At 45.4% G+C, this 144,179-nt stretch overlaps 3 protein-coding genes across 6 annotated transcripts; 1 reads left to right on the top strand and 2 right to left on the bottom strand.

Moving 5' to 3' along the window:
- Positions 1 to 14,181: 14,181 nt before the first annotated feature.
- Positions 14,182 to 45,949, top strand: PPEF2 (protein phosphatase with EF-hand domain 2; the record flags this gene model as incomplete). Its single annotated transcript, XM_019498776.2, has 15 exons — positions 14,182 to 14,331; positions 17,594 to 17,651; positions 20,635 to 20,810; positions 24,205 to 24,319; positions 24,912 to 24,958; positions 25,664 to 25,830; positions 25,921 to 25,957; positions 26,045 to 26,194; positions 28,302 to 28,622; positions 31,691 to 31,876; positions 32,722 to 32,864; positions 33,894 to 34,000; positions 40,512 to 40,675; positions 43,915 to 44,002; positions 45,329 to 45,949. Coding segments are annotated over 15 exons (2,136 nt in total), but the record flags the coding sequence as incomplete, so codon positions are not given.
- Positions 45,950 to 48,623: 2,674 nt separating this feature from the next.
- Positions 48,624 to 73,526, bottom strand: NUP54 (nucleoporin 54). Of its 2 annotated transcripts, none has more exons than XM_006270820.4 (12): positions 73,376 to 73,526; positions 65,407 to 65,490; positions 65,122 to 65,262; positions 63,391 to 63,620; positions 62,074 to 62,261; positions 60,731 to 60,927; positions 57,641 to 57,695; positions 54,613 to 54,706; positions 53,355 to 53,462; positions 52,170 to 52,289; positions 49,893 to 50,003; positions 48,624 to 49,444 (listed from the first exon to the last, which is right to left on the bottom strand). In XM_006270820.4, the coding sequence occupies exons 1-12, from the start codon at positions 73,425 to 73,427 to the stop codon at positions 49,316 to 49,318; spliced, it is 1,509 nt and encodes a 502-aa protein (XP_006270882.1). In that variant the 5' UTR covers positions 73,428 to 73,526; the 3' UTR covers positions 48,624 to 49,315. The 2 variants fall into 2 exon arrangements, with proteins under 2 accessions (XP_006270882.1, XP_059578387.1); XM_059722404.1 differs by lacking the exon at positions 73,376 to 73,526 and adding an exon at positions 68,505 to 68,859.
- Positions 73,527 to 78,783: 5,257 nt separating this feature from the next.
- On the bottom strand, positions 78,784 to 120,093 carry SCARB2 (scavenger receptor class B member 2). Of its 3 annotated transcripts, none has more exons than XM_006270822.4 (13): positions 119,536 to 120,093; positions 103,673 to 103,830; positions 101,109 to 101,256; positions 99,524 to 99,712; positions 97,351 to 97,442; positions 95,992 to 96,111; positions 93,479 to 93,657; positions 91,585 to 91,703; positions 90,318 to 90,391; positions 84,971 to 85,022; positions 82,600 to 82,758; positions 82,398 to 82,469; positions 78,784 to 79,859 (listed from the first exon to the last, which is right to left on the bottom strand). In XM_006270822.4, exons 1-12 carry the CDS (start codon positions 120,076 to 120,078, stop codon positions 82,440 to 82,442), a joined length of 1,863 nt encoding a protein of 620 aa, XP_006270884.3. In that variant the 5' UTR covers positions 120,079 to 120,093; the 3' UTR covers positions 78,784 to 79,859; positions 82,398 to 82,439. The 3 variants fall into 3 exon arrangements, with proteins under 3 accessions (XP_006270884.3, XP_006270883.3, XP_014462889.3); XM_014607403.3 differs by lacking the exon at positions 78,784 to 79,859 and adding an exon at positions 81,978 to 82,219 and having other exon boundaries at positions 82,444 to 82,469; XM_006270821.3 differs by lacking the exon at positions 82,398 to 82,469.
- Positions 120,094 to 144,179: the final 24,086 nt, after the last annotated feature.

Consider the following 144,179-nt stretch of genomic DNA (forward strand, 5'->3'; position numbering starts at 1 on the left):
GGTTCTAATCAGGTTTATTTCATTTTAGCAAAAGTAATAAGCCTGGTTACCCAGAATTGCACAAGTTTCATCAAATACAGGCAGTCCTCTGACTTACGGCACAATTGGTTTCTGAAAACCTTGTCTGAAGTCAAAACATTGTAACTCGGAACCAATTTTCTCATAAGAAACAATGTTATAAATGGGGGATTGGTTCCCAAACCAAGGCCCGATACCCTATTTTCACTAAAAATACCCCATAATTTTGTACTCGATCAATTACAGATGAGTAATATAGTGGCGTTAATGTATTTATATTGTAAATAGCAATCACATTGATTTGAAAGGACTTCTTTGAGGTGACTTTCCTGGACTTTTTGAAGGGTTCTTGGCTGGAGTCTTCTCAGGACTCTTGGCTGCAGGTTATTCTGGAGCCTTGTCTGCTTTCTTAGAAAGTGTCCAAGGAAGTTTGGACAGATGTTCTCCAGGGAGATGGGCAATGCAGCAAACTTGTTTGCTGGCATGGTGTCGCATCAGATCAAGCGTTGTAAAGTCAAAACTGATGTCAGAAAGTTGAAACGGTGTCAATTTATAAACGTTGTAAGTGTGAAATGTTGTAACTCTAAATGTTGTAAGTTGAGGACTGCCTGTATGAAAATTTTTAATTGATTAATCGAATCAATGCAACTTTGTTTTTGAATGCTCTTCTGTTGGTTTAAACCTCCCTTACATTAATTTCAGATGCATTTCTAGTTTACAAGTACAAATGGCATTTCTATTAGCCAAACTGAAATCTTTATGAGTACCAAAACAGGGCTCTTCAGCAACTAGCTAAACAGCAATGACAACTGACCAGTTCTGACTTATTTTATTTATATTTACCTTTTAGGATAGGGACAGAAATTATACATAAACTGGTATAATTGTCAGAAACTGCTTCAAATCTATAACAACAGAAATTTCAATGCACATAAACTGTTTTCAAAATGGCTGAAAGCAGTTTAAGATAAACTTGCATGGATGTAGTATCAGATTAAACTGATTTAGGATGGGAAGGCTCGCCTTGGCCTAAGCTGTCTGCTCCAGCAGAGCATGGAGGTGTGCTGTAGTGCCCCCTGCTTCTGGCCTGGTCACTGCAGGCATGTGGCTGCATTTCCAGAATCATGCAGCTTAGACTAAACTGCAAAGATTGAATTGATTCAGCCTCAGGCTTTTTGATTGTCTATACTTAGCCTTAGTGTCCTAGCAACTGATCCATTTCCTTTGAGGCTGCTGACAAATGTTAAAAAAACCCAAGAAAACAAAAAATGCACTTTACTGGAAGAAGCAGTGCATTAGTTCAATCCAGCTCTCCAGCATCTGTACAGATTGAGTGCTTTAGCGGAGCTTTCTGGCATTTTTATCTAATAGCTGATTGAATCAGCTATTAGATAAAAATGCCAAAAAAGTCCCACTAAAGCACCTGATCTATACAGATGTTGGGAAAGCTGGGTCCAACTAACGTGATACCTCTTCTGGGCATGCCCTGGGCTCAGTGCAGGTAGTGAGCTGAGTTTGAAGTAAAGCACTATTTGTGGGAGCAGGGTTTACCTCTGTAAGCAGCCCATATCTCTGCTGTTATCCATACCACATATACCTGAGTTGAGAGGATGGATGGATACAGGAATTCTCCATCTTTCTTGTCTCCAGTCCCCAGCGTCATTTATGGCATCCTATCTGCACCCCTATCACCTGCTAGTCAAGTTCAACATATACATGGATACTTGAAATTTCTATTGTTCCAGATCAACATTATCTAATAATTAGGCATATTTTTGTTTGTGTGTGCTCTAGCCTTAGACAAATATATTAGACTGGATTTTTTAGGCAGCTCATGGAATGATCTATTTCTGCTTATAAAAATATAGAGAAGTAAGCACATGCTGAACTTTTCAATAATCACATGACTTGTATAGATGTTATGTAATAATCTGTATATATTTATAAACCAAATGCCTGGGCAAGTTATTCTCATAGGTAAAAGTTTTTAAACATGGATGCCCAAAGTCAAGCATGGATGCCCAAATATTGAGTGGTCCCCCACAACACCCTTAAGAGGATCTCACAGTTCCCCAAAATGCTACAGCATCATGACTGAGAATCACTGGGCATATTTACACAAGACACTTTACCACACAGTTGACTAATTGACTGTGCAGTAAAGCATCACTGTGTGCACATGCAAATGCTTACTGTGCATGCAGTCAATTAGTTGCGCAGTTAATTTGCTACCTGCAAATGCAGGTAGCAAATTAACCATGCTGTAGTTACTGTGCAGTAGCCCATGTATAGATGGCTGACTGGAACCAAATTTGCTCCTGGTCAGCCCAGGCAACAGGGGACAGGAGGACAATCTTCTTTCCCCCGGGAGCTGCCTGCTGCTGGGGTGGGCTCCAGTCATGGACCTGGGGCCAGGACAATGTCCCCCCCGCCCCGGCAGCAGGCAGCTCCTGGCCCCAGCTCCGCAATCAGAGTGGGGGCTGGGACATTGCTTCTGGCACCCAAGAGTTGCCTGCTGCTGGGGTGGGCTCTGATTGTGGATCTCAGGGTAGGACAATGTCCCCCTGCCCCAGCAGAGAGGCAGAGCAAGGCAGGAGCAAGTCTGCTCCCAAGGAGCACGTGTAGACCTGGTCCCTGGGAGGCTTACTGTGCAGTAAAAATACTACTTCAAATTAATAGCACATGTAGACATATCAACTGAATTACTAAATGTAAGGCTCCCAGGAGCAGGGGTCACCCAGTACCTATTTTGTCTCTGAATTAAAGCTTTTTCCGGTAATGAATATATGATTTTGATGATGCCATTTTTGCAACCCCACAGGGACATTATTTGGAGATCATGGGAAGCGGAAGTTCTGCAAATCCAAACAACTGTCCACAAAGATTGGAAAAAAGTAAGTGTTTCTTTTAAACATTTCAGTATTTTCCTTATGCTTAAGAATATTCCAGTATAATATCACAGGTCCTGTATTTCTATATTGCCTGATGGTATCATGGCCCATTTGTACAGTTCAGTTTCCCTTAAAAAGCAAGTTCCAGATCCCAAACAAAGAGTAGCACCAGACTTCAAGGATCGCAAACAAGTACTAGCTGGGGCTGAGATTCAAGGTAGTAGAGACATGGCTAAAGGCAAAGCTGTGAATCAAAGCAATTTTGGAGCAGACAAATATTCAGATTAGCTTGCTACTTATCAGTAAACAAGCACATATTATAACCCTAGGCTCTGATAGGCAGCCTGCTGGAGGTATTGGCACTACTTCCCCAGGACTGCAAATCTAAACAGCAATTGTAAGCTGCTGTGCAGTACAGGCTTTCCAAAAGTTAATGACTATGAAATAAGTCAGTAAAAAGCAAAAAGCATCTCTCCTAAATGAGAGCATCTCTTTAGCTCTCTTAAAAAGGCTTCATTTTGTGATTAAACCAGTTGATGATGTCTATTTTAATTTATATTCATGTGAGATTCTTCTTGTTTCATCATAATCTGGGCTAGGGCTGTCCAATTGATGGCCAGTGAGGGGTAAACACATGACCCATGAGCTCCCACCTGACTGCCACTCCCTCCCATTATTCCTGCTACTGTGGTGGCCAGGGCATCTTGGTGGGAGGGGGCCCAGAGAGCCAGCTGCCCACACAACAAGAGGACCATGTGATGAGGGAAGTGCCTGGAGGCCAGCATAAAGGGGGAGGTCCTGGGAGACCAGTGTAGTGTGTGGCCTCTCACTCCTTAGGAGCTGTATCTATACCATGTTTCAGCAGGGCAGGGTGACCAACAGTTGCTGTAATCCCCAGGGCTTCCTGAGCTGGAGGTAGGTATGGATCCAGCCCACAAGGGTACTCATGGTCCAGACCAACCCAGCCTTGTGGTGTGGATCCAGATTGAGGGACCAAACAAGCTTGAGATCCCTGAAGTAAAGGAACCATGAATTAAGATACTGAATTGCCAATCACAATTATTATCTAAATCAATCTAAATTATTATCTAAGTCTAACTCCATGGGCAGGATGAGTGGTGTGGGGCAGGTCTGCAGGCCAGATTGGGCCCATGGACAAATTCCCCTTGCCCTACCCCTGCCCCAGCATGCCTGATCTGGTAGCTGCTCCAGCCAGTCTGGGATTTGCACTGTGTGCAGTGATGACCATGTCCTGCCCAAGACTGAAGCCCCGCAAACAAGTAAGAAGCTGGTAGGCTCTTAGGGGCTCAAAGGAGTCCTCATCCAAGGGAGGGAGAGAGGAAGAGAAGAAAATGGGCACTCTCCCTCGGCTCAATGGCTTTTTTTCAGTTAAGTGTTGATTAACCGCCACCGCCATCCAATCAAGCCAGGTGTGGTGGCAATCAAAGTGGAAGAATGAGAGGCACGGGTGTTTCTTTTTTCCCAGACCGGTTCCTTTTTTTCATTTGGTGTTAACTTGATCGCCAGCAGCCAATTGGCCCAAACGTGGCAGTAATCAACTAGGAGGAGGAAGAATGAGGCAGATGCTCCCTCCCAAGGCTTGTCTTACGCTGATTAACTGCCTCCAGCAAGCAATCAAGCTGGGCATGGTGGCAATTTGAGTGAAAAGGAGACTGGGTCCGTCCCTAACCCAGAGGCTCAACAGTCCAAGGGAAGACGGACTAAGTAAAGGAAGTTGTCTTGACCCCGACAACCCAGAAAAGGACCCAAAGGGTCCAATAAAATTTATTTCCAGTTTTCCAGTTCATCTGCCATTTTTTTTTCTTCGCCGGCACGGAAATCCAGACACGAACCAGTGACCAGCAGTGATCGGGGCGGTGACATCAATACCTCCCTCTCTCCCCCTTCCTTTATATATTCAATAACCATCAAAAAAAGTCATGGCAGGAAAGAAAAAGTGGGAGAGAGAAAAAGGGAGAGCCACCCCGAGCTGGCTGGGAAAGGGCACAACATGCGGGAGAAGACCGGCAAACATCCGTTGGGCACGAGGGCACATGCCTCTCCCCAGTGGCAACCTCACACACACGCACTCACTCACTCACTCTGTTCCTCCATCCCTCACTGCACCACACACACATGCTCTGTCCCACCAGCCCCTCACCTCCCACCCCCACTCCTCCCAACCAGAAGCCAGAGACTTCTGGCCTGGGACCCTTTGGCTGTTCCCTGCCTCCCTCTGCCCAAGAGGGAAATTCAGATAAAGCAGAAGGGAAAGGTAGGGGAGGACCGCGGGTGATCAACCCAGTCCTCAGGGCCTGACTGTGTGCAATTTTGGGCACCGCACTTCAAGAGGGATGTGGATAACCTGGAGAGGGTCCAGAGAAGGGCCACACATATGGTTAAGGGCCTGCAGACCAAGCCCTATGAGGAGAGACTGGGGCACCTGGACCTCTTCAGCCTCCGCAAGAGAAGGTTGAGAGGCAACCTTGTGGCCGCCTATAAGTTCATCACGGGGGCACAGAAGGGAATTGGTGAGTATTTATTCACCAAGGCACCCCTGGGAGTTACAAGAAATAATGGCCACAAGCTAGCAGAGAGCAGATTTAGACTGGACATTAGGAAGAACTTCTTCACAGTTAGCGTAGCCAAGGTCTGGAATGGGCTCCCAAAAGATAGAGGCAGGTACGTATAAAGAGTATAAATGTTGTCACTACTTGCCTTCTGAATGCTTATTTATGTAACCTTAATGTTATCTCAGGGTGGGAAAAACTCTACAGTGCTTATGTATCAGTTTAGAAATTTAGAAGGATGCCTTCTAAAATACCTTTACATTCATATACCTTTACTTCATTGCTCAGAACAATAGATCTTCTGGTGGCATGACTTGTTGATTGACCTAGCTGAATGTTGTACACAGATCTGAAAGCAGCCTTTCTTTCTTTCTTTAAACCAGCATTAAAATCATCTCTCTAGCTGCCGACTTGTATTTTTTCTATACCCATCATTAGGATAGTTAGGCATGTTGGTATTCTTCCAGGAACATTAATTAAGGGAAAATCTTAAAGATCTGTGTCAGGTGACTGATTTGGTTATTAATCTTTTTTTTTTTTAAAGGGCTATAGTATTCACTGCTGATTTGGGGTTTATTATGTTATCTCCTACATAAATTAGCTTATTTGAGTTTGTGAATGGTTCTGTTTGGGCCAGTAATGAAACATTGTTTGTAAGTGGTATCTGCTATTCAGTTTACTGCTAAGGTAAATCTTTTAACTTTTTTCTCTTTTTTTTAAACAGGGCGGACGCTACCAGATGCAACTCACCCAGGTACAGCAGTTAGAGTACAACACAATTATATGACTGAAAAAGCCATGTGTAAAAACAGCGTTCCAGTAGGAGCAAGTAATGATACTCACTGGGCATATCTACATGTGCATTTATATTGCATTAAATTTACTGCACAATAAGCATTTTTCAAGCCACCATCTACTTGTGCAGCTGTTGAAGCACAGTAACATTGCGTGTGGACTGACTTGGGACTAAAGTTAGTCCCAAGTCAGTCCACACAGTGTTATTGTGTAGTAAGGCGTCTACATATGCATTACAGCACACTAAATAATCAGGTGTAAATTTGATACCTGCATGATGCAGGTATCAAATTTAAGCCCAGGTCTGCATAAGTCACCAGATTTACTGTACTGTATGGGCATACACATGTAGACGTGTGCCCGTACTGTGCAGTCATTTTTGGTTATTGTGCAGTAATTTCTGTTACTGTGCAGTAAATGTGCATGTGTTGATGTGCCCACTATGTACTTATTAACAAATGTTCCATGAACTTTATTTCAATATTTTTAAGTACTTAAGATTTGCTTTTAAATGCTGGTGGCTGGTAATTCATGACTTTCTGAGGGCTGGTGGGGGGGTGGGAGTTTGCTGACTTTAGAGAAAGAGGAAGGAAGGAATGTGTTTCAAATAGAGAGACTGCTTACATTTCAGCCCAGGCATTCAATTTAAGATAAGCACATGAAATATTTTGGTCTAGATTATGTCAGCCGTTTCCTTTGTATCAATGTAGACCATAGGTAGATTCTGTCCTTTTAAGGATGAATCATAGTTAAGGGCCTCTAGTTGAACCTGGATAATTAAGATTCATTAGGTGAAATCCTGATCCCACTAATATACATATTAAAATTTCCATTAGCTTCAATGGAGTCAGGAGATTCCTGCTTGATTCTAGGCCCATCTGTACCACTGATTCACTTTGAACTCGGGTCTCTCCTCAATGGTTCTAGCTATACAGTGCAATGAATAATACTTGCTCATTTGCATAGTGGACAATTTAATCATAGGCAAGGGTTTCCAATTGACTAATTAATTCTGGTTCCTTTCTAATTTTTTTTTTTTTATCTGGCACGATGGCCTGGTTATTTATGACATTATTTATGTCACGATGACATGTTATTTATGTCATGGCTAGATTTTATGAGGCAAATGAATCATGGGGCCAAATCTTCAGCTGGTGTAAAATACTGAAGAAGTACTGATTTATGCCAGCTGAGGATCTAATCTACTATGTTTGGTACTCAAAACCAAGACAAAGTTTTTTTTTCTCCATTGAACATTCAATGTAGGGAAAAAGGCAGTGGGGCTAGTGGCTGCTGTGGGTAAGACTCCAACCCTGACCTGGGATCAGGGTTGGTCTTGTAGCCGCAGCAGCTGCCTGCCCTCTCCTGCCCCCACCTCTGCTTTCCCCTCCTCCCTGCCTCCTGTTTACCAGTCTGTCATGGCTCCTGGTCCATTCCAGCCCAGGCCACAGAGCTCAGAGTAGCTCCAGCCCTGGCCTAGCCATGCAACTGCAGTGGTGGTGGCAGCAACTCCAGTGTCCAGGGGTACTGGAGCTGCCACGACTGCATCCACTGCTGTGTGGCCAGGCTGGGGCCAGAGCTACCCTGTGCTCTGTGCCCTGGACTGGAATGGGGCTGGAGCTATGCTGAACAGTAAGCAGCATGAGGCGGGGGGGATGGAAAGAGGCAGCTAGGGCATTAGCAGAGGGGGGACAAGTGGCAGATTGCAGGGGGGAACAGGTGGGGAGGGGGCAAGGGGCAGGAGTCAGGCCACTTGCCCCAAGCTGTTTGCCCCCTTCACCACCTGCCCCCCTGCCACTGCCTTCACCACTATAGCAGGGGGAGAATGAGCTTAAGGCAATCCTCCACTAATACAATTCAGTACATGGAATATTATAACAGGGCTATACATTTTTCATGTATGGAATCTAATTGTTGGGGGTCATCTTAAATTCAAAGTTGTCTTGGATTTGGGAGAATACAGTTATGTGTTTTCTTAGCTTGCTTGTTTGGTGTGGCCTAGAAGTGCTTACTGTCAGTTTTCTGCTGTTGGAAACTCCCCGAAATAGGGAAATACACACAGATCAGTTATTGGGACAGACCAGATTTAAGACTCTGAGGCATGGGAAGAATAAAGAGAAAGTCATGAGATTCACTTCTGCTTTGTAGACATCTTCATAGTTTCTGTTTTTATTTTGAAATAAAACTGTGTGTGTGTGTGTGTGTGTGTGTGTGTGTAAGTTAATTGAATTAAAGCAATCTGTCTATCTCCTGCCAATGCTTCACAGCCCGCAGTAGTTTTTCCTTCTTTTTAATCCATCTTTTCCACCACACTTGCCCCATTGCTCTCCCTGTTCTGGCAGGCACTGCAGTAGTTACTACTGCTGCTCTTTCCTTCCAGATGCCAGCCATTGTTGTTGACCTAAATTAATGCTTGCATTCACTTTCCTTCTGGCTGCTTTATTTTTGGTCTGGCTGATAGATTATGAAGCAGCTGCCCCAGCTTCAACCCAAACTGATATTGTGTGGCACTGTTAGAAGATGACTGAAACTTAGGGCTCTGGAGTAAGGCTTAAAAGGAACTGGAGAAAGTCACTAAACTGAGCCAAAAAAAAGGAGGTGTCCATGACTGGAGGGGTTGCTGAGGTGGCGCAGATGGTATGAAGTAAACACACAAGCTGTACCAGATCGTGGCATGGCATGGGGAAGGCAATGGGCGCGGCCTGACAGCGGCAGTCCCGGCCTGCGCTGATTGGCAGGGGGCGTGCAGATGCAGCCCGTTTAAAAAGGTGAGCGCGCCAAAAGAAAGGGGGACTGCCAAAAGAAAGGGGGACCCGCGCAATATCGGAGAGGCCTGATCACCCTCACCAGAGGTCCTGCGTCCACGAAATCCCTTCCCCCCGGACGCCCCCATCACGACTGGGTATACCATCCGAACATGTTTAAGAGCTCTCGAGTTATCAGCGAGTTTAATCTTGAAACAGCTGTTAAGAAGTTTTTTTTTCTGCCTAAACTGTGAGTAAAGCATTTACTTATCTCACCGCCTCCTTGGTGTTTTTCTGTTGACGGAAGGAGAGACAGAAGAGGGAGGAATAAGGCCCCGAAACCCTTTTGTCCCCAGCCTGCTTGTATAATCTGGGTCCAACCACCCATTGTCAGGTTGAACAGTAAGCAACTATTACAGTTGCTAGGATAGTTCATATGCATCAATGCAGGATCAGATGCTTAGGGGAGAAACTTTGTCCACCTAAAAGGCAGTTTTCCAGCTGCACAAGTGGCCTTTTTTGGCATCGTTGCACAGTTTGTGATTTTATTTCCAGCAAAACATAAGTGTTCACATGGCTACTGCACATACTCAGTAGGCTACACACTAGTCAAGAAGGTATGTGGCTACCACAAAAGGAAAAAAGATAGCAAGAGGGGGGCAACCCTCCCATACTTTAACCCCAATAACCATGTGGTTAAGCACTTCTCCAGGAAGTGGGAGAGCCTGGTTTTCTCTTATCCAGAACATTTGAACCTCACAGCACTCAAACCACCAGAGCACGGGTCAGGCATTTTATAGTTCCCTCTCCAACATTCCTTTTGAAGCTGAGCAACCAAATCATGTATTTAATAATATCGGATAAAATGGATGGAGAGCAGTGGGGAATTGTCCACCCCATTGAGAGCAAAGGTCCAGGACCTGCTCCTTTCCAGAGTAGATCCATCCTATTGAGCCACAGACCCTCCAGCTAGATCTGTTCCTTCTTGTCCTATACATCTCCCTCTTTCAGTTGCCCAGGGCCTCAGGTGGTCAGCTTCAAAAGAAGAGCTGAATAATGTCTAACCTGCAATGTTAAAGCACTGTGCTGAGAAGTCAGAGAGAAACAAGTTTAAGATGCTCCTGAATTAGGTCTCTTGTTTTCTGGGTAAGTGCCTAAACCTTTCATCTACTGGGGCTAAAATACAGAAGTGTCCTCCTCCTCCCCACTTCCTGCGCTTGGTTAGTAGCAGTGGCATATACAGGATCAACAGCCAGAAGTGCTTTCCTAGCAGACTAGAAGAGAAAATTAGATTTAGTTTCTGTATTATTCATATCCATCTCCACCCTCTTTCTTGCTATTTCTCAAATCAGATTGTAATTGCCTCATGTTAGAATCACACCCCAGTTATTTCTCAACTGATTCTCGAGTGTTCTTTGAACCATATTTATCATTGGCATGAATTAAACTAAATCACCTGACATAAATGAGATTGTACGTGCTTAGCTGGCTGTGAATTTGATTCCTTTCCTTGTAAGCCTTATAAGGTTTAAGAAAAGGGGTCTTCTGTTTTTCACATTTCAGGACATTGCTTAATTTGAAGTCCTTTAACATGAACTCCCCTACCCCACCTGGGGTAACCTACTCATAAATAAATTAAGAGGCTGTGACATAGATGTTTACAAGTCTGGTGGGTGGCAAATTGGCTGTGGTCACACCCAGAGAGTGGTAGTAGACGGGTCGGAAATGACCTGGAAGGATGTGGGTAGTGGGGTCCTACAGGGTTCGGTCCTTGGACCTGTACTCTTCAATATCTTCATCAGTGACTTGGATGTGGGTGTGAAGTGTACTCTGCCCAAGTTTGTGGATGATACTAAATTGTGGGGTGAAGTGCACACTCTGGAGGGTAGGGAACAATTGCAGGCAAACCTGGATAGGTTGGAAAAGTGGGCAGTACACAATAATGATGCAGTACAAAACAAGGACAAATGCCGAGTGCTGCACCAAGGGTGCAAAAATATCCAGCACACCTACTGGCTGGGAAGTGACTCTCTTAGCAGCACAGAAGTGGAAATGGATCTCAGAGTCACAGTGGACTCCAAGATGAACATGAGCTGTCAGTGTGACAAAGTCATCAGCAAAGCTAACCACACTTTATCATGTATCAGCAGATGCATGACAAATAGAACCAAGGTGATACTTCCCTTCTATGTGGCATTGATCAGACCGCAGTTGGAGTACTGTGTCCAGTTTTGGGTGCCTGTACTTCAAGAAGGATGTTGACAGACTTGAGAGGGTCCAGAGGAGGGCCACTCGTATGGTTAGGGGCTTACAGGATAAGGACTATGAGGAGAGACTGAGGAACCTGGACCTCTTCAGCCTTCGCAAGAGAAGGCTGAGAGGTGATCTTATGGCTGCCTACAAATTCATTAAGGGAACACATTAAGGGATCGGACATGCTCTGTTCACCAGGGCACCTCTTAGGGTAAAAAGGAACAATGGCACAAACTGACAGAGAGCAGATTTAGGCTAAATATCAGGAAAAACTTCACGGTAAGGGTGGCCAACATTTGGAATGGGCTTCCAAGGGAGGTGATGCTCTCCCCTACCTTGGGGAACTTTAAGAGAAGGCTGGATAGGCATCTGGCTGGGGTTTTCTCACCCCAGCACTCTTTCCTGCCTAGGCAGGGGGTTGGACTTGATGATCTGTTGAGGTTCCTTCCGACCCTAGCATCTATGAATCTATGAATCAGAGCCAAGTTAAAAGGGCATAATGGATTATGGAGGTTCAAGTGGGTTGATGGCAGAGCTTTAAAAAGGAAAAGTGTGTGTGTGTCTGTGTGTGAGTGCATTATCATATACATAATCTCAGTTCTTGGGATGTGATAGCCCTGTTTTGCCAGGAAGTTGCAGTATGATCTTGTGGCTTCACCTAAATGCTCTGTTTCCACTTTCATGGTGACCTCATTTCATGCCCGTGGTGTTGTGAGCATTAGCAAGTTTATGTCTGTAAGGTGGGGCTTGCTTGGTTGGACTATGAAGTTGCCAGGGCAGCTGTTGGGTGCTTTCCTCAATGGCCCCTGGGGGCAGGATGAGGGTGGGGGTGGGGGTGAGGATGGGAGCGAGTAATGACTCCTCACCTCCTGAAGAATATTTTCCGGGGTTCCCCATGGTTCTGTTCTGCCTGAGCTCCTGGTCGGTGCATTCATAAAGACACAACAGGAGACAGCAAGGGGGTTAGGGCTGCAGCACCATCAGGATACTGATGGGGTAAATCTGTGTCTCCTTTGCATCAGGCTGGCACAGGGTGGCGTCCTCGCTTCCCCCATGTCAGACCAGGAGAAGGAGCACAAGCTGGCTCAAGGCTACCCAACAAGACAGAACGGATGCTGGTCGCCTAGGGAGAGACTCTGGAGAGGTTGGCAGGGAAGGCACCACTCCCATCAGTGAGTGCATGAACCCATCTCTTGTCCATGAGGGTCCATGGTTGAAGAGAACTTGTGCTCCCTCATATGTAGTGCAGTGGGTGGAAATGCCTTCTCCCCTCTGTTTGGTTTGATGATCAAGATATTTTCTCTCAAGTGTGTAATGTGTCACAGGTGTCCCAGCCCTTGTTCCTGCCAGCTGGGGTTGCTGAAGTGTGCTCCATGTGGGCCTAATCTGGAGAAGCCCAGGCAGCTGCAGGACATTGTTGCCTGCAGACTGGATGTAGGAGGTGTATTACACCAACAGTCCAAAGGATCCACTGGCTTCCTTTGCACTTATGGGTGCAAATCCACCTGTGGGTGTTTGATCTTTAATCCTTGCATGGTGTAGGTCCTAGCAACCTAAAATCCCTGTCCCTCTCAATACCTCACTACAGCACCTGAGATCAGCTAAGAAGCTGTTACTAACAGACCTTAGATTTGGGATTTGGCATGGGCAAAAGGGGATTCTCAAAGCACATTTCTTACTCCTAGAATTCATTTTAGCTCACTGTCTAATGTCATTTACTTTTGTAACCCTTTTTAAGGCACAGATGAAAGCTGACTTGTTCACCACGGCTTTGGCAATGATTGGTTGGTTGCTTATGATGGGAGTTCTTTTTCTAAGGTTGTCTTAGTAGTGACGTGCGTGTGTTTCCCTTGCAACTGGATTTTTAGTATAGCAAAGGACAGCTGCTGATTGGGATACTGCTGGACAAGAGAATAAGATGCTACGGTCTACCAATACAAATATGTTACTGGACTATTTCATTTGCATAAAGTATGTTTCAAACCAATGCCCTGCTATTGTGTTGATCCTAGTGGGTCTCATGAGAAAGCTGCCTTGCTTCAGAAATGCCAGGAAGCTCATCTTAGAATGGATGGGCAGGATATGTCCACAAAGGAAGGTTTAAAGCAGCAGCATCGTTCCATGTTTGTCCTACTGTATCCCAACTAAAAACGGTACAGTTCCACTTGTGTAGATCTCTATGAATCCAGCCCAGCATGCATTTGACTTGATGCAAGGTTGATAAAGGTTCTGAAACAAAGTTCTGGCCTTGGTCCAGTTTCTGCTCTGCCACATTATCATTTTGTTACCTTGGGCAAGTCACATATTTCCCCAAGGATTTTACCCCTTGGTCTATAAAAGAAGTGTAATATTGCTTGAGAGAGACAAAATATGGTGTAAATTTGTCAGTCTAACTTTCAGGAAGGGCTTGAATAAACCTTTTGACACCATTGTAATACAAATATCACTAATGTTGAGGTCTTAAGCCACCACCAGAGGGAAGTATAGAAGTGTCTTTGAGAATCACTGAATCAGTGAAGTCTGACTTTTCTCTTTTGACAGGGTAAAGAGTCCTATAGATAGTCGTATAGTTATAGATTATTTATCTCTGGCTGCAGGGGACAGGACACAAAGTAATGGACTTAAATGGCAACAAGAGAAATGTAGTTTGTATATTAGGAAGAACTTTTGCACTAGAAAGGTGGTTAAACACTGACTCAGATTACCTAGAGAAGCTATGGAGTCTTCACCATTGGCAGTTTTTAAGAGCAAGCCAGACAAACACTTGTCTTGGATGGTTTAAATGAAAGCATCCCTGGATTGAGCAGGGGGCTGGACTAGATGGCCTCCTGAGATCCCTTCCACTCCTGCTTTTCTAGGATTGCATGAAAAGCATTTCAACTGATGATAAGAGAAGACAGCTAAATTGTTTGTTCTGCTCTCCGTGTCACAGCCTTCAAGGCCGCTGTCCTCATCCAAAGGTGGTACCGGCGTTACATGGCCCGGCTAGAAATGCGCCGAAGATGCACCTGGAGAATCTTCCAGTCCATTGAGTACTCCTGCGAGCAGGATCAGATCAAGGTAGGAAGACAAGGAGACAGAAATGCTGGAAACTTCTGTCCTTGATTGTCAACATAACTGATTGTGCCATGGAGGCACGTGGCATTTTTCTGACAACCCCCTTTTCTGGAAAGAAGGCTGATCTTGGAGTTACAGCACAGGGCTAGATACAGTTCCCCAATCTCTGAAAAGTCTTGTGTGACCTTGGGTGAGTCACTTGTTCAATCTTTCTGAAGACAGAACACAAGGCCCTGCTATATGTTTGTAGAAGGGAAGAAATGGTATTTATCAAGGGAGAGCGTGACATAAGATCAAGCAGAAGTGTAGTGAGTAATCTGCGTATTTTGAGTTTCATCACTTTGTTTTAAATTTAGAGAGGGAATTCTTCATGAGCTGTTCCACTTCCTTTTCTCACATCTTTTCCTTTTGAGTAGGCAACAGCTACCTGACATATCCTGTCCATGACTGAGCTGCCACCTTTGGGGTAGACATTTCCAGATCATTTCTTTAGCTACTGGATAGGGAAGCTTCTCTCAGGCACTGAAACAGCTGTTCATGGCCTATTGCTTCATTTCATATTTGCTAAACACTATCTGTACATACATGTAGATCAGGGGTGGGCAAAATATGGCCCATGGGCCAGATCCAGCCTACCAGGCACTTCCATCCAACCCACAGCACCCACCAACTAATTGTACCCCACTCAGCCCTTCTGCTTATGAGGGTGGGAGCAAAGTCCCCATATATACACCCCCTGCCAACATACCCTATTGCACCTCACTCCCACCCTCATGGGCGGAAGGGCCCAGCCCAGGCAGCAGACTCTGTGGAGAACCAGGGAGCGGGGCTCCTTCCAGCGGAGTTCCAGGACCTGCGCGGCAGGGGGCAGGAAAGGCAAACAGCTCCAGCATGCGGGTCTTCCCCTGGTGACATGCAAGTGTGGGACCTGCACATGCATGGCAGGAATCCCCGGCGATAGAAGCGAGCTGGCTGGGCTGCACTTCTCACCGCGATGTGTAGCACTGGCCAGATCCACGCACCACCAGGCAGCAGCACCTGTGCTAGACACAAGTACCCTGAGTGTGCTTGCCTGCTGCTGCTGCTGCCGCCTGCAGGGGCTGCATGCCATGGGGAGCGTGTGTAGGGATCTCCGCACACCCACACCCACACCCTTCCCCCACAACCCCTTCACATATACACACCCCAATATACCCTATTGCCCCACATACACACAACCCTCCCACACCCCCCACATATTCTATTGCCCCCCTCACAATCCTCCCACACACCCCCACACCCCACCATACATACTCACACTCCCAATCACACCCCCACACACAATATAAAAGACTAAGACTTTATTTTTGAGTTATTATGCAATCACCTCTATATACAGTACACAAACACAAATCATGACAAAAATATTTTTTGTAATAAAATTAAAATATGTTATACTAGGTGTTTGACTTTTAGTATATGAGTTGGTTTATTTTCTGGTTCTAAGATAACACACCCAACCCCTCCCAAAAGGAGTATTTTTGCAGGGCAAAGGGAGGGACTTCTGGTGGCAAAAGACAGGAGTTAGGGGCAGGACTTCCAGTCCCAAGATGGTGGGGCAACTGTCAAGAGGAGGGGCTACCCTTGTGGCCCTCAAAAGATCCCCAAAACTCACTAAGCAGCCCTCCAAGCAAAATAATTGCCCTCCCCAATGTAGATGCATATTGACATGAATGAATGTATATGTCAGTATAGGTATAAGGTGATGCCTGCAGCCAGATTTCCTAGCCCCAGTTCGGAGATCCTTTTCTGAGGGGCTATGAATACTGGGAGGAAAGCCAAATTAATTTATTTTGTCTAAGGGCTTTGTTACACAGAACACTTAGCACAGTAAGCATTACCATGCCATAGTCAAAGTTAGAATGTGTTTGAGCAGTCATGCACTAATGTTTATTATAACCTATAAATGTAAGGTGTGACAGGCTCTGGGACCACACCAGAGCCATTTCAAGACTTTGGTGTGGTTCTGGGACTGACAATCAGCTGATATTCCTCCCTGGAAAAGTCCTAACTTTACTGCAATACAGTTGCATTTACCGTGTGTTTTATTGCTTGAACACTTGGACCCTTGCATTTTAAGTGCAGTCCAAGTGTAACATGTAACAAGGCACTAACTTGCCCCATTATTCTTTACCATAGATGCCTTAAACAGATAATTGTATTTTTATATGGTTGAAGAAATGTAGCTTTTTCCTTAGTGTGTGTAATATTCTGGATCAGATAAGGAGTACCTGATAGGAAAATGGAAGCCTGGGCAGACATTAAAGTGGGGCGCCATAATTTCTTTGTTTTTACATACCACTCAGTGGAAAAAAGCCCTTAAAAACAGAATGGGTTAGAAGCAAAGCAAGTGAGAAAAGTTCTCTATTTTGTGTCCTCTCCATGATCAGTTATTAGGTCATGCTTCATTTCCAGCCCATTCCAAATTCCATGGGAGTTGATGGAAAGACTTCCATTGACTTCACCATGCTTTGGGTGAGGCCTTTTCTTCTTGGTTTTTCAGATTTTCAAAAGGGTTTAGTACTCCCAGTAAAGGGCTTAGTACTTTTGTACTCCCAGTACCCAACCAAGGAGATCAGTATGTGTTGGTATCCTTTTGAAGCAGTCACACTGGGGTTAAACACATGGGCTGGGAAAAGACCCAGAGGCTGCTGCTGACCTTTCCATCATTCAAGATAGCGCTTGAAAATATTACAGTCATTCACTTAAGGTGGAGAAAATCAGAAGTGTGTTAGTGCAGCATGCAGTTAACCAAAGGAAGTCTCCGGAGTGGAGAAGTGGCTCAGCAAGATTCAAATTAGGATTGGATGTTTGTCTGAATAAGAGCAGTGTACATACCCTGTCCTTTCTTAAAATGTTATGGACTATCGATCCTTAGACATCAGAGCGTTAAATAGCAAACCAACACATGTGAAGAATTTCCCCCTCTAGTATAATATTGTGCATTGTACAGTCATTCTGTCTTCCATTGTGTTATTTTCTATTGGCCCCTTTCTGGGCAAGGATATTTAGACCCCTGTTCAGTTCCACTGAGGCATTTTTTTGGTTCTACCAGGAGAACTGGTATAGTCTTATATGCAATATAAATAGTGCAGTATGTGAAGTATGTAGAAAAGGTTCATATACAAAGAGGATGTTCATTAAGAGCTTTGCAGCAGCGGATTGTTAATACACTGGAATGAGTCTCAGAGTGAATGATAAGGTTCTCCTTTCTTGTTTTCTACAGCTTCACAACTTCTTCAATTACCTTATGGACCACTTTACACCAAGAAGCAGTGGAGAAAGTAAGCCTGTATATTCCATATATAGCTATGGAATATAGCTATATATATAGCTGCCCACTTAGACTGTTCAACATTAAATTTCTGACTGATTAAGGAATGTCCTTAAAACAGGGGTGGGCAAAATATGGCCTGCGAGCTGCATCCAGCCTGCCAGGCCATTCTATCCAGCCCGTGGGATCCCTAAAAACATTAGAAAATATTTATCTGCCCCTGACTACCGGTCAAAGTTGACAGGAGCCAGGGGCACTAGGACCCAGAGGGAGCTGGTAGCAGGAGACAGGAGTCTAGCCCTGCCCCACGCCCAGCCATTACTCTGCCTTGCTACCCCAGCTCTGCTCCAGCACCATGTGGCTCCCAGCTGCATTGCTGGACCAGGAGTACAGGGCTGCACTGGTAACCCAGTGTGTGTGTGTGTGTGTGTGAGAGAGAGAGAGACAGAGAGAGACAGAGAGTCTCTGTATGTGTATATGTGTGTGTGTGTGTATTCATAGGACGAGTCCCACACATACACCCCACCATACACATACACCCACACCGCCCCTCACACTGCCATGCACACAGACCCCCACACCCATACCCCTTCACACATCCCAGGCACCCTTCCCCACACACTACCCCCCAAAAACCCCATACCCACCCACACCCCACATATCCACACATACATCCACATGCTCCCTCACCCCACACTCATATCCGCCAAACCTAGCCACCCCCCACAGACACACTCACATCTTCCCCATCCCCCACATACCCACACAACCACAGCCCCCCACAAATTTATACCCACCCCCCTCCCCACAATATACAAGAGTATTGCTTCATTTTAAGCTATTATATACAATCACCTCTGTGTACACTACAGGAACACATGTAAACCAGGACAAAAATATTTTTTTAAATCAAATTAATTAATGTTTTAGATGTTCGCTTTTTAGAATATAACTTGATATTGTTCTGGTTCAGAGATGGCAAAACCCCTTGCTGAAAGGAGTACTTCTGGGGGTAAAGGGAGGGACTTCTGTTTGGGGGTTAGGGAGTGGGACTTCCAGACCTAAAATGGTGACCGGGGGGGTGGGGCATCTGTCAAGGGGTGGAGCTACCCATGCGGCCCTCGACAGCTTGCCAAAACTCGGTAAGCAGCCCCCTGCCCAAAATAATTGCCTGCCCCTGCCTTAAAAGAATCCAAAGGACAACCTACCCAGATGTTATCCAGAAGGCCATGCCTACTATAGAAGGTCTCTGCAGTTTGGGGTAGGGAATCAAACTGCTGCAGCCTTAGGACTTGAAGGGGTGAATGAAGCAGCTGCAATTCCTTTAGGAGAGGGAAGAGCGAATAAAAATGCCTGCTCATAATGCTTTTATTAGAAAATGGTTTATTGTTTTCAGGGATAGCCACAGTAATAACTATTCCATGATTCTGCAACTGCAAAATTCATTATTAGAGGACTGTGTTCTAGAATCTGTGCTTCCTTTAAAAGTATGAAGAAAACCTTCAAAACATGAATTAAGCTGTCTTGCTGAATCTACAGATAGCTTGAAGCAATAGTGCTGAGAGCTGTGAACTCACCAAATTATCCTGATTATTAACCCCAAATTAACCCTGAATTCTAATGGTGACATATCCATATTAGCTATTTCACTATTGATCAACTAAGCCAATACGTCCCACTAAAGTGCTTCTTATTCCCTGTCAGGTTGCCTCCCTTACTCACACACCTATCCAAATCTGTCTTCCTGCCTTCCCCTTCCCACAACAAATTCCACATTTGTTCCATGTTTATACCATGCCCAGCACAATGTTATCCTGTTCCCTGAGTAGGGTTTCCAGGTGATATGGTAATGCAAAGAGTTATCACGTAATTTTCAATGTAAAATCTGTCCCACAATGAAAACTGAGGCACAGTGTAAAAGAAATTTAATATTGCTTCAGAATAATACATAAATATAAAAAGTACCATACTGAGTCAGACCATCTATCCCAACATCCTGTCTCCAACAGTGGCAGAAGTGGATGGTATATAGCAGGGGTGGGCAATTATTTGTGATGGAGGACCACTTAAGGAGTTTTAGTGAGCTTTTGTGGGTTCAGGGGAGCAGGGGGTACTGGCACAGCAGGGGGAGGGGGTACAATTGATCCTATCCAGCCCAGACCTGTCTGCCCTGCACCCACTGCCGGAGGTGCCAGACAGAGTGGGTGGCCAGGGCTGGGGCCAGGGCAGAGGCCAGGGTCAAGATTGCAGAGCAGTGACAGTGTGGGGCTGGGGCCTGAGGCAGAGCCATGATCCGCTCCCTGCATGTCCCTAAAATGAGTGCTGATTCTGCAGGCAGGGATGTGCAAGAAGATTGTGGCTCTACCCCAGGCCCTGGGCCCCAGCCCCACACTTACAGTGCTTACACTTACTGCCAGGCAGGGCCAAGGGACCTGCTGTGGGCCAAACAGAATTCCTTGCCAGGCCAGATCTGGCCCACAGGCCATATTTGGCCCACCCCTGCTATATAGGGAGAGCATAAAACTGGGTATCTCTAGAGTGATCTGTCCCCTATTCATTACTCTCCCTGGCATCCACCATTTATTAGGTTAGAGATACCAGAGAAAATATCCCCAACCATTCTGTTCCAAAAGAGAAGTGCTGTATTATTGTTCGATGATTCATTATCATATGCAATTCAAGAAGAAATCTCAGATTTTTCAAGAATACAAAAATTGCCACTTGGCTTCACCAAAATCTGTAGAGAATATTGGGCCTTGCAATTGTGTTTGCCACAGCAAGTACTGAGCCTTGCTCACACCTCATCGTTTCCCAGGCCCTCTACTGCCTAATGCAGAATCAAGGCATCAACAACTCCACTGGCACTTTCACAACAGCCTGTACAAAAGGTCTTTCTTAATTAGCTTCCCCCTCCCAAGGCCAAGTGATCTTTAGGAAGTTACTGAAATGACCCATTAATCCTGATTAGCATTCTCTGGTTTTACTCCACCTAGGGGATTTCATTAGCCGCATGTTCACAGAGGAAGAAAATTACAGAGAGTCAGAGCTGGAGAAGTTCTGTGACTATGACTCTGTTGAAGTGCCGGATTCCTACACTGGACCCCATCTTTCCTTCCCACTCCTACCTGATCATGCTGCTGCCTTAGTGGAAGCATTCAAACAGAAACAAGTAAGTAGCCCAAAACAAATCATCCTTCTTTGGAGGAAGATTCCAAGATGAGATCCACCTCGCCTGTTCTAAACACATGATCAGGAGCTTGCCATGGGGATATTTTTTCAGGTCATTGACCATTTTGTTCCATCAGTCCACAGCTTCCACCCATGATTATTGTGAAGGCTATTGACCAAATTCTTGGCTAGTGTAAATACAGGCATGGTTCATGGAAACTTAATGTTGCTGCACAAGCAGAGAATTTGGACCCATGTGTGGCAGACCACTTGGCATGCCTGCTGCTTTCAGGAGTCAGGCAAACTGCAGAGCAGGTGGGGTCGGGCCTAAGCAGGGAGTCAGCAGACCGAGGGGCTGGCAGGTGAGGCTGATCAGGAGGGCCAAATGACTGCAGGGAGAGCGCCAGACTGGAGGAGGGCTGGGCTGAGACAGGGCATAAACCCAGACCCTGAAAGCAAGAGGGTAGTAACATCTGGGGAGCTGGAGGAGCAACACCACCCAGCCAGAAGACTGCAGCTCCTGAATGCCATCTGAGGTTTAAAGAGGTTTAAAGTAGGGACTATGGGTAGGAGGGGGTTCCTGGGGACCCAGGTAGGGTCCAGAGCCCTGGAGGGGGCTAAGTGGTGGTGGTATTGGGTGAGAGACCAGAGGAGCCCTGAGGGAAAGGGGGCTGTCTGCATAGAGACCCAGAGAGGCTGGACCGCCTGGGAGAAAGAAGGCTGAGTACACAGAGGCCTAAAGAAGCCAGGCCCACACAAGGAGAAGGGCTGAGAGTCATCCGGTCTACAAAGTGATCAAGTGGGCCTGGAGGGAGGGCCTGAACAGTTGAGATCTGGTTCAAAGCTTGGGTGTACCCAGAGAATGGGGCCAGCCACAGGAGGAGGTCCCGTGAGGGGCCTTGAGAAACGTAAAGAAGACAGGGGCTGAGTGGCATGATCCTAGAGGGCTTTGAATCTTGTAGAGAGAAGAAGAGACTTGCATGAAGGGGCCCGAGAGGGTGGACCCATGGAAAGGAGGGGGCTGACAGCCAGTACACTGACTCCAAGGACCTTGACTGGCCCATACTGGGGCCAAGGCATAAGAGAGGCCAAAGGGTGCAAACTGGGGCCAGAGCTGTGAAGGGCCTGGCCACTCGACTAGCCTGTTAGCAGGGTCAGGGCCTTGGGGAGGCCAGTGGTCTCTGTGGAGAGGGACCACAGCTGAGAGCTGGTGGTCAGAGCAAGTACAGCTTAGATGACGATGGCTGATTCAGCCGTCTGAGGAAGAAGGCTCAGTGATAAGTGGTCTGAGTGCAAATTAGATAGAGAGGTAGAGATGTGAGATGGAGGTAGGGCCAGAGGACCCACCAGCCACCAGCCCCAAGGAGGTGCAGAACCTCTAGGGGAAGAGGATGGGGAGATTTGTTAGGCCTGATATTGGTCCTGGGTAAGACCTAAAACTGGGTAAGACCTAAATCTGCACCCTACTGGAGGTGGTTTGTGTGGTGGAGCTGCTTATGGGGGGGCAGCCTCCATGAAATGCCATGCCTGCAGCCCTCCAGGAGAGGCAAGGGTGGGGTGCTGGAACGCCTTAGTCCCCACTGCCTTGTGGGTTACCCCGTGGAGGAGCACACCCCAACAGAAAAGCACTGGATAAGGAAGACCATCTGGACCACACAAGGTCCAGAAGACTCAGGGAGAAAAAAGTGAGAGTCTTGAGCTAGAGTGCAGCCCCGGGGAGGGGCTGGGGACAGCCCAGTGAAGGCCCTGAGTTAGAGGGCATCCCAGTGAGGGGCCGGAGAGTAGAGCGTGGGCCAGTGAGGGGCCAGAGCTAGACATGAAGAGTAGGATGCCATCTGCGAGGCCTGGGACATGGTGTAGGGGAGGTATGTGGCCATGTAATTGGCCCTGAAGACCATGACCACAAGGTGGGTGGTCAGTAAAGTAAGATCAGGGCAGCCTCTTGCATTCTACATGTTCTTATTAACAGCAAGATATGGTGGGTGAGTGTGATGTGGACTGCCCCTAGAATAGCGCACCATGAAGAATTTGGGCGGGGGGGTGCTCTGGTACCACCCTGTTACACCATGTACATGTGCCTATGGCTTAGAAGCCTTGTGTCACTAGTAAAGTCCTCTTTTTCAAGAATATCTGCACAGAGAAATCCGTCCTATTTGTCTGGAAGATGGTGGTGGGTTCCATGGGACATGTGTTAAATATGGCTGATGACAGGAGACCGCAAAGAAACAGATACCAGTACTTGTTTGTAGCTCTTGTTGAAAAAGATGATAAAACTAGGACAGATACCAACAGCTGAGTATGCGAAGCTGGCAAACAATCCGCTAACAATATTTTTTAATCGGGAAATGCTGCTTTGTTAAAATTAGAGCTTTTCAAGGGAACACGTTGAGTTTGGACTAATTTTGAGTGGGGTAGGGCAGGGCAGGAATCAAAATAATTGATGCATCAACCTTCTGTTTTGGTTATTTTGTTGGAATGTTTCGTTTTTTTTCAAAAAGTGTACATTATATCCAATAACAGTCTAAAAATTGAAAAAGTAGACTGAATTTAATTTTTATACAAACTTCCTTTCAAAGTTTCAGAATTCTGTGTTTCTCTTCCCTCTGCCTCCCGGTGTACTTTGTAAATTTGTTATATTCAGTAGAGAGGCTAGCTGCCCTGCTCTCTGCTGAAACCCATAGGGATTACTGAAATACAAACCATAAATAATAAAATAAACTTTCCCTCCTGAGCCCGGTTGCTCATTCTGTCAGGCCTAGAGCTCAGAACTGTTCAGTCCCCTTTGTTCTCTGAAAGGCTCTTTTGAAAACCTGTCTCCTCCTCTTACCCCCATGTTAGGTAATCATGGCTAGCCATTCAGAATTTGGCTCCTACTGTTGCTGCTGAGTTGGCCCATGTACCTAAGTCCATTTTGCTTTTTACCCTCTAACCCCCCCTAGATACTCACTATCAACACTGCCTCTTCAGGAAACCCTTTCTATGGATGCCTTTGAGAACTGGTGGGTGCAGCCCGGGCAGCTTTGCTTGGTGTCCCCCTCAGGCACACTTATTTTCACGTTTTAACCCTGTGACCTACGCAACACTCCTATCCTGTTTTTTTTCATTAGTTGTCCCAAGAATTTAGTTGTTCCATTTGTCTGTTAGCCCTTGTAAAAAGGGGCTACAAGTTAGCCAGGTGGGCCTTGCCCATGGTAATCAGATGGACAAATAGGAGACCCTTTCTATATGGAAATGCCATGCTAATACTTTGCAATGGACTCAGTAAAGCCCTTTCCTTTCTGCTGTTGAGCTGAAGTCTGTGAACGCAAGGTCTTCCTAGAGACAGCTGAATGGCTGTTCAGAGTTTGCACCATGCTCTGACTTCCCACTCTAATTCCCTTCATTTCTCCTAGTAGCAGTTGCACGCTCACTATGTCTTAAGGCTCCTACATGAAACCAGAAAGCACCTCAAGCAGCTGCCAAACATCAATCACGTCTCCACTTGCTATAGCGAGGAGGTCACTGTATGCGGTGAGTATGGGTAGAAAAAGACTCCTCAAGCAGATAGAAGTTTCAGCTAGCTTGGGTGCTTTTTTTATTGTAGGTAAATTTCTCCCCTCCTCTGTGATATACATGTAAGCCCTCTGAAATAAATGGCACTATGTCGCTGTACCAAAGGCTGATCTAGCTTGGGCCCATGTATTGTGGTACTGCTGTGTCCATCTCTAAAGGGGAATGTTATGGTGGTCATCAGAGTTTACCTGCCATATTCAAGTTACTGCCACATCAAACTCAAACGATGGAAGGTCTCATTCTCCATCCTTTTCCAAATTTGATTTTGCCCAAAAATGCAGGAGGAGTTAGTATCTGTATTCTCCCTGTTCTGCAGCTACATAATGTCAGTTCAGTCCCTGGTGTTATAAGCTAGAAACATTTCTGAAGCCAACAGCTTACATATTGGGGTAAATGGAACTACTGATTTAAAGAGGAGCCATTTTACAGAAGGAGATGTTAAATGGTTATTTATGTTTGAAAAAAAAATGACATGAAAGGCACTGCTTTATATTAAATGTTAGTAAGGGGGAAAGCACATTTGACTTTTATGCCTCTTCTCGCCTATTAGGAGACTTGCATGGACAGCTGGATGATTTGTTTCTGATATTTTATAAGGTATGTATGCTCTGTGCTAACTTACACTGGCCCAATCCTGCCCTATTTATGCATCTGAGCAGTTCTTTTGGATGTAACAAAGTACTTTGCAGGGCCAGGCCTTAAAAGTGTAATTCTCCACTTGAGCTTGGTTAGCAATAAATGGCTTCTCTAAACTGCAGATTATACCCTTGTTTTTGGAAAATCAGATGTTAGATGCTACTGTTATCAGAGTCCATCTTTCCAGAGTGCCACTTGAACATTTGTTATAAGGAATAAATATGAAACCAGCTTTCTGGTCACTGATTTTCCACTTACTGAGCTGACATAGCCGTGTTTGTCAAATGAGAGGAGATTAAAAGAATAAATATTGTGCAAGATCTAAAGCCCTTAGGTGATTTAAATTGGTGTAGAAACCAATGGAACTGAAGTAATTTGCACCACTGCAGATTTTGGCCCACAGTGTGATTAGGTAAGTTATTCTTGTCTTATCCTTCTGGGTACTATTTTATTCTGGGTGAAATCTTAGTCTTATTGAAGTCAGTGGGGATAGGATTTCACCATCTGTGGAGCACTCTGCCAGGATAGCAGTCAAGTTTCTAATCCATGATGTATTTTATAAGAAGCTATAAATCAGGATGGCTGGAACCTAGATAGACGTAAGAGTTATAGGGGAAATATGGTCCTTTCGTCCTGTACAAGTTGACTGCATTTCTTGTTTTGTAGAATGGCCTTCCTTCTCCAGAGAAGTCCTACGTGTTCAATGGGGACTTTGTGGACAGAGGCAAAAACTCCATTGAGATCCTGATCATTCTCTTTGCCTTCCTTTTGGTTTACCCAAAGGAAGTTCATCTAAATCGAGGAAACCATGAAGATCATATGGTCAATTTACGGTATGGGCTCAAAATGCATGAATAACTGAAATGCAAAGTTGTTGCACCTAACAGGCACTCTTTAAAACCATCTTTTGTGTTTGCTTTTAGCTATGGTTTTACCAAGGAAGTCATGCAAAAATATAAGGTAAGCTGGCCTCACAGATCATCTCCTGCCTAACATGCTGTGTAATGCTGGCACTTCACTTTCTTCTTTTGACCCCCATCTCTCCAGGGGCATGGAAAGAAAATCCTGAAGATGATACAGAATGTCTTTTGTTGGCTTCCGCTGGCTACCTTAATTGATCAAAAAGTCCTCATCCTGCATGGTGGGGTGTCTGACATGACTGACCTGGACCTACTTGAAAATATTGAAAGGCACAAGGTATGTTTACTTTGTAGACTCACTAAAATATAAAGGTGCTGCCAATCATCTATTGTGGTCTCCTGGCTGGAGGATAAAAATATAGAGAATGGCTTCAGATAGGCTGGACTCAACTGTGTGTGTACACCTGAGATAAGAAGGAGGAGGTTAGAATAGCATCCAAGTGCCTTTAAAATGTAAGGCTCATGGTGTCTCTCTTAAGCAGCGATAGATTTAACAGATTTCATAGACATTAGGGCTGAAAGAGATGTCAGAAGATCAAGTCCAGCCCTCTGCCCCACGGGCAGGAAGTCAGCTGGGGTCAAAGGATCCCAGCAAAATAAGCATCCAAACGTTTCTTAAAAGATTCCAGAGCAGGTGCTTTCACCACCTCTGGAGCGAGTCTATTCCAGGCTTTGGGGGCTCGGACAGTAAAGAAGTTTTTCCTTATGTCCATCCTAAAATGGTCTTGGAGGACTTTGTGACCATTGGACCTTGTCATCCCTTGGGGTGCTCTGGTGAACAGGCGTTCCCACAGATCCTGATGCACACCCCTTATATACTTATAGGCAGCCACCAGGTCACCCCTGATCCTGCGCTTTTCCAGGCTGAAGAGTCCCATGGCTCTCAGCCACTCTTCATAAGGCCCTCTTGCCCTCTGATCATGCATGTGGCTCTCCTCTAGATGCTCTCAAGTTTCTCAACATCCTTCTTGAATTGTGGAGCCCAGAATTGGATGCAGTACTCCAGCTGTGACCTCACCAAGGCCGAGTACAGTTGGAGGATGACATCCTGAGGTTTGCTTGAGAAGCATCTATTGATGCAAGCCAGAGTTTTGTTCACTTTACCAGCTGCAACATCACATTGGTGGCTTATGTTCATCTTGTGGTCAGTCATGACCCCCAAGTCCCTTTCAGCTATGGTGCTAGTGAGCATAGCACTGCTAAGCCTATAAGCATGCTGCAGGTTTTTTTTCCTGAGGTGGAGTACCTGGCATTTTTCCGTATTGAATGTCATCAGGTTTTTATCTGCCCACTTTCTAGGCCTATCCAGGTCAGCCTGGATCACCAGCTTATCCTCAGGTGTGGACACTTTACCCCAAAGTTTGGTGTCATCAGCAGACTTGGCCAGTCCACTTCTGACACCAGTGTCCACATCATGAATAAAGATGTTAAAGAGTACAAGGATGGAGATCATGGCGCACTTAAATAGATTTGCTGATATAGGCTCTGTGATGCAGAGGGGGCATATAATCTATGCTAGGAAGACTCTGTTCCCTTGGTCACAGATTGTTTCTCCCAGTAGCACCAATATCTGGACACTGATTTGTGCCTGCTTTTCAAGCGCTGGCACGTGACTCAGGGGATTTTGGTTCTTTTCTGAGTTCTGCCTGAGACGTCCAGGGTGATCATGGGCAAGCCACTTGCTCGTTCCTACTCCCCTCCTACACAGGGGTGTTGGGAAGATCCCTTTCCTTCAGAGTGTCACTGCCTGGATAGCATTCACATAGTCTCTTGCCCAATTGCCCAAACCCTGCCTCTCTGGGGAATTAAATCCCTTTTGAGATTATAAATGCTCTGGCTCCCTTCCATTACCAACTAAACCTTCATCCCTTGATCCCAGAATATCAGGTCCCTCCAGCTGGTGGCCCTTGCAACCAAGTCTGTTTCTAAGTGTTCATAAATGAATTCAGTATGTGAGCACCTCCTAGTCAGTTCAGGATTTTACCTCCATATCTCTCTTTTCAGGAGGGATGTACCTGTGTCATCTTCCAGTGAGAAAACTGGGGCTCAGAGAGGTGAAGTGACTTGCCCAAGGCCAGCGAGTAGCCATTAGTAGAACGGGGAATAGAACCCAAGTCTCCTAGGTCTTAGTCCACAGCCCTGTCCTTCCTATTCTGCATCATTCTCTATACACAGGACCCCACAATAGCTAGGAGTACACTAATAAATTAGGATAATTAAACCACTTTTAACAGAGGAGAAATCCAAATGAGAAGGGCTGAGTTACTTGAATGACCCCACAAAGGGAGCTAGTGCTGGGGTTAACATGACAGCTTGGGGGTATAAAGCAGGAAAGGGGCTCCCAGCTCACCACCTTGTGCAGTCACCCATCTCTCTTCTTTCAGTTTGTTTCTGTGTTAAGGGGGAAAAAGAAGAAAAAGAATAGATTAATGGAACTGAGAGACATGAATGGAGACAGCATTAATTCTTCAATGACCAGCCTGAGCTCTTCCTCAGCCATGGCTCCCAGCATGACTGACAGGATGGAGTTCTCTCAATGGGTCCGAAAGACAGTTCAAGAGCAGCTGGAGAAATGCCGCAAGCTGTTGGAGATTGAGTCAGACTCTGAGGACGATGATTTCACCTGTGCTACCTCCGTCGCCATGTCCAAGACCGAATCCGAATTGTCTGAGACATGGCAGACAATCCAGGAAGAGTGGAAGCAGGTGAGATGTTTGAGACTGCTAAAGTACTGTAGATCCTCTCCTAAAGCAGTTTCATCCCTTGTCCTTGTGAGGAGCATCAGCTGAAAATGGGCTGTTATCCATGGTCCTTCCTAAGGAGGGGTTTTCCTTGTCCTGCAATCTCTACTTCAAAGGAGCAAATTGTGAACCTACTGCTTCCTGCCACTTGTCCTGTGCTGTCATTTGTATCTTGGTAGCACACCATCAGATTATAATTTCTTGCTTCCTGGTTGGCCAAAAGATGTCATTGTGGCTGGCCAAAAGATGGTGACCATGGTGATGGGAAGGGATCCTAGTTTTCCATGAGAAAAAACCAAAAAAAATCTGTTTGAAAAAACCACAAAAATCCACGTTTTTCCGAGACCTACTAAAAATGCAGCAGCATCCTGCAGTGAGTGGTGTCATTTCTGCTTTTATTTTTGCCTCTCAGCCAATCAGTGGCATCACCAGCATCTCCTCGGATTGGCTGAGGGGCAAAAACTGAGGCAAAAATAAGAAAGACCAGAAATAGTGTCACTTGCCACGGGACACCACCACGCTTTCTGTAGGTTGTGGAAAAATGTGGATTCCACGTTTTTCCATGGTTTTCTGCGGCGAACAGAAAACTAGGATCTCTGGTGATAGCTTCTATGGAATATGCGTTAAATACCATGAATACTTGGAAATAATGGAGGACACAAAAGAACAGATACTTGGTCATAGCTTGGGACCTACCGAATTCATGGTGGAAGTGGGGTGCACGGTGGCTCCTTTAATCTTGCAGGTTTCCCCACCCCCTCTCCCCGCAGTGATTGGTGGAGGGACCCCGCTTGCAACTCGTTCCTGATTAGCAGGAAGGCAAAAACTGTGGTTTTAAATACAGTGCTGTTTTTGCTTTCTGGCACTGATTGGCTGAGGAGCCCCAGACAGCCCTGCTGTTAGCTGCTGACAGGTGGGAAGGCAAGAACAGTGCCTGCGTGCCATGTTTAAAACCATGATTTTAGCTTCCCTGCTGATCAGGAGGGAATGGTGGTGTCCTCCTCTAATCAGCAGCAGGGCGGGGAGGCAAGGGGCAAGGTGAGCATGGGGGACTGTGCAAGATTAAAGGAGGCGCTGTGCACTCGAGTGCTGTGGATTCTGTAGGTCCCTATTCATAGCACTTGTTGAAAAAGATGATCAAGCCAGGGCAGGTATCAACAGAATAAAAATTTGCTAACAGAACATTTTTCTATCAGGAAATGCTGTTTTGTCTTGTCAGAATTAGCGCTTTCCATCGAAACACACTGAATTTGGATTGAACTTGATTTGGGGGAGAGTGAAGGGGAAAGAGGAGAAATCAAAGCAGTCGATATGCCATCCTTCTGTTTGGATTATTTTGCCGTTGTCATTGAAACATTCCAACAATTTTTCCACCCGCCTTGCTCCATAGTAAAAGACTCCCCAAAGGCTGGGGCTGTGGAGAATTAGGCCCATGGTCCTTGTGGACACCACTGCTGAGATGCAGGTGTGCATCACTATTTTGAAATAAGGGAGCACGGGGAGGAGAAGGGTGATATCGGTGTTTCTCCCTGAGATCTGTCAGAACAGCTAGGATCTGAATCTCTGCTTGTCAGAACCAAAAAAAGGAGCATTAATATTCCTTTGCCAGTGTCTGTGCCAACAACTTAGTTGCTTTCCCAGAGTTGTGGGAGAAAAAAAATCTACAATTTCAAGTGGAGGAAGGACATTTGGAAGGAGCTGAAACTTGTCTATAGCTTTCCAAACTATACAGCTGGTCCAAAAATCCATTCCTTTAAAATTTTAAGTCATTGTGACCTGACCACTTGCAATGTCTTTACTGTAATAGTCTAAGTTGTCTGTGTGGCATCATGCCTGAATGTTGTGCAGTCTTTTGTCAAGACACAAACTAAGTAGAACTAGTGAGGGAAATTACAGTTCTGAAAATCTCTTCCCTCCTTTTAAAACACTCCAGCCGGTTTACTTGCAAGCCTCTCCCATGACCTACAAAGCAGCCTGCTAATCACCTCATGGTAGCATAATAGGCACTTTCATCCAAATGTCCCAGGGTGTTGCATGCTTTATCAGTACAAAGCTGTAGGGGTCAAGGTCAAAGAGATGAAACTTTCAGCTCTAATCCAAATGAATGACCAAAGTCAGCTTTCCTGTTACAGCATGGTGCTCAGAGGTCCAGACAGTTTAATGCTAAGCCCAATGAGGACACCAGTATTTCTCAAGAGGTCTTGTTCTAGGACATGAGTCTCCTGCTGGCCTGGGACAGGAAAGTCCACTTTGAATTCAAAATAGGGCTGAGCTGAGAGAGCAATGGGAAGAAGACTCTTATTACAACCTGGATTTTTTCCCCTGCTATATTTCTAGCACCACAGACCAACAATATTCTCCTCTCAGCAAAGGCCCAGTCCAGAGAGCCCTGTCTGTGCAAATGCATGCAGCCAGAAGCAGATCCAGAAATGGGGCAAAGAGGGTGCTTCCAGCCACCCAACTTTGGCTGTCACGCATGCTCAGCAAGCTCCGAGCTCACTGCCCCAGCAGTGCAGGCTCCTGCCAAAGCTCCTTTGACCAGCGAGTGCTGAGCTCACCATGTGATCAAAGTGGGGTCTGACCAGAGCCCCTGCTTGCACTTGGCTCTGGAGCCAAGGGGATATACACTGCTGCTTCTTATCCTTCCCTCACTAAGTTTAGCAGTAGGGGAAAGGAGGGGAGGAGTACTGGCAGCAGTGCTCACCTGGAGCTCCATGAAAGCAGAATCTCCAGCCAGGAGCTTAGGTGTAGCAGAGCCAAAGGGGGATGCAACCGTGCTACTGCATCCCCTCTGAATCTGCCCGTGTGAATTATAATACACCCACACTTATACATCATTTAGAGTGCTTGTTTGTTGCTGTACCATGGTATTGGAAATAATAATATTCCCCTCTACTCACCATCAGCAACATCTGAATCTCAGATGGTGCAGGGTGCTAATTCTTGGTAACTGCTGCTGCTGCTGCAATGATAGGTACCGTGCGCAGCATTGCTGCATGCATTCAACTAGGAAATCTTTCCAATCTTTTCAGATTATAGATGTATTGTGGAGTGACCCCATGCCTCAGGAGGGTTGCATAGTAAATACAGTCCGAGGAGGTGGCTGCTACTTTGGGCCCGATGTGACAGAGAAACTTCTGCAAAAGTACAACCTGCAGTTCCTGATCCGCTCCCATGAGTGCAAGCCAGAAGGCTACGAGTTCTGCCACAGTCGAAAGGTAACTGATAAGGCAACGAACAAAAGGGGCAGAGGTGAAGTGGGGCTGGGCGTATTCCCACACTACCATGTTTGGGTTTCCTTGGAAGAGTCTTGAGCGTGTGAATGAGCCTTCAAATGTAGCAAAACTGTTCCAGCATTGCTTCATTCAAGGTTAAAGTTGGAGGAGTTTTGCTACATTTGAATCATCCTTGACCTCTTCAAACTACAATCAGGTTCAAACTACAATCGGGTTCAAAAACCTGAAAGCTTGCTTAATAACTATTCTCCAACTATTTGGGTTGGTCTAATAAAAGATATCAAATTCACCCAAGGAACCTTGTCTGCCTATGTCCTTAGACCAACATGGCTACAACCTACACCCCTGATTCACTTCTATGCATTGAAAAGTGCAGTACTTAGTAAACCCATGTGTATCTCATTACAGTTACATACTAACTCCCATCATAGAACAGATATTCTGTTCTAAACTAAAGATGTGATAGTGTTGGGGTTGCTAGCAACTAAATGTGGGACCCAGCTGTGCTGTCAGACATACAAGTGTGTCAGAGTGACTTTAATGACTTCAGAAGGATTATTCTGAGCTTACACTTTGATTTCTGTCAATAGTATTTTGCCACGTGAGAACAGTTAAGATGGCAAAGATGAGAAACGGCACCTGATTCACTGAGTTTTTTTCCTTTTCAAAGATTCCACTAGTTTCCTTTTTCCCAAAATATGTTGCACTAGATTCACTGCCCCTTGAATCCAGCTCTGGTTGGTTTATGCCTTATGTACACATATCTTATGGATGGACTATAAATGCCTGCTTTTTGTTTCATGAGGTTTTTTTGTTTTTTGGTTTAGGTACTAACCATATTTTCAGCTTCAAACTATTATGAGATTGGCAGTAACCGAGGAGCCTATGTAAAACTGGGGCCAGACCTGGTCCCTCATTTTGTGCAGTATCAAGCTAGCAAGACAGCCCATACACTAAGCATGAGACAAAGGCAAGTTTTGCTGGTACTTTTCTATTGTAGATTAGAGAGGAGATCTACCCAAAATGTCAGATATGAAAACTCCTAGATAGTCTGGCTTGAAGGCTGTACTTCACATCTTTATTAAGTCAAGACTGGATACCTTTCATCAAAGATATGGTGTAGATCAGGGCTGCTCAACCCCTAGCCCGTGGTCCAGATTTGGCCCCTGGTGCTGTGTAATCTGGCATGCAAGCCTCCCCAAGGATCTGGAAATTTGCTGGTGGGAAACAGTGGCACTGCTCCCCCAAGGCCAAAATTGCAGACCTGTGGAGAGCCCCAGGCTCTGGGTGCTAGATCAGGTGCCTGCTCCTGGTGTGCAGGGCTGGCACCGGGCTCCAGGGCCTGATCCTGCCATGTCAAGGCAGCACCAGGTGTGTGGGGATGGAAGGTGGCAGCATTGAGCCCCAGGGCCCAATCCCAGTGCAAAGGGCACGATCTGGTCCATGAACCAGTCCTGTGCCGGTCATCTGACCTGTGGGGCCAAAAGCTTGAGCACCTCTGGTGTAGCTTAAAGAGCAGTTATTGGCTTCATGCAGAAGTTACTAAGTGAGCAGCTTTGACCTATGGCACTAGATGACCATAATGATTCCTTCTGACTTTACACTCTGGGCCCATTTCTAGCTTTCTTTTCTCAAAGTGTTCCTTTAATCTGCTCTGGCAGTTTGACCTGATCACTTAAGAAACTAATGACCAGTGTATGCTAGGTGCTTGCAAGCCACCTGATATTTAGGAAACCTGAATTGGTTTCTAGTCCCACATGCGCCAGGCACAAATGTTCCTGGTTTTGTCATTGCACACCGTCTCTCACCAAGATTACCTGGTGGGTTATCACATAATTGAATGTGGTTTTATTCCTTTGCAAGAAATGGACTCTACTCTCATGGAGAGGTGTGTATGTCCATGCATTCTGTGAACAGGCCAGAGAAACAGCTAGGGATAGAGTCCCTCTTCTGTCTCTATGACAAGGCTTTAAATGCTTCTCTCCTTTGCTGTTCCTAGAATCAGCAGAGTGGAGGAGTCAGCCTTTCGAGCTCTGCGAGAGAAGCTTTTCGCTCACACATCTCATCTGATCAGTGCATTCAAAGCTTATGATAAGGATGACACTGGTAAGTCTAAATAAAGAGATTCATATGAACTCACTGATGGAAACTCAACAGATTTGTAACAAGGCAGACTGTGTTTGGGATCTGCCAGGCCTGTGTTGGCAATGAATTGAAAGGGGCATGAGGGAAGACTGGGAAAACGTTGGCCACCTCTCAGCTGTGTTATTAGCATGCTATAATCCAAAGTGGTGCTAGACAAGCCAGCCTAACTTTGGTGCCCAGAAAGCTATCAGGGGAAAAAAATCAGTCAATTTGTGAAAATGGTAAGATGATGAGATTGATTTGAGAAGAAGAAATTTATGTCAAATCAAATTTATTTCCACCTTTAACAGGCTATTTGACCTAGTGGGTAGGGATAAAGCAATAGGAATGCTATATTCATAGATCATAGAGTCGGAAGGGACCCAATAGATCATCGTGTCTGACCCCCTGCCCCTGGCAGGAAAGAGGACCAAGGTCAGATGACCCCAGCCAGGTGACTGTCAAACCTCCTCTTGAAGACTTCCAAGCTAGGTGATAGCACCACCTCTCTTGGAAGCCCGTTCCAGATCCTGGCCACCCTTACTGTAAAAAAATTCTTCCTAATGTCTGACCTAAATCTACTCTCCACTAGTTCGCATCCATTATTCCTAGCTACTCCCTGGGGCGCTCTGGTAAACAGCGCATCCCCAATTCCCTGCTGTCCTCCCCTGATAAATTTATAGGTGGCCATAAGGTCACCCCTCAGCCATCTTTTGTGTAGGTTGAAGAGATCCAGATCTCTCAACCTCTCTTCATAGGGTTGTTCACGGAGGCCACTAATCATGTGGGTGGCCCTCCTCTGAACCCTTTCCAGATCCCCCATGTCCCTCTTGAAGAGCGGCGCCCAAAACTGGACACAATAGTCCAACTGCAGCCTGACTAATGCTGCATAGAGGGGGAGCATCACCTCCCTCGATCTGTTGGTCATGCATCTGCTCATATATGAGAAGGTGTGATTGGCTTTGTTGATGGCTTCGTTGCACTGCCGGCTCATGTTCATCTTGGAGTCAGCTATGACGCCAAGATCTCTCTCAGCCTCTGAGCTGCTGAGGAGGACATCCCCCAACCTGTAGGTGTGCTGGGGATTCCTCCTTCCTAGGTGGAGTACCTTACATTTATCTTTGTTGAATTGCATCCTATTACATTCCACCCATTGATCTAACCTGTCCAGGTTGGCCTGTAACTGCTCCCTGCCCTCTGGTGTATTAACTTTGCCCCATAATTTGATATCATCTGTGAACTTGGAGAGGCTGCTCAACACACCCTCATCCAAATCGCTGATGAAGATATTAAATAATACTGGCCCAAGGACTGAACCCTGTGGGACCCCACTGCCCACCTCCCTCCAGGTTGAAAATGACCCGTCCACCACCACTCTCTGGGTGCAGTCCCTAAGTCAGCTGGCCACCCACCTGACCATGTAAGCATCCACTCCACAGCCTGCTAGCTTCCCTATGAGAATAGGATGCGAAACTGTGTCAAAGGCCTTCTTAAAGTCCAGGTAGATGACATCAGCCTCTGCTCCTGTGTCAAGGCAGTGTGTGACCTGGTCATAAAAGGCTATAAGGTTTGTCAGGCAGGATCTACCTGAGACGAACCCGTGCTAGTTTCCTTTCAGCATCATTTCCCCTGCTGGGCTTTCATAAATATGCTCTTTGATGATTTTCTCTAGTATTTTCCCGGGGATAGAGGTAAGACTGACTGGCCTAAAGTTACCCGCCTCCTCCCTTCTTAAAAATGGACACCATGTTGGCCTTTTTCCAGTCCTCAGGGACCTGGCCGGAGTACCATGAGTACTTGAACAGCCATGCCAGAGGCTCAGCAATGACACTGGCCAATTCCTCCAGCACCCATGGATGCAGGTCATCCGGGCCGTCTGACTTGTACCCATCCAGCCCTTCCAAGTGCTCTTTAGCTAAGTCAGCACTAACCTTTGGCAGTCTGGTGCCTTTTGGACATCTGTCTATGCTCAAGGTTGGGGGATAGTCTTAAGGAATACTGAAGCGAAGAACTCATTGAAGAGCTCTGCCTTTTTGTCTGCATCAACCACCAACTGACCTGATTTGTCCTGCAGGGGCCCTATGCTACTTTGTGCCTTCTTTTTGCTCACTATGTATCTGTAGAAGGACTCTTTATTGTCCTTGATTGTTGTAGCCAGCCTAAGCTCCAGTCCTGCCTTGGCCTGCCTGACTCCCTGCAATAGCACGCCAGCGTGGTCTATGCCACCTTGGTGGCTGCCCCCTGCTTCCACTGCCTATATATCTCTTTCTTTGCCCCCAGTCTTTCCTGAAGCTCCCTGTTCAGCCAAGGGGGCTTTGTTATCCCCTTAGCCCCTTTCCTGTGTAAGGGGATAGACTCCTTTTGTGCTACAAGGATCACTCCCTTGAGAAACTTCCAACCCTCTTGGACCCCCATTAGCCCAATGCTCTTGAGTTTGGCCACCTCACTAACTAGGTTCCTAAGTTTAGTAAAGTTGGCCCTTCTAAAGTCTATAACTCTAGCATCACTGGATATTTTTGTCACCCTTCACTGGATAGTGAATTCTACCAAGTGGTGGTCACTATCACCCAAGTTACTGTGTACCCGCAGGTCCCCAACGAGATCATCCCCTGTTGCTAGGACCAGGTCTAGCAGGGCACTACCCCTGGTGGGACTGGACACCACCTGGGTTAGGTGGAGGTCCTGCACACAGTGTAAGAACCTCCATGAGCGGCTTGTTTGGGCCGTCTGTTCCTCCCAGCTGATATCTGGGTAATTTAGGTCCCCCATGACCACTGCCTCCCTCGCCTGTATGGCATCTGAAAGCTGCTCGGAGAATACCTCATCTAGCTCGTCATCCTGGTGAGGAGGTCTGCAGTAGACCCCCACTACCAAGTCCTTCTCTCCTGGCCCCCCCTGGATCCTGACCCACAATGTCTCTATAGTCCTCTCCTCCACTCCTGCCTAGATGGCAGAAAATGTGTACTCCTCCTTCACATAGAGAGCTACACCCCTGCCTTTTCTCCCCACTCTGTCTCATCTATACAACCTGTACCCCTCAATGCCTACCGCCCAGTCGTGCATAGAATCCCACGTTTCAGTTAAGCCGACTAGGTCATACTGCATGCTAGCAAGCAGGAGTGTGAGTTCCTCTTGCTTGTTCCCCATACTCCTGGCATTTGTGTAAAGACATTTTAGCCCCCAGTGGATGCTCTTGGTGTCCCTTTCCCTTGATAGCACATGTTCCCCTTAGTGCTTACCTGGTTAGGTCCAGTGCCTTGTTCATGGCTTTCCAACCGTGGGTTCACATCAACCACCGGTTCCCTGTCCCCCGTCGAGCCTAGTTTAAAACTCTTTGGAGGAGATCAGCCAACCTGCAGGAGAACAGATGCTTACCTCTAGGAGAGAGATATTGGCTTTAAGTAGGCCTTTTCACTTAGTCTCATTTAACATTCTTATAAGTGAAGATGGGGAAATAGGGTCTAGATGAATGTATTGTAAAATAGGTACACAACTGGTTGAAAACTGGAGTAAGAGTACTTATTAAGAGTTCACTGTCAAACTGGTCAGACAGTCAAGTGAGGTCCTAGAGGGGTCTATCTTTGGTCTGTTTTCTCATCCAAACATTCACTGTCATCTTGGGTTATGGATTGGAGTACACTTAAACAATGGGATGGCTACAAGCTAAGAGAAGTTACAGGCATTTTGGAGAGCCAGGCCAGGATTCAGAATGGTCTTGATAAATTGCAGAAATGGCCTGAAATCAGCAGGATGAAATTCAATAAAGATAAATGCAAAGTACTGCACCTAAGCATGATAAATCAAATGCTGAAATACAAAACAAGGAAATAGTTGGTCAGGAAACCACATTGCAGAAATTGATCTAGGAGTTATAGTAGACCTCAATCTGAGCAAGTCAAAAACATGCTACTGTTTTGGGGGGAGAAAAGTAAATGTCATGTTGGTTTGTATTCATAGGAATGTGACTTGAAACACAGGAGGTAATCATTTCACTCTGCATTGGGCTAGCAAGGCCTAAGCTGGAGTATAGCTGCCCAGTTATTAAGGACATTGCTCTTAACATGACCTGCTAGGAAAAAGCGTCTTTTTTGTGTGGAAAAGAGAAGTTTGAGGGGAGACAGAATTTTTAGATATGCGAAAGGTTGTTATATAGATAACAGTGGTCATTTGTTCTCTGTTTCTGCTGAATATAAGACAAGAAATAATCATCTACATTTTAGGTGGTTTAGATTGAGAATTAAGAAAAAATTTCTAACTGTAAGTATAATTAGGCACTGGAATAAGCTGTGGAGGGAGGATGGTATTGAAATCCCCTTTACTGGCAGTATTTAAGAACAGCTCGTAGGGCGTTTGTACACATGACACCATTACCATGTACACGTGACAAAAATGTCACTGTGTGGCTTAATGGTGTCACACCATATGCATGCAGGAGTTTTGAGGGTTTAAAATGAGTTTGTATCATTACAAACTAAATTACATCCTGGTGTAGTTTCATTTGCAATGATGTGTTGCAGCTATTAGTCAGCTCAACCCTGGCTGTTGGAGAGGTGGGCAGGCTCCTCAGAAAAAAAGGATTGGGCCCCTCACTGCTTCTGCCTTCAACAAGCACCTGCTGAAGACAGAAGAGGAGAGGGGCCCAATCCTTTTTTTTTTCCCCAGCAGAGTGTGTCTTCTATTCCTGCGGCCAGGGGGCAAGCTGCCAGTGGGGTGAGTAGCCCCTGAGCTACAAGAGCCCCAGTCCTTTCCTTCATGGTGGCAGCACCCCTCATGACTGCCTGGGCAGGCTGCTAGTGGCCCGGGTGCTGCCCCAGCTCAGGGTCAGAAAAGAGTTGAATCAGGCTGGGTGCTGCCTCTGAGCCAGGGCAGCATCCAGCCTGCTAGCAGCTCACCCAGGTGGCCCCAGGGGGTGCTACTGCCATGGAGGGAAGGACTGGGGCTGCACCTCAGGGGCTGCTCGGCCCACCAGCAGCTCATTTCCTGGCCGTGGGGGAGGCAGGGACTCCGGCAAAAAAAAAAAAAAATGGATCAGTGCCCTTGCCATAACAGTGATGGAAACCCCTCAATTGAAATGGTGAGTTTCAATTAAAAATCCATTTCAATTTAAGGGACATAGAATGCAACTGTAAGGACTAATCTCCCATCACATTTACAAGCACCCTTAGATAACAGCTGGCTGGGCCGGTCTAGGTGTACCTGATTATGCCACAAAGCAGGGCCTCTTGGGGTTTTGTCCAGCCTAACCTTTCTAGCAGGGAGAACAAGAGCACAGTTGTTCTCATGTTTACATGTTGACCATTAAAGAGCTCTTTATTCACTGCCAGAGCCCTACAGAGAGAGATGGAAGAGAACAAACCTGTGTTATTTCACTTGTGCCAGGCAGGCCTGCCTGCCTCTTCCTTCCAGGTGGTAGCTGCATTTATTTTTCAAGAAATGCTAAGTCTAGGCAAGAAATGTCTTGCTAGTTCAGTGCTACTGTTATCCTATTCTAGAAACACACGTCTAGAGTAAACACAGTCTATCCTGGTGTACGTGCAGTTTTGCAAGTAGAACCATGTCAAGATGAGGGGCTTTTGTTGGTACAGTTATGTTGCCCATATATTTTAAACATAGACCTCAAGTTAGGCATCTGCTTCTACATTCAGGGAGATGAAAACACATCATCAGGGTTAGGTAAGAATGTTAAGTACTCACCCAGGTTGAAGGGAACAGTAAAAGTCCATCAAGCCACATTATACCACTGAAAAGGAGGAAAACAATGACACACAGGACTTGGTAGCCAGTCAGTCTTCTTGTCTCATCAACCCAGGCTTGGGCACTTGACTCTTAGAATGGGGAATCTGCAACATAATTTTGCCCCCATATGAGCTTAAGAAACAGGAGTCCCGGCAAAACATGACATGGCAGTGCAGTCTGGAAGTGGTTAAAGATACTTAGTTGCATCTAAATAAGCGTGTATGTGCAGAGGTGCATGTTTACCACGGCACAAAAAGCAGCAGCACATATTTGCTCTGGCACATGGTGAATTGACCTGGGTTGGGTAGGGAAGGATGGGGCAAGCACCTGAGCTGGGCCCAGCAGCCTTACCTGGGGTCCTGGGGGCCTCCTGGGGCAGCAGCAGCAGCAATCCAGCCACTCAGAGCCTGGCCAGCAGTCAAAGCATGGCTCTGGCTGACCAGGCTCTTTTTGGCAGTGCACACTGCTGCCAGGTGTTGTGCCACTTTTTTCTGCAGCGGTTTTTTTGACACCAGGATCTCCTGGTGTCAAATTTTGGCACTGCACTAAAAATTAGCAGTGTGGTGAATGGGTGCACATACACCGTGTGTGGTTTGTGGTGCCTCAGACAGCTTTGAGGTACCACAAACCACATATATGCGCTCATCTGGACCTTGAGATCTCATCTAATCCATGGCCAGATCTACCCCAGAAGTGGGTTATTAGGTAAGTAGTTTTATTCCTAAAATGCTTCTGAGGTGCTCTTTCTCTCAAACAGGGTTGATCACACTAAGCAACTGGGCAACTGCAGTGGAGTCAGTACTGCATTTAGGATTGCCATGGCGTATGCTTAGACCGCAGCTAGTGCGCAACACTACAAATGGCATGATGGAGTACAAGTGCTGGCTCGATGACTTAACAATAGAAAAGAGGAGCCAAGAAGTAAGTAACTAACAGTCTGCTCATTTCCTAAAGGACCAAGGCAAGGCAGAAAGCTGGAACCAAAACACAGCCCCTAACCACAAAATTTACAAAGCCGGTTGATCCCACAGGGGTGAGGTATGCCAGGAAAAGCCTAGGTCAGCGGTGGGCAATTATTTTGGCCAGAGGGCCACTTAAGGAGTTTTAGTGAGCTGTAGTAGGCTGGGTCAGCCTTCCTTCTTGCTGAGCTGAGTCAGCATCCTCTCTTCTCCCGCCACCCCACAACAACTCACCAAAACTCCCGAAGTGGCCCCGATAGGGTCACGGGTGGGTGGGGGGTAGTGTCTGGGAGCCAGGACACTGGGGGCGGCCCAGAGCTGGGATCAGGAACATGGGGCTGGGGTCTGGGGCAGAGCCGCGAACTGCTCCCCACATGACCATGAGATGGGCACTGGTTCTGTCGGCAGTGGTGTGTGGGGAACGGATCACAGCTCTGCCCTGGGCCCTGGCCTCATGCTGTCACCACCCCGTGGTCTTGGAGTCTCCATGGAGACAGGCAGGGTGCACAGCCATGTGGATGGGATTGGGCCACGGACAGGCTAGGATCAACGTCCAGGAGCAGCATTGGTGGGCAGGACCAGGACCACAGCCAAGGATCAGGATCGCTGCAGTGACCACACGGGGCCGGGGCCTGGGGCAGAGTTGTGATCTGTTCCCTGGATGCCCCTTCCCGTGGAAGCAGCACCTGTTGCAAGGATGCCCTAGCTCCACACTCTCACCACTGCACAATCAATCCCAGCTCATGATCCCTACCCTGCCTGCCCACCCACCCATCCACGTGGATGCCCTGCCCACAGGGGTCCCACGCTGGTCTCCATGGAGAGCCTGCTTGCCCACTCTGTCCAGCGACTCCAGCAATGGCTGCAGAGTGGGCAGGCTGGGGTGGGGCTGGGTTTGGTGGCAGTGGTGGGTGTGGACGGCAACACTGGCAGCAGCAGCCAGAAAGAGCTGCCACTGTGAGGGCTAGCTGGAAGTGAGTCTGGCCACTGCACCACCCCAAACCCATTGCACACCCAGGGGCAGTGGGACTGGCTGCACGTGCCACAGCCCGGGCTGCCTCCTAGGCCAGGCAGAATCCCTTGGTGGGCCAACTCCAGCCTGTAGGCCATGTTTTGCCCATCCCTGGCCTAGGGGAAAAATTCTGTCAGACCCGGCCCGCTGCCCGGGCACCCTGATCCATCGCCCCATGGCAGCCAGCTGGGACCCGTGCTGTCATTGCCCCAAGATTCTGGCCCACCCATCTGCTGCTCCCCCCACCCATGGCCCCATCTGCCTGGCCATGCACCCTTCCCATGACCAGTCTCCATGGACATCACAGGGCAGTGACAGCGCTGGGCCAGGGCCTGGGGCAGAGCTGTTACCTGCTCCCCACATGCCCTTGCCCATGGAACTTGTGCCCAGCGCTGGGGCCTGTAGGGAACAGATTGTGGCTCTGCCATTGTCATGGCCCTGTATTACTGGATCCTAGCCCCACCCCAACCCACCCAACCCACTCCCAGATGGTGTTCCCCACTTGTCCTGTGGCCCTGTGCCATCTGCCTTGCTGTGCATGGAGCTGAGTCATACAGGGAGTTTTGGTGAGCTGTTGGGGGGGGGAGGGAAAGGGTGCTGACCTGGCCCGTAACAGCTCACCAAAACTCCCTAAGTGGCTTTTGGGTGCAAATAATTGCCTACCCCTGCCCTAGGTCATATTATCTCTGAAAGGTGATCTCTCATCTGAGGCTATATTAAGCTAACAAAGTCCCTGCTCTCTACTTACAGAGGGCTGTAATTTCTTTTAATAGAGAGTGGTTTGTAACTGCAGTATTTATTAGGGCTGTGCGAAATTTAGCTTCGAAGCTGTTTCGATGCATTTCAAGCTTGAAACAACAAAATCAAAATGAAAGAAAAGCCTTCAAAACAGCTTTGAAACAAAACAAGGGAACTCAAAACGTTTCAAAGCCAGGATTACTGGATTTGGTGCCAGTCCCAGCTGGCAGCACCCACCTCCTGTCATCTGGCAGGCAGATCGGGGGCTTGCCCACACCCCCAGGAGGGCTGCGGGGCTGTGCCAGAGTCCTCCTGGGGTGCAGGCCCCCGATCTGCCTGCCAGATGACAGACTGGCGCTGGGCGCAGCCTGCACCCACCACCAAGATCAGTGCTGCTGCTGGCCCCAGGCTGCAGCACCTGGCTCCCTTCAGCCAGCAGGCAGGGTCCCCGCCCGAGCTGATCTGCCCTGGGCCCCCACCTGGAGCCAACTCCAATATGGGGCTGGGGCAGATCAGCTCATGCGGGGATCCTCCCCCACCCTGGGATTGGGGCAGCAGTGCGTCCTTGCATGAGCTGATCTGCCCCAGCTCTGCTAGCCCCAGGTGGCAGCACCCAGCTCCTGTCAGCCAGCAGACAGATTGGGGGCCTGCCAGCACCCCCGGGAGGGCTGCACCCAGCACCAGTCTGTCATCTGGCAGGCAGATTGGGGGCCTGCATCCCCAGGAGGACTGTGATGCAGCCCCTGCAGCCCTCCTTGGGGTGTGGGCAAGATCCCCATCTGCCTACTGGATGAGAGGAGTCAGGTGCTGCCGCCTGGGACCAGCAGCAGCTGCAATCTTCCTGGTGCTGATCCCAGGGAGCAGCGCCTGGCTTCTCTCATTTGGCAGGCAGATCAGGGGCTTACAGCCCCAGCAGCCCTCCCGGGGTGCGAGCGAGCCCCTGATCTGCCTGCTGCATTTTGTTTCCTTATAATAACCTATGGTCGAAACATCCAAACAGCATCAAAACAGCAAAACAGTTTTGACAAAACAAAACAACAGTGCTTTTGAAACAAAATGAGACACTGTTCCGTCAAATCGTTGAAACCTAAGTCAAATCAAAATGATGTTGTTTCGCCCAGCCCTAGTATTTGTGACAGGGAGTAAAGAAAATGCCTTGTGAACCTTTTCAGATGCATGGCCATTAACAAATGCAGGGGCCTGGACTCAGTAGCCTAAGAGTACTGTGGGCTACTGTGGCTTTCAGTCCTATGGTCCTGTGTAAATCCCTGTATACAACCTGACATTTACCAATGTATGGACTCCTCAGTAAGTAGGATGGTGTGACTTACTGATATAGGTTTGTATCTAGGCTGAGAAAAAACATCCACATAACCCTAAAATAATCTGAACTGCAGAGTTAAATTATTTTAAAAGAATTTCTAAAGTGTGAATGTGGTGTTGTTTTCTAGCACATACAGTCAAGCATGTTGGAAATCATTTATCGAAACAGATCCAACCTGGAGACCATTTTCAGGATCATAGACAGTGATCACTCAGGTAAGCATATATTGCCTTTGATTTATTTTTTAAATAAATTCTGTTCTGTTCCAGCTTTGTACCCATCTTTACTTATTGTCCACAAAGGCAGTTTTGCTTTATATTTCAGGTACAAGCTGGAAACCAAAAGTCCTACTGTTCAGTCCAGAATGTGGCTAATTTAGTCTTTTTTCCTCAGAAGCCAAGGTTAGAGAAAAGTAGGACCTTACTGCAAACAGCATTATCTGGTTGGAATGAGGATTTTGTGGTCAAGGCAAAATAGTGTGTGTGGTCTGCAGTTCTGCTACAGATTTCTTCCCTAACCTTAGGGAACCACTAGTGAGCTGCTTGTGCACCACAATTTCCATGGAAACTTTTTTTACTGACTAAAGGGCTTAATCCACATTAACCTCTGAGTATGTCAGTGTCCCATCTGTACTATGAGGATAATGCTTTTACGTACTTCAGTGGGGCTTTTTAAACATTGCGATTTATAAAATATTAAGCAAGTGAGATGAAACAGTGCTGTAGGAGTGCAGAGAATCATTAAAATGAGCCTAGATTCCCTAGGAAAATAAAACAGGGGAAGTAGAACAGCATTCTTGTTGACACTTGAAATATCCATTAGTTAATCTCTTGGAGTAGACAGCTAGCCGCCATGAACAATAAAGCACTTGGAATCCAAAGACTGGCTTGAATCTTATCTGATTATAGGTATGAGTCTCCAAAGTAGTAAACAAGGACCAGTTAGGATTATTTTTATGCTGCTAAATTATTTAAGAGGATGCATGTCCTCTCCCACCCCAAATGCCTTTTGAGCATGCATGTTGCCTTAGCTATAAGAACATAAGAGCTGCCAAATCAGGTATCAGCAGTCATGGGGTTAGGGATGTCTTGAGCTTGAGGTTATATGCCTGTAGTTTTAATGGACCCTGATGGACCTATCCTCAGTAAATTTGGATTAGCTGTTTGAAACAACTTTTCCAAAGGGTATTAAGCCTTCATTTAAATTTTAGCTTATCTACTTGTGGTAGTTATCGTTTCACTTTTCACTAGGGGTTTCTGTCCAAGCTGCTCAAAGCATTTTACTAACACTAAGTTTAGCTTTGACAGCAATGGAAAATAAGGAATATATTGTCACCATTTTACTTATGGGGAACTGCACACAGCAAATCCAAGATGGGACCAGAAACAGAACCTGGTCATAATGTCAATCCCATGTGTTAGCCACACGGTCACCTCTCCCATTTCAGTTTCCTTCTCAAGGGACATAGATAAGTGATATGCATAAGTAAAGGACAGCATATGCTTTTATGTAAAACGGAACTTCACATTTCTTCTTTGCAGGGCTCATTTCATTTGAAGAATTTCAGCAGACATGGAAGCTGTTTAGTTCCCACATGAATCTTGAGCTCACAGATGATGGTATCCATGACCTGGCCCGCACCATTGATTTCAATAAGGATGGAAATATAGACTTCAATGAATTCCTGGAGGCCTTCCGCCTCATTGAGCGATCTCACAGTGAAGATAAAACAGAGCCCAAACCAACCCCCAAAAGTAGTAAAAGGTAGCTACTTGGACACCCACTAGAACTCTAAAATGCCATGCGCAATGCCTTTGGATGGTCTCCAAAACTAGAACATGCACCAGACCTCTCATAAACCCAGGGATGTGCCTGCAGATGTGAAGATTTGTGAGGGAAAAATGAGTTACTGTTTAGAGCAAGATCAGATTTTTCATAGTTTAACAGCAGTCACTACACCAAAATGCACAGTTGATAGGTAATGGGAAGATAATTAGCCAAGTAGGTAACTTACACTTTAATTCTAGGTAACTTAAAACAGAAGTGAAGTACAGGTTTCCCTCGATTTATGCTGTGCATGCATTCCTGGAGAAGGGTGCATAAACTGAATTTGCATAAAGTGAACCCACTTTACAATGTAACGATAGGGATAGATTCCCATGGCGGTGGGGGGCCGGGGGGGGGAGGGAGGCTGGGATTAGGGAAGGTGCGGGGGGAGGAGTGCCATTCCTGGGGCTGTACAAGGCAGCAAAGCGGAGGGAACAGAGTGGCACTCACCCTTTCCCCAGCTGCAGCAGACCTGGGAGCAGCCCTGTCCCCGCTCACCTCTGCTCCTGGGCTGCACCACGCCCTGGTGCAGGCCGCTGGTGTCAGCTGCTCCCAGGACCGCTGCAGCCAGGGCTGGGGCAAGTGCTGCGCCCCAGGGCTCTGCTAGCCCACTCACCCCAGCCCATGCTGGAGCAGCTGACACCAGCTGCCTGCACCAGGGCATGGTGCAGCCCAGGAGCTGGGGTGAGCCCAGGCACAGGGTTATAGATGAAGCACAGTGCAGCCCAGCAGCTGCAGGCAGCTAGTGCCAGCCATTCCTGGGGCCACTGCAGCTGGAGCTGGGGTGAGTGGGGCCACGGCCTTTCCCCCTGCCCCCACAGACTTACCTGCTTGGGGAGGGGTTAGGCATCTATGCTGATAGAATAAAAGAGTGAATTTCCCTCATATATAACAAATTATGGGTCTAAATATGCTCATCACATAAGAGCGAATTTGTATAAAGGACCCGCATAAACCAAGGGAAACCTGTATGTTGAAAAAGTAGGGAAGACCTCATGGGGAAAAAGGCTACCATAATTACACTGTATCCTTGTTACAGAAATCATAGTTAGGGTGTCACAGAATCAATATTTCAATAAAACAGAGTTCTTGGGGAAAATCTTCAGTAGCCAAAGTTGCTTTAAAAGCTTGTAAGTATTGTAAAAATAAACATATAAGACTGAACTGTGTTTAGATTTGTAATATTTTTTTTAAATAGAAGTAACACTAAGAGAGGGGTATACCAATTACCAAATGCCCTTGCTTTAAACTGGTGCCTTGTTTCTAGTTTAGCTTCAAGTTTCCCCCCTCATTAGATCTCATCCTCCCCTTTTCTGCTAGGTCAAAGGACTTCCTCATATACAATTTAAAGATTTTATAATCAGGATCATATACACATTTTCTCCTGTAAGAAGTCTGATATGTTTAGTTTTTCCACCTCTTGCTGTAAGCCAGACCTTAAATAACAACATTTATTTTTCTAGTTTTTTTCCCAATTTTTCATCCACCTTTTTCAAGGTGGACACTTCAACTATCACACGCAGCATACCCTAATATATATGTCTATTCAAGCATTGTTTGTCCTTAGATTTAGCCTTGCATTACGAGTTCATGATCAGTTTATTACCTACTATAGTGTTTCTCAATCTTTTCCAGCCCAAGGAACACTTCCATTAATAAAAATTTTCTGCTGCACATTTGTTAAGGCATTCCCCCCCATCCTCATACCTATTGTAGCTCATTGCCATGGCATAATTCTGTGGCACACCTGTTTATTTTTTATGGCACACTTTTGTGCCGCAGCACACTGGTTGGAAAACACTGACCTACTATGAGCTCTTCATCTTGTTACAGCATGCCTGTAGCCAAACATAAATCAAAAGAACCTGTTTTAACAAGCTATTCACACCAGTCTTTAATATATTCCCATCATTAATTATGCTACCAACTTTTGTTGGATCTTCAAATTTTACCATCAATGACTTAGCTCAGTGGCACTCAACCTACAGTTTGCGGGCCAGATCCAGCCCACAGAGGTATCTCAAAGGCCTTGCAGAGGTTTTAACAGTTTATTTCATCACTTACCTTTATCAATCAAACCATGTCATTTCAAAAAGCTATCAAGTCTGACAATGTATTTTTCACAAAACCATGGTGATTTTCATACAGCCTTCCTCTAACTCTATCTGCAATATGTAAGTGATTAAGAGGAGAGTGAGGAATAACAGTGCATCTGGCTAACAGTACTTAACTTGCATCATGCTATGAGTAGAGGAAATAGGGCCCAGTTCCTTCATGAAGCTGAACTAACACCCTACTTAAGAAGCAAACCTGAATTAGGATTGGTTGAGCAACCCAGGTTTTCCATTATCCTCTTCACTCAAGGCAGCACTGTTCAACATTTATTGGATGCGCTCAGAGTAAACGGGAAGGCTACATTCAGCTACTCTTAAAACCCACATTTTGTAGTACATCAATGGGCTTTTCAGACTGCAGTTCTGAATTTGGGGGGGAACAACCAAGCTAGTTTGGCTTTCACCAAGTCAGTCACACATTACTGATGCATAATGGGATTGAATGCCATATGCAGAAGATGAGGATATGTAAACTTACTACACTACATAACTCAAGCCCTGAAAACAACTACAGCATAGATAGATGTTTATTTTATCTAAATTTCACTTTAGGTAAATGCCCAGAAGATTTACTGTACCCCAGAAGTACATCAGAGATAGCTGTTAAACTGAATAGTCCTATGGATGTGCAGTCACACACTGCTTAAAATCATGTTTCAGTTCAGCTAAATACTAATCCTTTGTATCCCATACACTAAAGCCATTTGGATAGGGCCAGGTCTGCAAAGCAGGAGTAGTGGGGGAAACTAGTTCCCCCTAGAACCCAATATCTTGATAGTAAAACACTTGAGACAGTGATTTACAGGCCAACCAGTATCATTCAAAAACTAATTTTATATTGTTTGGATACACAAGCTCGATACCTTGCCAAAGAATGAACAATGCTGTATGCAAATTATGAAAAAGCAAAACTTTATTTACATTTTTAAGAAATTAAAAAGCCAAAAGAAAAAATAAGGACAACAGTTGGACATTTTTTTATTTCTTAGAAGCAAGGGGATTTTGCAAATTTTGACTATGTAAAATTATATAAAAATATAGCCTTTGACTCCCTGCAGTGCAGAGAGACATACCAGTGACACTAACTGATCCACGGCTTGCCCCACAGACAGACAAATTGAGTTGCTTACACTATTAAGTACAAGTTTGCAACAGCTTAGTTGTTTTAAAGTAGTTTGTAGTCATAATTTTAGCACTAGTGCGCGCAAAATTGAATCCTTTCATGTTTTTAACTTGCAACAGAAACAAAAAATTGAAAGGAGATATAATCTTTTAGCACTGCATTTAAGGCCAATGCTGTTGTAAAAATGTACAATAGTACATACTTTTATAGCAAAATAGTATCTGAACAGATTCAGTTTTCCTTTTATTAAAACATAGATAGCTTTATAAAAAATGTAAACCTTCCAAAGGTTATCATGTTTGAAAAGCTTAGAAGAGGCTTTACTCGCTTTAAAGAATACAATCAATACTAGATCTCTGAGAACTTGCTTTAAGATGTTTTATTTTACCTGGTCAGTTTCAGCCTTAGAAGGGAACCCTGAAACAAAAGTAACACATCATGCACCCTTAACAGGTAGTGACACATCAACTGAAGACACTTCCTCTGATTGGGATACTCTCATTCAGTCCATGTTCTATTAGTTTTATATCCTCCAAATCATCTTTTATAATGCTGATCAAGTGACTCAGGCCTTCTTGTTGCTGCTTTAAATGCTAAAAATAGTTTAAAAAAAGGAAAGAAGAAACAAACATGAAGAAAAAAAAATGTTCCTTAAGTTTATTTTAGAGACTTTCCAAATAGGATAAAAAGTTACTGTAACATAAACCTACTGTTTGAAGTACATTACTTTAAGACATCTGGATTAGCATTTAACAAAAATCACAGAACATTTCAATTTGCCGTAGCAATTTTACATTGGCACCACAGGATAATTACTTCGCAATCCTGATTACTATTCATTGTACCCTGAACTTATTCAAAGGAAAGCCAGCAACAGCAACAAATGAACAAGCCCATTTGAACCAGGTTTAGTACCCTTAAAGTTTCAACACGCTGCTTTTTCTATACTGTTACTTATAAGCTCACCTCAGAGAGCTAGTACCCTCCAGCTCTCAAAGTATTCTATGATTTTGCCTGCAACTCTCCATGACAATTACTTACTTGCTTGATTTCCCTTAAGAGGTCTGCATCTATGTAGTATTTCTCTTCAGCCCTCACAGCTCCAAAATGATTTTGCATCCTGATCTGGGACATTAATTCATTTAACCGACCCTATGAATAGATACAAGACAAAGGTATTGAGAGAGAAAAATATAGTTTCTTTTTGCCATCAATGGTCCTTTAAATATAAAATCCTTAAAGAAAAAAGAAAAAAAAAAAAGCAGCAGCAGTTTTTGGCTCAGCTTCACCATTCAAAGAAAGCAAGGGGAATGCAATTTAGAGCAAAAACTAATAAGGATTATCTACAGTTGTTTATAAAAACTACTTCAATACTATCTTTATAAGGACTAAGATAGGAAATAGAAATCAACACAACAGATCTCACTGATCATTTCCTGAGAAAGCATGAGCTCTTTCTACAGCAGGGGTGGGCAATGATTTGGGCCAGAGCATAGGCAGAAGGAGAAAATCTTATTTGGGCTGAGTAAAACTTAAAAGATACTTCTACACAGACGCACACCACCCAGCAGGTAAGTGTATAGGGGGCAGGGAGGGAAGGGGCGTGGGGCAGGCAGATTGAGGTCCCCATGGTAAGGGAGGGAGTGCAGCAGGGGATTGGGTAAACAGGGTCCTGGGGCAGGTTGTGGGAGTCAGAGCCCGGGCAGCTCATCCACAGGCATGGCAGGCACCCACCACTGTGTACACTTCTGGGGCAGGTATGGGGGGGTGGCATATGCCCCCCAAATCTGTGCATGGCGCTTCACAGAGGTGGGCTGCCTGCTGCCAGTCCCCAGCAGCCATACAAAGCCGCATGCCTCCTGCACGCTGGCTGCGCCAAGGCCCCCGCCCACCCATTGATGGGAGACGCATGGTGTCATGCAGTTGCCAGGGCACCAGCAGCAGGGCACAGAGCTGCAGCCCACAGCAGCAGCCCTCCTACCTGTGCACAGATTCAGGGGGCACATGCCCCCCTCTCCTGCCTCAGGGGTGCACACAGTGGTAGGAGCCCCCTGCACCGCTGGACAAGCTGCCCAGGCTCCAACCCTACCACAACCTGTCCTGGGTCCCCATTCACCCCAGCCCCTACCCCACTCCCTCCCTCACTGCAGGGGCCTCAATCTGCCCTCCCACTCCCCTTCCCGACTACATACTTACCTGGTGGGCACTTGTCCACACACGACAGGGCCAGGCTGAGTTCCTGGCCGCCTGCAGGCTCCAGCTGCCCATCTATGCCTGTGCACATCCCTCCCCCACCTGCTACAGCTGCCCAGAGCCTGCACCCAGCCTGCCCTATGGTGCTCTGTGCTGCCACCACTGCCCCATGTTTTTTTTGTTTTTTGTTTTTTTTTGGGGGGGGGGGGGGGGAAGAGAAGAGAAGGAGGAGGAGGAGGAGAGTCTAAGCTCTGTTAGCCCTGGTCTTCTGTCGCCTATGCCTTTTAGGGACTAAGTCTGGGTGAGCTGTCACAGGCTGGGTCAGCACCCTGCACCACAGCTCACCAAAACTCCCCAAGTGGCCCTCCAGGCCAACCCCAGACAGAGAGAACAAAGGTTCAAGGAGAAAACTTCCTGTACCCCCTCCTGCACCCCAAGTCCCCAGCATATGGCTGGGCCAGTGCTGCACTGTCTTCCCACACTGTGGGTGCAGCTGGTATGGCTCCTGCCCAACCAGCTGTGTGCCAGCGACTCAGTCAGGCAGGAGCCACATCCGCTGTTCCAGCTGCACCTACAGGGCACAGCCCACAGCGGTGGGAACACAGCATGGCACAGGTGCCTATGCCCCTACTAAGCCTTGACCCAGCAGAGCTCGGATAATCTGTTGCTCCTGGACCTCTTCCCCATGACCCCCTTCCTCTTCCAGCCGGGAGAACCTTACCTGAGCTTCGACTCACTGGGCACAGGATCAGAGTGGTGCGCTGACAGCCTTGCCAGGTAAAAGCCTGGCCAGGAGCTCAGCACCCCCTGCCTTGGAGCGTACACTGGCAGCTGGGGGTGGGAAGGGGGCCTGCTGCTGCACCTGGCTGGCATGGGGAAAAGGGGAAAGGCGAGAGGCATTGAAAGCCTGGGCAGCCGTGGGCCAGATGCAATTCTCCTTCAGAGAAGCAGTCACAGGCCATGTAAAATAATCTGGTGGGCTGGGCTGTATAAAATAATCTGGTTTACGGGCTCTATTTTTCCCACCTGTGCTCTACAGAGAAGCTAACAGAGTTTGGGGGACGCTCTTTTACTGTTCTACTACAATAAAGAACAAAATGGTCCTTTATTATGGAAAATGCTCACCTTGAACTGAGTAGGTGCATTGAGTTCACATTGAATTGTGTCTAACTGTACACGAAGCTGTTCCTCATCAGCCTGAATGGCATAGCCACTTTTCCTCTGTATCTCTTGCTTAATTAACACCTACAAAAGGAACCACTAAAGTTAGAGGTTTGGAATGATTATCTTACCTAAAATTCCTGCTATGTGCACAAACTCAAAGGCCTTAACCACGAGGGCTGCTGCATCTTGGACACTATAAAAAAGCTTTAAAGCATAAGACACAGCAAATGCAGAGGACAATATTCTATCTACACTTTTTTCTGGAACCTAACACTAACCTATGTCTTGGACTTATAAAACTATTTTTCTGTATCTAAAATCCCTACGTTCTTCTATTTCCCACCACTGTATCTCATTCAAAACCTTTCACCCCCAATTCATTTTGCCCTCATTCCTGCTGCCCCTGAAATATAGAACTTTGCCCTTTTTGCATCCAGACATCTCTTGATTCTTTCAAAACTTCCTCCTTCTATTCCTCAATAAATTGCTCCAACTTCCTTCCTTGATGGTGATCCCGTCTCTTGCTTTGTGTTCATTTTAAATTGCAAGCTATTTAGAGCCATTTAGACCATATTTTACCCAAGTTTGCAGAGTGCCCATACAGAAGTCTCAAAGCAAGCTGCTGAGATACTGAATAAAATGCAGCACATATAAAGTGAACTATCTTCATCTGAGATCAAGCTTTTTGACATAACAGACATGAATTCCAAACAGCTAATTAACACAAGCATAACAGAATAATAATCCCATATACCAGTCAACACACTTCTTAATCATAGTAATCAGAAGCAGGAAAAACACTTTTGCTATAATTTCAGTTTTTTAGGAAGCACATAGTGCAGTCAAATGTATTAATTACATTGTTTAGGGAAATATAATTATAAGAAGTTGCCACAAGTGGAAGGAGTCAGGAGTGGATACAGCACCTGTAATTCCTTTCTTAACTCAATCGTTAAATGACTCAAAACCATGGGATTATTTTCCCACTGGAACAGTCGCGTTTCCCAACAGGTCTCTGCAAGCTAGTCTATCTACTCATGCTGAATTATTTTAAAAACATAGTAAAATGAAGTAAATTAAAAATAAACAGATCCACTCTATTTTTTCCATGTCTATGGACCACATATCAGATCATCTAAGTGTTACCTGTAAAGTCCTGTGAGAAAGATCCATTAGTTTCCTCTTGTACTGTGCTATTTTTGCCATAGTTGTGGTCTGATTTTTCTGTAGCTCACTAATATCTTCTGATATTATCTAAAAAGAAAAACACTCTTCCAGCTGGAGGCCACAAGACTTTCTTACTTGCAAGGGAAGTAAATGAGCAGAACTCGTGTGTTTCATGCCATTAGAGATTCAAAGCAACTGTTAGTCCAAAAGATGCAGAGCAATATTTAAAAAACACCTACAAAAGCCATGACAATCCGTGTAATAATGCTACCACAGTTCCTTTCACAGTAAGTCTACTGAAGCCAAATCCCAGGCTTTGCCTTGAACTACTGTCAGTTTGTCCTGCGTGCATTTTTTTAATGATTAAAAGTTACAAATCTCTTTTATGTGGAAAGGATACGAGTGCAGCTGAGGAGCCCCATTCTTTCTGGTTCCTTTAGTGCCTTTCCTGCATTCTTCTATTTTCTCCCTCACTAAAGTCTCACCTAAGGTGCTTACACCAAACTTATTACCATGATCATCACCATGGTATATTAGGATCTCTTAATAGTCCTGAAATAAAGAGAGTACCGGCTAGTCAGGCCAGGATTTAAAAAAGGGACATAGGGAAATCAGGCACCAGACTCCATGGAAGTCTAGAGATAACCAATTCTTTTAGCCTCCTTTGAAAATCTGTGCTTGAACAAAGACATTAAACTTTACCAGATAACTGATAATTTTGTTTTCCCTCTCTTTTTATCAAAAGTAAACTCTGGGAAAAAAGAAATATTCATATAAAAAATAACAAACAATAGTATATGCCTGAACATTAAATGAAAGCACAGGGACCATCTCATAGGCTTTCATGTCTAACATATAAGTAGAGTATGCCTCTGATTAGGAAAGTCCTAACAGCTTCTGTAAGGACAGGCTTGTGTACTTCTGGTCTACAGTGAGAAAAAGAAAAAGTTATGCTGTCTCTTGATAGTTATTAGTGAAATAAAGCAGCAGCAACTTCAATTACATACCCTAATCACTATTTCTAAAAGCAAAAAAGCATGATTGCATAAATCAAACTCATATGCTTCTCTACATTCTAAAGTGTGAAGCATTTGGAATTACTGAGACACATCCATGCTTCCAGTGTTCCTTTCTTACAATTGGTAGCCTAAGAACTCAGATGTTTCTAGTGCTACATCTAATAAATAAATAAATAAAAGCAAATGTTTAGGACTAAGCACAAAAAAATACCACTTGCATCTAATCTGGTTTGATGCTGTTTAGTCATTTGATCTTGGACCTTCAATCTTCTCAGCAGTTCTCTGAAACCCACCATTGGCACAGGAATAAGTCTGCAAGAATAAAAAACCCTGTTGTAACTCAGAAGATTTATAGGAACATTCAATATAAACAAATCACTCTTGAATTACAGTTGATCTTATGTGGTTACAAAGAGAGTCACTTAATTAGCAATGTCACATTCAGAATTATTCACCTTTTATACCAGGGATGGGCAAAATATGGCTCACAGGTCAGATCCAGCCCAAGAGATTTTGTCCAGCCCACAGCTAGTCCCTCAGCCCAGCCCAGGTGCAGACAGCTGGTCCTGCCACCCTTGAGTGTGCAGCAGGGCTGGGGCAGCATGGTGACCCAACTCATTTCCTGGCAGTCCCGGCAGCGGCAACTCCTTCCAGCTGCCACCACCAACACTAGATCCATCCCCACTGCCTAGGCAATCTGGACCGTCTGCCTCTCACACACCACCAGAGGTGGGACCCATGTGGGCAGGGCATGTGACCAGGTGGATTGGACTGGGCTGCAGGCAGGCATAAACTGGTGTCCAGGAGCAGGACAGGTAGGTAGGCAGGGCCAGAACTGTGGGGTGGTGACAGTGCAGGGCCAGAGCCATGATCCACTGCCTGCATGTCCCTTCAACAGGCATCAGGTCCATGGGTAGGGGCGTACAGGGAGTGGATCATGGCTCTGCCCCAGGCCCTGGTTCCACACCATCACCATCCCAAGATCCCAGCCCTGGCTCCACCCACCCACAGTTCCACCACATCTGCCTGACTGGGTGCCTTTCCTGCACAGGTCCCAGCTGATCTCCATGGAAACCCCAGGATCACAGGGTGGTGACAGCGTGGGGCCAGGACCCACAATCCTGTAAAGCCGCAATCGGCTCCCTGCATGCCCCTACCTTGGAACTGGTGCATGTCACAGGGGTGTACAAAGCAGATCATAGCTCTACCCCGGGCCTGGACCCAGGCCCCACGATCCTAGCCCTGGCCCCACATGCCTGTCCCACTCCTGGATGCTGCTCCCTTGCCCATCCACAACCCCATTCCATCTGCCCAGCTGCACATGGAGCACAGTCACTTGGGGAGTTTTGGTGAGCTGTTGTGGGGATTGGGAGGGAGAATGCTGGCCAAGCCTGCAACAGCTCGCCAAAACTCCTTAAACGGCTCTCGGGCCCAAATAATTGCCCACCCTTGTTTTATACCAACTATTAAGAAGGCACTGCTGACCCCAAAATCAAAGTTATTAATGAAGTCATAGATGAAGTTCAGTTACTGTATGCCACCACAACTCTAGTACACTCTAGAACAAGGGTGTCAAGCTTAACCAGGACCCCAGGCCAGGTCCAGACCATGGGGGTCCTTGCAGGCTGGATGTAGATCTGGCAGCAGTGGCAACATGAGCAGCAGTGGTGCAGGAATTAATATAACCATCCCACATTTGTCTTTCCCCTTCCCCCTCCACCACCAACATGCACCCTGAACAGGGTTCTGTGACTGGGAATTCAGGAGTGGGCCCCATCCCCAAAGTTTTGACTCTTCTAGGAGCCCCAAGGGTCATATGAAAATGGCTGCACACAATAGATCTGGTCTGTGGATTACCCCTGCTCTAAAGCTAGAGTTTTGCAACCATTTACTGCCTGCAAGTAAAAATCCAAATAAGACTTCTGACTCTAATATCACAATCTTCTGTTACCTCAACAATACAAGTGTCTATTAACTTCAAGAGTACTGCCTAGACTGTGCATGTGTACTATGTGCTGACTCGACACCATCTCTATTCATTACTCCAACTGAGCTGATTACAGGGCAGAAGAGAAAAATCGAACCAGTTACCAAGGAGGTTGAATTAGCTTCTCCTGGATCCTAGAAGATTTTTCCCTACTTGTCATTTTTTTGAAGGCGGTCTTGATTTCAACTTTGTCCATCATCTCCTTGCTTACCTAGCTTAGAATTATGATCTCCACACTACACAAATGTACCTCCTATGCCAGTGGTGACAAACAGCCTGTAGGCTGGATCTGGGCTGTGCAGCTTTGTAATCCAGCCTGTGGATCACTGGACCAGCCTCAGCTCCAAACACTGCATGTAGCATGCAGGCTGGACCCAATACCACGTGTGCTGCAGGCAGCACAGCAGGTTGGGTCCAGGGCGTCCCAGGCAGCCTGTGCCCTGGACCCCTGTGCAGTGTGCAGTGCTGGGTCCAGTCTGTGGTGTTATGGGCTACACATGCCCCAAGCCAGGCCCAGAGGCTGGTGTGTGTACAGCGAATCCAGGGGCTGGCTGGTTCAGTATGCAGTGCACAGGACCGGGCTGCCCACAAGCTGCATATGGTATGAGGAGTTGACAATGGGACATGCTCCATGCAGTGCTCTGCTGGACCCAAAATGAGTGCACAGGGCCAGTCACCAGGGCATCACACAGAGTGTGTTCCCCATGCCATATGCATGGCCAATCCAGCTGTGCACACCCTGTACTGAATCAGCCAGACCCAGGGGTCACTGAACGTGCACTTGACTCTGGGGTCAGCAGAGGGTGTGCACTGTCAGTGATGCATGGGCTGGACTCAGCACTGCACGTAGTGCAGGGGATCAGGGAAGCAGGCTGTATGCAGTGCCCTGGATCAATGCCCACATGCTGCCTGCAGCACTGGGTCCAGTTTGCATGGTGCAGACAGCATATGACATTTCCAGGCCCTGGGGCTGGTCCATGCAGGACCCAATTCGATGGGTACTCTGCAGCTGTTCCGTCCTGGTTTGGCCCACAGACTGGTTCAGGTATGCTCATCTGGCCTGCAGGGATGGATGAGTGATACCCCCCTCTCCTATGCTGTCTCCTAAAGTTGCCTATAAGATACTTTAGAAACTATTCAAATGCCCCACGCTCTCTTCTTGAGTCTTTACTGTAATGCTAAAAAAGTAACAGCACAGCCACAATAAATAAATAAATAAATAAATAAATAAATAAATAAAAATATACCACCAGACTTACTTTTCAGGATCAGGATTATCCACTTTGGCTTGTTCCCAGATAATAGGATCAACGCCTACAAAAAAAAGATTTTATTTTTTTTTTCAGTAAGGACAAATCTCCACATGGTTATCATCCACAGCGTTAAAAAAAAAAAAACAACAAAACATAGCAGAAGCAAGCCTATTTGCTATGGTAAACTGATAATAAATTGAAGATTAAATTGGTTATAAAATCGTGGTCCCAAATCTTGTGGGAATACTGAGGCCAGATTAACAGTTTTAAGCATCTTACTCAAATCAAGCAGAAAAGAGAAAATAGTAATTAACAGATTCTTTGGGAGTATGTCTTAACGCTAAGGATTCTAATGAAATCTTGCCCAAAACAATATAAAAAGTGATGCAAGCAAGAATTTCCTGAGCTAAATCATTTAAACAACCCAGGGAAGTAAGTGTCACTTTCAACAACAGGAAAACAAAGGAACTGGCCTGAAGTCATACAGCACAATTGCTATCTATCATCATTAGCACTTAATATTATCTAGCCCAGAGTGTGTGTTCACGTGCACACACTACATGTATTCCTTCTGAGAAAATGAAGCCTAAAAGTAAGGTAAGAGTATGCTTTATTTTCATCATTTCATAGTTGGTAGGGTCTGAAGGAACCTGACCCCCTGCCATGGCAGGAAAGAGTACTGGGGTCAAACGACCCCAGCAAGGTGTTCATCCAGCCTCCTCTTAAAGACCAGGGTAGGAGCCAGCACCACTTCTCTTGGAAGTTGGTTCCAGATCATAGCCGCCCTAACATTCTGGTTTGTTTTGGGGTTTTTTGCTATAGCAGCAGCACCTTAACTGTTCCAGTTAGGGCCATTTAAGATAGTTGAGACTCACTGACAAATGCCTAAGGCACCATGGCACCTAGGGACCTTGGAGATCCTTCCAATGGCACCTTGGAGTGCTACACAAAGATAACATTATTAGGTCTGAAAGCATGATTAACAAAATAAATAGAAATCCACAGTTATGGTTTGAATTCTTTGCAACAGAAACACTGCTCTATTTTTTTTTCCTGTAGTTAAATTTTTTATTTTTTTTTTTTAATTGTGAAACTAAGAGCTCGTATTTTCTGAGGGGCTCCTCAAGTCTAAAAAGGTTATGGACCCTGGCTTAAATCTTTATTGGGGCCACTTAAAAGTTAAGTAGAAGAGGAGAGAGAGCACAATTTAAAAATAAAACAAATCAAGAATGATGACAAGCAGTAGCCACAATACCCCACCACCCTAACCCACAAACAAGTATCTTAAAGTTTCAGCAAATAAGGTTGCTTTGTGGCTGTCTATGAAAATCTCCTTTTAAGCACTGGAGATGGCAGAGGCAAAAGCATGAAAATAATTTTCAGATAAATTTGGCTAGCAGACACTTAAGACTAGTATCACTGTAAAAAGATGCAGGGTCTGATGTTTCAATAATATGAAAGCATGACTAGTAAACGAGCTAGTCCAAATTTTCACTGAAAAAACTGAAGTGTACTTACCAAGATTCATAGCTAATGATCACTAATGAGATAATAATCATAAGTCACTTACAGTCATAGTATCATAGTATCTAGGGTCAGGAGGGACCTGAACAGATCATCTACCCTGACCCCCTGCCACAGGCAGGAATGAATGCTGGGTTCACAAGACCCCAGACAGGTGATCATCCAACCTCCTCTTGAATTTGGTAGGGGCGAGGACCACTTCCCTGGAAGTTGGTTCCAGATTGTGGCCACACTAACTGTACAATATTGCCTTCTGATCTCTAACCTAAACCTATTCTCTATCGGCTTATGACCATTGTTCCTTGTCACCCCAGGTGGTGCTGGGGAGAAAAGGGTTTTACCTATTTGCTGTTGATCTCCCCTGATGAGCTTGTAGCAGCCACCAGGTCCCTCCTCAGCCTCCTCTTACTGAGGCTGAACAGGTTCAGGTCCCTCAGTCTCTCCTCATAAGGCCTGTTCTGCTGCCCTCTCACCAAGCGGGTAGCCCTCCTCTGAACCCTCTCCAGGCTGGCCACATCCCTTCTGAAGTGCGGCACCCAGAACTGGACGCAGTACTCCAACTGTGGCCTGACCAAAGTTGCATAGAGGGGGAGTATCACCTCTCTGGACCGGTTTGAGATGCATCTTTGGATCAAGCAAGCTATGTCAATTCATAAATATTAAAACATCCTCTGGTAACATAAGATGCTTCATAACAGGGGTGGCCAACCTGTGGCACAATAGGGGAGGGAGCAGAGCAGCAGATAGGGCAAGAGACAGGGATCATACTGGCACTCAGAAAGGGTATGGAGCTTAATTTATGGCATGCCTATCAAAAAGGTTGGCCCCCCCACTGCTTTATAACTTCAGAGCGTTAAGAATAGCAAGCAATTTCTGAGGTACGTTAATCAGTAAAGAAGTTTCAAAAACTTAAAATTTATCCCAAAGCTCAGAAAATATATGTAGCTTAAAACAAGAAAACCGAATTACAGATTGTTAACAGTATGGCTTACAGTAGTGTGTAACCCCTTACTGTTGAATTCTATATTTAGAAACTTTGCATCAGACACTGTAAAGCAGAGGCAGGCAATTATTTCAGGCGGAGAGCTGCTTACTGAGTTTCAGCAAGTCATCAAGGACCGCATGACAGGCAGCCAGGGGCAGATATATATTAATTTTCTAAATTTTTTAGGGGCCCCGTGGGCCGGATAGAATGGCCTGGCAGGCCGCATCCGGCCTGCGGGACGCATTTTGCCCACCCCTGCTATAAAGTTATACTTTGGTAAGAGCATTAGCAACATTTGCAATAGAGATGCTAGTGTGCAATATACCCAGTAAAACTACAAGTGACACTTAAGCTAAAAAGTATACTCAGGTCCATCCTCCAAGTCATTAATAAGATACCAACCAGGGCTAAACTTATGACAGATGCCTGGAAGACCCCATTTGATGCCTTCTTCCAATTAAATACTGAGCCATTGATGACTATTCTTTCAACACTATGATCTCATCAGTTACATACCCACTTTTAATAGCTTCATGCAGTTTGCAAGCTAGTTAGGTACACCATTAATTCAGTGCCACAGTACATACCAGCAGGAGCATTCTGTAAAAGCTGTTTGATTTGTGCAGGAGAAAGTTCTGTTCTTGCCATGGACATGGTGACGCCCAGCTGCTGTAGCGACGTCTTTATGTTAGCTTGCTCAAAATGAGCATACAAGGTTGTTGCTGGAACTCTTCTGGAAGTGCCATTGGGTGACCGCTCAACAACATAAATGACGACTTCAGTCCTGAACAGGAAAATGTAAATAAGCCATAGGATACCAATATCTCTGTTTAATGGCTTACTGAAATCAGATAAATTAAATTACAGGCCTGGGACAACATCATAAGCAGGAGGAGAAAATTACGATTTAATTTCTAGTGCCTTCAAGTCAATTACAAAAAAAAAAAATATACGTAGCAGAATAGATTACTTGCCGACAACTACAATAACTAGGACACAACACTCAGAATCACAAAGATTCAATGTAGCTTTAAATACTGGTTTACTATAAATGAATGAAGCTACATAGCTTTTAAGAGGATCTACACACTATGTTTTTCACTGCACATTAAAACTAGCAGCAGCAGGGGAAAATGCAAAGGACATCCTGCAGGTATCTATTTGATCTATGTCAACCCAGCTCAAGTTCTGTCATTGGGGAAAAGATGCAGATACTATAGTACTTGTCTTTTCAATATGTTGAGTTATCCAGTATGTTAGGATGAAATCAGAATGTGTGGGGAAGGTAATAACAACAGTCACAACGTGTTACAAATATTTAAGACAGAGCTGTAAAAACAAAACAGAAAAAACCAAAACAGACAAACACATATGTATTGTCATGAAGTAATCTGGCACCAAATGCACTGAACTAGTCTGTTAGGCAACAACAAGCAAAACAGTCTTGGTTGATGTACTATAAAAGATGTGTCAATGTGCATCCAAATACTGATCTACCTTAATCACCTGACAGGTAAAGCTTTCCTGTTGTTTAAATATTCAGTATATTTATCCTATTCACAGTAAGCAATAAGCACAGTCCTAATTTTTTCCTGTGCTGAACAGCAGGGGTGGGGAATAATTTATTCCCAGAACTTTGATTTTGGTGACACAGACAAGGAAGACACAGTAGATTTAATGTGTTATCCAAAATAGTGGGGGAAAAAAAATAGGTCCTGCCTAAGAATACAAATGACACTGCTTAGAGAAATTACACACAAAATTTTCAGCGCATATTTGAGTATTCCTTTAAGAATCTACTGAAAAGATTCAGCAGAGCAAGCTGTGGCACTGAAGCAGATTGACTTTAAAAGAGGCAATGTTTTACATAAGCAGAGAAGAACAAAGAAAGAAATAGCCAAACTCGCACGTTAAAGAAATATTAACATACTGGTCATCTGGCATTGTTCTAACACCTTCTACATTAACACTGAGGGTCTGGTTTCCTCCCAGTATTTTGTGCAGAGATTCCACTAGCTGCTGCTGTTGGCTTCGGATATCTGTCTCTTTCCTATTGAAGACCAAGACCACTAGCCCATCTTCATCCTTAGTGTTGGTCATGCAACAATAGCCCACAGCCTGTAGTACAAGAAAGAAAACAAAACAAAAACACACCATGGATATTATTAAAAGTTCTAGTGGAAAAGGGATAGACCACTATACAAAAGGCAAGGCCAGAAGATCAAGGTATAGAACCTGAACCCTGAAAGATTACATTCTTTCAGGCATGTTTCAAACTAATTCTAAGAACAACCAAAGTACACACACGGTATTAATAATTTTATAAAACACTAGGCACACTGCCATTTTTTTAAAAGCACACTCAAAAATTATCAATAAATGGTTTGAGGTTTGTTTGGTTTTTTTTGGTTTTTTTTTAAAGGTAACTTGTAGAAATGTTTATTCTCAGTCTTCCAAAAAATTTCTACTATTAGGGAGATTCTATTTTGTTCCAACTTTTTTTTTTTTTTTTTTTTTTGCATTTTAGATCCAAGTTGACTTGAACAACAGAGTATTATACAATTGTGAAACTAAAATGTGACAGCAGAAATGAGTTTTGAGTTGGTAATTTTCAAGTACCCAATATAAACATTGAAAAAAGAAAAATGAAGGGTTACTTGGAAATTACAGTTATAAGGAACCTCCTACCTTCCTACCCTAGATCAAGACAAAATATTGGAAAATAAGGTATGCACACTGTGTACTTGTACAAGGTGTAAGCCTTGAAATTAGTTACTGGGAACCCTAATATATACAACAGAGCCAGTTTTCCCTCTCAGCATAAAGTGTCAGCATTTTAATGTAGGCTTCTAAACAGCTTCTAAATAGGAAAACTCCAAACTTCTGTACTGTAGCAGTTCTTCATGGGGTATCCGGGTGGCTCTCTCAAACGTGCGATCTCTCTCTCTGGAGGAGTGTCCTTGTTGGATGAAAGCCTTTTTCAGATTGGTAAGGTGGCAATCCTGGGTGTTCTCTTCAGTACAAATGCGGTGGTATCTGAGGGCTTGGCTGTATATCACAGCTTTTTTGGTGTGTTTAGGGCGATTGCTGGTTCTGTGCAGATATGTATGTTGGTCTGTGGGTTGTTAGTTACTAACAGTGAGTTTGTAACAAACTAATTCCCATTACAAATTTAGTCTTAATGACAGCCAATAGCTTACTTATTTTCAACCCATTTACACTGAGAAAGGCAACAGAAATGTCATACCTTAAATCTGCAAAAGGGATTTTCCTGTGTGAAGTCCACTGGAGCAATGTTGTTGTTAAAGTATCCTTTTCCTGTCCCCCAAAAAGCCTGTAGCTGGTTCCACTTTGCCAAAATCGCATCTCGCTCATCTCCCAAGAGCGTAGGAGCTGAAAGAGCACTGGCAGTATTTATCAGCTGGTTAGACTGGGCAGGTGCCTGAGTAGGCTGACTGAACAAGCCACCTCCTAATGCTGTATCAGACACAGAGAAAAAAAACAGAAGTTCTTTAGAAATAAAGGAAGATTAACTGGCTAATGCATCTCACACAAAGCTTTAACAGCAACATTGTCTTTGCTGTTATCTGAATTATTATTATTTTGGGGGACACCACAATCTTTGGGTGCAAATAAAGCAGTCCCAAGTTTTTTCAAATGATTTTTCACCTTCCATTATATATGGAAGATGACAAACTGCCATCAAATTCATGACACTCAGACCCAACCGGCTCTTCAATTTATCACTTGTCACATCTCAGAAAACAATAGTTAAGAGGTTGTTATGGTGTTTTTGACTACTACAAGCATATGAATAAATTTAGTGAACAACAAAGATGCTTACCACTTTTACAGTGTTTTCTTTCTGTTGGAATGTGAAAATTTTAACTAATGCGCAGTAGAGTTCTTCTCTCTCTAAACTTCTGCCACAATTCACATGGAGCTGTATGCATTTTACAGCTCTCCGATAGTTTTTATTAGCTCAGAAAGCACAATAAAGCAAGTGCCATTAGCATGGATATTCAATAATAGAAAGCAACACCTTTTATGAAGAGGGGGTCTACATCTACCCAGTTGCACAACATTCTTGGATGCTTCAAAAATCTGATAGGTAACTTGTGATTGTAAAACACCACAACAAAACAGTCAGCAAAATCTGAATCTGTTCATATCTTGACTTTTCTACAAAAGACATTTGTCAATATTTCCTTCCTCATATCAATTCTGGCAAGATTCTCACTAACAATACTAAAACAAAGAAAGAACCTGAACTATGTGTGGCATTTTCAAGGATGTAGCATTACTATCTATGAGGATTCTGGGAACAGCCAGTTGGAGCATCCCCACTGCCCGCCTTGAGCAGCCCACGCTCTGTGGTCGGCAGCAGGGGCCTGCCCAGAGCCTGAACTGTCATGGCAAGCAGCAGGGAGGCTGCAAACGGCTGCACTGGGGTCCATGGAGCCTAGTTAGAGATTCTAATCCCCCCTCCCTCTCGCCCTCTCCTCCTCCTTCCCTGCCATCTTCTGGTTCCTTCTGGGGCACCACGTGGCTTCCCTTCCCTGTCAGACTGTGCCCCATCCCCTGCTAAATGATAACTGGTAAGCTGTAACTGGTTATCATGGGGCTTATCAGTTAAACAATTAATTGTTTGACCATTCACATCCCTAGTGCATTCACACCTAAAACTCCTCTGTGGCAGCAGAACCTTTATTCTTTTTGCCAACAGCTACACCACTCCTGTCAAGCAGAACAGTTTCTGCTGTCACCTGGAAACCAGAAGAAGGTATGTGTAGATACTCCCGCCAACTGTAGTCTCAGCAGTGGGTGCCTTCCCAGAGTGCATTTCTCACTATAACAATGGTAAGTAGAGTTGCAGTGAGCTGACAGAATAGCATGGTTGCATACATGCTCCGGCAGTGGCCAAATATTAAGCAGTTAAGTATTAAATAATAATTAAAAATAAAGTCTTTGTACTTACTAGTCTGCTGCTGTTGTGTACTGAATCCTCCAAAGCCTAATCCAGTTCCTAAACCAGTACCTAAACCAGTACCAGTTCCTGTTGCTGTGCCAAAACCAGTACCAAATCCAAACCCTTTGTTCTGGGTAGCACCAAAAAGCCCTAATGGGACACGTAAAGAAAAATTATGGAGAGAAACAGAAGACAGGTGAACTGCAAAATAAAACAACTTCTACAATACCAATGCTAATTTAAATCTAAGTCACCTATGCATATTTTCTGTGACTAAAACTGCTGGATTCTTACCAGTGGTACCTGTGTTGGCAGGAGCAGAAAAGCTAAATGCTGGTCCAGCTGTGGTGGTTGTTGTCCCAAACCCTCCAAATGCACCTAGGGTATGAGATATACAAATAAAACAGAAGGATTTGCCACAAGGTATGAAATCATGATAAGCTGCACACACTGATGGATTTTTATGAAGAGAAATGTTGACAGACAGATATGAAGATCACAAGCAAGTGTTTCACACTGATCACAGTTATCAGTTTTTTGACAGTAAGCAGGAAAGAACATGTGGACAATAAATTTATCTTGTAATGAATGATTTAAGGATATGGAAAATATTCCTTTAGTTAACAACAACTTTCTTGGTCATGAAAAAACAAGCTTATCAGTTCAGGATGTGCCTTTTCTATTTCAAAAATATTATAGCTAATACTAACATTAGTTATTTTCATTCTCTAATTTTTAAAAAGCAAAGCAATTTTTGTTGAGCTTTTAATACAAAGCAGCATGCTATTTCTGTACTTTCTCATTTAAGAGCAAATATAAACACTCAGATAAGACCAAGCATTCAGCATAATTTGCATAAAGTGGTTGTGCATAACCAGGACCATAAACAGAAATATTGTTTTATACTGAATTCTCTTTTTTTTTCCTCGTGGTTTGGCAGACCTGTGGCAACACAAGAGTTCATCAAGTTGGCAAGTGGATGATAACCTAGGTCACAATCCTGCAAGAAGATCTATGAGGATGGATCCCTGTGGAACTCCACACATTTCCAGGAGACTGTGCATGGATGCAAGGATCTTCCTGCATGAATCACAGTGGTAGCATGGTAAATGCAGAATGGATATATCTGAATAATATAACGATACGAAGGAAGATACTCAGTTTTTGCTAAGAGTATTAGATGTAATGCAAGCGCATCCCTTAACATGTAAACGTATAAGATAGGTTTAATTTGGCAGCAGGGTCTAAAATATTTTCAAACTGAAGATAGTCTGTTCAAATCTCCTTAACTGCAGATGTATCACCATACTATCTAACCAGAACTGCAGAACCAATGCAAAATGGTAATTTAAGAGACTTGACTGGGATCAGACTAATCCAAGAGATCTGGTGAGTGAAATATTAGTAAGATTTCATGCACACAATACGTGCAAGATACAAAGAAAAAATGTACAAGGAATCATCATTCTTGTAATCATAAACCAATTACAACATAACCTTCTTTTTTGTGGTAGAACAGTCCACTTCCATCTTTGAAGTATTTGCAAGAAGTCCAGCCTTTCTTGCTGGGCTTGTCCGTCAGGGGAGCGATCCAGGTCTGTGAGATTTCCCCCCCTAGGCTACATTACTTAAATATATGTTACTTAAATATATGCTTGTTTTGGAAATACTCTGGGGCTTTATCTTGAATGGCTGGTAACACCTGCATGCTACAAAACTGACTGGCTTATGACATCTAGCAGGTATAGTCTGATGTTTTACTTTTTTGGCTAGAGATCTAAATCAACAGATCCCAGCTGTATGTAGTCCACAGCAAGTTGACAAGTCATAAGGTGCAGAATCCTCTCTAGTTTCCAGCTATTTGAGTTCAGGCTCAATATAAAAATGTGTCAAAGCAATTGGAAGCAAGGAGGATAAACCAAAATAGACATCTATTTGTGGTTTCTGCTACACAGAAGAAATAGGTGCTTTCCCGCAGGGACTGGAGCTGCCAACAACAGAATAAGGCAGCTAATCTATGTAGGACAAAGCTAAAGCAGTTGTAAATGTATATGAAGTAAAATAAGTATTTAAACTGAAAGTATAAGAGAAAAGGAATGAAGAGCATAAGAGTGAACGCTTAACATTTTTAGTACTATACTGAGCATGGGGATATAAGATGACAAATAGGAAAGGTCTGCAAGACACTCTTGAGATGTCCAAACAATGGAGGAATGTCATAATTTAAATATGAGGCCAGACTGCGTGAAGGCTGTCAGGTATTTTCGCATCATGGTATCTGAGATTTGCTGGGATAAACCTACTGGCCCAGGGTAAAATACAGGAAAAGGTCTTGTGATTTAAGGCATGCTCCCCCCCTTTTCATATACCAAAATCCCTCAGCAGTCATGCCCCACATTGGCACCAATGCCATCACTGCCCAAATTATTAAAGTCACCTTCCATACACACACAGAGCAGGAAAAGTAACAGGATCTCAGGGAACCCTATGCAGAAGAGCCCATTGGACAGAATATCCATCATAAAGGCACAAAGTAAGGCAACTACTGAAAACAGCATGATAAAACAGCTAGCTTGAAATGACATACTACATATACATACAGGTCAGAAGTACAGGAAAAGTTAAGAAGTATATTTAGAAAAGCAGAATTATAGTCAATTAGCAAAAGCAAGTTTTATAGAGAAATAACAAACAGTACGGTATACACAAAGCATCAAAGAGATACAGTTGGTGCTAATTTGTCAATACAAAAACACATATTAACATCTTAATCAAAACAACAATGCATTAGTCATGAATTTATTCAACTTGCCATCCCTAAGCATAAAAAATAAAAAATGTATACTGGGTTGTTTTCAACTATGCTTTTGTTTTGCTCTTCCAAAAGATCAGCTTTGTGCAACTGGATTAAAAAAAAAGGTTTCCAGTTACATATGCAAGCTCCCATTCTAATAATGTTGTAATTTGACTAAATTAAATTCTCTCTTTAAAATCACCATACAAGTCACAAAATATTAGTAAAATTAGAATATGCATCAAAGGTTTGGCTTGAATTAGTCCAGATTCAACCATAAAAGCAAATCAATAAAACACAGGTGATGGTGCCTCTTTACCCAGCACTGATGAGGACTCATCTAGGGTACTAGGTCTAGCTTTGATTTTGACATTTTTAAAAGGACATGTAAAAGTTAGAGAGGATCTGGAGGTGTAAAGCAAAAGTGATAAAGGGTTTGGAGAGCAAGCCATATGAGGAGAGGGTGTAATAGGCACTCTGAGCTTGTGGAAAAGACAATTAAGAAGAGACATAATGGCAGTCTGTTTCCAAATACCTGAACAACTGCCATAAAGAGAGAAGACACCTTTTCTCCCTTGGTACAGAGAGCAGGACATACCAAACAGCATGAAGTTTCAGCGAAGTAGATTTAGATTGGATATGAGGAAAAAACTTGTTCACTATTAAAACAGTGAGGCAGTGGAACAGACTGTCTAGGAAAACTGTGGAAGCTCTGTCTTCGGAAGTTTTCAAGAGGAGTTTGGGTAAGCACTGGTTAGAGATGATCTAGGAAGAGTAATGGCTGGAGTGTTCTGTAAAGAGCAACAGCTGGAAGCTCATGTGACCCTGATCTCTCACACAAATCACTGAGAGATAACAAAAACAGCTCTGCAGGTTAGAGCAGGTGGATATTAGAGAGGACTACACGCAGCAGTAGGAGAATGAAAGAGAGGTCTGCAACTGATTTAGTTACAAAAGAAGATTAACGGACCCAGAATGAGTTTAGGGAGATTGGATGATAGAAAAGGGAGTTCTGGCTCTCCAGTTATGATGTGTGGAGCTGTGTTTGTTGTCCCCAGGCTGCACAGCAGAATGGAAGGTATTTAGTTTATCCCATGCTTTTGGGCATTGCTCAGTGCTACATGGGGCCAGGAAATAATTTTTTCCTCTTCTTGCTACAGGTGCCGGGGGGGGTCTCCACCTCCCCCACCCTGTTTTCTTCATAAGCACTGGGTATTGGTTGCAGCCAAGGCTGGGGATTTTGACTGGGACAAAATCCCAGAGGTTCCAGGGTCATGACCCTCTACTTAGGGTCGAACCGATTGCCACATTTAGTATCAGAAAGGAACTTTATCCCAAAGTCAGACTGGTATGGATGGACACTGGGGGAGTTTGCCTTCTTCTGCAGAAGAGGGCTATGCCCCCTGTTAGATCTCAAGTGCATTTTACCAACCCCTGGAGCAGCAAGATGCTGACAGCCCTTGTCCCCAAGCTTTACCTATGGCAAGTTAGGGTGCTTATGGTGTTTTCGGACATTTTGACTTGTAGCTGTGCAACAGTGGTTTTAGGAATAAATTAGATAAGGACTTGTATGGCATGATTTGGATAGGAATGATCTGACCACAAGCACATGGTTGGACTAGATCAGTGTTTCTCAACCTCTGGGTTGTGACCCAAAAGGGGGACACAAGAATATATACAAGGATCACAAACAAACTTAAAAAATAGATCAAGACACTTAAAAAAATTGATTCTCCTTTAAGGGAGAAAAACATGGGAAGCCGTGGCTTTTCCCTTGCAGGCTGGCAGAATTCCAGCCTGCGAAGGGCTGCTTGGGGCCCCTATGCCTCACATACCCACCTGCTGCCCCACACACTGGAGGCCTGGGGCCTTGGGGCATGGGACAGCAGATTGGGAGTGAAGGGCACCAGGTTGGGATTGGCCACTGATGTTTACACATGGGTCCTGGACCTGGTACAGAAAAGGTTGAGAATCACTGGAGTAGATAACCTCTAGAGGTCCCTTCCAGGCCTTACTTTCCATGATTCTATTAACTTACACTAAATTACATTTAACCAGTTAAATATGATTGTTCAAATGCATAAAACTGACAAAAGTACCGTAATACAAACAGTGATGAGACTGTGGAATGGACAGAATTCCTATACGAGCAGCTGTAAAAACCCCAATATCCCAAGGGTTTATTCTTCATAAATGAGAACGTTTAAAAAATACCAGTTAGATGTTTTCAGAAGGGAATAGTCAAGTTAAGGTAAATACACAGCCGATTATTTCAAATTGACAAATCTATAAGGGATTGCTGATTCCTGTTGCCACCAAACACCCCCAGAGTACACGCATTATGCAGGAAAAAAAAAAGCTAGAGTGTAATTTCAAGAACAAACTTGCTTCTGTGCATTGTTTCAACAGTAATTAATAAACAAAGGCTAGCAACAAAGGCTATTAATTTAGTGCTGATCGTATAAAATTTGTTTCTCCACAGAAACTGTTTCAAGTGTGATGTGTTAATGATAACCAAGTGAAGTCCAATGAAGAGACATAAGAAAGACGAAAAAACAAGATGGCAGCAGTCCAAGAATCTAAGGTAAAGAAATGTGACTTTACAGAACAGCTCTGCAATTATTCAGTGTTACTAATATCTCGACATGGAATTATTGTTTTTAAATAAATCTAGCCATTTGTGAAGTAAACATTATTTAGTTTTACATTGGACAATGCATAGGACACCAAGTTTTACTTTGTTTTAGCAAATATGGGGTTTTGACAACGTTCTCTTAACATCCGTTTCACTGGACTTGCGCAGAGAACCCAGAAGTTAGTGAAAAGATTTTCAAAACCGCATTTGTAAATTCTATTACAATTTATTACATTGTTTGGTCTCTCTAATTTGTCTTATGCAGAAAGTCATGATGTAGTTTAAATATTTATATACCAGAGTTCTGAAAAGAATTCTTGGACCCTGCTATCCACATTCATTACAAACAAGCATATGCATTATCTACCTGCACTTGCCAGACTGTTACCAAAATTGAATGGTGGCGCTGAGGTAGTGGAAACACCGAAATTCCCAATATTAAAATTCACTGCAGGGCTAGCAGTTAATCCGAAACCCCCAAAATTAAACCCACTGGCAGTGGAGTTTGCTGTTTCAAGCCCACCAAATCCTGACAAGTGGGAAGCAGAAAGAGAGCAAGGTAGCATTAGTTTTGAGCAGAAGGTATGCTTAAGAAATAAAGCAACTTTTTTTTTCATTGGCAGAGGCTAGAAAAATTGGACAGATTAGTTAGTTAGAAGATCTTGAGGACAAGAAGGTACTCCATTTCAAATAGGATTAATTTATTCCATCCAAGTGACAGTGAGAGAACCTCTCCTGTTGGCAAGGCAGTTGAGCTTTGAGTGACCCGAATGTTCTACAGGCTGAAAGGGCTGAAAATAATTAGGCCTTTTCCAGCACGTGGAACCGCCTAGGACTTTGGCATCCAGTCAACTATCATTGTTTAACAAGGGTAACTGAACTTCTCCTTCCAATGATTTAAACAAGGGATGCTCAGCCTCTGGTTGGCAAGCCAAATACAGCCTACAAAGCTTTGAAATCCAGCCCACAAGGCTTTGCAGAGGTCAGGAAATTTAGCAGCAAGGGAGCAATGGCAGTACTGCCAAACCTCTCAGCTGCCAAAATCCTAGTTCCAAACAGATGGACCAGGGCCAGGTCAAGCTCCCCACTATGTAAAGCTGGACCAGAGCTGGGCTGCCCACCTCTGTAGGGTAGGATAGGGCCCTACTGTGCCTGCCCTAAGTGTTAGATTGGGTCCACTGCCAGATCCAGCCTGCAGAGCGATCAGGCACTGCCCATCTGGCCTGCTGGTGAAAAAGGTCAAGTACTACCAACTTAAATATATCTTTCCCCACCTCTCCTCATATACCTCAGCTAGATTTCCACATATCACAACTATCTTGGAACTTTTCTTCACTAGTAAAAGCTATTATTCTCCAGCACAGAGATGGCTATGAAGACCTGACAGTGCTGGTTGCAAGCGACCAATCAGTCAGTACAGGCCAGGACACACTATGGATAGACTCACCTCAACTAATCATGATTGAACTTTTCATAATTATGTTGATAAAGCAGGGGTGGACAAAATATTACCCACCAAGGGATTCTGTCTGGCCTGTGACAGGACCCTTAGCCCCGCCCAGCCCAGGAACAGGGTTTTAGCCCAGGAGAGGCATGTGCAGTCAGTCCCGCAGCCCCTGGGCATGCAGCAGGCCTGAGACAGTGCAGCAACCGGACTCATTTCCTGGCAGCCCCGGCAGTTCCTTCCAGCTGCCACCACGGCCAGACCAGGCCCTGCTGCCCAGGCACCCCAGCCTGTCTGCCCTGCAGCCACTGCAGGGTGCATGGCCAGGCAGATGGGATGGGGCTGTGGGCAGCAGTGTCCAGGAGTGGGATGGGCAGATAAGGCTAGGATTACAGGGTAGGATCTTGAAGTGGTGACAGCACAGGGCCAGGGCCAAGGGCAGAAGTGCAACCTGCCATCTATAGGTCCTTACAATGGGTCCTGGTTCCACAGGCAGGGTGTGCAGATAATGGATCTGCCCCAGGACCTGACCCTGTCAGTGCCCCAAGATCCCAGCCCTACCCCCTCATCCACCTGGCCATGTGCTCTTCCTGCGCAGGTCCTGGCCAGTCTCCATGGAGACCCAGGATCATGGGGTGTTGACAGCATGGGGCCAGAGCCTGGGGCAGAGCTGCGATCCGCTCCACACACATCCCTGCCCTCGAAACCCGTGCCTGTCGCAGGGGCACGTGGGGAGTGGACCATGGCTCTGCCCCACGCCCCAGGTCCCTGCTGTCACGGCCCTGCGATCCCAGCCCTGTCAGCCCATCCCAGGACTCCATTGCATCTACCTGGCTGTGCACAGAGCTGAGCCAGTTAGGGGGGCTTGGTAAGCTATTGCCCATGACAGCTCACCAAAACTCTAAGTGGCCCTCAGGCCTAAATAACTGCCTACCCCTGTGTTCAAGCATCTTTGCTGCTTCAGTGAAGATAAGCCCTGGGTATATTTTTATTCTGACACTGGTCTCTATCACTGCTGGCCCCTTCAGTAAGGTGGGAACAGGCTCCACAACCGCTACCCCGGAAACATACTGTTCTGTGACATTTCCTATCGGAAAGAGCTGCTTGGAATAACGGCGCTGCTAGGCCCTCCCTGCCCGCCTCCCCTCGCAGCAGGGGCCGCCTGCGCCCCGGCGGGAGGGGAGGGGAAGGGAAGGGAAGGCTCGCGCGCTCAGCGCTACAGCGTGCCTCAGGCAGGACCCCGCTATAAAAGACCCGAGTGAGGCCCGACCTGGAAGGCCGCCGGGGGGCGGAGCGGGGCGTCCGGTTGCCAGGCAGCGGCACTAGCGGAGCAACGGCCGCCTCACGCCCCCCGGCCCGGCCCGGCCCGGCCCGGCGGTCCCGCACTCACCCGTAGGGTTGGTGGCGCCGGCACCCCCGGTCGCCCCGAAGTTGAAGGCCATGAGGCGGAGGCAGCAGCGCGGCCGAAGGGCAGTCGCCGCCGAGAGCGGCCGGAAACGCTGCGGTCGGGGAACGTTTCCGGCTGAGCGCCGGCCCCGGAAGCAGTCCCCGGCGCCTCGGGCAAAAGAGCGGGCGGAAGCGGGCGCAGAATTGTGACGGCATCTCAACGCGCCGGGGCGGCAGGAACGCCGCTCGGAGCATGCGCCAGCGCGTAGGGGTGGCCGTCCCGCGCCAGGGAAGAGCCACGTGGTTTTGTGGCGCGGACTCCTCTCGCGGAAGCGGTGGTTCTGGAGGCTGCGCGGGTAGTGGCTGAGGTTTCTCACCGCCGCCGGGGCCCGGCTTTCCAGGGGTACTCCCTCCCTCCTATTTATGGTCGGACTGCATGCCAGGAAGGCTACGGAATAGGGGGTACAGGAGATACCCGGTTCGGTGCTCTCCCTGTATAGCATCCACTACCGCCATAGGCGGAGACGGGCTGTCTCTGCCCGGTTTCAAACTAGCAAGCCTCCCACTGGCTCAGCAACTGTGGTAACTGCTATGCTACAGGAAGCCCCGATAATTACAGACCTCAGGGTTTAGGCAGGATTTGAACCCAGGCCCTTTTTCGCCAGAAACTAAACCTTAAGGCCAGCAAGGATACTGGACCAGAGTACTCCTTAATTAGTCTGACACAGGATGGCACTTCTCATGAGACTTTGGTCCATGCCTCTAGGCACCCATAGTTATGGACACCTTTGAAAACAGTCTAGTTTCTGACATTTCTCCCTAGGTCAAAATGTCCATCTCTCCATACAGCACTTTCTTAATTTTCCTCTCTAGGGAATGAAAGTTTGATAAATTCTTAGTAAATGTACAAATATTTTAAGTCATAGGACCTCCTGGGTGACTGCTCCATGACTGGCAGTTGCAAACTGCTGGTGGTAGCCAGTGTCTCATCTTTGAATTCCACTCTTATGGAAGCAACTTCACCTTCCTTAATGAGCAGCAGCCAAAGTCTGCTCCTATCAAAGGAGGGGGGAGATTTTGCTCTTGACTCCCAAATAAGAGTAGACACAGAGCACACAGCAGAAGTGCTGGACATTTCTGACAGCCTCAAGTGGTTCCTAAATTCATACAAGGCTTTTACATGGATATCTTGACTTTCAATACTACTGAATATCTGATACTCCCATTAACGCCAGTGGCATCCCTTGTGAAAATGAGGCTACTTAAGTGCATAAGAGCACACACCAACTGCTGATGGTTCCTCAGCCTGACAAAGGATTTTTAAACCGGAAAGCTTGCTAAGAAGAATTTTTCCAACTATGTGAGTTGGTCTAATAAAAGATAGTATATTTACCTAAATAATCTTGTCTGCGTATGTCCTTAGAGTGACCAACACCTACAACCTATGCCCCTGTAAATACAGACAAGATGTGGTTGCCTAAAGTTAGCCTTTAAAAAAAATTCAGCTTTGAATTTTCTTTCCAAATCAATTAAATGCATTTGGTTATTACAGGTACTAAACTTAATGCACAGTAACTATGGCGCATTAATACACATGTAGACAAGCCCACTGAGAGTCATGTGCATATATCCAACAGAGAATGACACTTTATAGCGTTTCTTTACATATTAATGACTGAAAAAGTTGAAGACATTGAATTCTGTATTGCAATACTTAGCACACAGTATACAAAGAAATCATGCAGTGACTTCTCAAGGATAAGTACCCCCTTGCAGATCAATTTACCAATCCACAGCAGCCAGGTATAAAACACTAAACGGGAGGTCTGGTATCCAGTACAACCAGTAATCCTACAGCAGGAGTGAGCAATCATTTGGTCCAGAGGGCCTCTTAGGAGTTTTGGTGAGCTGTTGCAAGCTAGGGTGAAGGCACAGTGTTGACGTGGCACGACAGTGGGGACAGAGGAGTGATTTCCAAGCCCAATGCTTGGGGTAGCAAGGTCAGGCAGGGGGAGGGGTTTGCAACTGATCCTATCCAGCCTGGGTCTGTCTGCCCATACACACCACCAGACACAGTGGCCAGGGTCACCACTGAGACCGGCTGGGACCCCAGCATGTGGGGTGCCCTCAGCTGGGCAGATGTGATGGGGCCGAGGGCAAGCACAGAGCTGTATCTGGGAGCGGGACAGGTGGGCAGGGTTGCAGACAGAACCAGGATTGCAGGGCATTGACAGCGCGGGGCTTGGGTCCCAGGACAGAACCATGAGCCACTCCCTGCATGTCCCTGCGATGGGCAACAGTTCCGTGGGCAGGGACATGCAGGAGGCAGATTGTGAATCCTGGTCCCCACCCATCCCACTCTCTAACACCACTCCCCACTCACCCATGTCACCATCCCATCCAGCTGGCTGAGCACACCCTTTCCATGGGTGTCCCAGCTACACCGGCAGTGGCAGCTGGAAGAAGCCACCACTGCCAGGACGTGAAGTTCAGCTGCTGTGCTTCCCTAGCCCTGCTGCATGTCCAGGGGGCAGCAGGACCAACCGCATGTGCCACAGCCCAGGCTGTCCCCCAAGCCTGGTCCAGGTGGGGCTGAGGGACCCATGGCAGGCCACACAGAATCCCATGGTGGGCCAGATCCAGCTGATGGGCCATATTTTGCCCACCTCTGTCCTATAGGGATGTTTGGTTTTTTTTTATGGGCTGCATTGAAAGAAAGCATGATTCTCCACTAGGAAGCACCAAGCCAAAGTGGACCAGTTTTACAAAATGGAAAAAAAAGAATGCAAGCTACAACAGTTACGTGCATCCCACAGGGTTATTTCCCTCCTTGTAATAATTCTTTTCTTGACTTGCATAGAAATTAAAAATCTTCTCTCCATGCTGCTAAATGTTTATCTTTTTGCTTCTGCTCCAGATGAATTTTTCAATGCACTTGGCAATGCCTTAAACCTGACCCAGTGTGGGACAGGACCAACAGTAAATCTCCATTGACCTCAGTGAGGAAGGGTCAGGATATTGCTAAGTGGTTTTGAAACTCCCACTCACAGTACTTGTACATGTATTTTAGCAGCTGACAAGTTTTAGGAAGAATCTGGTGTTCCATAGACTAAAATGCCCATGTCCATGTTGTAAGTCTAGATGTGGCACTTTGCCCACAGGCACTCACCATTCGCTGACTTGCAGTTGCTTTAAAATCTGTCAGAGGTCACTTTGGTCAAGACTTAGATTTGCTGATTTCCAAATACGCATTGAAAAACAGACAGGTCAGCTGTACAGGACAGAGCCACGTGGTAGAACTACTAGAATGAATTAAGTGCCCCATATTTGAGGTGAATTAAGTGCCCCAATTTGAGATTGGGCCATATTTTATCAGGATGAACAATCTCACAACTACTTGAACACTCACAAAGTTCTGTGAACAACTGGTGGGGTAATGCCGATGCTTGAAGAAGCCTTTTTTCAGAACGTGGATTGTATGTTCATAGGCTATACAGTGATATGATCTGTAGTATGTACATACTGAGGCAAGAAGGAATTTTGGAGTTCCTCATTTAGATAACACCATGAAAGTCAAACAGTCTATGAACAAAACAGAGGTTTCTGCAGCTGCTGGCTCGGTCCTCTCAGCCTCTGCTCCAAGTTGGAGGTAGCTTCTTTCTGGCAGCACCGGACTTTCTTCAGCTGTGCCCTTCCTGAGATGCTAACATGGAAGCAGGTTTTTCTGGAGGGCTATGGAATGGCAAGCAACCAGGGCAGGGTTTGATATGGGTCCTAGACCAAAGCTACTAGGTTTTCCTTAACTGAAAGGTTCCTTCCAGAGGGCAGTCAAAGAAAGACATTAAGGGACTCAAAGGTTGGGCTATTCCAGGGGTTTCAAACTCGGGCCCCATGAGCTGGATGAGTGGCACAGGGCCCATCCTCAGGCCAGATTGGGCCCACAGACCAGTTCTGCGCGCTGGATCCAGTGCATGAGGCCAGTTTGGCATAGGTGCTGTGTGCAGCATGCATTCCAGACCTGCCCCACATGCAGCCAGGGACTAGCCCTGCAGCGAGCATGCTAGACCCAATCCCATGCAATATGTGCCAGCCTCACCCCTATGCACTGTCTGCAGTAGGTCCAGCCCTGTATGTTGTGAGCAGTGCATGCCAAACTAGCCCCATGCACTGCAGGTAGCATGCAAGTTCATTCCGAGATCCACAGACAGCCCTGCAGGCCAGATGATAGGATTCTGTGGGCTGAATCTGGTCCACAGGCCACAATTTGACACTCCTGGGATACACAGTATCATAACTTCTCTGATGACAGAAATCTGTGGGCACATACAAAGGGTTTTTCTGCTACCTATCCAAGAAGTTCAGCATTGTTGGTGGGACAAGGGCAGTTCCCAAACTCTTGTTTTCACCTGGCACTATTTTCAGCCTGAACAATTAGGAGTTATGCTTGCAGTGAATACGTTCCCTCATGAGGGTAAATGAAAAGATACTCTAGGGAAATCTTCTTGAGAAGAATGGCTGTAACTATCTAGAAGCATGGCTAGCATCTATTCTTCTTCTCACTGGGAAGACACAAGCTAATCTTGGAAAAGTTGGACAGGGTCCTGATTTGTGAATAGGCTTCTAGGGAATATCATAATATACATAATAAATAATAATAATAAATCATAGAACAGTAGTGTTGGAAGGGACCTCAGGAGGTCATGTAGTCCAACCCCTGTTCAAAGCAGGACCATCTTCAAGCACATCATCCCAGTCAAGGCTTTGTTTAGCTAGACCTTAAAAACCTTGAAGGATGGAGATTCCACCACCTCTCTGGGTAACCTATTCCAGTGTTTTACTACCTTCCTAGTGAGAAAGTTCTTTCTAATGTCTAACTCCCTTGCTGCAACTTGAGACCATTGGCTCCTTGTTCTGTTATCTGCCATCATTAATGTGACAGGGGGCTGGCTCAGGGCCATGTCTCAACATCAGCCCACCCACCTGTCTCTGGGGCAGTCCACCCAGTGTCACCTGCCATGACTTGTTGTACAAATAACTGGTGTAAACGCAGGAGGCTTCCCAGTTAATGCCCCAATGCCTAGGGCATTATACATGGCTCCAACCTCCCCTACCATGTCCCATGTTTCACAGATGGCATCCACTAAGTGGCCTCAGCCCCACGCTGGGCCCCAAAGTCTGGTGTTCGGACCCCAACCTGGATCCCTCCTCTCAGGCAGTCTACTCTGCCTTCATTCTGGGCTGTCAAGCTCCCTGAACCCTTCCTCCCTCTCAGCAGTGGCCCCCTGAACTTATCTGACAGGAAAGGCCCAGAATGACATGGACTACCGAATAACTGATGGGCTAATGCCCTTTTAATGAGCTTGCAGCCACCAAAAAGGTCTAATTTTTTACCAAAATAATGATATTTTAAAATCTGTTTCACTGCCTTTATTTGAGGGAAGCACTTTTCAATAAGAATACTCTTTCTATTTTGATCTACAAAAGTTCCTTCTTCGTGATATTTTAAATGTGGGATTTTTAAAATGATCACTATTTTAAACATTCACACTGTTTTTCTTCAGTTTCCAGATGTACCTTAGTGTGGAAGAGCTACATGTTTCTTAAATAACGAATGCAACTGCAAACAATCTGGCAAAGTTTATATCTACAATCCATCACATGAAAGGTACTTGAGAGTCACCTCAGATTAAAAAATAACTCTCTATCATACCCTCAACCAACCAAAACTGGAATAGAAAACCTGGAAAGGAAGTTTATTGATAGAACACAATGGGATTTCAAGCAACACTAAGATATGTCAGACTGCTATAAGAAAATGTTACGTAAAGCTTTTTTTACAGCTGGTGAGTGTGTGTGTTAAAACAGCATTTGGTTTAGAATCAGAAATAAGTTTTGGAGGTAAAAGGACTAAAGAATAACAACTATTAAGCAGTCAGTGTATGCAGTGACAATAAGAAGTCTGATGTACCATGTACATATTAGATTAAGGGCAACATTTTCAAGTGTTCCCATGTGATTTAGAAGACCATGTCCCATTTTCAAGAGTCTTAAGCACATAGAAACCCAAGTCACAAAGGTGTTTTTGCAAATATCTCTCACATAATCCTAATAATGAATCATAGTGTTTAAGTCTGTGGCTATGAGTGTCTATGGCTTTTGTTGCAGGTAAAAAAAAAAGAGCACTGGGGATATTAAATACTAATTTCAGAGTATGAAAATGCAGAATATCAAGCCACTTTAAAATTTAATTTTAAAATCATAGCTTAGCAGCTGGTAAGAACAGTCACCTCCTTCAATTGTGTTCCAGGTTTCCTCATACTCGGTATTATGAATAATCATAATAAGCATGATCATTTTTCCACAGTGGGGAAGGCTGCATAGTGGTTGGTATTAGGTTGGCTTGCATAGTTTATTCATCAAGCTCACTTGTTAGGGAGAAAATAATACTAGGATGTCCTGATGAGTGAAGCCCTTTCGTCTTCAGTACCCTAGAAGACAAAATGGCAACAGAGCAAAGTTAACAGCGGGGCATTAGACAGTTTTCAAAGTCAAGGCCTGAAGGTCACAGAGGACTGGAGGAAGAGAAATGTAATAGTGAAAAATCAATGCAGGAAAGAAGAGAGAGCCTAGCATTTATCATCCAGTAGATCCAACTTTCAGCCAACAAGCTGCAAGGGAACAAATACACTAAAAAGCACTAGAGCATAGCCTGTGTGACCACTACATAGATGTGCAAGAATAACGATGCCAGGAGCCTTCCCGGCATTGTTGATTTGATGTCAGGGCAGGACAGCTGCTGTACTACTTTTAGTATGCAAGCCAGCTCACAGCACAGCATGCCTCTTTCGCCTCCCCATGGATGGCTGAGAAAAGGAGGGCACTGTACATTATTGTAGGGCAACAGGCACGCACCTACTATGTGCCCTGAAAGTGTCACAGGGACTGACGTAAGGGCTTACAAAACATCTCCTGTGATGACACTAGAAGAAGAGATGGACAGCATACAAGTGAGATTATTTCATCGTTTCATATTATCTACACGAGATGTTTACTGTATAGTTGACTACTTAACTGCACAGTAAACATCTCAGCATCTACACATGCAGCCCTATTAGGGTACAGAAAGCTACAGTAATAAATTCAACAGCTACGCCTGTATTACTTTCATGGTCCTCTCTGATCACGCTGTTTGCAGGAAACAGAAAGCTGATACAGAGAAAGCAGAACATTCAAGTGTTCCACTGTCCTTTCATTTCCTGCAACTGTGCTGAAGAACTTGGAGAGATGGATGTATCTGATGTTGCTGAAGTAAGGATGAGAGGTCAGCTGGGTTGGCCAGAACCAAAGGGTGAGCCTGCCAGTCAGGCAGGGAAGGAAAGAAGAAACAAAGAAGGTGAAGCAAAAAAGAACCAGACCCTCCCATAAAGGAGGCAGGGCCTTAAGTCATTAGCTTTCCACCAGGGAATGCTTATCTAAGGGCTCCTGCTCAGCCCTGCAAGAATGAAACCAAAGCTTTCAAATGGGGGTGGCCACCACTTGAAGGAAATCTGCCAGGCTGCAGAAGGATAACGTGTCCCTCCCTTAGCACTTTGCCACAATAATGTCATCACCGCTACCCCTGAGGCAAGATCAGGACACCAAGTCCTTGCAAACTGAGAAACAACACATACACTATTGGGTTGAGAATTTTGGCTGTTTTCTCCTGTAATGAAAGAACCTGCTTAGAATATGGAATACAAGCCAACATCATCCTTGAACCACAGCAGCTAGAGGCCTCAAAGCTTCCTACATTGATTTCATAGACATTAGGGCTGGAAGGGACCTCGGAAGATCATCGAGTCCAGCCCCCTGCCCAAAGGGCAGGAAGTCAGCTGGGGTCATAGGATCCCAGCAAGATAAGCATCCAGTTTCATCCTGAAGGTGTTCAATGAAGGTGCTTGAACCACCTCCGGTGGCAGGCTGTTCCAGACCTTGGGGGCTCGGACAGTAAAGAAATTCTTCCTTATGTCCAGCCTGAAACGATCTTGAAGTAGTTTGTGACCATTTGACCTTGTCATCCCTTGGGGCGCTCTGGTGAACAAACGTTCCCCCAGATACTGGTGGTCACCCCTGATAAACTTGTAGGTGGCCATCAGATCACCCCTGAGCCTGCACTTTTCCAGGCTAAAGAGCCCCAGGGCTCTCAGCCTGTCATCGTAGGGTCTGCTTCCCTGACCTCTGATCATGCGCGTGGCTCTTCTCTGGACTCTCTCAAGCTTCTCCACATCCTTTTTGAATTGTGGAGCCCAAAACTGGACGCAGTACTCCAGCTGCAGCCTCACTAAGGCCGAGTACAGGGGGCTGTCTGTCTGTCTGTTCAGGCAGTCCATCCAGAGAACACCACTGTCCTGGGAGAGTAAAAGTTTGGCTCAGAAGTACTCAAAGCACTGACAATCTTAATACCAACATGCTCATTTGTAACACTACACACCAGGAATACACTGTTCCATATGTGTTAACCGTGTACAATTTTGTACAGTACTGAACTGTACAACTGATATGTTTTGATTTAAATTATAAATGTAAAATGATAGCAAAAGTTTGAAGGATTAATCCACTGGAGCTGCTGAGGGTGTAAGGTTATAATTGCAAGGTTAACACCATTTCACTTCTCTAACGTGGGCCTTGAATGGGACAATACAGCTGAATGAGCCCAAGTTACAAGGAAGGGTTGAGAACTGGAATTTGCCTAACATTCGTGTGCGCGCGCAGAACTGGGGCTTGGTTTAGATTCATCTCTGACAGGCACTGCCAGATCTGGCTCTTAACTCATTCTGGAGGAACCTTGGGCAGAGTTTCACAAGAAAATCTGGGAAGGAAAAAAAAAAAAAAGATCAATATCACACTTCTCTCTCAAAATGACACTGTCAAAATGTCAATCAAATATGGGTAGGTTTTTTTGATTCTTACCCTTCAGAGTTCACTAGACTGATTTCTTTTTATGACTAGCTAGCAAAAGAATTAGGCATAAAAATAAAATCACCCACCTTATGTATCTTAAATTAGCTGTATAGCTTTGTTGGTTGCACTTACTCAGAGTTTATTAGAACTTCTCTGCCCTGGAGAGAGCATTTTCAACAGAAAGAAAAAGCAAAAGTTACGGGACCCCAACAGGTAAAACAACAACAGTCTATAAAAAACAGAAAGACAGAAAAAAAAAAAAAAGAGTGAAATTCAGCTACTACTAACCTCGTCCTTTGTTCCACGGAACCTGCACACAAGCACAATGAAAACGATCCCAAAAATAATACCAAGTGCCATGATTACAAAAGGGATGTTCTTTAATAGAGTGGCTTCGAACAGAGCATATTTCAGCTTACTGGCAGATGCTTCATCAATCAAAACACTCTGGAGTACAAGGAGGTTGAGAGAGAGAGAGAGAGAGAGAGAAATAACACATTTAGAATGTCCTTTATGCCATACCATGTTGCTTAAAATAAGCTGAGTAGGAAGACAGCAAGATCTGCTCTGCCTAGCCTGCTATTTAATAAATGTTCTCTCATTAATGCCTCTCTCTCTCATTTAGCAGCAGGAGGGATTCTGGCCTGCATATCCAACAGTGACGAATGTTTTATTGATGCCCAACTTAGGATCCCAGGGCTGGAAGGGCCCTCCTGCTATGCCAGGCAACCACATCAGACAGCTGCTTTCTTAAACTGATTAAGGTAGGTAGAAATGTCTGGAAGCCAGACTCCTCAAAAGGTGAAACACTGAAAATCACTAGTCCCCTCTGTAAAGTTCAGACAAAACTAACTTCCTTCGGGACAGAACAAATTTCCCACTTCTCCCACCCAAGAACCAACAGCCTATCAGATACTTTCTGATATTACCTCAGATTTGCAATTGGAATATCTAATAATAATCCACCAGTACTGATTCATTCAGTCTTAAATTCACAAACACTATCAGCTCCCACCAAGTTCTTGGGTCAGCGATTCCACTAGTGCAATACCTCTGTACTCTGGAAGTGCCTTTCAGCTGATGAGCTAGGCCTCATAATGGTTCCCTCAAGAGGTATTTTGAGGATAAATTATGGGATTCTCTTCAACCAGTACAGACACACTAGCTATGGTATAGTCACCACCACAGTGAAAAAGTGCCTTGCAGGATTATAGAGGTCCTCCAAAAAGCCCAGTCAATACTGACCTTTCCACCCTTCAGGCTGACAGGAGACATAGGGGATAATAATATATTGCTACAGTTACTATGGGGAAGACAAGTCTTGCATTTTCTTCTGGAGGCTTTCCTCCCTGTGGTAGAATGTGGCAGCTTTTTAAGAGCTCATGACACACCACACCATAATTTAAGACGGTGGTTCCCAAACTTTTTGACTTTTCTGAATTTAGTGGCACCCCATATAAAGACTAATTGATGTCTTACAGTGCTTACCTTCTTACACCACACCATACCCTTAAAAGGATCTCATAGGGTGGCAGGGCAGGGGCTGCTCAACAGGGCAGACTGGGAAACTCAGGACTGAGTCATTAGATCCCTGAAGGAGGCAGCTGCCCTTGCGGAAGAAAGTAATGACAGTGGCTGCTGGAGGCACAGAGGCTGGTGCTAGGTGAGGACAGCAAAGACAGGACTCTGCCATGCCCCACTATTTCTGTCACCTGCCTCCTCCCTGCCCCTGGCCTGTACCCAACAGGATGATGCGAGTCCTGTTGCTGCAACTGCTCCTCTGGGAACTCGCATGCCAAGGACCAGAGACACCTGTCCTCACAGCTCCTCCTGCTGCTGCAGGAACATGGGAGGAGTGGGTAAATAAGCCAGGCTGAGAAGTGTAGTCCCATAGCCCCGTGTCCATCTGCTACAAAGCTTGCTGCTTGGAGTGTGAAGGCAGTCGGCACAGGGCCTGCTGCCTGCCAATAGATGGGAAGCAGGAGTGAGACCTCCCAGAGGAGCAGCTCGGGGAGCTCTTCCACAGAATACTGGGGCAACACAGAGTGCCAGACAAGCAGAGGAGTGAGTGCTTACCTCCTTGCACAGAGGCCCAGTGCCACAGCACCCTTAAAAGGGTCTTGTGGCATGCCAGGGTGCCACAGGTACCCCACTTGAGAATCACTGGTTTCAGAAATAAAGGATACTGCATTCAAAAGAAGCTACAAGGGGCACTGAGACTGGTCAGAATACAGCTGCTACCATGTGAATGAAACCAAGATTAATACCACAGTCTCTTGAAAAATATCACACAGCTTTCTATATGTGGTTTTTATGGTTCAGTCCATGGCACAAAGTTTTGCTGGCACTCCCTTTGTCAGCTAGGGTGTGAAAAGCTAAGACAATGTAGCTCTGACAGCAAAACCACTGATGTGGATATAGTTGAAAGAAGGCTGCTTCAATGGCTTGACTTCTGTCATTTGGAGAGGTCACACAGCAAAGCCAGCAGAAAAGACCCTCTGAAAGCAACAGTCACATCTCTGTAAGCGGTTCTGCTGTCATCTCACTGCTGGTTCAGTTATAACAGCAGCAGCAGCAATCCAGTAACCCAGACAAGCCCAAAGTTGTTATCCTCTTACTAGACATGCACTACTACAATGAAATCATTTAAAATATTTACCTCATTTATATACACCACAGGGAAAAGCAGTGTTCTGATCCTGCCTGTGTCACTGTATAAAAAAAAAACCAAAACAAACAACAGTAAAGCACTGAGTTTTTACAATGATTTTTACTTCTCCCAGACAGATCAGAACATAGCAAGCAAGAAGGAAAATTTCCTAAGTGAAAGCTCTAAACCCATCTTATTTTTCTTTATGTTTTATCCTCCTCTTCCAAATTAGGGAAATATATCATAGAATCAGAAAATTATGGTTGGAAGGGACCTCAGAAGGTCATCTAGTTCAACCCCCTGCTCAAAGCAGGACCATCCCCAACTAGATCATCCCAGCCACACCTTCGTCTAGCCGAGTCTTAAAAACCTCCAAGGATAAAGAGTTCAAAAATCTCTCTGGGTAGCCTGTTCCACTGCTTTACTACCCTGCTAGTGAGTGTTTCTCCTAACATCTAACCTAAACTTCCCTTGCTGCAACTTGAGACCATTGCTCCTTGCTCTGTCATCTGCTACCACTGAGAATGGTCTCACTCCATCCTCTTTGGAATCACTGTTCAGGTAGTTGAAGGCTGCTATTAAATCTCATCTCAGTCTTCTCTTCTCCAAACTAAATAAGCTCAGTTCCTTCAGCCTCTCCTCAGAAGTCATGTCCCCCAGGCCCCTAACAATTTTCATTGCCCTCCACTGGACTCTCTCCAATTTGTCCACACCCTTTCTGTAGTGGGGGGGCCCAAAACTGGACACAATACTCCAGATGTGGCTTCATCAGTGCCAAATAGAAGGGAAGAAACACTTCCCTCAATTTGCTGGAAACGTCCTATTAATGCAGTCCAGTATGCCATGCAGTAGTATGCCTTCTTTGCAACAAGGGCACATGGTTGGCTCACATTCAACTTACAGTCCACTGTAATCCTCAGGCCCTTTTCTGCAGAGCTACTGCTTAGCCAGTCGGTCCCCTGGCGCAGTGATGCGTCCTATGTGAAGGACTTTACACTTGTCTTTATTGAACCTCATGAGATTTCTTTTTGGTTCAATCCTCCAATTTGTCAAGGTCTCTCTGAATGCTAGCCCTACCCACCAGAGTATCTACTACTCCCCACAGCTTGGTATCATCTACAAACTTCCTGAGGGTGCACTCTATCCCATCTTTCAGGTCACTGATGAAGAAATTGAACAAAACCACCCCCAGGACTGATCCCTGGGGCACTCCATTTGATACCAGCTGCCAAATAGAAGTTGAATCATTGACTACTACTCTTTGAGCCCAATGATCCAGCCAGTTTTCTATCCACGTTACAGTCCATCTATTCAACTCATACTCCCTCAGCTTGCTTGCAAGAATGTTGTAGACCATATCAAAAGTCTTGCTAAAGTCAAGGTACACCACATCCACTGGTCTCTCCACATCCACAAAGCCATTCATCTCATCATAGAAGGCAATCAGGTTGGTCAGGTATGACTTGCCCTTGCTGAATCCATGCTGACTGTTCACATAATCACCTTCTTCTCCTCCAAGTGCTTAGAAATTGATTCCTCAAGGGCCTGCTTCATGATTTTTCCAGTGAATGAGGTGAGGCTGACCAGTCTGTAGTTCCCTGGATCCTTCTCTTTCCTTTTCTTAAAAACAGGCACTATATTTGCTCTTTTCCAATCATCTGGGACCTCTCCTTATCACCATGAGTTTTCAAAGATGATGTCCAGTGGCTCTTCTATTACACTGGCCAACTCCCTCAACACACTCGGGTGCATCTCGTTTGGCCCCATGGACTTGTCCACACCCAGCTTTTCTAAATCATCCAGCTTTTTCAATCTGACTTTAAACTAAGCTTGCCGGGGGATGGGTGGACAACCACCAGAGCGAGCTCACCGAGCATCAACTGTGCATGATCAGGGGGCAAGAGAACAGGCCTTATGAAAAGAGGCTGCAAGCCATAGGACTCTTCAGCCTGGAAAAGCGCAGGCTCAGGGGTGACTTGGTCGCAGCCTGTAAGTACATAAGGGATATGCATCAGGATCTAGGGGAACACCTGTTCATCAGTGCACTCCAAGGGATGACAAGGTCCAAGGGTCACAAACTTCTGCAAGACTGTTTTAGGCTGGACATGAGGAAAAGCTTCTTCACTGTCCGATCCCCCAAGGTCTGGAATAGACTCCCCCCAGAGGTGGTGCAAGCACCTACTCTGGACACTTTCAAGAAACATTTGGATGCTTATCTTGCTGGGATCCTTTGACCCTAGCTGACTTCCTGCCCTTTGGGCAGGGGGCTGGACCCGATGATCTTACCAGGTCCCTTCCAGCCCTAATGTCTATGAAATAGTCACTAACCTGTTCTTTTGCCAATGTTAGCTGCTCACCTCCTCCCCAAACTGTGCTGCCAGGTACAGTAGTCTGGGAGCTGACCTTGCCTGTGAAGACCGAGGTAAAAAAGGCACAGAGTACTTCAGCCTTTTCTGCATCCTCTGTCACTAGGTTGCCTCCCCCATTTAGTAAGGGACCCACATTCGTCTTGTTGCTGACATACTTGTAGAAACCCTTCCTTTTACACTTCATGTCCCTTGCTGGCTCCAGCTCCAATTGCTCCTTGGCCTTCCTAATTTCATCCCTGCATGTCCAAGCAATACTCTTATACTCCCCTCCTTAGTTGTTTATCCAAGTTTCCACTTCTTATAAGCTTCCTTTTTGTGTTTTAGCTTACTGAAGAGTTCCCTGCTAAGCCAAGGCAGTCTTCTGTCATACTTGCTAGTTTCCCTGCGCATTGGGGTGGTTTGTTCTTGCACTCTCAGTAAGGTTTCTTTAAAGTACAGCCAGCTCTCCTGGAGTCCTCTCTCTCTTAGACTGGCCTCCCAGGGGATCCTGCCCATGAGTTTTCTGAGTGAGTTGAAGTCTGCTTTTCTGAAGTTCAGGCATACCCTGCTGCTCTCCATCCTTCCTTTCCTCAGGCTCCTGAACTCAGTCATCTCATGGTCACTGCTGCCCAAGCTGCCATCCAGGCCAGAATCTGGTCCAGAATTTGTTTTATTTGTTTTTAAAGCAATAAAATCATAGAAACATGTAAAAATAGTCAGGAGATCATCTAGCCAGCCCCCCGCTCAAGGCAGGATCATTCCTTTCAAACTATCCCAGCCCAGTTGTAAACTAGCCCAGAAAATCATCCCAGAAAACTTTGGGGGATTTTGCTGAAGGCTGAAAATACAGTCAAGATGACAGTATATAACTATATAAACTGCTTATTTTAGTGTTAATAGTACCAGTATGGCTGGAATTTTAAGGTGTTATGATGTGACATCTCATGCCACTAGAGAAAAGATAGGCAGATGTAAGGAAATACTGTCTTTGGCTAAAGTGTCACAAACATTATAATCTGCCTGACAACTGACTCTCCAGCCCAGCCCCTGGCTTGTTTACTTTTCATTCCATCCAGGAAGAGAACACACCAACTGCTGAAACTTCCTTAGCCTGACGAAGGGTTTTTGAACCCGAAAGCTTGCTTAACTTTTCTCCAACTATTTGGGTTGGTCTAATAAAAGATAGCAAATCCACCCAAGGACTCTTGTCTGCCTATGTCCTTAGACCAACACGGCTACAACCTAAACCCCTACAAAAAGATTAGGGCACATGAGACATTTTTCCTCATATATGTTGTGAGAAGTGCCTCAAACACTGAGCTTCATGTGGGAACTATGAAGTCTTTAACTGAAAATAATGAGACTTCCTGCAAAATTCCCAGCTAACTTCTGCTATCATTCCTATATCCACACAGCCCCATCATCTGGGTCTGGTGAAAGTGGCAGCAGAAATCTTAGTTATCTATGGGTGCATGCACACCTCTATGATAACATGTCTCTTGTAGCTCACATAACCACAGGAAGCGGGATTGTCAAGTTGGTGTGGACCAGTCAGTCTCTCCTAACTTCTTTGCTAATACGTATCAGTTTGAGAGCAAGTTTAGGAAGCAGGCCACCAGCATAGCATAGCCTACTTTGGAGTCAACAAGTCCAAGGACATGGCATCAGGTAAAACAAGCTGCTGGACAACTCAGCTGGAATACCTATCATGTCCTCTAACTGGAGGCAAATCTCAGAAAACTAAATCAGCACCTACCCTACAACAAGTGAAGAATAAAATGGACACTTCGCTTGCAGATGAATCATATCCAAGATTATAAATGAGATCAGAGACTTAATTTGGGTGATTATTCCCAATTCTAGGATTGGATTACTCCTCAAATCTGGAGCAGGGAAAGCTTTCCTCCCCTCAACATATTGACCACTGTACTCTCATAGTCAAATAAACCCTGACTCTGGAGCAGGAGAAAAGCAGCCCTAACCGGGCCCAGTCCTTCCTATTATCTTTCTATGTGACACTAAATATTAAGAAAATTTTTGGCCAGATTCTGATCTTACTGGCCATGTCTATACAAGACACTGACTGCACAGTAACCTGAGACTACTGTGCAGTGGTGTTGTGTGGCAGAACCCGTGAAGCACCAGTAGCCTCGGGGCTACTGCACTGCCCTGAAAAAGCCGTTTGTTGGTGCTACTGCACAGTAATTTGGGTTACTGAGCAGTCATTTAGTACTTATTTATACAAGTACTAAATGACTGCGCAGTAATGACTACACAGTTAACGTCTCATGTAGACATGGACCCTGATGCCTGTGTAAAGCAGGAGTAACTCCCCTGAAGCCAAGGGAGTATAACAAAGATAATATGGTATGAGAGCAGCATCAGGCTAGTGTTCTGTGGGTCTACAAACATATCAAAAAAGGAGCTTTCATAGAGATTCTCATGATTTACACAATTCACTGAAAACTTACATGGAAAATATCATTGCCTTTAGAAAGCATTTCTCTCATATCTCCCTCTTCTAAAAGGGCAACCCCAAACTTCAGTCCCAAATCTTTTTTTTGAGGTTCCATACATTTGGGTCTTATATCACTTTATTGATGATTACTTGCATCAAAAAAAATAGAGAATCAAATAACAAAAGTATACATTAAAAGTGATTTATGGCAGAGGAATGAATCTCCCCACATTTTAAGTTCCTTTAAAAATTATTTTGTGCTATTTTTGGGGGTCCCTGGCACCCACTCGTGTTTCAATGTGCGGCCTTTACCAGTTGACATATATGGTGCTAAAATATACCAGAGTCTTCTCTGTTTTATAGAAATAACTACATCCCCAGGACAAATGTGAAAGGAGTTATCCCTTCATCTTCCAGTTCAGATTCACCTAGACTTAGGTACATCTATCAGTTCTATTGCCTCAAAAGACAGTATAAAAAAAAACTATTTAAATTAGGGAGCCTGATTAAGCCACCCTGAAACTCCTAGCCACAAAAGGAAAATACTTACAAAAATTCAGGCATTTTTTTGATGTAGATGTTGATCTGGATTCGCTTGGCTGCTTGGAGAATCACCCCTGTCAACTGTGAAATAAAGGTAAATTTCTAGTTTAATAAAAGGTTATTGTGTAATAAAAAAAAGTTTTTAAAGTAGGACTTCAACTCAATTTTCCTGGTGATATGGACTGGCTTGTAGGATGAGAAAAATGGTGTCACCATCTTTACCAGTTATGACAGAGTTCATAAGTCCATGCCCTAAGGAAGCAATAGTCTAAGATTGCAAACAGACATTGCATTTATCCTAGGATAAACTATTTTATCTCAGGGCAAAGTGCAAGCATACAGTAGACCTGGGTTCGTGGTGCTGGGATAAATCCTAAAAAAAAAATAAAATCCCAGATAAGAGGTAATAACAATTTATCCTGGGATATTACAAAGTCAATATATACAATTATCCCAGGATTGCATCACTGAATCAACAGCAGAAAAATGGTAGTGTATTCAACCACTCATTAACCCTGCTTAGAAGGATCATGTGTATGCATGCCAATCCCAGAATATTTTTGTTCTCAGACAAACATAGACGCATCTTACCCAGGGACAAATGCAACATGTGCTCCAGGCATTTAAATTCGGAAATGTTGCACTGTTTTCTTTGGCAGATTCCTTGTTTCTCTCCCCACGATCCAAGAGGCACCACAGTTGCAGTAAAATGGGAATATTTTCCAATGCTCCTAATTACTAAGAGCAAACTGTGGGTGTCAGACTACATTTATATACATTTCCTAGTGGATGGCTTGGCTGCCAGGAAGGCATTTTGTGAACACTGTCCTCCCTGCCTTTGGATTTCTGAGCCATCTAAACATGGAAACCTCTGATTTCTGAGGTCCCTCAATTTACTTCCTTTTTCACCAAAATGGAAGTGGTGAAACAACAACTGGGAGTCTGTAGAGGCAGGGGGAGTGGGAAAATCAACATTGTGGGCTCCAGGGAAAGGTATTAACCTGTTTCTCTCATCATTGCCAAGTTACCAGAATTACTTTAAATCACTGGGACATAAGGGGAAAGTGACATGATTCTTATTACCTAGCTAAGTATGCCATATACTGACAAATACAAATGGGCCTAAATCCCACTTTACGTAAACTGGCATAGCTTCACTGAAGTCAGAGTAGCTATACTGACTTACACCCGCTAAGGATCTGTCCTAAGTCTATGTACAGGAGCAAATGTGCATCTATTTAACTGCACCTTTTCAGAGGGAGGCATATACTTACTGGATTGACATCCAGGAACATCTCATGATCTTCCTTTTTTGGATTCATGCCCCGTATGCTGTTAATATACTTTTTGTCTGCTTGGTAAAAATGTGGGGATGATAAAAATATGGGGGTACCTGGAATGTCAAACACAAAGAGTCACATTTTTATTGGATCCCCAGCCATCCAAACCAGTGTCACAGAACAAGATGCTGCTGCACTTCCCTAAACACACCACAAAACAAGTTCCAATAGAACAGTGTAAACAACAGCATCACTAATGTACATGTCAACTGTCCAGAGATAAATTAATTAAGAAAAGAGCGAATACTTATGGAACTCTTTTATGGTTCATCTACATTTAATTCCTTCCCAAATGTTGTTCTAGTCTGTCGTATTCAAGCACCTTCCAGTAACATGTTACTTGTGCTTGGTTTTCTCCCATCTTCTCTCTGGTAGGTCTTGATCTTGCAAAGCCCTTAAACTTAGTCCTACAGAAGCCACAGGATCTGTAGCAATTTATATGAACTGGGCATGAGGGCTTTTGTATCAGCCATGTTGTGTGAACATGCTCAGTTTCTGTAGTGTTGGTCCACTTGAAATCTGATTACAAAGCAATACAGCAAAGCACTTAAGAACCCATGAAACTGTAAGCCCAGGACAAGCCCCACTGAAGTCATTTAAAATGACTCGCACTGTTATATTGCCAGTAAAGACTGAGTTTAAGTTCTTTTTTTTTTTTTTTTTAAATACACACACCTCCAAACACTCTGCCAAGTTTAAGTTCTTTTTTTTTTAAAGAAATTTTCCGTGTTCCAAGCCAAATCAAGTCCAAATCCATGAGTCAGTCCAGAAACATAAACAGCCCTACAACTGGCAAACATCCTCTACCCCCACCAGGGACTTCAGATATTTCCAAAGTCTTTTGGCAGGTATCCTACATGCAGCCCCAAGCCTGGAGGCTTGGGGTTCGGATACCCCCAAGTTTCGCCTGCCCTCAGCCATATGGCCACAGGAGCAAGCTAGGGAGGAGCCTACCATTTCCATAAAGTGGGCGTTAAGCCCCAACACCTCGGCAGGTACTAAACCATGCCAGAACAGTTATCCCTGGAAGCACTTAAGGAAAACTGCCTTCATGGACTGCATACATGGTGTTTCCCCTGCCAGGTAAGGTGGATTACAATTTCCATGCCACCAGAGCTGACCTTCACAGTAGAGGTGGAAAGCACTGAAGACAGCACAAAACCAAATTTATGGTGAGTGGGCAAGTGACATTTAACAAAAGAACATGAGTCCATAGGTGACTCTTTCATTTGACCCAAGCTGCTCCAGAACACAGAAAGAATCTTCCCTTCATGAAGCCTGCTGTGACAGGAAAAGCCCATTTCCAATCTCTGATACCCTAATACCTTATTTTCACAGTGGGTAAAGTTCCCCCCGGGTAGAATCAGCCAGCACAAAAGCTTATACACCAGAGCTCTAGTGGAGCTTTGCATACAGGTTTGCATACAGTATTTTACCCATTAGGATGTGAAAATGCTGCACAGATTAGCATTAGCTGTAACAGCTCTTCCCTTTAACAGGTGGCTCCTACTGCATTCTTCTGCTTCATATGATTTAAGCTACAGCTGGAGCAGACAATATTTTTGGGGGATTACATTTTTAAATGATTTTTCTTCACTACTACGAGATTTTAAAATATATATATATTGCTGGGTGTACTGTGCCTGATCCTATGAAACGTAGAGCTCTTTCAGCTTCCTTTGGAGTTGACAGTACTTGCCTTCTCACAGGGGTCTAGCTAACTACTTGCATGTGTTCCAGTTCATCCAAAAAATAAATAAAAATAAAAAAAAATAATTGCAATACAAACATTTCTCTCACTGACCCTACCCATTGTTTGGTCACATACCCTGCTTGCAGATGCTGACATTCAGGACACCTGTTCCAGGGCAGTTTCCTACTGGCACACAGAATCCAGCATTGTCTGGATTAACAGAAGTATTGGCAAAGAGCTCTTCAGGGGGCACAAAGCGATAGGCAGGGATACCTGCCACACTCCTAAAGCTGTCAAACATCAAATACAGAGATCTGTAGGGAAGAAAAGCAAGAACCTGAATTATTGGGCATAAGCACTCATTAACCCATGTCATCACAAATACGGTCAACAGACCAGAACTGACCTGTGAAGACATTTGATCTGGCTGGCAGGTAGACCAACCACGTATGCTGGTGGTGCATTAGGATGGATCAGCCACGCATAATGCATGCAGCACAGAGGGCCGACATGAGGTGCATGCTCAACCTGGATCCAGTGTACAGTGCAGGTCCACAGGTTGCTGCATGGAGCACACTTCCCATGCCAGCCCCAGGCTACATGCAGCACACAGTATGCTACAAGCCTGATCTAAGATTCACTGGAGTGAACAGTAGTCTTTTGGTTGAATGTTTGTCTTTCCATTAATTTCAACAGGCTTTGGAGCAAGCCCCACATACCTTGTCATGCTGTTGAATACAATGGATGAACCTTAAAAAAAATACATATAGCCCTCTGAGGTTTGTCATATTGAATGAAATAATTTGAATGTTTGTAATAGTTGCCCATTAGCCAGTTTAGGAAGAAGACAAGCTTCATCTTCTTATCTAGGCCATTGTTTTGGTCTACGTGAGGAAGGTCCTGACTTTGCTCAAAGTCTTAACTCTTGAATTTTATCTTTAGAGGCCTTTAACAAAGAGAACCTAAAAATGACCCTTAAGCAAATATCCCAAATTCCGAGAGATCAAACCCTAGGGCCTTTGAAAAAATTGGAAAGAAAAGGTCACTTACTTTGAGGAACTTCCATACCACTGCAATTAAAATGATCAACAAAAGAAACTAATTACCAAGCAAAAAAATCTGTAAAGTAAGATCCGAGCCCAAATTTGGGGGTAGTGACAGGTTTGGGTAGGAGGGGCCCAGGACGGCAACTCACTCAATAAAAACTGTAACCTACTCTTCCAATTTGGAGGTAAAACTCACTTGCAGATCAACGAAGGAAGAATCGCAAGTGTAGGCCGGATCAGACTGATCACCTGAACCACCCTCTCCGTGAACATGAATCTCTTAGTTCACGCTGAAGCTGCAGAGCACCCGAAAGGGACTGAAGGAAGGGGACTTAGTCCTATCAGTATTGAGGCCAGCCCATTGAATCGTATTGCTGAGGCGAGCCCATTGAACCGTACTACTGAGGCCAAACCATTAAATTGTACTACTGAGGAATGAAAACATATTTAGGTGTTTGGCTTCTCGGAATTCTAGGATTGTAAGTATATTATGAAAAATAATAGTATTGATTCAAATTTAACTTTTAGTTGTAATTGTAGTTGTTTTTGTAATACTAATTCTTATAGCATTGTTTGGGAAGGAAGTGCATTCAGAGCATTGTTTCTGATATATGTAATTATTGTGTTCTTAATGTTTGTGGTATTTCTTAAAGCTAAGCAGTGTTATATGCGTAGCAAAGAATTTTAAAATAAAATTGTGTTGTATGAATTAAAAGTGTAATCATTGTGAAATCGTGCAATCAGCCAGTGCATCAAAACGAATCAGTAAATTGTGTGGGATTTTCTCTATTCCATAACCCACTAGAGACAAGGTTAAGAGACACGTGTCCTCAGGATTTTGGAGCCTCTCTCAAGCCCCCAAGACCAATTCTGGAGCTAGAGCCGTTTAAGAAACATTGAAACTGTGTGCGCCACAAATGCCGCATCTATAAGAATGACAGTGAAAAAAAATAGAGCAGGTAAACTGAGCACAGCCATTCTTCAACCCCCAAGTTTGCCTGGATTCATCTGAAGTAGAATATTTTCTTTATCTAAACAGAAAACACTAGAGGTGATATTGTTTTGCAATACTAGAGAAACCAGAGGGAGGAGGCTGAAAGATGAGACCGCAGAAGGAAAACGTTAGGTTTTCCCACATCCCTGCTGCCTTGGGACATGTGTGGACATGCAGTGCCCTTATTCTAATTAACTGCAATTGAATGATGCATTCTAGGATGCCATTAGCAAAGCAATATATTCAGGAGGATTTCAGAAAGAAGGAAGTTTCAGCTGGGATCTGTTTAAACCCGTTTCTGCAGCAAATCCCCTCACACCCTGCTTAATGAGGGAATTGTACAGGTTTGGCAGGATTTAACTCAGATATTCATTTAATGTTTGTCACAAAACAGGCCGTCTGTAACTAGATGTAGAGTGGTTCTGTTTAATTTTTAGGGATGATTCACTTCTAGTTTTTGGTGAGGGAGAATAAAGAATATAGGTATTTAAAAGGAACAAAGCCTTTAAAATAGAAAATGGTGGGAAAGTTCATTCAACTAGAAACCTCAATATAATCCAATATAAACACTTGGATCTGGAATCCAAAGGTGTGTTTCTTCTCCTTACCTGCAAAAGTCAGAAGAAAAAACATAGAGTTTTTCATCTTTGCTTATCAGGGGATGGAAAGAATTTCCATCTGTCCCATTGATCATATTACAAGTCTTTGTGGTCCACCAATCCAGAGACCTAAAGTCAATGAAGAGGAGAGAAAGGGTTAAAGAATGATTTACAATGGTAAGACAACGAGTTCTTGACCTAGGAGGCACAAGGAGGGTCCACTTCCCATTTATACCAAGTCCTATTTATTGCTGGCAAATATTTTCACTAACCACATATTATTTTCACTGTTTGAGTAATTCAGTTTGGGGGGTCACTAACATGGAACAGGTGCAAACATGGGCATAAGATGAACAAGCAAAGTTGTGCTCTGGAAGCAGATGGGTAGGGAGAAGTGGGGCATGGATAGAGTATTGGTATCATGCTATCATGTGCTCTTCAGAGCATTGGATCTAGCAGAGCAAGTTACTGGTAACTAACTAAAAGTGCAATCTATGTTTGGAAAAAATCAATATGCAGAGAAATGTCAGACTATGGACCCCCAAACAGATCACCTCACCATTATGTTATAGAAAAACTAGATGGATGTGTCTCCAGAAGGGTTTTTACAGCCAAGTCATTAATACATACTAGTCACTGTGTTGTACATTTATACTTTTCTTGCAGTGAAGACATAAGAGGTATCCTACCATGGTTCAGGGTTAACTAGTCCCTGTTACACTTCTAGGGAAAATGAGGCAGTTGTGATTTTAATCCACATACCTCAACATGATTCAAACTAATACTGCTTCATCTTCACTAAGGGTTGTAACCCAGGTTGGCTGAATAAGGATGAGCTGAACACAGGTGACAAATACACCAGTTTTTCTAGTGAAGAAACAACCCCAGAAGAAAAGAATTGGACAGCTGGTTGTTCTTACACTGTTCTTCCATGATACAAATAGCTCTGAGAACAGTTACATTTAAAATAACATGTGTTCCACCATTCCTGGCTGCCTATAGCATGGGTGTACATGTGATGGTGGCAGCCAAGAACCAAAGATCCTGACACCAGCCCAGCCTTCCATTTGCATCAGCTGGTGGTTTGAGGGCAATAATGTCAAGAATTGATACAAAGTATATATATCTACTTTTGTTAGTCTCTTGCAAATGTATCCTGCTTCTACTTGACTTCACACTAACATGGCTAACTATGTCTCTCTGAGAATGGATACTGCAACAACAATTACAATTAGAACTATTGTTGTTAGTATTATTATGAGGCTCTGCTCAGTGGATTGATAAGAAGGGACAGAAGGAGTTATGTTAGCTGACTGAAAGGTCTCTAAAGAAGTTAGAAGTTCCACAGCATTTGATACGGCAACTTACTTTTTTCCCTTCCACTCCACAATCCTTGAAAAGTTAAGGTAGTTCCTTGACCCACTTAGGAAAACATATTCCCCATCGTCTGTCCCATTCATCTAGAAATAAACACATCAGATTTTACCTTCGCTACACCCTTCCAGCCACTCTCCATGGCTGATGTCCTGCAGCAGGACTGAAGATGTATGGCATGGGCCCCTTCTGTTCCCATGTGTTAGTACTCTGCTGGGAGCTATGGGTTAGCTGTTGCTGACTCCCTGGGGAAGCTGAGATTTATTAGACTCCATCTGGATTATAAAGAAGGTGAGGATAATTGAAGCCTTGTCTGTTTAGCTCCTCTGCTACCAGAAGTTCTAGTGGGAGACAGCAGCTGCCCCTGCCAAACTGCCAAGCCACCTATACATCTAAACACTTCTGGCAGCTCTACATGTCTCCATTCAGCAGTTGTGCCATGGGAGCACAAAGAACACAAACAGAAGTAACAATTTTCACCCAATCTGGTCACAGAAAGCAGTTTATAGCTGTGACCAAACAAGTGAACAGCTGCAGACAGCTTCAAAAATGGTCAATCAGGTGAAAAGCTGGACCCCTATTGCATGAGGTATCAGATGAAGCAGTTTCAAAATGTAGCATCTTCTGTAACTTGTTTCTGGGAGCTCCAAGCCTGTCTGCTGTTTTCAGAATGGGAGGAGGAAAGGGGGCAGCAGGAGTTCAATCTGGAGTTTTTTTTAGCACCCCCCACCCCCAAGGTGGGTGTGTGGGGGGGGAGGGGAGGGGAGGGCTCCAATTCACCCACCCCACCCTTTAGCACTGGCTGGGAAGTCCCAAAAATGAGCTCCCTCCACTGCCTCCCCCGCCCCATTCTGAAAACAGCGAGTACTGGCAAAGAACCTGGCCATTGCTATGGGAATCTGGCTGCAGGGAGCCCCAGCAAGTTTTCCCTCCCCACTGGAACCAACAGTGAGTGAACTTCTGTTTGGTCTGGTGTAACCTTATAACACAACATTTCACAGAAAAGGGTCTGAGTTACAGCTGGGGGCTGCACTTCTGTCTGCATGTGCACCCTGCAGAGGCACCAACTACAGAAGGGGCTGTCAGCTGGAAGCATCTCCACATGCCTTCTGTTGGCTAACCAGGAGTGTTGTAAACCTTAATTTAGTGATAAAAATGGGCTCTCTGGGAAGAAAGGAAGGTTCAAACCCCACAGAAAATCTTTGAGTGTGAACACACAGTTCTGCCAGATGAATCTGAGATCTGCTGGCAAAACTTTGTAATACAGACATGGCCCGAGGTAGGTTCTGAAGCGGACACTTCCTCAGGGAAGGAAACCGTGTTTAACTTAGCCTTTTTTCTTTAACATTTCCCACCCAATAAATCAGTTCTTCTGAAAATAAAAAAGTGTTTGGGGAATCTTTAGAGCTCTTCAGCAAATGTTCAAAAAAGAATAAATGCTGGCAGGTAAGATTGCCCAGAAAAGGTCAGAGCCAGCTGCTTTGAACCTATCCTTCCTTCCTATGCACCAGGTAGCACATTGTTGACTGGGATTGTTGACTGCATGCATGCAGGATTGTTGACTGCAATTCAGTTGCTATCAAGAAGAGAAAAGAAGTACCCAAGATTCCCAGGGCCCAAATCATGATAAACATAAGAAACTGAATCAACAAGCTGACCTACATGCAACTAGAAACAAACTGGAAGCCAGCACAATTGCTGCAGCACCAACCTAATGTATTCCCTCAATGAAATACTGTTACGTAAATGAACTGCCACATTTCCCCCACTGAGTTTTCCTACTAATCAGTTCTAGAAGAGTGCATTAGTATACTAGGCAACAATGGCAGCAGCAGCAAGGTCAAACTTGGAAAAGTTTGCAGACTTTTAGTCAAGTGGAGGTGAAAAAGACACTCTTTACTGCTGATCCTACTACTAAAAGAGCTGTACAACTCCTGGACTGTGGACCGAAGTAATGAAAGTTAGCTGTAACCCTTCCACTTACGAAATAGATATTTCCTTTGCCTTCTCTCCAACTTTTTCTCCTGTAAACTACTCCTATTGACTTAACATATCCAGATATTTTAACTGACCCAGAAACTACAGCCTCACTTTACATATATGGTAAACCTCTACATCCATGATTTGATTTAATGCTCTGGAGAGCAAGACATTATTTATAAGTTACCTTATTAAATAAACCAAATTCTGAATCCACCTCAGGATAAAAGAAATGAATGGTTGACAGAAGACTATCTTTGTAGCCCCACAGTAATTCATGAACAGTACGTGTCATAAACAGTTCTTCTCTGTAATAGAGTAGTATCAGCTGTAGGGGCAGGTGCAGAGGACTTGTCTGGGCCCATTCCATTGCAGTCTGACACGAGAGAAGACATAGGACAAATGGACTGTCATTGTAGTAAAATGTACAATTGCACACACAGACATTTAACAGAACAATATACAAGCATGAAGGACAGGTTCATTTTATTATTTCTAATAACAGGATGATAAGAGACAATGTACTGGTGTCAGAAGTTATTTACGTATTTTCTTACAGAGATCAGTTTTCACACAAGTGCATATTTAAGTCCATCTCTAGTCAACAAAGCACTGAGTTAAGAACATTATTAAGAATGTATGTGATTTGCTGAACAGAGATTATTGGCCTTAAACATAGAAGCCTATTGCCAGAGAAGTACCTGAATGTCACCTTCAGAAAGTTGTGGCATACAAAAGAGCAAAAAAGCAAGAGTGAAAAAAAGCAAAAAAAAAAGGCATAAGAACAGGGTGATACAAATGATTACATACACCCCATACTAGCATCAGAATCACACTAGGTAGGATGAGGTGTGAGAAAGCAATTCCTTAGATGAATGTGGGCACAATTTTTTTCAGATAGTATCTGACACTGTCACAAACTGATCCTTTAAATATAGTCCACAGTATAGCTTTATAACATGGCTCTCAAAAAAAACATCAAGGGAATCGTGTGTAATAACAGCATTCAAATGCACTAGCATGAAGGATCTCTATGTGAGTCAAGCTATCATTATTGCTAACTAAATTCAGGATATATTTATTATCTTCCATGACCAGTGCTCCCTTAAGCCATAGGAAATTGGATGCATCTTTAAATGTTAAACGTATTTGATAAATAGGATTTATTAGTTAAATATGGTTTATATACAAGATCAGTCCCAAAACTGATTTTCAAGGAATTCTGTTTATGAACTGTTGCAGACTCCACCTGACAGTTTCCTACCTACCCTACAATTATTACATTTGAGAAGATGGAGAATTACTGGTTCTACTAATCCCTGTGACACCAAAGATGTCTGGACTTCAGTACAGTATTTGACAAGATCTATTTAATTTATCCTTGTCTAAATGTCAATTATCTTAACAAAGATAGGCAATAGGTCTCCCTGACTCTTCTGCATTACCTGTAACAATCAGAATCATAGAAGATTAGGATTGGAAGGGACCTCAGGAGGTCATCTAGTCTAACAATCTACGCAAAGCAGGACCATCCTCAACTAGATCATCTCAGCCAAGGCTTTGTCTAGCTGGGTCTTAAAAACCTCCAAGGATGGAGATTCCATTAGCTTTCTGAGTAAACTGTTTCAGTGCTTTTCACCTCTCAAAGAGCTGTTATGACAAATAATTACTTGGAAGTCACAAAGTGCTCTGAAGATAATAACTGTGCATTATAACACCAAGTAGTTGCCATATTGCAGAAATATTCCAGATGTAGATAAAATAGAACTCACCACTGCAGGAATATTTACAGTCCTGATCAGATCCACTTCAGGGTCTCCAATGGACTTCTCTGGATCAAATACGTAGGTTTTTGGGTTAAGAGCTGATACTTTGGTGCCATTCTCCAAAATGTGAACACTCACTCTTGGCCTGTACTCTCTGGGAAACAGAAGATTTGACAATGCACTTTGCAACTGTGCAAAATATCATTTTAGTGCTATTTATAATGGTTTTCTTACCCCAGGTTTAAGAGCATAAATATGAAAGGTGGGAATTTCAAGAATCACTTAGCACTGACCTAACTCTCCTCATTCTCTGGGCCCCAGTGAAAGCTGAATCAAACTCATGTGGGATGCTTTGGAAAAATCCTACCTCAGTTTTTTACTGCACTCTACTTTTTTGTTTTGTGTTGAAATGCCAGCAAGAGACGAGCAAAAGGCCAGGATTTCTTGGGTGATATATTTTACTGAACCAACTGTACAGTTAGACAAGCTTTTAAATTCAAGATATTCTTTATCAGGTCATTGCATAGTTGTGTTGCATATATGAAGATGTGTATGCTAGCTAGAGTATTGCAGATAATGTATTAGATAACATTATGTTTCTTGCACGGACTTAGGAAGAAGATGGCAGAGGCAAGATGACAACTCAAGATGCAACAAAATGGTCTAAAGCCTGGGGCAGTGGCTCTGTATTTGAAGCACAATTTGAAAATTATATTTTCACTTCTTTACCAAGAGCAAAATTTACTCCCAGACAGAAGCTACAGCAAGATGTAAAATAAAACTCACTTTGGAATAGAAATAGAAGGGTGTGTCTACACATGCGATTAATGTGCACAAATAAACTCCAGGGGTTATTGATTCAGAGTTTATTTGGGTGCAGCAAGTGGGTTCTCAACATGCACACACCTTGTCTCCAAACCCCACTATCCCTGAATTCCTACTCTCCATCTCAGTGGGCACTGGAGCCAAACAGCCTCAGCAGGGACTGAATTTTTCTATCAATTTTTCCCCCCCACTCGGATCATTGATATTCAATGATATTCTACCTGCTGGCTTTCTTGCTCATGGAAGATACATATCCTCACAGGTATGTGTAAGGAGAAGCATGGGGGGCAGGGGGAGTACATCCTGAGGAGGATGAGAGGAAGGAAGAAGACAGGGATGGGACATAAGTGTCAGGAGATGGAGGACCCTGCATGCATGATTTCATATACGGCCTTATAAAAGGTAGAGCTGGCTCAATTTACTTGTCTGACAACAGAGGATGGTACCTTTGACAAGTTATCAGTGCAAGTTCTGCCAAAACACTTCACATGGTTTGTCAGAGCTGCTGCACCAGCAAATGGCAGCAGCATGGATGCTGCACAAGCAGAGCTACTACAGTACAGGACAGAAGCCAGAAAGTCTGAAGGAACAAAACAGGGAAGGAAATAGATTGAATAAAATGATGAAATCGGATGGGCAGCAGAGGGGAAGAGAAGATGGTGTGACAAAAGCAGGAGAGGCAGCGAGAGCAGAAGGATGCCAAGGTGTGGGAGGAGAAAGGCAGAGAGGAGATAAATTAAATTGGAAGACATGTCCATAAGTTCATATGGCTCTAAAACATTAATAAAGCAGATTCTCCCTTCCACTCCACAGGATCTTTTCAACCACTGCTAGGGGCCTGGTTCCCAGTTTGTATGGCTGCAAGTGACTGTACACGGTGCAGCCAATGAAGAAACAAGTTCTCTAGGCTCAAATATCCTTCTTACCCCAGTTTTAAAAGCACAAAACCGCATTGCAATAGTGTCACTCCCACTTTACACTGGTGTATACTGGGGAGCAGAATCAGGTTCTAGAGGAAAGCTGAACTGTAGCGACTTTAAAAGACACACACACACACACACACACACAGAGGCCATATTGTGCCACTAAGCACAGGCCTGTGATGAACACAGTGTGGAGCAACAGCCCATCGGGAGCTGGGATCTCCATCCCTGCTTGTGGCCCCTCTCTGTCCTGCATCTTCCCCAATCTCTTTAATGATGGCAGCTACTTCAGGACCTAAATAAGGTTCACAAGGGGGTTGGCTGAAGAAAATCTTCATACTTTCCCCTCTTGTAACTGTCCCCCTGCACACACAAAATCTGGCTCCAAAAAGAGAACAACCTTTTTACTTCCTCCTTTGTACCTTAGCACATAACATAGTTACAGGTACCCTTTTTCTAGGAAGCCTGCTATGGGATCATAGTGTTTACATATGTGCTTTGGAGTGGGCTCCCGGAAAGCCGTTCTAATTAATACGCAGCACTGTCACATGTATTCAATGTCTTGTTTCAAAATGGCAGCAGAGGCACTTTAACTACAGCTCATTTGACAAGCTTTGGTTAAAGCACCCCTGCTGCCATTTTAAAATGTGGTACACTGAATACATGTGAAGGTGCAGCAAGTGGACACTCCAGCAGACTTGATTAATTGAGTTTGCTCCAACGTGTTCTAATTAGAATACCTTGGAGCACCCATAGTTCTATTCTCTTCTTTGCTTCCCCACCCCAACACCTGTTTGTGTAAATAGCTAGTGAACCACTCACCTGTAGGTGTATGGCCCTATTTCCTCCACAAAAGGGGTTGCCCCATTAATCACTTCCAAAGGATTTGTCAAATTAAAGAAATAGAACTGCATGTAGACGGGTGGAGGAGGGTTCTCCCAGACTTGAAAGGTTTCTGTGCCATTCTTTAATACTGTTTCCTAGAACAAAAACAAAAATATCAAGCTGTATTGGAGAGTCTTTGTTGGAGGGAGAAGAATGCAAGACTCTGCTCTTGGAATAAGGATAGCCAATATGCTTGGAGGCCCTGCAAATGCTTGTGTGCATGCATAACTTCAAGCATAGGCAAACATTGGTTTCAACTGGGTGACTCAAGTGTTTCCAGCATGTGGGCCCATGATGCAGAAAGGCTTGATGTCCCTTTTCCCCTCAGATTTCTATCTTACATTTCCTGGAGCGTAGGCCTGCCAGCAAGGACACAGCAAATTATTCTAGTGTCCATACCAGAAAATCCTGGGCGTTGAGGTCTGACAAAGCCTGCACCTATTTTATAACGAATGGCACTGTTCTCTCCCTGAAATCTGTTTTTATTTGGAGTACAGAATTTTTTTTAATTATTACAGAAATAAAGGACCAGATTCCAATATTTTTCTTGTTCTCAGGTTGAAGCTACTCCTTGAATATCCAATTTTCTTCAAAGTCTAATCATAACTTATTCCACCAGTGGTTTCTTCTGAAGCAGGCTGCTTCTTAATTGGGAAAGTGGCTGTTTTCGCAGAGGATCAGAATCTGGTCCTCTAGGAAACTCACCCCTTCCACACTTCGGAGCCTCACCTAGGCCATCTCAGTACCTCCAGACACCAGGCCCTCATAGTATAAATTCCTTGTGGGATCAACTTCAATGAGAGCAAAACTATTCTTGCGCAACACTTGCACAAATACAACAAAGGATTAAAGACCTGGAGCAGGTTGCAGCATTTGCCTGAAACATCTCACCCTGTTAGACATTGTTCCCCAAAGGAAATGCTGAGTACTTCTGCTGACTCACTGAGGCAAGAGGGTTGCCGTCTTCCTCTATGTAAGGAAGCTGAAGTTGAACAGCTAGAGAGAGCGAGCAAATGAAGTCTGGGGCTGAGCAGTCCTAGGATAGGCACCTTAGGACTGGTACAACTTGAAGGGAGGCTGAGCTTCATTTATAATTAATTTCTTTATTAAAAAAGACCAATTCCAGCAGGGTGAGGAAGTTTTGCTGTACAAACACGTGAACTGTTTTAGGTCCTAACACAAAAGTGCTAACATATGCAGAGCCTAAATCACCTGCTAGTAGTTCATCTTATATTTTACAGAGGTCTACAAGAGAATGCCTATAGGCCCCCATGCTGTTACAGCATCATTTAAACACCGTATTAGCAATTCCTTTGTAGTCCGTGCGTTGGTGGGAAGGGAAGAGTCACCACTCCACTTTTACGTATTTCTTCTAAAAAACGAATACACAAAATTCTCAAAGCCGAAGTGCTTTCTTTTTTTAGCAATGCCTTACAGCTCACACATAGCAGTGCCCTAAAAACCAAAATAAAAATATCAACATTTCTGTCTTCAGTTCCACTAAAGTCAACACAATGACACCAGGGATAAGTTTGGACCAGTAAGTAAAGCTATTCAAGAAAAAATACAAAGAAACCATATTTTCAGTGCTAACATCATCAGGAGGCAGAAGGGGGAAGGGAAGGAGGAGAAATAATTTGCAACTAAATGGATCACATCAACACTCTTTTTTTCTTTGGAGAAAACAAGTCAAGTATTGTAAACCCAAGCTCAAAAGCATAATGGCCTGGACAAATGCCATTTTTTGGCTGGTGTTTATGAGATTTTAATTTCATCAACAGTGTTTGCTTCAGGAGTTGTTCTGGCTCTTTCAGCTTCAACTGCCATTTCCTCTCTCCATGTTTGTTTGTTTTTTAATAATTAGATCAAAAGTACATGGTGTGGTAAAAAACCATTATCAATATGACTGAGCTTGGGACAGGTGCAATATTCCCAAGTGGTAAAGCAGATCACCCCAAATAGTGACACTTAGCAATATGACTGCTTTTCATCCAAGATGTGCAATTCACTTTGCCTGCACATAACACGTTAATATCTATAAAATGAAATTTAAAAACACTCCCTAAGCCTCTCTCTAAGATGCATCTAAAATACATACGCATGCACATATATATATGTGTGTGTGTATTTATTTCAGATACATCTGAGAGAGGTTTAGGGAGCATTTTAAAATTTAATTGTGACTACTGGTATTTCTATTATGCCTCGGTCCCACCCTCACGGTGATGCTGCAGGCTTCCCTGGCATCCTGCTCCCTCTGGGCAGCCAACCCAGGCCTGGAGCAGGGCTGCAGCTGGGTGGGAGTGTGGGGTTGGGGCTTGCTGCAGCACGGAGCCCTCGCCCAAGGGGCAGGCAACAGCGCAGGACATGGGTGTGAGGAGGGAAGGGGTATGGGGACCCCCCATATGCCCCCTATGGCACACAGCCCTGGCAGGCAGCGGAGGGGGGAACTCTGCTCAACGCTGGTGCCTGGCTCCAGCCGGCAGTGAGAGGCCATTTGGTTCCCCTGCACTACCCTCACTGACAGGGCACAGGAGTGAAGCCCCGTGCACTGGAGCAAGCTGGGGCAGGGAAAACAGCTGACTCCTGCGCCTGGGTCTTACCTCCTGTGCCCCATGAGTTTGGGAAGCGCTGGGGAAACAAACGGCCCAACAAAGGAGACTATGCTCCTTGCTGCAACGTGCAGCGCTGGGCAAAGCCAGGCACCAGCACCCCCGCCTGCTGCTTCGCCTTAGGGGGGGGGTGTTATGGGGTGGTCCCACAAACCACACACACAGACAGACAGGTACACGCACCCCACCCACTCCAGCGCTAACTGTAGGAGAGGACGGTGTGTACCAGCCACACACCCACACCCCACAAATACCACACAACCCCCAACATACCCTATGCCCCCCAACACACAGCCACACCCCCTCACAAACTCCCCGAACCACACCCCACCACACAATATAAAAGACTAAGAATTTATCTTTGGGTTGTTATTATGCAATCACCTCTATATACAGTACACAAACACAAATCATGACAAAAAAAAATTTTGTAGTAAAATTCAAATGTTATAGTACGTATTTGACTTTTAGTGTACTATTTCTTTTTTTCTGGTTTTAAGATGGCGACCCCCCCCCTCCCAAAAGGAGTATTTCCAGGGGGGCAAAGGGAGGGACTTCTGGTGGCAAAGGTGAAGAGTTAGGCGTGGGACTTCTGGTCCCAAGATGGCAGTCAGGGGGTGGGGCACTTAAAGGGGCAGGTCTACCCATGCAGCCCTCGACAGCTCATCAAACCTCCTTAAGCGACTCTCTGCCCAAAATAATTGTCTGCCCCTGATCTAACCTGAGCTCAATTACCAGGGATTCTGGTTTTCTCTGTTTAAAAAATGTGCCCCTTGCAGCTCCGTCCCTCTCCCCACCCGGGCCCTGCAGCTGCACATTCCAGCCCCAGGCCCCAAGCCTCGTGCATTGCCCCAGCTAAGTTGCAGCCCCAGCCCTAGCCCTTCTCAACTCTCACCATGGGGGACCTCAATTCTCAGCCCCCCTTTCTCCCCACCACTGCCAGACTTACCTGTGGACAGTTGCTCTCCAGGATGCCTGACAGCCATGTGTATGTGCACACATACACATGGAGCCCTCTGCTGATCACCCTTCTCCCGCTCCTCACAGCGCCTTGCAAGTTGGAACTCTGTCAGCCCGCAAGAGAAAACCCACCATCTCCTGCATTTTGCTCCTTTAAAAGAGAAAATTTAGGTTTCACTCCTTCAAATGAGAAAATCCGGGTTTTACTGCATTTTTCCATGGTGAATGGAAAATCTGGATCCCTGCTAATTACCCATATTTGGGATTATAGATTCATAGATGTTAGGGTTGGAAGGGACCTCAGTAGGTCATCGAGTCTGACCCCCCTGCCCTGGGCAGGAAAGAGTGCTGGGGTCAGATGACCCCAGCTAGATGCTTGTCCAGTCTCTTCTTGAAGACAGACTGCCAAGGTAGAGGACATCACCACCTCCCTTGGAAGCCCATTCCAGATTCTGGCAACCCTTATAGTGAAGAAGCTCTTTCTAATGTCCAACCTAAATCTGCTCTCCATCAATTTGTGGCCATTATTCCTAGTTACTCCAGGGGGTGCCCTAGTAAATAGAGCATCTCCTATTCCCTGCTGTCCTCCCATGATGAATTTATAGGCAGCCACAAGATCACTTCTCAGCCTTCTCTTGCAAAGGCTGAAGAGATCCAATTCCCCTAGTCTCTCCTCGTAGGGCTTTGCCTGCAGGCCTCTGATCATACGAGTGGCCTCCTCTGAACCCTCTCAAGATTCTCCGCATCCATCTTAAAAAGTGTGGCGCCCAAAACTGGACGCAGTACTCCAACTGTGGTCTGACCACTGCCGCACAGAGGGGAAACATCACCTCCCTGGACCTGTTCGTCATGCATCTGCTAATGCACGATGAAATGTAGTTAGCCTTGCTGATCACTTCGTCACATTGACGACTCATGTTTATCTTGGAGTCAACTATGATTCCATGATCCCTTTCCACTGTTATGCTGCTGAGAAGGTTATCTCCCAGCCTGCAAGTGTGTTGGTGGCTCTTTTTGCCCAGGTGCAGCATTTTGCACTTGTCTTTGTTGAACTGAATCCTATTCCATTCTGCCCATTTTCCCAACCTGTCCAGATCTGCCTGGATCCAATCCCTACCCTCTGCTGTGTTAACTTTGGCCCATAATTTGGTATCATCTGAAAACTTGGACAGGGTGCTCTCTACACCTTCATCCAAGTCACTGATGAAGACATTGAATAGCACCAGTCCAAGAACCGAACCTTGCGGGATTCCACTGCCTACATCTTTCCAGGTCGATATCAACCCGTCCACCACCACTCTTTGGGTGCGACCCCTAAGCCAATTTGCCACCCACCTGACTGTAATCTTCTTCATCAGAGCTTGTCAGTTTATTTACGAGAACGGAATGAGATATCGCATCAATCGCCTTCTTAAAGTCTAGGTAGATGACATCTACCTCTACTCCTGCATCTAAGTATTTTGTGACCTGGTCATAAAAAGAAACAAGGTTAGTCAGGCAGGATCTACCTGCAATGAACCCGTAACGATTGCCTTTCAGCATTATTTCCCCTGCTGGGCTCCCACAAATGTGATTCTTAATGATTTTTTCTAGAAAAAAAAAAATGTGTATCACTTTTGGAGGAAATTCAACATTTTGGGGAAAGATACTACCCACAAACTGTATTCTTCCTCCACAAACAGTAAAAGCTGTGTTAACTGGCATGAGTGGAGAATGGGGGGGTGCCAGGTATCTAAACATTCTGGTTATCTGAGGCAGAAATTTTCAACCTTTTTGAAAACCCCTGCGGAGTTGGGGGTGAGGGTGGGGGTGGTGGCAGTGGCTGCGTGCAGAGTGGCGGCAGTACAGGGTGGTGGTGGTGCAAGCTTCCCCCACCTCTCCCACCATGTCCAGCCTACTGGAAATTCTGGTTAGAATATTGTGGCTAGCAGAATACCTGTTAACACAGCTTTTACTGGATGTGCAGAAGAAACATTCAGCTGTCCAGCTTGTCTCTTACTTAGAACAACTCTAATAAGCCACAGTTGGTCACAACCCATTATTATACCATTTCATCAGCTTCATAACTGTATTAGAGATTTTACAGGTACCTCAATAACTGTCATTCCAATTTTCTGGCACAGATTCAATAACTAATGATTTGCGGGTGGATTGCTGCAATGCTGTGGAGCTTCACTGAAGTCAAGAAGCCTACACGTATACTGTAAATTGCAGCATCCTGTCCTCTATTTCTTAGGTATAATATGTTTACTTCGCTTCATGCAATTAAACATAAGATTAGATGCACAGAAATATTAAAGGCGAGGAGCATTTTTTTGGCAGGCTGATTTAAGTATACACATCAGCTGTTTTGAAATCGCTCCAAGGTTTATCATTTGAGTAGTAGCATCCTTAGATTAGAGAGGAGAGGCCAAGTGACATAGTTAAAGCTGCCTAATAATTCATTACATAGATCTGTACAGAGTCATTTCAATATCAGTTCCACATACATAATTACATCTATGTTTAGCTCTGTAAACAGAAAGCCCGCAGCCTGTATGTCTAAAATTTCAAATTTCTGAGTAGGTTTTGAATCAACATCATTGCTCTTTCACTTCAACAACAACAATGAAAATGACGATTGTTGTTGTTGTTATAAAATACAAATTGTTTTCTACTATTTTTTTCAAAATGTAACTGTTGCTGTTCAAACCTGAATCAGCAATCATCTTTCCTGACACAATTAAGGTAAGGTGTCACGGGACCAGAAATGTGGGGTGGAAAATTTTCCAGCGCTTTGTTTTTCCATGGGAAATTTTCCATTTCTAAAAATTCATTGTTTCATAAAATTCATTAGTAACAATGAATGGATGCCAATACAATATTAAGCAAGCTTGCCAGTTTCAAAGTTGTAATTAATGTTTTTCAGGTGATTATCCCTAGGAAGTGTACGAGACAGAACATGTATGTTTTATTGATTTGTAAACAGGATGGTAAATACACTCACATAATAATCCAAACCAAAAATCAAGTTATGAATTCACCTAATTGGCTGTGCAGGTCAAATCAAAACCAAAGATAAAAATTTTTATTTCATCTCAGGATAGCAAGTGAAAGCAAAACTAAAACTGTGATTAATTTTTATTTCACTTTCAGTTCAGCAAACACACAGAGCAGTGTCTCATTTCTCTTCTTGAGTTGGGGAAGTTGGAAGTGTTTGTATAAGATCTGCTAGTTTTTTAGTGCTTTTCGTTTGAAATAGTCATAATAATGCCTGATCAAACAAAAAAAAATAGTGTGTCGCATCATTATAGTGAAGTTCATACCACTGAAGGAAGGAACAAAAATTTGGTAGATGTAAATATTGTGGGCAGGAGTATGCTAACAATGCAACAAAAATGAAGAAACATTTAATAACATGTAGAAACTGTCCTGAAAGAGTACAAGCCATATACAGAAAGCTAATACAACCAAGTGGTGGAACAACATCATTTGAGAAAAGTCTACTTTAGGAATCCTATGCAAGTAAACAAATTAATATGTTAAAACAGGGAGTCAGCAACCCCCAGCATGCATGCCAAGCATGGCATGCAAGGCCATTTTCCTCGACACACATTGGGGCCAGGGCCAGGGAGGCAGCAGCTGTTTGCAGCCTCCAGGCTGCAGCAGACCCCAGCCGACTCTGGGGAGGCAGCAGATACCAGCAAAGCTCCCTGTTGTGCTGCCCTCGCTGCTGCTTCTGCAGAGCAGCATTGGAACCCAGCGCAGCAGGGCACAGCAAGCTGCCTGCCACTCTGAGCTCCCCACTGCCCTGACCACACTTCCCCTGCAGGCAGGGGCAGCAGCGAGGAGCACAACCCTGCATGCTGCCCACACTGCTCCCATACACACAGGGGAAGTGTGGCCCAGGCAGCACAGAGCAGCAGGCAACTTCCCTGTGCGGCCCCTCTGTGTGCTGCTGCTCTGGGTCTCACACGCTGTACTCCTGGCCTTGCTGCCCGCCCTTGGGCCCTCCAGAGCGCAGCGCGTATGACCTGGAGCAGCAGTGCACAAGAGGGGCCGCACAGGAAGCTGCCTGCTGCTGCAAACTCCATGCTGCCAGGTCACACTTCCCCTGTGTGCAGGGGAGCAGCATGGGCAGCACGCAGGGTTGTGCCCCTTGCTGCTGCCTCCACCTGCAGGGGAAGTGTGGCCAGGGCAGGGGGAGATCGGAGCAGCAGGCAGCTTTCTGCACTCCCCCCCACTGTGCCCTGCCCCACCGGGTTCCAACGCTGCTCTGCAGAAGCAGTGGCGAGGGCAGCACAGCAGGGAGCATTGCCGGTATCTGCTGCCTCCCCGGACCCTGGGGCCGGGAAGCGGCTGGGGCCGGGGCGGAGAGACAGCAGATGTTTGCAGTTATCCCAGGTTCTGGGTAGCTGTTGATAGCCACGGAGCCCAGGCTGGGGGGCAGGGCACAAGCAAGGCATCCTGCCATGTACCCCCTGCCCTCATTTTGTTTTCTAGTATGCCAGCACCCCGGCACCTTCCAAGGTAGGCATTGTGGGGTTTTTCAGCACTCCAGCCAAAGAACATTGCCTACCCATGTGTTAAAACAATACACAGTATAGATTAGCATCTATATTGTTTTATAACATTATAATATTAAAAGTTGTTATTGCAACTCTGGACTATTATTTATTTAAAATATTCGTATCCTGCTTTTCTGCTTGCACGAAGCACCCAAAGTGGCTTAGGCTTAACAATTTTTTTTAAGTGATAATAGATAAATAGTTAACCATTTCAACCCAGCAGAGCGAGCTTAGTCCTCTGGCTGATAGCAGAGGCCAGACAGTACTTCCCTTTGGCTCTGCAGTCCCAGGGCAACTGAGCAGAAAGTTGAGCAGCAGAGTGTTCTTTCTAGCAGGGACTGGGGAAGCAAGCTCCCTGCCTCTTCTCCTTCTGATGGAGGAGTCCAGACTAGAATAGGCTAAAAGAAAAATATTTTCCCCCTGTTGTTGCAGGAACTTGGTAGCTCAAGTGAAATAGCAGATTTGCAAAAAATGAAAATGAAAATGTGGATCTGGCAGGTCTGGGGGAAGAAGAAGCAGGGTCCTCGCTTTCAAGATCACTGTCACCAAATAGATACAGAATCCACCATGAGTAGCTGTTCAAGACAGTCAAGCTTTTTATCAAGCGTTGTGGACAAAATGTCAAAACAAGATCAAGAAAAAGCAGATGAGACATTAGGTCGAGCTATATTTGCAAGTGGTAAAACTCTTTCCATAACTGAAAATCATTACTAGAAGGAACATTACAAACTAATTCTCCCATCATAAGTTACCATCATGTTATCACTTATCACATTCTCTCTTAGAGTATGACAGAGTTCAAACAATGGCTAGTCAAAGGATTGGTCAACCAGAATCACTGACTGATGTCAGACGGATGGACGTATATACAAGGAAGTCCTTTATTAAACATTATGTTAGCAACACTTGAACCAAAGTTCCTGAAAGCAATTGCTACCAAATCTTCCTGTCATATACGTGAATACACAGCCAAATTACTAAGTGAAGAGATTGGAAGTGCAGGTCCCTCCAGGGTACAAGCCCTTGTAACTGATCATGCAAGTAACATGAAAGCTGCATGGCAAATATTAAAGGCAAAATATCCTCGTTTAATAGTATTTGGTAGGGCTGTGCAAAATTTGGACGGCCGTTTCGTTTCGACACTGTTTCAACTCATTTTGAGGTCAAAACAGCAAAACTGAAACAAAACAAAGGCCATCGAAATAGCCTTGAAACAAAACAAGGCTAGTCGAAACATTTCAACCATAGTGCTGGGCATGGGAAGTCAGTCCAGCTGGGCTGACTCCAACCCGCGCACGATCTAGTGCTGGGGATGGGAAGTCAGCCCAGCTGGGCTGACTCTCCATCCCCAGCGAAACGTTGAAACAGCCTTTCGGTTTCGATGGAATGGAATGGAACAGCTGTTTTGAATCCAAATTAAATTTGAAATGGAACGCTGTTCTGTCAAAACAGAACAGTGCCGTTTCGCACAGCCCTAGTATCTGGCTGTCTTGCTTATGGGTTGAATCTTCTGGCAAAGGACATAGTAAGTGTGAATACAATTCAGACAATACTGGCAAACTGCAAAGTGGTTGTGAAGGTATTCAACAATCATCATGTTGCTAATCAGACTTAGAAGGAATTACAGAAAGAGAAGCAGGAGAAGGAAAGTGCACTTTTATTGCCAGAAAAAACTAAATGGGGCTCGGCTACAAAGTGTTTACACACAAAGTTTGCTGCATACAAAGAACTGTTTGCAGTGTGCTTCAATAGATGATGCAGTATCTCAGATTATTCCCGTGAACATTCAGAAGCAGATTCTCGACAAAGATGTGTTCTGGGTTTGAGTTCAAGAAACATTCAATTTGCTACCACCAGTTTCAGTGGCTATCAAGAAACTTGAGGGAGATGCACCAAGCCTTTCTACATTCCAGAGTTATTCAGACAACTGAATGAAAATCTAACTGAGCTTTTGCCTTCTTCACCTCTATCCAAAAAGAAGTAGTAGTAAAACAAATGTTTACTAAGAGATCTGAGTTTTGCTCTCATCCAGTTCATCTGGCAACAAACCTTTTGGATCCTCAACACAGAGGACACCATTTATCAGAAGATGAGTTATCTACTGCTCTCAATACAATTATGGAAGTAGCTAAGAATGTCTCCAACATTGATGAAATAGCCGTGATGACAGACATTGCCAAGTACCACAGAAAAGAAAAACTTTGGAGCAAAGACATCATTTGGCAGGCAGCAGAGAATATGTCTCCTCTCCCATGGTGGAAGGGATACTGTAACACCCGACTGTTGTCCAGGATCGTGCTAAGGATCCTAAGCATTCCACCAACAGCAGCTTCCTGCGAACGGAACTGGATGGCTTTCAGCTCAATCAAGACAAAAAAGAGGAACAGACTAACAAACGAACACACCGTTAAGCTTGTTTCTATTCCTCAAAATCACTTCTCCTCAATTAGCGAATAAGATGCAGTGTGTTGACAAGTTGCCCTTGCCCATAGGCTCTGTGTTGAACCACATTCTCTTTTGCTAAAGGATGGTTTTAAGCAGTTCTGAATCAGATTTGCCTCAATCTGATTCTGAAATGGCACTAGTAAGTAATGCAAGTGATTCTACAGATAGTGACAGTGAAACTGGAGGTGCCTCAATGACCTCAGTGGAAGAGAGTTAAACTGCTGAAGTAGATGAGAGGACACCTAATCATACACAGTTCTTTAGGTGTGTTAAAATTAGTGTCAACAGTTTTCAGTGCCTTCGTTTTTTTATCTTAAATTTAAACAAACAATGTATTTACTTCAGAGTTTATTGATTTTGTACACCCTAATAGGGGTGCACGTGTAGATGCAGAGACATTTACTATGGAACTAATTAGGCAGCTCCACAGTAAACATTTTGTGTAGACATACCCCTAAAAATATAAATGGCAGCAACTCCAATTGCTCCAGAATCTTTCCTATCAGGTGCTGAACTAATCATAGAAAACCACAGCTCTGTCTCTTCCAAATGAACTAGAACAATTACATTTACGAACTTCGGACTTACCATGCAGAAGCTAACTGATCCAACACAAAGCACTGCATCTACTTGATTGTGCCCACTGTGATAATAGCCCATCTTAAACCCATTCAATCTGGCAGTAATTCCAGGATTGCTGAAAAGCTCTCAATGGGCTAGAAACATTGACAACATGCAAGTGTTGACAGTGGAGGGACACAACTCTATGCTGCTGTGACCACTGCCACTGCTGCCAGGCGCTGGCTCTGACAGGACTGCAGTCCCACACCCCGCAGCCAGCACAGAAATCACACTGCCACTGCTGCCCCCGCTGCTGCCAGGCCCTGGCTCCAGCTGGGCTGGAGCCCCATGCCCTACACTGCACTGTCAGTGCAGAAATCTGAGGGGAACATCCCCCCAATGCATCACCAATGGCTAGGACCAATCTGTTCTGAAAAGAGCTTCTCCCTCGAAGAGACTGACCTCTGCAGCCATAGTTAGTTGGAACTGCAGCAGCCGATGGAAGCCAGGTTTAAAACTCCAGGGGGATGGAGGCTGAGTGTTTCTGACACTGACCCAGGACTGTGGAACAACTCGACAGCAAAGGACTGGGATAAACCCAAGGCTTGCCGTATTTCCAATACAATGAAAGATTGACCTGTTTTTACAAGAAATCCTAAAATATATATAAGTACAGGTACTCCTCACTTAATGACCTACCTGTTTAACGACCACGCGGACTTACGACCAGCTCTCCGAGCAGCCGGTATTGTACGAAACGTATTGTGGAAACGGCAGCACGGCGTCTCAAGCCAAGGCACGCAGTATCAAGGGTCAGCTCCTCGCTTATCGACCAATTCACTTAACGACCTAGTCGCAGGAACGGAACTCGGTCGTTAAGTGAGGAGTGCCTGTACACAAATACTAGATGCTCCCTAGGATACAAACAAATCAAAAACAGCAAAATCTGAAAAGATAATGAGCACAATACTTTTGCATTGAAACATTTTTTTTTTCAAATTGGACATGTGATGTGCACATGACAATGAAGGATGTAATAAATTAGCACAGAAAGGCAGAGTGCTTATTAGTGCACTGGACTGAAATCCACAAGACAAAATGTGGTAAGAGAACGTAAAGGAAAGGAATTTGATGTTTCAATAGTGAGAAGATTACAACATGATCACCGATTTACTCTTAACAAATACGAGCAGCAGGAGTACATAAGGCCTTGTTAACATCAGGAAGCTCACACTTAAGGTGGGGGGCACTTTAATTAAAGCAGTTCTGAGAGCAGCTCAAATTAAAGCACCCAGAGCATCACATGCATCAGTGCCCTTGCACTGAAAAATGGCTGAGGGGCATTTTTAACTAAAGTTTGTTGAACAAGTTCATTAAAGTACCCCCACAGCCATTTTGCAGCACAGGGACGCTGATACATGTGATGCTGGAGTGCAGTAATTACCACATTCCAGCAGACTCGATTACTTGAGTCTGTTCTGACACACTAATTACAGTGCGTTGGAGCAGCCTCTCTGTACGTGTATAGGCACCCACCCATTCTCCATTCAAAACTCTTTGAAGAAAGAATGAGCCCGCAGGGCTCTTCCAATTAACTTCTAACCATTACAGAAGACCACAAGCCTTACGTTCAAAGATGTAGGCAAGTCAGAAACCTAATTTCTAACGAAAGTCAAAGGAACTTTTAACGCTACTTTGAACCTATGCTCTTATGCCTAAGAATTAATAGTGCACAAACTGAGCCTCAGATTACATTTACATTGACCATAGTTGGTCCATTACATATTTACATATCATCCATAGTTCCATTCTTACTTACACAGCTTTGTACGCTAGCCGTGTCCTGCAAAAGGACTTGCAGGATCAAGGACAATTTTTTGCTTCCTCCTTCCCTTCATTGGTTCTTTGTACTAGGAGACTTTAATAGTTTCATAGTAGGTAGGGTCAGAAGGGACCTGAGCAGATCATCAAGTCCGACCCCTCCCATGGGCAGGAAAGAATGCTGGTGAGGTGATTGTCTAGCCTCCTTCTGAAGACCCCCAGAGTAGGAGGGAGCATCACTTCCCTTGGAATTGGTTCCAGCTCCTAGCCGCCCTGACTGTGAAGTAGTGCTTCCTGATGTCTAGCCTGAACCTATTCTCAGTCAACTTGTGGCCGTTATTCCTAGTAGTGCTCAGGGGAACACAGACCCTCCTGTTCCCTGCTGGTCACCCCCGGCTAGTTTGTAGACGGCCACCAGATCCCCTCTCAGCCTTTTCTTGTGGAGGCTGAACAGGTTCAGGTCCCGTAGCCTCTCCTCGTACGGCCTATCCTGCTGCCCCCTGACCATGCGAGTGGCCCTCCTCTGGACCCTCTCAATGCTGTTCACATCCCTCCTGAAGTGCGGCGCCCAGAACTGGACGCAGTACTCCAACTGCGGCCTGACCAATGTCACATAGAGGGGAAGGATCACCTCCTTGGACCTGCCTGTGATGCATCTGTGGATGCATGACAAGGTGCGGTTAGCCTTCCTGACTGCATCCTCACATTGGCGGCCCATGTTCATCTTGGAATCAGTAATGACTCCAAGATACTTTTCTGCCTCTGTGCTGGCAAGAAGGGAGTTTCCCAGCCTGTAAGTATGCTGCTGGTTCTTCCTCCCTAGGTGCAGTACCTTGCACTTGAGAATAGGATGGGATTCAATACTGACATCTGCCCACTCCTATAACCTGTCCAGATCTAGTTGTAGCCTGTCCCTCCCTTCTAGCATGTCCACCTCTCCCCACATCTTAGTGTCATCCGCGCATTTGAACAAGGTGCTTTTCACCCCCTCGTCCAAGTCGCTGATGAAGATGTTAAACAGCGCAGGCCCAAGGACCGAGCCCTGCGGAACCCCACTGCCCACATCCCTCCAGGTCGAAAATGACCCATCCATCAGCACTCTCTGGGTGCAGCCCTCCAGCCAATTTGCAACCCATCTGACTGTGTAGGCATCAACATCGCAGTCACCTAATTTTTTAACAAGAATGGGGTGAGAGACAGTGTCGAAGGCCTTCCTAAAGTCCAGAAAGACTACGTTCACTGCGACACCTGCATCACGACACTTTCGCCTGGTCTAAATCCAGAGTTGTACTAATGTGGTATGATTTCTGTCAGTGCAATGCTGAATACAGACATGTTATCAATTTAAACTGGTTTACATAGGCTTAGCTGTTATAAGTGAAATTGATTTAAATTGGTGTATTAAACTGATATAAAAGACACCGCACCTCAAAATAAGATAACCTGATTTAAATTAAACTGGTGTCACGTCATTATTTATCAGCAGCAGTATCATGAGCATGTTATCATGGTTCAGACAGACCTGTCTACAGACACGAGTTCTATTCCCAGTTGTGCCACTGACCTACTACATCAGGTCTCCATGCCTCAGTTTCTCCATCTGACAAATGGGGATGAGGATACTTTTCCTGCTTAAATACACAGGATTCATCATTAACATCAGCAGTTTGCATTTACCGTTAAGACAGATGTCATTAATAATACTTTCTACTCTATTAGTTTTATAAAGTAAGTATTAATTATGTCTTATACCTCCATTCAAAAACAAACAGGTAGACTGGGAGAAATGATAAATAAATAATTCTTAGGGATTGTAGCAATACTTGGCTTTATAACATTTTAAAAGCATGTTGAAAAGGAAAATAAATGGTCACCAACTATATTTTTCATCAGTACTTGACCATCTATAATGTTTAAAACATTTTTAAATAAGATTTAGGAACTATACTTAAAAATATTTAGTATTTGGCTCTCATTCACCCCTTTAAAAAAAAATCATCTGGCCTGATAAGGGATAAAGTGTTTCTTCATAAGAAACTCTGACAGAATCAAGACTAAAGCATCAGTAAGCACAGCCCATGTAAGAAGTCACCAGGACCATACCACACAAATTATAAGACAGCAAATGCTAAAAGCCTTATGTGCTTCCTACCTCCTCACCACATTCTGACTGCTGTTTGGGAGTGGTCCTCCAAGCAAAGCCAATTGATTACAGTTATTAAAAACTACTAATCTTTAACTCTTTTCACTGCTCAGTCTCAAACCTCTCCTTCCCAGGCCTGACAGGTGCACTGGAGCACAAGTAGGTTTGGAGTCTTTTTCTGCCCCTCAAGCAGTGCCACCTGAGCAGACATGTTTCAAAGAGGACGGCTCACCTCATGACTGACACCTCATTTTATATTGCTCAGTGCAGCTTCTGGGGCACGTCCTCCAGCATGAATGCCACCTGCCCCCAGAGGCTGGGGGTGCACGGCAAGCTCGGTGGGAGCATGGCCGTGGCAAGCAGGGAGCTCCCACAGACAGCCACAGTGCTGGGGGGGGGGTTGGCGAGTGGTGACCGCCTGCAGGTGCCACTGGCAGTGTCAGCGGTGCTTTTCTCAGGGGGTGCGCCGCCAAGCTCAGGGGGTGTGTGTGCACCCCTACGCATCACCAGCGTCCTCCAGGTCTCTTCTCCGCTGCTGGACTGCAGCACCCCCTCGCCCCCCCAGCAGCGGCGCGATATTGCTGCTGCGCTTGTACTGAGCCGGCCTGGCGGACAGTCCCAACCCGCATCCTCGTGCGGCCTCCTCCGCTCCGCCCGCCCCTCCCCTCGTTAAGCGAAGGGCTGCGGGCAGCCCGGGTCGGGGGCTCTCACCTGCTCCACCTTATCGTCCACCACCCTCTGGAAGACGCGCGCCGCCAGCAGGGCGATGCTGGCGATGAGCAGGCACACGGACAGGCCGCCCACGCCGGACAGGCAGAGGGTCCTCATCGCGGGCGCGGGCACGGGCACGGGCACGGGCACAGGCACAGGGCCGGGCAGGAGCAGCCGGACCCGCCGCCCGGCTTCTTCTGCGCCCGGCGCGGGGCTCGGCAGCACCAGGCGCCTACTCGGCCGGGCGGGGCAGGGCGGCGCGGCGCTCTCGGCTTCGGGCCGGGCGGAGCCCGCCTGAGGCGGCCCTGGGGCAGCTGGCGGCGCAAGGGAGGCGCAGGCCCGGTCGGCTGCCGCCCTCGCCCCCCGGGCAGCCTCGGCCCCGCCCACGGAGCGGCGCGTGTGCCGCAGCCGGGGCAGCAGGCGGGCCCAGGCTGGTTCCTGCCTGTTGGGCTGTCTCGTCTCTCCGGCGCTGCCTCCTCCCCTCAGAGACGGGCCGCCGGGCTGGGTGGATCCATGGAAGGGGTCCAGGGCCGCAGTTCCCATCTTTTCCCGCCACCCCGCCTTACCTGGCAGGGGCGACACCACGTGTCTGAGGCCAGGAAGACCGTTTTCCTTAACCACTCCCGGGGATAACTGCTCTCCCGGCGCGGTTCAGGACCCGCCGAGCTATTGTGGCTCAAAGCCCACTTGATGGAAAGGGGAGGCTCCTCACTAGCTTGCTTCGGCCATAGGGCTGAGGGCAGGCCACACCTGGGGGCATCTGAACCCCGAGCCTCCGGGCTTGGGCCTGCAGTAGGATGTCTGCCAAAAGCCTTTGGAAATATCTGAAGCCCTGGTAGGGTTGGGGGTGGAGGATGTTTGCTGGTTGTAGGGCCGCTTATGGTTCTGGTCTGACTCATGGATTTGGCTGATTTGGCTGGGAACATGAAAAAATTCTTAAAAAAAAAAAAAAGCTTTGCATCATAGGACTCTTGTCACAGGCAGTTCAGTTCTGCAAACTGGTTTTTCTCATACTGTGAGAGCCAGCTTGGCCGAGTGGGCACATTTGGGTGTGTCAGCAGCAGAGTGGGAATAAGAGTCAAAGGGGAAGAAGCAAAAATCCAGCAGGGCTGCTCCAGATGTGGTCTGAGACGATGGCTTTTTGCATTTGCTTCAGCAGGCCTGAGCAGTTATGACAATAGCCACAGGCACCAAGCACAGCTGGGACACAAGAGGGAGAAACTGAGCTCCATTAATCACTAGGCTAGATCTGATCATCTGCTCTAGTAACAGCAGCAGAATTAAGTGTGCCACTCATTCATGCTGATTCAGATTCAAGCAGGCATTGCTCAAGGCTCTTTGCTTGAGAGAACTGATGGGCAGTCAAGTAATTATTCTGACTTTGGAGCTAACATTTGAGGGGTTTGGGAATGGTACCTAACAGAGCTAGACCCTTTATCATAGAAGACATGTGCCTCCTGAGGCTGGAGGGCACAGCGACCGCCTGCAGGTGGTGACACAGGCATCGGCGGCAAGGGCTGGCCAAGTGGGTACCATCCGCAGGCAGCCACGGTGGTGTCGGCGGCAAGGGGGGCTCCGCAGCTGGATGCCGAACCCAGAAGTGCCAGTGGCACTTCTCAGAGGGGGGGAGACCACCAGTGCTCCACTTGCCCCCCTGTCCGTCACCTAAGCCAAAAGCACTCACTCCCAGGGGGGTCACCAGGATTCCCAGGGGGTGCATGTGTACCCCCATGCAACCCCTACATGTCACCTATCCCCTTTCATAAACAACTCTTGCAAAGGATTGTTATACAGTGTCTCTGAATTAAGCTACTACTAGCGAGTAAAACACTTGGATATGATGTTGCATTGCTCCCCGCTCTAAGACTGAGGTATTCATGCTGGAAAAGCAGTCACATTACTTACTATCCATTTTCCTGAACCAAAGGGCCCTGGGGAAAATTCTTCATTGTTGTACCTGAAAGTCATAGCCCACAGTTGGCATTCCCAGGACAAGGAAGACCTAAGTAAGACAACTAGCCACACGTGTTTTCCAGAGAACTACAACCTATGCCCTGTTCTTTGCTCAGTCTACCAGGAAAGGAAGATACATGGTTAGTGCTTGCAGGAAAGGCTTGCATTGCCATGTCAAGTATCTTCCTGCACGTGGAATTTTGTTTGTGCATATAAAGCCAGATCCTATTCCATCTGTTACACATCTATGTGGATTTAGGTGTCTGCTCCACGTGTGATTTTTATTCCACCTTTTTGAGTCTCTTGAAAACTTAATGTTAAAGGTGGTGGGTCGTTCTACTTCTTGCTGCTTTGGTGACAGCCTCGAGGCTAAGATGACAGGGTGTTACAAAAGAGTGTAACCTTACTCTTAGAGTGGTATTTATTTACTTGTATGGAATACAACAACTGAATGACAGAACAAGCTGAGAGCAACCTATACAAACAACGGCACTGAGGGGTAAGGCTAGAGTAAGTTTTAGATTTGTATCTATTCCAAAGTTTCGCTGGTAGCCTGGTGCAGGTCTTCAATGCAACCATTAAAATGAAAAATAGGACACTCCTCTGTTATGTGTGCTGTAGTTTGGATTTCACCACGTCTTTAATAACATTGCATTTATGTTGTCGGTAGTTACATTTACCTTGTCCAGTATGAACCCATTGCCCAGCTCCACCTTGGTAAAGCAAAGCCAGAGGACTTAGATGTGGGGTCCATGATGAGAAATTTATTAATGATGTCAACTGTGTTCCACTGCTGGATCCATTTTTCCTTGATGACAAAGTTTTCATCATTCAGTTCTTTTCGCACACTCCAAAATGGCCTGCTCGACTTAAGACTTGGCCTAGGGGCATCATTAAGCGCCTCAAAAATGGTGCTGAATTGAATGTAAGCAGTTTTTGGTCGACTCTTAAAGTTGCCTGGTTACAATGAAGATCAGGAGGAGGGATATGAGATAAAACAAAGCCAGGGAGCAGGAGTGGATCTACAACTACCTGTTATGAATAGGAGTCTACAGAACTCAAGGAGGTGGTCAGCTGATTTTGCAAGTAGATCCTAGGACTGGCCACCATTTTCTCAGGCTGAGCGAGGTGGTGTCCCCCCACACACACCTCTGACTGGCCAAGGAACCCCAGCAGTCCCACCCCTCCCCACAAATTGTCATATGGCTTAATTACATGTTCATTAATCCATGTGTTATTAAGCATGAATTAATGGCTTCCCTGGGCTTAATCAATTTAATTAAGCCATGAGTTGGAGCCATCCCCAAGCAGTGGGCTCTGCGCTTTTAGTGGGTTCGCTGAGAAAAAAAAAATTACCGGCAAGCAAAGAAAAGTGTATGGGAAGCCCTGCAGTCTTGGAGGACAGTGGGGGAGTGATGAGAGGGACAGGAAGTGTGGGGGTTAGGAGGTGGAGGTTTTTTTCCTTCTCGGCGAGTCTGTGCTTTTCACAGAGCCTGCCTGAACGTGCAGTTTCTGCAAAAATTGCACAACTGCAATTTCAGTAGGTCCCTAGTTATGAGTCTCATTGTTTCATTCAGTTGAGAGTCAATGAGTGCTCCTGCCCCAGGGCACTGTTCTCAGCCTCTGAATAAACGAGTGCCAGCACCAATGTTCTAGGAGCTTCAACTTCACTTCCCAACTCATACCAGCCAGCTTTGAGATGATCTTATGTGTAGCAAGTTTCTTCTTAGTTATTTGTAAATGATGCCTATAGGTGAGAATATAGTCAAGGTAGACTCCTAAATATTGGGGATTGGGTTCATACTTGACTGGTTTTCCACAAAAGTTGATTACTAGTTGGACATTCACTTGGGTAATAATGAGATGAAAAAAGGAATAATCTGTTTTGTCAGGTTTGGGCTTCAAACACCATTCATTAAAATGGTCTTTTAATGTTGCCAAACAATACTGAGTATGGCGTCACTAATGCAAAAATCAAAGCCCTGTGTAAGAATGGCAATATTATCAGCATAAATACATTTTCTTGATTTTGTTTGGGGAATATCATGCGTGTACCAATTGAAAAGGATGGGTACCAGAACAGAGCCCTGTGGTAAACCATTGTTGACAATCTGGGCCTGCTTATTTTACCATCAAGGCAAACTCTGAGCTTGTGGTTGGACAAAATATTGAACAAGATTGTAATAATCTTTTTGCACCTGATAGCCTTTATCAATTTAATAGAGGTGCACCAATACATTGGTCCGATATCAGATCAGCACCGATATAAAGAAAATTGATTGTATCAGAAATCAGCCTGAAGTGGCTGATAATTTGGCCGATAAATGCCTGTGCATGCACACAGCTGCAGCGCAGCACACAGGCAGTGAGGAACACAGCCCAGCAGCTTAGAGAGCTGTGTGCAGCTGGTAAGTCAGTTGTGGTTGAAGAGGAGGAAGGAGGGAAGGGGCATGGGGAGCAGATCAACACCCCACATGGTGAAAGAGGGAGTGGGGTAGGGCTGGGGCAGGCACTACTCAGCCAGCATGAGGCCAGGTGCGGAACAGAGCCGTGGCTCATCCGGGGGACGTGGAGCAGGGGGGCAGTTCCCACTGCTGCACACACCCCAGGAGGGCACAGAGGAGGGGGCATGTACCTCTGGATCTGCACAGGTGAGACGGGGTGGGCTGCAGTTGCGGGCTGGGGCTGGGGCTGTGCCAGGCACTTCCTGACACGTGGGGACTGTGCTCAGAGCTGCACTCCCGCCACATAGGGGCTGCACTCAAGGCTGCATTCATGGCGGGTGGCGGCAGCACTGGGAGGAGGATACAGGGGGGCCATGGCAAAATCTGGGGTGGCTGCAGCCCTCCCATAACCTTCCTCCCAGTGCTGCTGCCACCTGCCCTGAGCATAGACCTGGCCCAACCCCCAACGTGGGAAGAGCCCAGTGCAGCCCAGGCCCAAGCCCACAGCAGCAGTCCCCCTACAGATCTGGGGCATGCCCCCCCATGCCCTTCCAAGATGTGCACAGCAGCTGGAGCCACCTCCTGCCTATGCCCCCCAGACAAATCACAGGTCTGTTCTGCACCCTGCTCTGCCCCGGCTGAGCAGCCCTTGCCCCAGCCCTTGCCCCACTCCCTCCCTCACCACAGGGAGTATTGATCTGCCCCCACATACCCTTTCCCTCCCCACTCCCCATCCACCACAGCAGACTTACCAGCTGCATGCAGCTGTATTGGAAATCAGACTGGTATTGCTCGATATGCCTCCTTAAAAACCAGCTATTGGTCCCCAAAATCTCTGTAGGTGCACCCCTACAGTTTAACCATGAAGCCCCTTATCCATATCGTATCATAAGCCAAAATGAGATCAATAAAGGTTGCTCCGGTCTTCTGTTTCTTTTGGAATCCCGCTTCAATAAAGGAGTTAAGAACAAGAACTTGATTCCAGCAGCTCCTCCGCGGTCTAAAGCTCACCTCATCTGCAGGAAGCCTGTGCTCCAGGATAGGACTAATTCTCAACACAAACACTATTTCAAAGATTTTGTAAGTCATGTATAGAAACATGAATGACGCGTGCCCCTGGAGGTTGTGGGGGCACAGCGACCACCCACAGGCAGTGGTGGCGGCAGCGAGTGGGGACTGCCCACAGGAAGCCGCAGTGACATCAGCGATGAGGGTGGCCGGAGTAGGGACCGCCCACAGGTGGCTGTGGCGGTGTCAGTGGCAAGGGGGCGAGTGGTGGGCAATGAGCAGAGACTGCCCACAGCTGCCATCTGCGCTGTCAGCGGCAGCAAGTGAGGACCACTCGTTGCTGCCGGCAACCATATCAGCAGCAAGGGGGAGTGGTGACCACCCACAGAAGCCAGCGGTGGCCAATCTCAGGGGGGGCATGTGCCCACCTGTGCCATCCATACACATTGCCTACACATAGAAAGTAAATAGGCTTGAAACTCTTCACATCATTCAGGGGTTTCCCTGGTGTGAGAATTGCAATAATTTTGGGGAAATTAAGGGAAAAAGGGGGTAACAATCCAACAAGGAAAAATAAAATATGGGCCACATAGGGGCCTTGATACAACAGACAGAGCCTGGGGCTTTGGCCGGCAAGGCCTGCCCTCACAGTTTAAAAAACAAAAATATCCAGTACAACATCAGCCCGCTCAGACCCCTGCCGGTACCCCAGGAAGGGGCAAGCAGTATCACAGCTCAAGGACTAAATGTCCACCCTCGACATTCCAGAGCACCCCCTGAATTGTCCAACGTGCCTGGAAGGCAGGCACCGTCTGCTGGAGGACAGTGTGCTCAAACTCCAGTGACAGGCGTGCCTGTACCAAAAACTGGAAGAGCTGCAGGGCATTATCTGAGTCAGCCCTAGCAAGCTGGTTCCTGTGGCTCTTGAGGGTGGCCATCTTAGCCTAGCCAAGTAAGAAGTTGGCAGGCAGATGACACCCCCATCCGCCACCTGGTATGGAAAGGAAAACGAGTAGGTGGCCTCTGAGAGGTCCAAACCTAGTGCCTCAAACTAAACACTGGGAGCAACAAACAGCGGTGACAGCCAGGGGCATCCGAGGAAGGCATGATTAAGATCCTCCTCCACTCCCCCCGGACAAAAGGGACAGGCCACTGACACAGCTGGGTCCATGTGGCAGACAAGAGTGCCAGTGGCCAGCATCCTATGTAGATCGCCAGTTTTTTTGCAAATGGGGGTTTGTAAAGTGTGCGCCAGGTGGGGTGGGCTGGCATGAGTGCCAGTGCTACTGCATGCCTCCACCACATCATGTTGAGATGAGTGGCAAGGATGCAGGCATGGCAGACCTCAATCACCCACAGATACAGGGCCTTCCATGGGGAGCATGTCAAAGTGGATCCCAGTACCACTGTCAGGAGGCATGGGGAGAGCCAGTAAAGGTGCCAGGCCCACCACCCAGGTTACTATCCACAAATGGGACAATGGGCAATGGTGGAAAGAGCTTGCCCAGGGCATCCCCGGCAGGGAGGACTCTCTGTGCTTGGAGGTGGTCCTCCAGGGCAGCTGCTGCATCCTTCGGGAAAATAGCCCAGACATCCCTTAGGAAGCGAGCAGCACAGTGGACTTCATGTGTCTTTTCTAACTGTGAAACCATTGAGTGAAATAAGATGGGATAGTTGAATTGATGGCTTGAAGCCTCTTTGCTATAAGCTTGGCAATATCTATGATGCACTAGTTGAAATTACTGAAGATACTACCCTCACAGGATCATCTGGCAATACGACACGTGCTGATGCAAAAGTTCTTACAAATGGTCTTTCCAAGTTAGAATTTGTGGTTTCGCTCGTTTTGTGGTATAACATCCTTTTTGAGATCAACCTTACTAGCAACTTCAGGCAAAGGACTTTGACATACATTCTACTATCCAACAACTGAAACAAACCAAAAAGTTTCTGGAGGAATGCAGAAGTGATAAAGGGCTTGAAAAGACGCTGGTAGATGCTCAAAAGCTTGCTAAAGAGTCAGAGCTACCAACAAACTTTGAACCAGAACCAATTCGCATTTGGAGAAAGAAGCAGCAGTTCACATATGAAACAAAAGATGAGTCAGTTCAGGACCCAAAACAAAAATTCAAAATAAACTTCTATTTTACAGTCCTTGAATACTGCAATACAGTTGGTTAAAGAATGATTTGAACAGATACAGCACCTTGATTCAGGTTTCCTCCTCGATGTCCACAGGTTGCAAAATAAGACATCAAAACAGATAATGGAACATTGCTTGAAGCTAGACTTGGCATTACAGCATGGAAATTCAAAAGATATTGATGCTGCAAACTTGTGCAGTGAACTGCAGGCTATTTCACGACAACTTCCAAAACGTCTTACACCTCAAGATGTAGTGAAGTTTATTTCTGAACATAAACTGACAGACAGTTTTCGCAACATCTTCATTGTTCTCCACATTCTCTTGACTTGCCCAGTTTCTGTTGCTAGTAGGGAGCATAGCTTCTCAAAGCTAACATTGATAAAGACATACCTTTGTTCTTCTATGCTGCAAGAAAGACTTGTTGTACTGGCCACCATATTGATAGAGCATGAAATAGCTGGAAAACTTTGTCTTAAAGAACTTGCTTCTGAATTTGCGAAACGGAAAGCACGAAAAGCAAAGTTCTAATTTTTTACACGAATGTTCATGAAGATTTTCTTTTAATTGTACATGTATTATAATAAATTCTATTAAACTTTTTGCAGTATAATTGTGTTAGGGTTAATGAAAAGTGTGAAACAATCAATAAAAATATTTTGGTTTTTTTTTATTGTTCATTTTGAATATCAAATAAATACATGTAAAAGTTCATTCTAGACTTCTTATTTTGCTCTATATTGGAAGTGGTGGGGGCACCGAGGTACACAGCTTGCCTAGGGTGCCAGTTACCCTTGGACCGGCCCTGAGGATTGGCCAGAGGCTCCCTGAGAGGAGGAGCTCCATTTTACAATGGAGAGACCTTGCAGACTCAGGAGTAATAATTTACAGAATTTAATTATATACAGGGAATAATTATAATATGAAAACAAATATTAAATGATATCAGAAGTTTGAAGTAATCTATTTACAATACAACAAGGGTGAGTTTATACAAAAATAGCAGTTAATAACTATTTACACTTAAGAGATGATCAAGTTGACAGATACAAAACTAATAACTGATACACTATGCTAAATACTTGTTATATTAATCCCCTAATTAATTATTCACAACTGTCACGGCGGGGTCCTTCAGGAGGGCCATGATCTCCTCAAGGCCCCCTTTCCGTGCCAAGTTGGCTCCAAAGGCACCCTCAATTTCTCGTCCGCCGCATCTTTGGTGTTCACATATGTTAGGGAGGCTGCCTTCACGTCTTCTCGGACACGGTTTAGCTGTACTCCGAGCCCTGTGGGCTACTGGACCCCTTTGTGGGCCCCATTCTAGCGTGGGTGTTTCAGGGCACCCTAGCCTTATGGGCTATGCGTGGCTCCAACCACCCCTTTACCACGCCCCAAGCCTCGCAGCTGGAATAGACGTTGTTTGGTCAGGGTCTACACCCTCTCTGGAGCTCGGGCTCTCCGCGGCCCTGACTCTCTCCGCGGCCTCTCTCTGGCACTCGGGCTCTCCGCGGCCCTGTCTCTCTTCACGCCCTCTCTCTGGTACTTCTCAGTAACGCTGCCCCTTCTCCAGGGCCTTCTCAGTAACGCCGCCCCCTCTCTGGGGCTGGGGTCTGTGCACCCCGAATGCTGCGCCCTTGCTGGCACTGGGGTTCCCACACTGCTGTGGGTCCCCTATGAGGCCTCCTCCAACCCCTAATAGCCTCACCCAAACCACCGGTTTTAAACAGCAACACAAACACAAGCCCCCTCGGCTGTAACAGAGCTTAAAGCTGCCTGGCTAAAACCACGTTGCTCAAACATCCCAGGGCTGCGCCATCCTTTACCCGGCTTGGGCTGTACCTGCGGTCAGGCTTCTCCTTGCATCTTTGCTCAGGGAGAGCTCCTTCCTCTCTGGCTGCTGGCAGGGAACTGCCAGCCTGGCCTCAGCCCCTGGGCTTTATATGGGAGCCAGGCCCTGCCCCTTCTGGTCAGCTGACCTCCTCTGATTGCTCTGGCAACCCGCAGCTCGGCTCGGCCCTCCCTGCTAGGGCTCCTTCCCCAGCAGTTTTTTCCCTCCTTAGGAGCAGGGCATCTCAATGCTCTGCGACAACAACTAATAACCGTTTACCCTGACTGATGCCCAAAGGATGGAGGGAGCCTCACTCGTCTCATCAAGTGCTTTGAAGGCTCCCGCTGTCTCAGGCTATCCCATGTAGGCCCAGGCGTCACACAGTCTGAAGAGGCTACTCTCACTCCAGGCCCGCCAAGGGCTCGTTCTGGGGGTCTGTTCTCACCTGCTTGACCCTCAGGCTCCAGCTTGCTCATAAAGGCTTCAGCAGGCACCCATGGGGCACATGGGACCACGCTGCAGGCTCTTCCCAGCCCTCTTCTCTCAGTGCCCACCTCTTCCCACCACCCCTGGGGGTGAGGAGACACCCAGGTTTAAACGGAGCCTCCCAACCAATCCCTGGGCTGGAATTTTCCCTGGCTTCCAAATTGATCTTTGAATCTTGAATCCCCCTTCTGGGGATAATCCCAGACTACAAATATGGCATCCCAATTGGGACAAAATTGATGGTAGTTCCTGGTAAGGTGTCCCTGCTAGAACAATCTTCTTCAAGTGTTCAGGCACAGCCCAATGTAGGACACTCTGAAGGTAAGTGGGCACTAATGATGCGGCCAGGAGAAGCCCTGATCACCTGATGATGGACTACCACACTCTTGGGGGGCATGCTGAAGGAGACAGGGGCACAGGTGGTATTCTCTTCTGTCCTACCAGTGAGCGGATGTGGAAGACACCACGAGACCTGCATCAGAGAGGTCAACTTGCGGCTTTGGGAATAGTGTCTCAAGACAGGCTTCGGCTTCCCAGACAACAACCCACACATCAGGACAAGAGACATACTCAGGTGGGATGGGCTTCACCTTTCCCCCAAAGGTAAGCATATGTTCTCTTCTAGGTTGGCTGATCTCCTCTGGCGGGCTTTAAACTAGGCTCGTCGGGGGAAAGGGAAGACAAGGGCAGACGAAGTCTTGGAGCACTAAGTCAAGCGTCACCCACAAGAACAGCCCAGCTCAGACCTATGACAAGCAGAACAAATACCCAGGTAAGCAACAGGGGCCCGGGTAGTACTGAGATTAGGGGGCCAGTGCAGGCATCTTCAGGAGGCTTCAAAATGCCTCTACACTAATGCTTATAGTATGGGAAACAAGCAGGAGGAACTCACCCTCCTGCTAGCTAACACCAACCCAGACATAGTGGGACTCACTGAAATGTGGTGGGACCCAACACATGACTGGGTGGTGAATATCAAGGGCTATAGGCTGTACAGGAGGGATAGGACAGGGAGGAGAGGTGGGGGTGTGGCGCTCTACGTCAAGAAGAAATACACATCCTCAACAAGTGGCACTGGGTCAGAGGAGGGGCACACTGAAGTGCTCTGGGTTAGAATACAAGGAAGTTGAGGGGAAAGGGACTTAATGGTGGGGGTCTACTACAGACCACCTAACAAGGGGGAAGAGCTGGACCGGGAATTCTTAAGTCAGCTCATGGAGGCAGTTAGGTCAAAGGACATGGTAATCATGGGTGACCTGAACCTTCCAGATATCTGCTGGGAAGAGCAGTCATCCAGGTCTGACTGCTCACGTAGGTTCCTTGCCAAGATACAGGACCTCCATCTAACCCAGGAGGTGCACAGCCCCACCAGGGGAGATGCCTTGTTGGACCTGGTTCTGGCCACAGGTGACGACCTGATGAGGGTTCTGCGGGTGCTCGACCACCTGGGCAACAGCAGTCATCGCCTGCTGGAATTCACCATCCAGCACAAGGTGGTAAAGGCCTGCAGCAAGGCAGCAGCCCTGGACTTCAAGAGGGTGGATTTCAATGAGGTAAGGAGAATAGTCAGGGAGACACTGAGATCCCAGAGGGGAGGAGAGTCAGGTGTCCAGGAAGAGTGGTCGTTCCTTAAGGAGATGATTCTCCAAACCCAAAGGAAAGTAATCCCAACGCAGATCAATGGGGGCAAGAGGGCACAAAAGACCCCATGGCTCACCAAAAGTATACGGGAATGTCTCCTAGCTAAAAAGGAGGTGTACACCCAATGGAAGGGAGGGGCCATCACCAGGGAGGACTATACCTCAGTTGCTTGGGGCTGCAGGGGGGCGGTAAGGAACTCCAAGGCAGAGATGAAACTGGGACTAGCTACCCAGATCAAGGACAACAAGAAGTCCTTTTTTAAATACATAGGGGGTAAAAAAAGAAGGTACCAGGTAACGTGGGGCCTCTGCAGGACACGCTAGGAAATCTGGTCGTCACACCAGACAGCAAAGTTAACCTATTTAACAATTTCTTTGCCTCCATTCTTCTGAGCAGGGACTGAGTCACCCCCCACACCGGGACCCCTGTAGGTCCCAGGGGAGGTGCACCCAGGCCTAGGGTCAGTAAGGACCTAGTCAGAGAACTTCTGGAGGGACTGGACATATTTAAATCAGCAGGTCCTGACAATCTCCATCCCAGGGTGCTGAGGGAATTAGCAGAGGTCATTGCAGGCCCCCTGGCAAGGCTTTACGAGCACTCATGGTGCTCTAGTGTGGTGCCAGAGGACTGGAAAAGGGCCAATGTGGTTCCCATTTTCAAAAAAGGGAGGAAGGAGGACCCAGGAAACTATAGGCCAGTCAGTCTTACCTCGGTGCTGGGTAAGCTTTTTGAGACAGTTGTCCTGGTGCATGTCCGCGAGGGGCCAGCAGGGGAGGTTATGCTTAGGGGCAACCAACACAGGTTCATTAGAGGCAGGTCCTGTCAGACCAACCCAGTGGCCTTCTATGACCAGGTCACAAAATCCTTAGACACAGGGGTAGCAGTGGATGTAGTCTTTCTGGACTTTAGGAAGGCCTTCAACACTGTCTCTCACCCCATCCTCATTAAAAAACTAGAGGACTGTGGTGTCGACACCTATACAGTCAAATGGGTCACTAGTTGGCTGGAGGGCCGCACCCAAACAGTGGTGGTGAACGGGTCTTGTTCGACCTGGAGGGACGTGGGCAGTGGGGTCCCCCAGGGCTCGATCCTCAGGCCTGCACTGTTCAACATCTTCATCAGTGACTTGGATGGGGGTGTACAAAGCACCCTGTTCAAATTCGCAGACGACACTAAGATGTGGGGAGAAGTGGACACGCTAGGAGGGAGGAATAGGCTGCAATCGGACCTAGACAGGTTACAGGGGTGGGCAGATGAGAACAGGATGGGTTTCAACACTGACAAGTGCAAGATACTACACCTGGGGAGGAAGAACCAGCAGCATACCTACAGGCTGGGGAACTCCCTTCTAGTCAGTGCAGAGGCAGAAAAGGATCTTGGAGTCATTATTGCTGCCAAAATGAACATGGGCCGACAGTGTGGGATAGCGATCAGGAAGGTCAATCACACCTTGTCATGCATCCACAGATGCATCTCAAGCAGGGGAGGTGATCCTCCCCCTCTATGCAGCACTGGTCAGGCCGCAGTTGGAGTACTGTGTCCAGTTCTGGGCGCCGCACTTCAGGAGGGATGTGGACAACATGGAGAGGGTCCAGAGGAGGGCCACTCGCATGATCAGGAGTCAGCAGCCCAGGCCCTACGAGAAGAGGCTAAGGGACCTGAACCTGTTCAGACTTCACAAGAGAAGGCCAAGGGGGGACCTAGTGGCCATTTACAAAGTAGTCAGAGGGGACCAGCAGGCATTGGGGGAGTCCCTGTTCCCCCGAGCACTACCAGGAGTGACTAGAAATAACGGTCACAAGCTGACAGAGAGTAGATTTAGGTTAGATATCAGGAGGTGCTACTTCACTGTCAGGGTGGCTAGGATCTGGAACCAACTTCCAAGAGAAGTGGTGCTGGCTCCTACCCTGGGGGTCTTTAAGAGGAGGCTGGATGAACACCTCACCAGGGTCGTTTGACCCCAGTACTCTTTCCTGCCATGGCAGGGGGTTGGACTTGGTGATCTGCTCAGGTCTCTTCCAACCCTACCAACTATGAAACTATAAGTGCCCCTTAAACTGCCTGTTACATAGGACAGCACTTAGGCATCCATGTCCACTTAGGCACCTAATAGATGGAATAGGTTCTGGCCCATGTTATCTATACAACAGGTAGAGACATTTACAAGATTCATTGATGAACAAGTGAAAAAAACAACTCTACCCCAGAGGGAAGACAAGGAAGAAAAGCTGTCAGATAACCTAAACGCATACAAATTGCCTCTGTAATACTTAACCTTCATAAGCCATTATTTTACATGGATCAAATTTTGCCATAATTCAATGAAGTTCAGCTTGCAATAATATAGTTCAACTGTTCATGAAAAGTAAATTAATGCATCATGAGAGAGACTCAGCCAAGGACTGTCATTATAGCTTCCCTCCTATAATCACCTTCAGGAGCAGATCTGTTTGGGTGGGGGGTGCACTGGTGCACTTTCATCCTACTTTGATTCCTGGCCCACTCAACATTTTAAACCAACTGCCTGGCAGTGTCAACAGCATTTCTGATCAGACAGTGATGATGGAGTCAATTGGCTCATTGTAATCTACCACATCACTTCTAAACTCATCATTCCACAGATGTTAATAACCCAAGCTATCCTTTGTTCTACAAGTCTTCTGTCTGTTAGGTGCTCCTGATAATTAAGCTCCTATTTCACACCCTGCAGATTGTTTTTAATTCATTCCAATGAAGCTCAGACACTAGATTTCAAAAAGGCAGATTTCATCTGACTCAAGGAGCCAATAGACATGGTGTCATGGGAGGATAGACTGAAGGATAAAGGTACCCAGGGGGGGCTGGGAGCTTCTAAGACACACAGTATTGGAAGCCCAACAAAAAACTGTCCTGACACAATGCAAGCACAAGAAGAATGTCAAGAGACCAATGTGGCTGCACAAGAAGATTCTACAATGCTTCAAACACAGAAGGAAAGCATACAGGCAATGAAAGAATGGGCAGGTCATCAAGGAAATAGCAAGAATCTGCAGGGACAAAATCAGGATGGCAAAGATAAAGAACAAGCTGTGCTTGGCAAGGGAGATTAAGGACAACAAGGACAAGTTTTATAAGTATGTTGACCAGAAAAGAAGGATCAAGGAAGCTGTGGATCCTTTGGTAACAAGCCAGGAGGAACTCCTATCTAAAGCTACAAAGGAAGTAGAGCTATTCAACAACTATATGTCTTCACAAAAAAATTTAAACTGCAGCCAACCACTTAATAGGGATTATCTGGATAAGGAAGGGGGCAAACAGAGGAAGGAGATAACAAAAGAGATGCTCATAGAGCTTTTCTTGGGCCTGAATGAATTCAAGTCAGCAGGGCCAGACAAGTCATTGCAGAGTCCTGAAGGAACTGTCAGAGGAGATCTTGGAACCCTTGGCAATGATTTTCATGAAGTTGTGGGAGACAGGCCAGGTACCAGAGGAATTGAAAAGGGCCAGTGTAGTGCCCCTCTTTTAAAAAGGCAAAGAAGAAGATGCAGGGAACTACAGACAGGCTAGCCTCACCTCAATCCCTGGGAAATTACTGAAGCATATCCTAAAGAAGGCCATTCACAAGAAGCTGGAGGAGGAACAGCTTGATCACAAGCAGCCAAGAATGGATTTATGAAAAACAAATTGTGTCCTTCTACGACCAGGTGACCTTTCACCTTGACAATGGAGAAGAGATTCATGTCATATATCTTGACTTCAAAAAAGCCTTCAATCTGGTATCCCATGATCACTTCTTGGTGAAACTGGCCAATTGTGGCCTTGGGTCCACCACGCTCCGCTGGCTGGGAAATTGGTTCTGTGGTTGGACCCAGAAGGTGGTAATTGACAGAAGTCAATCGTCATGGTGCCCTGTGACCAGTGGGGTCCCCCAAGGCTCTGTCCTTGGACCCATATTGTTCAACATCTTCATTAATGATGTGGACATTGGAGTCAGAAGCGGACTGGTCAAGTTTGCTGATGACACCCAACTTTGGGGCAAAGCATCCACACCTGAAGACAGGAGGGTGATCCAGGCTGACCTGGACAGACTCAGCAAATGGGCGGATGAGAACCTGATGGTGTTTAACACTGAAAAATGCAAAGTTCTCCACCTTGGGAGGAAAAACCCGCAGCGTCCTTATAAGCTCGGCAGTGCTACGCTGGCTAGCACTATAGAAGAAAGAGACTTGGGGGTCATCATTGACCACAAGATGAACATGAGCCTTCAATGCGATGCTGCAGCTAGTAAAGTGACCAAAACACTGGCTTGCATCCATATGCTTCTCAAGCAAATCCGAGGACATCATTCTCCCCTTGTATTCAGCCTTGGTGAGGCCACAGCTGGAGTACTGCATCCAGTTTTGGGCCCCACAATTCAAAAAGGATGTGGAGAAGCTTGAGAGAGTCCAGAGAAGAGCCACGCACATGATCAGAGGTCAGGAAAACAGACCTTATGATGACAGGCTGAGAGCTATGGGGCTCTTTAGCCTAGAAAAGCGCAGGCTCAGGGGTGATCTGATGGTCACCTATAAGTTTATCAGGGGTGACCACCAGTATCTGGGGGAATGGTTGTTCACCAGAGCGCCCCAAGGGATGACGAGGTTGAACGGTTATAAACTACTGCAAGACCATTTCAGGCTGGATGTAAGGAAGAATTTCTTTACTGTCAGAGCCCCCAAGGTCTGGAATAGCCTGCCATCGGAGGTGGTTCAAGCACCTACTTTGAACACCTTCAGGAAAAAATTGGATGCTTATCCTACTGGGATTCTATGACCCCAGCTGATTTCCTGCCTTCAGGCGGGGGGCTGGACTCGATGATCTTCCAAGGTCCCTTCCAGCCCTAATGTCTATGAAAACTATGATATCTATGAAATCAAACAAACCTGAACTCCTTCTATGACAAAGTAACTACTTGGGTGGATGAAGGGAATGGTGTGTATATAGTTTATCTGGACTTCAGCAAGGCTTTTGACAAGGTCCTGCATGACTTTCTCATAAACAAATTGAAGAAATGTGGGCTAAATAAAATAACTACAAGATGGATAGATAACTAACTCAATAGCGACAAGCAATGGGTAATTATTAATGAGTCCATGTCAGAATGGCAGGGGGTGTTGAATGGAGTCCCACAGGGCTCTGTCCTGGGCCTGGTGCTGTTCAACATATTCATTAACAATTTGGATGCTAGCATAGAAAGTTTCTTGAGCAAGTTGGTACAAGACATGAAACTGGGAAGGATTGTGAACATGTTGGGGGATGTGAAAATTCAGAAAGATCTTGACAGATTGGAAAGTTGAGCTAGAGCTAACAGGATAAAGTTCAATGTGGACAAATGCAAGGTGCTTTACACCTTGGGAGGAATAATCAAAAACACAAGTACAAAATGGGGGACACCTGGCTGTATGGCAGCTCTGTGGAAAAGGTCTTGGTCCTGGCTGCCAAAGCTTGGATAGTGTCTCTTGCACAAAAATGGAAGACAGTGGCTAGGGCAAGACTGGGTTGTGGTGATAAGACTGCCACAAGAAAAAACAAGTCTCTGAGATGGCTGCAAACCATTAGGGTGTAGAGACAGTAGAGCTAGAGGCACCCAATACCAGACCCATGCCATATAATAATAAGATGGGATTCAATACTGACAAGTGCAAGGTATTGCACCTAGAGAGGAAGAACCAGCAGTATATCTACACGGTGGGGAACTCCCTACTCGTCAGTGCAGAGGCAGAAAAGGATCTTGGAGTCATTATTGATTCCAACATGAGCACGGGCTGTCAATGTGAGGACGCAGTCAGCAAGGCTAACTGCACCTTGTCATGCATCCACACATGCATTACAAGCAGGTCCAAGGAGGTGATCCTCCCCCTCTATGCGACACTGGTCAGGCCACAGTTGGAGTACTGCGTCCAGTTCTGGGTGCCGCACTTCAGGAGGGATGTGAACAGCATTGAAAGGGTCCAGAGGAGGGCCACCCACATGGTCAGGGGGCAGCAGGATAGGCCATACGAGGAGAGGCTACGGGACCTGAACCTCTTCAGCCTCCACAAGAGAAGGCTGAGAGCGGATCTGGTGGCCGTCTACAAACTACCCAGGGGTGACCAGCGGGGAATGGGAGAGTCTGTGTTCCCCCGTGCACTACCAGGAGTAACTAGGAATTACAGCCACAAGTTGACTGAGAGTAGGTTCAGGCTAGACATCAGGAAGCACTACTTCACAGTCAGGCTGGCTAGGATCTGGAACCAACTTCCAAGAGAAGTGGTGCTGGCTCCTACCCTGGGGGTCTTCAAAAGGAGGCTAGATAGACACCTTGCCAGGGTCATTTGACCCCAGCACTCTTTCCTGCCATGGCAGGGGGTCAGACTAGATGATCTGCTCAGGTCCCTTCCAACCCTACCAACTATGAAACTATGAAACTATGAAGGGTGATGGTTCCTCTAAAAGGAAAATTGTTAGCAGAGACTTGACACACTCATCACGTGTATATCTAAGAAAATAAGAGAGAAAGGCTGAGCCAGTGTAACAAGGAAACTACATATACATTTCAACTGAACTAGCAACTAAAGAAGACAAAAGACTAAATATTAATTTCAAGCAAAACCTGTAAAAGATACAGGAAAGATGTCCTGTATATGACAAATGCACCTTACTAAAAACACTTCCTCACATTTCGCAAAACAGGCATCCAATGTCTAAGTCAGGGGTTCTCACACTGTGGGCTGTGACTCCCCCACTCCCCTCCCAGGGGGTCGCAAGCAACTTAAAAGGGGGTTGCAAACTTCCTTTCCCTCCCCAGTGTGCAAATGCTCTGCCTGCTTTCCTTTCCCAGTGGCAATGCATGTGTCTTTGGATGCGTCTCTTTTGTTTCCACATTGGAAGTGTCTCTTTTGTTTTCTAATCTTGGCGTGTACAGGTTAGTGAAGCTCAGTATTTATCTGTCAACAGTTCAGTTGACTGCATGTAATTGAGTTTTCCCTTCGCAACATCCTACTTGTGTGAATCAGGGTTTTTTTCAGCACTTGCCACTATAAAGAGCAAATACCAATCAACAATAAATATGGAGCACAAAATGAGACTGGCAGTTTCGAAAATAAAGCCCAGGTTTGAAAAACTATGCAGTACCAAGCAAGCTCATCCTTCTCATTGAAAACTATTGACAGTTTTAAATTTGACACTGTTTTTTTTCCCAGTGAAATCGTTTTAAATGTGATAAACTTTATAAAGTGTTTTTTGACAAATATATTTCATTTAATATACAAAGGTAAATGTGATTTATTTATCTCCTAACTAATCCTAATGAAATCAATAGCTTTAATCATGGCCGAGGGGGGGGGGGGGGGGGAGGTGTCACGTAAATTTATATACAGTAAAAGCTGAGTTATCCGACACCTTACAAGCTGGCATGCTCTGTTAACCAGCATGCCAGCTTGTAAGGGCTTGTAAGGGAAAAGTGAAACCAGAAGTGCCCACTGTGGCACTTCCAGTTTCGCACAGCTCCTATGGCCCAGGGGATAGCAGCCTGTGCTGCCAAGCCCCCACAGCCTGGGGCATAGCAGCCTGTGCGGGTCCCCCCTCCCTGAACCTCGGGGCCCACGAGGCCCATGGGAAGGGCAGCAATGTGGCAGGAGGGGCGGCAACACCCCAGACGTGGTGGGATAGGTGGTGGCCCCAGCAGGCAAAGATGTCTCTTCCGGCCACTCAGTTATCCAGCATATTTTGTTATCTGGCACCCTGCATTCCCCATGGGTGCCGGATAACAAAGCTTTTACTGTATTATTTTATGGGGTTGCAGTATCACAAAATTTGAGAACCCCTGTTCTAAGGTGTTACAAATGTCTGAATCATTCAATGTCCGTTTGGAATTTTGTACATAGACCACCGTATAAGCTATTACAAATTTGCCCAATTGATAAACAAATACTCAAAGACAGGTCCAGTAACCAATGCCTCTAAGCATCTTGTTTGACCACTCAAGGCCCATCACATTTAATTGCAGTGGCTGCAAGAAACACAAGTCTTCATACCTAGACAAATCCAAAAACAGGAGCCAGGCAATTTAACAATTGTAATATGATGGTCACCCTTTTCCTTCCTGTTTTGTTCAGATTTTAATTGGCCAGTCATCAAGGAAAAATGCTTTGAAGCAATACAATTAAACAGTATAATAGCAAGACAGAACTGCCAGCAAGGTGTGCAGTCCAGAAAAGATCAAGAAGCCATCCTGCACCGAGCCCAAGAGGAAGGCTGCAAGACTGGACCAGCTTCCCTGCCTGAATTGGTGACAAAACACTGCTGCAGATAAATATGTACTACAACTTTCTGTAATAGCTAATTTTATATTGGGACAGAGTCTTTTTCTGTTATTTAGTTTTGTGGCTTATTGGTAGTTAGTAAACCAAGCATTCTTGCTATTAGTCAATCTAGTGTTGTGTCAGTTTTTAAAGGAGTAGGCTTAAAAATCTGCATTTAAGTGCAACATTTGAGAGTCTTGGTAAACCACAGATTCAATATGAGTCTGTATTGTGATACATTTGCACTAATGGTGAATGCAGTTTGGGGTGCCAGATATGGATTAGGCCTCATCTGGAGTACTGTATGCAGTTCTGGGCTTCACATTTTTAAAAGGACATGAAGAAGTTAGAGAGAGGGTCCAGAGATGGGCAACAAAGATGATCAAGGGCTTGGAAAGCAAGTCATATAAGGAGAGGCTAAAGGAGCTAGGCACATACAGCTTGCAGAAAAGGCACTTAAGAGGGGACACAAAAGCAGTCTTCAAATATTTGAAGGGCTGCCATAAAGAAAAGGCAAAGCACCTTTTCTCTCTTGCTGCAGAGAGGAGGGTGCAAACCAATGGCTTGACCCACCTCAGGCAAAGGCTCAGTAACTATTGTACTAGCTGCCTTTTATCATGGTTCCTGAACTTCCCTGGGGGTAAGAAGAGCTTCATCAGTGCAGGCCTCCTTTCCTTCAGCAAGGAACACTAGGTCCAGGAGCCCTACTTTTACAACCACAAGCATTTAGAAACCAAGAGTCAGAGCCCCCTTGTTAGGCCCCAGCTCAAGTCTGGGTTCGTGCCCGGTATGCAAAGGCCAATAAAGATACCAGGGGTGAAAGTATAAAAAAGATTTATTGCTAGCAATAAAAGGTGCAAGCAGAATAATTTCACAAGACAAGCACACACATATTCAATACTGAGCCCCTTATATACAAGAGGTTGAATCTTCATAAGCATCCTTGTTTGCTAATTGGTTATAAAGGAGTGACGCAAGGAGTTCTTTACTGAGCATGTCTCTATACCTGTGTTTTAGCTATGTATCTCATTAACATACATATATGTTTCATTAGCATATATCTTCCCCGCCTCGGGGTGTGATTTTTAGTATTATAATGAGCTCTTTGTTCCAGTGCCTCTGATTCTGTTTTTTGTTTTCAAGCTTCCTCTATCTAAGACTGTCTGCTCCTTATCATTGCAGATGGGCATTCGACACATAACATTCACTTTTGCTTAGGCTTTGCATAGTAGTTTCTAGGTCAAACCTTACATTTCCCTCATCTGGAGCATTCATAATTATTATTAATTATGATTGCTCCATTCAATTTGACTTAACACAAATCTAGTATTCTCAGCTTTCTTTGTTTGCAAAATCATTTGATTTACCTTAGGCCTGAAGATAGGTGCGATACAAACCGGTATACAGTGGATACAGAAACAAACCATAATCCCTATAAAACAAAACAGAATAACCATACAAAACAACTGTTTCAACCATCCAAAATTGGGAAGCCAGGAAGTTAACCAGGAAAAGTCTAAGCCAGATGTTTCTTTCAATGTCTGTGTCAATCGTTGTAAGGCACCAATTTTGTCTTCAATTAGCACAGAATTATCAGTGAGGTTGAAGCAGCACATTCCTTTTAAGGTTTCACACCCCAGATTGTGTCGCAACAAGAGATAATCAATAGCGGCTCTATTCTCTAAGACAGCGTCCCTTAGTTGTTTTTGTTCAGCATTCAAGGCTGAGAGCGCTCGAGATGTAGCATTTAGTCCTTTTGCTAAAACACAGGCCACTGCATTAAGATTTCTTCTATTACTTACAGCAAGACCCGGAACCCCCACCATAGATGCAGCTAATGCTATGTATTCTGCCTTAGATAATAGTCCAGGGGAATCATTCTCGTCACAATCAGCAGCGAGAGTAGTGTATGCTCGTTTAAACCTCCCACCAAGAGGGGTTTGTTCAGTGTGCATTAGGTCAGACTTCCTTGGAAGAGCTGCAGTTACCCGGGCAATGGTGCATGGTCTCCCAGTAGCGTTTGCTGGAAGGTATGAATATATCATTCTCCCGCAGGCCAGAAACCATCCTCGAGGAAGGATGGTATGTGTGTATACATAGGATATTTGACTGGTCTTATTACAGAAGATTTTTCTACCTTGGTTCAATTCAAAGCAATTATTGGTACAATTCACTATTAAGAAAGATGAAAAATGTGGGAAAAAATCACTGGTCTTGGACTCGGGCCAGACAGAATACTTACAGAGATAATCCCAGGCAGACATACTGACGGTAGGCCTTGTGCCCTTTCTACCCTCTCACCCAGGTGCCTGTTACTGATACTTTCACTCTATGGCGTTGCACCGTTAGGCTACTGCCGCCTCAGCGATCCAGCTCCTCCTGAAACAAAAGTCTCACCGGGAAAAGAAATCCCGGGGCGCGCTCGACTTTTGATAAGAAAAAGCAGATTAGCTGGTCGTCAGTTAGTCCGGGCAAAGCTATCTACGGCAGTCCCATCTGGGTCGCCAAAAACTGTTAGGCCCCAGCTCAAGTCTGGGTTCGTGCCCGGTATGCAAAGGCCAATAAAGATACCAGGGGTGAAAGTATAAAAAAGATTTATTGCTAGCAATAAAAGTTGCAAGCGGAATAATTTCACAAGACAAGCACACACATATTCAATACTGAGCCCCTTATATACAAGAGGTTGAATCTTCATAAGCATCCTTGTTTGCTAATTGGTTATAAAGGAGTGATGCAAGGAGTTCTTTACTGAGCATGTCTCTATACCTGTGTTTTAGCTATGTATCTCATTAACATACATATATGTTTCATTAGCATATATCTTCCCTGCCTCGGGGTGTGATTTTTAGTATTATAATGAGCTCTTTGTTCCAGTACCTCTGTTTTTTGTTTTCAAGCTTCCTCTATCTAAGACTGTCTGCTCCTTATCATTGCAGATGGGCATTCGACACATAACATTCACTTTTGCTTAGGCTTTGCATAGTAGTTTCTAGGTCAAACCTTACACCCTCACCCCACATCCTGAGACTGGCAGGAGTCATACAGCTGTGCTGTCCCCCAGAAATGGCTGATCACTGTTCCAACTGCTCCTTCAAAATGAGCCCAGGTGACGCTTTCCCCAGAGAGTAGGAATAGGCCATGAGGTGGGCTTTATGGAACAATGGGCTGATGACTTTTCCCCTATTGACCTTGCCTCTGTCTTTATTGCAGCAGATTGGTATCTTGGTGCACAATGTCTGCTTGCTAAAGGTTATTAAGCCATATTCCATAATTAATAAAGAATCTGAGTAAAATTAATGTCATTTCCTCCGTGACGTAAAATAGAAAAATATTTTTTTCCGGCAGCCTTGTTTCCTTTATTGGGTGATTTATTAGCAGGGTTTGAATTACACTTTAACTCTGGGGGTGGGGAGGGGGTCTGCAAAAAAAATTAAACTGGTTCATTGATTAACAAATCCACCTAAGTCAAGGAGCAATCCAATCAGAGACCCCACCCCCAGTTATGATTTTCAAATCTTACAAGGGGGGCTTTCATCTCTTATGGGGAGGGGGGCTCACCGCCCTCAAGCTCCCCTTTAATTTGCACCCTAGTTATTAGTTTTCCATTCTGAAGTGATGATTTAATTCTGTGTAGTTAAAATGGTTGCAAAATGCACCTAGAAGGATAAATCTTTCTTCTTTTGTTTCTTTGTGAGTTTTTCTTTTCACCTGCAAAAGCCAGCTCAGGTTTAACAAATGGAGGGGCGTATTGTGTGAATTCTCCCATTTGAGGCACTCCATTCTATTATCCTGGGGAAAGGGTTCTTTAAGAAGTACCTCTTCCAAGGGTACATTACATGTGATCCATGTGGCCATTGAAGCAATGGAAGAGAGGTTTGTTTCCTAGGTAGAAACCTTTCCTTCTCTAGGACCTGCTTCTCCTCTCAATTTAAACATTACAGTGTAATTCTATTGTCCTCAGTGAAGCTAATGCTGACTTACACAAATATAAGTGAGAAGAGAATCAGATATTTAGTCTTTAAATCAGAGAGAAAAATCAGAAAAATAATAGATAAGAATCTTTTAGCTATGCGCAGTGAGCTCCTCTGAAACCTGTCCTTCAGCATGGAAAAGCTTCTTGTATAACCATAAAGAGCATGTTGTTTTATGTGAACTTTAAAAGCTGTAGAAAATCAATATGAAGGCAGGAATATTGAGACAGTAGGAGTTCAGGCAGGTAACAGCACATACATGATGGGCACTGGAATTGATTTGACTAAATCACTTCTTGAGACTAAATCTGATTTACCATTACAGATGAAAATCCCTGGAGGCCAATAGATCTATTTAGGTATTTAAAATTGACACATGCATGATTGATTGCAAAATCAAGCCTTGATGGGCTTATTTCTAAAGCCTTGACTTTGCTAGTTAAGTTGTATTTTCTCTTTCATAAAGCTCTATCCCTAGAGAGAAAATTGTAAATTTCTCCATGTAGATTTTCTAGATTTTGTAAGTGAAGTCTTGGCGTCCTGTGAAAGGTATTTTATGTTTATATGTAAATACTCAGCAGCTCACTCTTGTTTATATTTTAAGATGCCACCACTGCCAGTGGTGCAGGTGTTGTACAGCATGGGAATGCAGTGGGTGCAGCACTAGATCAAAGCATGATTATGGTTCATAATTGCAAAGCACTGAAACAAGCAGAGACTTATCATTTTCTTCCAAAGGAAGATGTTGGTGAAGAGAAAAGTCAGTGAAGGCCCCAATTCAGCAAAACATTTAAGGACATGCATAATCTGAGTAATCCTCATGTTCTCTTTCATCTCTTTTCCTTTCCCCTCCTTGACCAGTTCCTC

Source organism: Alligator mississippiensis, chromosome 2 (assembly GCF_030867095.1).
Source record: "Alligator mississippiensis isolate rAllMis1 chromosome 2, rAllMis1, whole genome shotgun sequence".
NCBI classification, from domain to species: Eukaryota; Metazoa; Chordata; order Crocodylia; family Alligatoridae; genus Alligator; species Alligator mississippiensis.

Bases quoted from the DNA above. Each gene is read 5' to 3' on its own strand.
- NUP54 (XM_006270820.4), bottom strand. From the start codon at position 73,427: ATGGCCTTCAACTTCGGGGCGACCGGGGGTGCCGGCGCCACCAACCCT. The intron at 62,262-63,390 runs GTATGACATTTC...CTTGTACTACAG, and splicing joins ATCCCTTTTGCAGATTTAAG to GCTGTGGGCTATTGTTGCAT. The intron at 52,290-53,354 runs GTAACACTTAGA...TTCCTTTTGTAG, and splicing joins TTTCTCACAGGACTTTACAG to GTGTTAATTAAGCAAGAGAT.
- SCARB2 (XM_014607403.3), bottom strand. From the start codon at position 120,078: ATGGGAACTGCGGCCCTGGACCCCTTCCATGGATCCACCCAGCCCGGC. The intron at 91,704-93,478 runs GTATGTGACCAA...TTGACATTCCAG, and splicing joins TGTCAGCATCTGCAAGCAGG to GTACCCCCATATTTTTATCA. The intron at 82,220-82,443 runs GTAAGTGCAACC...TTTCCTTCCCAG, and splicing joins GAAGTTCTAATAAACTCTGA to ATTTTCTTGTGAAACTCTGC.